This window comes from Lacerta agilis, chromosome 2 (assembly GCF_009819535.1).
Source record: "Lacerta agilis isolate rLacAgi1 chromosome 2, rLacAgi1.pri, whole genome shotgun sequence".
NCBI classification, from domain to species: Eukaryota; Metazoa; Chordata; class Lepidosauria; order Squamata; family Lacertidae; genus Lacerta; species Lacerta agilis.
Genome location: NC_046313.1, coordinates 8,632,128 through 8,746,251, shown reverse-complemented (window position 1 = coordinate 8,746,251; position 114,124 = coordinate 8,632,128). Strand labels below are relative to the sequence as shown.

The 114,124-nt window shown below is 43.1% G+C and overlaps 2 protein-coding genes across 3 annotated transcripts; both read right to left on the bottom strand.

The window, feature by feature from the left end:
• Positions 1–5,389: 5,389 nt before the first annotated feature.
• Positions 5,390–15,862, bottom strand: MYG1 (MYG1 exonuclease). The gene is made up of 7 exons (XM_033138480.1): positions 15,679–15,862; positions 13,406–13,518; positions 11,321–11,480; positions 9,611–9,760; positions 8,693–8,815; positions 7,810–7,991; positions 5,390–5,620 (listed from the first exon to the last, which is right to left on the bottom strand). The coding sequence occupies exons 1-7, from the start codon at positions 15,838–15,840 to the stop codon at positions 5,434–5,436; spliced, it is 1,077 nt and encodes a 358-aa protein (XP_032994371.1). The 5' UTR covers positions 15,841–15,862; the 3' UTR covers positions 5,390–5,433.
• A 4,406-nt stretch (positions 15,863–20,268) lies between these two features.
• Positions 20,269–97,191, bottom strand: VDR (vitamin D receptor). Of its 2 annotated transcripts, XM_033138478.1 has the most exons (11): positions 97,123–97,191; positions 86,822–86,915; positions 56,939–57,010; positions 52,834–52,984; positions 45,220–45,350; positions 28,533–28,717; positions 26,862–26,973; positions 26,379–26,541; positions 25,194–25,345; positions 23,740–23,856; positions 20,269–22,309 (listed from the first exon to the last, which is right to left on the bottom strand). In XM_033138478.1, exons 2-11 carry the CDS (start codon positions 86,829–86,831, stop codon positions 22,050–22,052), a joined length of 1,353 nt encoding a protein of 450 aa, XP_032994369.1. In that variant the 5' UTR covers positions 86,832–86,915; positions 97,123–97,191; the 3' UTR covers positions 20,269–22,049. The 2 variants fall into 2 exon arrangements, with proteins under 2 accessions (XP_032994369.1, XP_032994370.1); XM_033138479.1 differs by lacking the exons at positions 86,822–86,915; positions 97,123–97,191 and adding an exon at positions 79,840–80,028 and having other exon boundaries at positions 22,050–22,309.
• Between the last annotated feature and the right edge of the window lie 16,933 nt (positions 97,192–114,124).

Sequence of the window (114,124 nt, the reverse complement as noted above, 5' to 3'; positions counted from 1 at the left end):
ATCTCAAAGTAGCTGTCTTAATACAAAGAAATTTCAGAAATAGACTGGAAAGAGAAGTGGCTGAATTGCAACTAATCACCAAACTTAAAACCATGGAGAAACCTGGTCTGAACAAAGACATTGGATTCTTATCTCATTATACATAACAAAGCTATCTTTAGCCATTTCGCCCCTTGCCTTTCCCTGCAAGACTAATTGCAGCCGTTAAGGTTTTCCACACCTATCAGCTGATCACCCTTTCCCACCACCCTTCTGAGTGCTACCCCTCCCCACTCCCTCACTATATTTAAGGATCTGGTGACTTCTGTTTCAGTGTATCTGAAGAAGTGTGCATGCACACGAAAGCTCATACCAAGAACTAACTCAGTTGGTCTCTAAGGTGCTACTGGAAATAATTTTCTATTTTGTTATAAACAAACTGAAATATGATGATCTCCCTTTTTTGTCATGTATGGAGCAGAATTACCAAGATACAACCATTTAATGCTAGACTAAAAAAACCTGCAGAGTCTCTTCCAGCTATACGTTTCCTTGAGTAAGAAAACCACGGACTTCTGTACGAGCCACTGTTTTGGTTGTGCTTCTGAGGGTGAGTAAATCTGTTGCACCTCTGCATTGAGATGGTATAACCTGAGTTGTGCACATATCTTTTACTAATTACACACCTACCTCCAAAAGAGGGAGATCCAAAGTATCTATTAAAAGCTGTTATCTCACTCTGAATTAAATACGGGTTCCTCCAGACTGTCACAGTTTTCAGGGATTCAAGTGCATTGTGGAATTTTAGGTTTGTGTAATAAAAGTTTATTAAAGCACCCTGTCGCCTTAGCCCAACAAACGCACTTAAAAAGTGACAGACTTCTTGCTGTTTGGAAAATTACAGGGAAAGGCCCTCAAAGGTGTAGGTTAAATGAACAATAAGATGAACAATATGACGAACCAGTGCTAAAATCGGCAATAGCCCACCCTCTAAAGTAGTGATATCTTTTTTTATCTAAAAAATTTAAAGTTTAAAGTTTATATTTTGTAGTCTATATTTTAATATGTATTTTGGATTGTTTTTATGTATATATGTGCGTGCTGGTTGAAAACCGTAACAATCAATCAATCAGACATGTAAGCAACCCTCAAGCAAATCAGGATGATTGCTTATTGTCATATAACCAAAAGGAAATCAAAACAATAAAGACCTGACCTTGTCCAACCACCACCTAAGCTTTGTGCAAGCAAATCAGGATGAATGCACAATAAGGTCATCTGGAGGAACCCTGGGTTTAATATTTCCTCCTGCTGGTGCCCTAGTTTCTCTCTTTCAAGGTTTCTCTAGCAAGCCATGCTTTCCGTCCTTTAGGATTAAGCACCCAGGTGACAGAAATACAGATTTAGAGTAGATAAAGGCTCGTAACCCTCTGCATGCTTACCTGAGGAGAGCAATCCCCATTGAACACCGTAGATCTTACTTCCAGGTAAGATCTTGTGCTGTTAACAGTGCATCCCCTTGGGGCTCACTCATGCAGGTTAAGCAGGGATGGGATTGCAGCCACAAGGATTGAAAAATATGCTCCTGGTATTTCCGGACTATATTAATTTGCTTTGCTGCCGCGTCCCAAAAAGGGCTCGTTCAGGAACACTGCCAAAACTTGTATGAAGTGGGTTATTCTGTACTCCGTGACTTATTCAACAGTTGACTGTGTTTCTTAAGTCACTTGCTCAGTTAGGGTTGCCAAATTTCCAAGCAGCCTCTGCACAGTGCCTTTTAAGAGCTGCAGGCAGACGTTAGCGGGTCATCTTGTTTGGTTTGATGCTGTGAAAAAGACCCACTTGTAAATTCAGAGAGCAGGCCCATACGCCTTCCCAGTTTGGGAACTCAAAACCTCAGCGTTGTGTAATGATTACAGAACCTGGGTGGCCAGGGTTCAATTCCACATTTGGCCAGAAAGCTCGCTGGGTGACCTTGGGCCAGTCATTCCTCTCAGCCTAGCCTACTTCGCAGGGTTGCTGTGGGGATTAAATGAGGGGGAGATCCATGGGTAACCCCACCTTGAGCCCCACCTTACAATAAAAACCCCACCCTAGCAGCATTTCCTGTTAGATAACCTTCTAGATTTTTTAAAACCACAACAATCCATTATATAGAGTGCTAGGGAAAGCACAGTATGTTGAGATTCTGTCTTCAACAAAAACAAAAAGACAACAAACAGTCACGGGATATAATGACCAAAAAAGTATAAAGAACTCAGCCTTGACAATCCCTGAAACGAGATGGAGATACTATAAGGATATAGTATAAGTTTGGGTTTATATCCTTATAGTATCTCCATCTCGTTTCAGGAATTGTCACGGCTGAGTTCTTTATACTTTTTTGGAGATTCTGTCTTCGGCTGCTGTTAAAAGACCACAGGAGTCTGTTTGTTTTAAGCCTTAGTTGCAGCTCTCACCCACCCCCGTAGTTCTCATTGCTCCAAACACACCTGTGTGAACAGTGCTGTCGTGGTCAGTCTGGTCCGAAACAGGTCCGGTCTGGCTGCAGCTCCAGGGACCATCTCAGTAGCACCTGAAACATCTGCTGGGCTTCCTTTGGGAGCATGTGAGCAGGTGGCAGAAGCCTCGGGGGCAGGATTCTAGGAGTGCATCCTCCTGGCTCAGCTTCTCTCGGTCTACTGCCCATCAGCAAAAGAGCTTGAGACACACACAAGCGCTGACAACCGAGAACGGACAGCCTGCCCCTGCTGGACTGCACGAGGAGCAGCAGCAAGGACAGCTATGCTTGTGCAACTCAGTTCTGCTGTACGGTGGTACTTTGGTTCCCAAACGCCAAAAACCTGGAAGTAAGTGTTCTGGTTTTTGAACATTTTTCGGAAGCCGAACGTCCGACGCGGTTGTTGGCTATTGTTTCCGGGGCACCTGCACCGATCAGAAGCTGCGCTTTGGTTTTCGAACATTTCAGAAGTCAAAAGGACATCCGGAATGGATTAAGTTTGGCGTTTTTGTTTTTGAGGCTTTTTCGGTTGATTTGTTTTTTGTGACTGTGTGGAACCCAGTTCAGCTACTGAATGACTGTGAGACTGCGGAAATGGATAAAAGCCCCCCCCCCATCCAAACAATGACTATCGTCAGTGAATACCATCTTACTTATTTTACAGTACAGTACATTGATTATTGTTTTCATTTTATGGATCAATGGTCTCGTTAGATAGTAAAATTCATGTTAAATTGCTGTTTTGGGGGATGCTTTTAAAAGTCTGCAACCTAGAAGCTTCAAAACATGCCTAAATCTGAAGCCAGCAAAATGCCCAAATTAACATTTGCAGGTCAGGGCCCTGGGTAGCCAGCACTGCCCCTATCTCTACGGTTGGTAAAAGCAAACTACAAAAATTAGTATTATTATGCAAAGTGAATTACACAGCTTTGCATGATTTATTCAGTTTTAACTTCCTGGGCACAGAATTGTCATTGATGTGCCAGCCTTTTCCTCTTGTATTTGCTTCCAAACCCATCGCTTTGATTCTGTACTTCCTGTTTCTGGGCACAGTTCAACCTTGCATGGCATAGGCTATCTGAAAGAGCACATTCCCTCCTATGAACCTGCCTTGCCTGGCTCCAAGATCACCCACAGGTACTCTTTGCTTAGTCCTGCCATGCTCACAGGCATGTTTGGTGGTGACACACAGGAGAGGGCCTTCTTGGTGGTGGCTCCTCCCAGACTTCGGAACGTCCTTCCCAGTGAGCCTCTCTTTGTCCTTCCTCTGGCAGGTGAAAACCATTTTCTTCTGACAGGCTTTTGGGAACTGACTTTTTTTTTTAAGGGCTTTGAATAGTGTTGTGCTGTTTTCACAATCTGTAATTTAATGATTTGTTTTATATTGTTATAATTCTATTATAGCGCAATTACTTTTAAACCGGTCTCTTCTATGTTTTTAGCGTTCTGTATTTTATTTAGAAAAGACCCTGATGTTGGGAAAGATGGAGGGCACAAGGAGAAGGGGACGACCGAGGATGAGATGGTTGGACAGTGTTCTTGAAGTGACTAGCATGAGTTTGGCCAAACTGCAGGAGGCAGTGGAGGATAGGGGTGCCTGGCGTGCTCTGGTCCATGGGGTCACGAAGAGTCGGACACGACTGAACAACAACATTTTTTTTTAATCCATGTTGCTTTCATTTTTGTAATTATTATTATTGTTTATACCCTGCCCATCTGGCTGGGTTTCCCCAGCCACTCTGGGCGGCTTCCAACAAAATATTTAAAATACAAAAAAATTGAACATTAAAAACTTCCCTATACAGGGCTGCCTTCATACGTCTTCTAAAAATCAGGTAGTTGTTTATTTCCTTGACATCTGATGGGAGTGCGTTCCACAGGGCGAGCGCCACCACCGAGAAGGCCCTCTGCCTAGTTCCCTGTAACCTCACTTCTTGCAGGGAGGGAACCGACAGAAGGCCCTCGGCACTGGCCCTCAGTGTCCGGGCTGAACAATGGGGGTGGAGACGCTCCTTCAGGTATACTGGGCCGAGGCCATTTAGGGCTTTAAAGGTCAGCACCAACACTTTGAATTGTGCTCGGAAACGTACTGGGATCCAATGTAGGTCTCGTAAGCCATCTTGAGTTCCAGTCCGGGGGAATGGCAGGATATAAATAAAAGCCTGGGTTATCTTCCCATGTGCCCAACTCCTGAAAGATTCTTGGAAGAGCAGGCAAAGCTTTCAACCCATTCCCAAAGGGCTGTTTTCATTTGTTGTCCGGCTTTGATGGTTTACCTACAGGCCCCTGTGTCCCTTTCAATACTTAGTGCCCACAAAACGGTCTCTGTAAAATATCCCCAGAAAAATATGCACTACCCAAGAGGCTGTTTGCTCTTCCTGCTCAGTTCCTGTTTGCCCTGCCTCAGCCACTCCTTCATTGAACATCCCCACAAATATTTCATTGGATGGCAAGATTGAATGCTCACCCTCCTATCCATTCTGAACTGTGGAGAGGTGCAAAAAAATTCTACGAATGACTGTGGGGGCAGCGGCTTATGTAGATGCCTTTCCACTCACTTACGATGCAGTTGGGGAAGGGGGCTGCCCACACCCTTTGTAATCTCATCTCAATTCCTTCTTTTTTTTTTATAAGTTACCACCATTTTGTCTTGGGTCATACTCCACCACACGTACTGCAGTCATCTTGCAACTGGCACCCAATAATAACGCTTCCCCAAAATTTCAAATGTGCTTACTAGCTCCCCCTCCAAGTTGGTGACCCTAAGAATAATAATAATAATAATATTTATATTCTGCCCATCTGGCTGGGTTTTCCCCAGCCCCTTTGCTTCTACCAACCATTTCCCTCACAAAAGATACACAAAAAATCTTTTTTTAAAAAAAACCTCAACGTTTATGGCAAGCCCACAACCTGCCCCCCCCTCCGAGTCCAACTGTGTGGGGCTTTGCGGCTCATGAGCTGCATGCAGCGGATTCGACCTGCCGCGCCAATGTCTTCCGCGCCATTTCTAGCGCCCCCTCCTTGGTGTGGTTCCCCCCGATGAAGCCGCTGGCGTGCACAAAGACGCAGCCAGGGATCCCGCTGGCCTGAGAGAGCTCCTCATCGCGTAAACCACACCATTCGGCCAGAAGCGACAACCTGATGGGAGAGAGAGAGAGAGCCAAGAGTGACTGAAAGAAAACCCACAAGCTTTGAATCTAGTATTATTTATCATGTTTATAACCATACTTTCCTCAGAGGAGCTCCAGATGGCATACACAGTTATCCTCCCTTGTGAGGTTTGGAGCTTTGAGGGTTAAAGAAGCTCAACAGTTCGCTCCTCCCACAGGGAGGATGTGTCACAACATCCGGGTTATCTGCTGTATGCGATGTCTTTGTGATTTATGTGACGCACCGTTTATTTTCTGGTCAGTCCTACTTTCGGTTCTGAACCGGAGAGACCAGAGCGATGATGGCCTCCCACTCTCCGGGAAAGCGGCTGCAATTTATATGCTTGTAATAAAGCATACTTGCTTTGAAACAACCCAGACGTTGTGGGAGTTTAATTGCTGGCACGAAAGGTACACACACCGTTGCGCAAGAAGAAGTAAGAAGTTTGAACAAGCACTGGAGAAGCAGGAGAACGCAGAGGAAGCGTTGCTGGACACCACTCCAAGTGCTAAACTGGTTTTAAGGCTTTTCCAGTTAAAACCAAAAGCCCCACATCCCTATTTTATTCCCCACAATAACCCTGTGAGGTAGGTTTGGCTGAGAGGCTGTGACTGGCTCAAGGTCACCCAGCAAACTTCATGGCAGAGTAGGGATTTGAATCCTGGTCTCCCAGGTCAAAGATCAACACTCTGACCACTTTGCGACACTAGGTCTAGGAAGGGCATCCGAAGAAAATGAGACGGATGATATCCAACAACAGTGGCAGATGAAATTGATGGGGCTATGCTGAACTGACTAAAATGACCGGAAGAATCGGAAATCAGGAAGACGCAACATTTTAATAAGGAATGGGGGGGGGGGACAACTGTAACTTATCTGAAAGACCATTGTAAACAGTTAAAATCGTTAGTAGGACTGGAATATCACTTGTAGTGTAAAGGCTGAATTATGGACACAACGGAGAAGTAAAAGATTTGGATTATTAAAAAAAGATGCGGGAGGAAATGATTTTATTAGGACTCCCAAAGGGGAGGATGGAAGTCCAGGAGATTCCTTGGAATCTTGTTTTTATGATTTATGTTTGATATATATCTGTAAAATTTCAATTTGAAGAACCAATAAATTTGTGGGGGGAAAGAGGAAGAGGGATCTGCTTTGATTTCTTTTAAAAATTGTCTTCACTGACAATGAAAGGCTTTCGGGGGGGGGGGTCTTTCCCAGTTTTACCTGGATATGCCAGGAATTGAACTTGGCAGCACTTTCATGCAAGACACATGCGCTGCCAGAAAGCCAGAGCCCTCTCCCAAGATACTTCATAAAGACTGAAAACAGACAGGAAGCCTATCAAGCGGGTGGCCACGTTATGTTTGCTACAGCAAAAACACCAGTTTTTGAAAAGATGACAACTCATTGTAGTGACCACTTCACTATTTGAAGAAGTTGGTTCCAGCCTTATGTCGTATTCGATTCATTAGCCCGAGGGAGTGGACTCTCGTCCATAAATTCATGCCACAATGAATTTGATAAGTCTCTAAGGTGCCACAGAACTCTTTCCTGATCTGGCTGCAACAGATTGATAGAAGAGTTTTGGAAGAAGAGTTTGGATTTGATATCCCGCTTTTCACTACCCGAAGGAGTCTCAAAGCGGCTAACATTCTCCTTTCCCTTCCTCCCCCACAACAAACACTCTGTGAGGTGAGTGGGGCTGAGAGACTTCAGAGAAGTGTGACTAGCCCAAGGTCACCCAGCAGCTGCATGTGGAGGAGCGGAGACGCGAACCCGGTTCCCCAGATAACGAGTCTACCGCTCTTAACCACTACACCACACTGGCTCTCCAACAGCAGGGGTAGCCAGCAATAGCAGCAATAGCCAGCAATAGCAGGGGTAGCCAGCGTGAACTACATTTCCATCATCCTTGAACACTGGCCATGCTGGCCGAGGATTATGGGAACTGTAGTTCAAAACATCTGGAGGCTGCCCCATTGATCACCCCTTTCTTTAAGGTGACAGAATTATTAATCAGGTTTAAATAAAAATGTAAGTGTAGGGTGCAAGGGGGAGAGATGGTGTCCTGAATTTGGGGGCTCCCCAGAGCTATGGGGAGCATTTCAAAATGCTCTCCCCATCCCACAATATAGGACACAAGTGGGGAGGGGCATTTCGGAGCCCTTGCTCACCTGTTCTGGAAGGTGTGCAGCCCAGCAGGAACACACTGTACCCGCCACTGGCCTCCCAGATCCGTGTACAGGACAAATTTGAGAGGCTCCTTCACGCCCAGCTCTTGCTCTAGGTTGAAAAGGTGCTCCTTCCATGGGCAGCCACCCTGGGCCAACACCAGAATCTCGCCGCTAGGGTCAACCTGCCAAGGAAGGAGATGCATGTCATTCATAGTCAGTCACCAACTGCGCCACCTTAATGACACAGACATAGGAGAACTATGTGCAAGGTGGTGAGAGATGTCCACCAGGTAAGATCAGGAAGCCTACTGTTCCAGAGTCTTGTGCAAAACCTACGGGCACCATCAGGCCGCTGGAGGTCTTAACCTCTCCTCTTTCTTTCTTTATTTCATTTAAAGTTTCTAGTCCTCAATATTACGTGCTCTCTCTGCTTACGGCTCCACAACTGGAGGGGGTGCAAAGTGAGCTTCCGCCAGGGTGGAAAGCAAGAGGCACAGCTGTGTACCCTTCATCTCCACCCATGTCCTCCCACCTGCTAGGAACACAGGCCATTGATCCATCTAGGCCAGTATTATCTACAATGACTGGCAAGCAGCCCTCCAGGATTTCCAGACGGGGGGACTCTCCTGGATCCCACCAGCACACAAAACAGATGCTCAGTCACATAGCTGTGGCCCTTCCGCTTCATGCAAACACAAAGCAATATAGTTACATGTGCACACATGAAATTGAAATTGCAGTGTACACTGTCCTCCTCCTTGGGGAGCCACCTCACGAGAGATTTCATCTCACGAGAAAACAGGTGCTTGTGAGAACAGGAGCTGGAAGCACATTCAGAGGTGTGTTGAGAGTACTTTAGCCCTCCTCTTGCCAGTGGTGGTACCTCAAAGCGCTGCTGGATGGCCTTCTCCACAAGGCTGCGCGCAGGAATCCAGGCACGGTAATAGTAATCGAGGCGGTCCAAGAATTCGTTGCCTACCAGCTCCATGGCCTTCCGGAAACCAGGCTGGGAAACAAAGCACAGGGTCGGCAAATTATTTACTCCAAAGCCATGTGGAATCGCCCCCTTGGGTCATGCAGGCTGCCCCACACATGCCTTAGCTACTGGCCTGTTTGCAGAGTGCAAGGTGGCGGCCCTGGAAAACCTCTCTCAACACCGCTCGAGATAAGCCACCGACTCGGGTTTTTAATCTTTGCTGCTGCCTCTTTGCTCCTTATCAGCTGAGATTTGCTCCAGTGGGCAGCAGAGACACGTCCTAGCCAGTGATGGTCAGGCAAAGGCAGACACCAGGCCACAGATGCCACAAGGAGCCTGGCCCTCAAAGGAAAGAGATTAGGGCGCTGAGCTGCGGTGCCAGACCCCCCCCCCCCCCCGAGTACTTGAACCCGAGTTGGCAGCAACGGGTGGAAAAAAGCCTTTGGGAAGTTGGAACGGACGTCCCAGTACAAATTGCCAGTCACTTTGTGACGTCACAAAGCTTGACTAATCTGGTGCACACACTCACAAAACACCTTGAGGCCCTCTGCTCACAACTGATTCATGCAGATTAGAAGAGGCACCAGTGCCAATATAAACTGTTCATCCATAGATCTCCAGAATTAACCGCTGAGGTCGCACTCTGTGGTTCTTAAGGACATTCAGATGTCACCCAACCAGCTCCTCGTTTAGTGAAAGGCTCAAGTTAACAAATGAGTGTCATTATTTTATGCCTGAAGCTACTTGGAGGTCTATTTACTCCTTCGTTTTCCTAACTGGGATACAGAGAGCTGGAAAATACAAATACAAAATTCAAATCCCTACCTCGGTGTCTTGATCCTTGTCATTCCAGCGGGGGTTCAGGTAGGCAACCCTGGAGCTGACATTGGTGGTCATGGCATAGCGAGGTTCCCCATCCCATTGGGAGATGCCGTTGTCTATGGCGTCAATCTCTTCCACAAATTTCTCGTACAACTAGCGGGAGGGAGAGAACAAGAAAGTTCAGTTTAGTGACCTGCCCTGGAAAATTAGGTTTTGTGGATCACAGAGAAGTTGAAACCCGGGTAAGAATCAGCTCCCACACCCGCATACTTAAGGGGCATGGCAGATACTTCCCAAGATCACATTCAGCAGCGAGGGCATCAAGGGGAAGCCCCACAGATATACACATACTGCAGCAGTGCTGGATCAGTACCACCAACGCCACTACAGCCAAGGTGGCTAACCTGTGGTCCTCCTGATGTTGCTGGACTCCAGATCTCATCACCCCTGATCATTGTGGCCACATCAGATAACAATACCCAAGTCTAGCTCTGCGCCCATTTAATGACAGCGTCCTGCTGTGATGACCTCATTTGGTGTTTCGTATTGGCTCCATTTGACGCCGCTCTAGAGCACACAGCCTCCAGTTAGATCGCATGCTCAAAACAGTGACTCACACAGGAAGAAAGGGGACCCGAGGCGGATATTTATTTTTAAACAATGAAAGAGCAAGAACTAATTTGGCCTCAAGAGAGAAATGTACCTCCTATCTCAGGGGTCCCCAAACTAAGGCCTGCGGACTGGATAAGGCCCAAGGGACTTTTTTATCCAGCCTGTGGCGACTCCTGCCACCGCCCGCTCTTACCGGCGCACATCCGGGTCGGAGGAGGCCCATGCACATGCGCACAAGCTGTTTCAGGTGCTCCTCCAACCTGGAAGTGCGCCGGAAATAGCGTGTGCACATGCGTATGGGCGTGCACTGTTAGAGATTTCAAAGTGCCTACATGCAGAAAGTCAGCTTTTCATCTGTAGCAATTACCAGTTGGCAGAAAGCCAAGATCTGCTCTCTCTCCAGACCCTTAGCAACGACCTGTGATTGGTCAATGAGTTCCTAAAGAATGAGCTCTGTATGAGAGCTGTGTGGTTGGTTGTTAGTGGTGTACTGAAGGTTGAGAGAGACAGAGAGGAGAGGTTTTATGTTTTGTTTCTTTTATTTGTAAAGTCTGTACATAGTAACTTATGGATACTAGTTGCTTCAATAAATACTGTATATAGTTATCCAAGTGAGTTTGCTGAGTTCCTGCGTTGTGCTGTCCAGTTAATGCTCAACAGCCAGAAGCTTCCAGAAAACCTGCGGTTCACTCTGCTGTGTCCAGGACTACGTTATTTCCTGACACTAAATCTTAAGATGCACTCCCCTGCCCTCCGGTCCACAGTGCAATCAGCGCTGGAGACACCAGTCCGAGGCACGGTAAGTTTGCTGAACCCTGTCCTATCTTAATTCAGAAACATGGGGTGCATTGCCCTTCTTACACCTTGGCACAAAATACTTTGGAATACACCAAAGCAGGGGTGGAGATGCTGTGGTCCTCAATGCCCAGCAGGGCCAATGGGCAGGGATAAGGAGATAGGAGTGCAGAAATACCCAGTGGGCCACAGATTCCGCATCCCTGCAAGAAAGAGCCAAGGGGTTGAGTTCATTCATTTTTCCTATCGTTCCAGAGGATTTTGGTGTTGGGAAGGGATCTCACAAATATGCACACACGCAAGTACCTTGTCATAGAGCACACGCACGACAGGATCCTCCTCCTTGAGGCCCAGCTGGTTCGCCAAAATCTCAGAGCCAAAATGGGTGTAAACCAACCCTGCACTGCTGAGTTTGGTCTGCCAAGGTTTATCGGGCTTCAGGCTGTGCATGGACTCCCCGAATGACCTGTGGGAACAAGGTGGGATCGGGGGAGTCAACAAAGAGCAGCCCGAAGGAGGGAGGAAAGCCTGGAACACTCCCCTTTTCCAAGCAAATAATACCAACCACAAGGAGATGAAAATTTCCCAGGGCCCCAGACCCAAAATTCTGAGACCCTCCCTTTCATATACAAACTGCTGCAATTAGTGTGTGTTATTAATGAGCAACTCTTGGAAACAGCAGTGCAACTGGAATATTGTAAGGAGGGAAGTGCATTGTATATCTGGAACAAGCTGTTTAAGGAAACAGGGAATGTGAAAGGGAAGTAGTAAAGGTAAAGGGACCCCTGACCATTAGGTCCAGTCGCAGACGACACTGGGGTTGCGGCCGTCATCTCGCTTTATTGGCCAAGGGAGCCGGTGTACAGCTTCCGGGTCATGTGGCCAGCATGACTAAGCCGCTTCTGGCGAGCCAGAGCAGCGCACGGAAACACCGTTTACCTTCCCGCCGGAGCGGTACCTATTTATCTACTTGCACTTTGATGTTCTTTCAAAAAGCTAGGTTGGCAGGAGCAGGGACCGAGCAACAGGAGCTCGCCCTGTCGCGGGGACTCGAACTACCGAACTTCTGATCGACAAGCCCTAGGCTCTGTGGTTTAACCCACAGCGCCACCCGCGTCCCATGAAAGGGAATTAGGGGCACTTAAATATGCATGTCAGTTTGCACAACTTTTTCAAGTCACCATGGTTTTCTCTCCTTAGTTAGGGCTGAACCTCTTACAACAAAGATGGGGAGGTTGTGGCCCTCCAGATGTTGTCGGACTACAGCTCCCATCATCCCTGACCACTGGTCGTGCCGGCTGGAGCTGATGGAGCCCAACATCTGGAGGGCCACAGGCTCTCTGTGCTGATGTGGCTCTTTCTGTCTCTTTGCTCCCGGGCTTGTTGTCTTTCACCCTTTCAGTTCTGCATGGACTGCACAGCAGATGAGAGGGTGGTGGGCAGCACTAGATAGGATAGGACTAGATTTGAAAGGTCCGAAGGTTAAGGGTTTCTAGGAAATGATATACAATGAATTGAAAAAAAGATGTTGAAATTGACCATTCCCCAAAAAGCTAAAGCCTTTTGGTTGGGGATAATAGGGACGGAAATTCAAAAAACAACAACGCCCGACTAACCTTTTTATGTATGCAACAACTGCAGCTAGAACTTTATATGCACAGAAATGGAAAGACAAAGAGACTCCCCGCAATGGAAGAATGGCTTATAAAACTGATGGACTATGTGGAAATGGTGAAACCGACTGCTAAAATAAGAAGACAAAATGGTATCTTCATAGAAGAATGGAAGGCATTGGTGGATCACCTATCAAACTATCATTCTTCTATGAAATCATGTGCAGGATTTGAGATATGAGCAATGGAAGAATGTGGAGTATGGATTTGGGGGGCTTAGAAAATAAAGACAGTCAAACCTATGTTTCCGAATGCCTCCATTTTGGAACATTTCAGCTCCCGAACGCCAAAACCCCGGAAGTAACTGCTCCGGTTTTTGAACGATTTTTGGAAGCCGGACGTGCTACACGGCTTCCGTTTTGAGTTTCCTATATTGTATTGAGGCTTCCGCTTTCAGTTTTCAGTTGTCAGTCTCCCGGAACAGATTACATTCGATAACTGAGGTTTGACTGTATAGATGTGTTTTAATGCAGCTCTTAAGGGGGAACAACAACAACAACACCAGGGAAGGTGAGACAGGAAGTCAAGAAGAAAATGTGTGACAAAAAAAAATGAGATATATGTTTGGAGTTATGTAATAATTTGGAAGATTTAATAAAAATATCATTTTAAAAAAAAGAGAGATTTGAAAAGTCCACTGCCAGGGTAAGCTGCGGTGACCTTGCCATTCCACTAGCTGCCAGCCCTGGGAGGAAAGGCTGCAGGAATGAAACAGTACCTCTGGTGATGGTCGTAGCGATGCTTCTGGGGGTCATACTCGCCCCCAACGTCCACCACCACATCGCACTCTGAGAGCAGCTGAGGATCCCGTGTCCGGATGATCTCCGCATCCTGAGGGCACAGCAGGGTGTTGTAAGAATTTTAGGGTATTTTATTTATATATTAATTGTTATTAATGTACCAAAACAAATAAGGCCACATGTCTGAAAACCAGCACAGGAAGACAGGCCTCACTCCCAACTGACGCAAGTATTTCTTTGTCTCAGGAACAAAGGGGGGGGGGTTGCCCCTCCAGCTACTCAGCAGCCCTCTGCCTGAGTGATAATCTCTGGCATCCTGATATCTGAGTGTCAGACAAAAAGGTGTGATTAACTTGGCTGGGATATAGGGAAATGTAAATATCTTTTGTTTCACTTGATGGGTTTTTTTGTGGAGGGCAACAGGCATGGGGGCAGGGTCCAAGATGCCACCAGACCCTCCCAATTTGTGATGTAATTCTAATGTATGGAGGGGTGGTCTTGAGCTGGAGGGGGGGAATTTCAAAAGTCTATATAGGAGCTTGCACACCTTTGTTAGGGGTCTTTTGCTTGCAAGACACCCTGCTGCAGCAGTAATAAAATACAGGGCAATCGCCTTGCTTTGGGAGATTCTGTATCGTCTCTATTTTATTCATAAGTGCTCTTGAGAGGAGGGGAGCCCTACTAAGGCTCTCCCCCAGGTTCATGGACTCCCTTCTGGGGTTGAACCTAATTTTTATAACAAGGGCGACAACAAACAAAAGCCGTGAAACCAAACGTCTATTCCAGGCTGTCCACTTTGTAGTTTATGATCTCTATCCCTTCACAATTTCTTGGTCCCTTCAGGTGAAAAAGATACACAGGATGAATAGCTCTGACTGAGACCATAGGACCATTTGCTCCTGTATGCAAGCCCTTGAGTTGATCTTCGTGAGGGTTGTGCTCCTGCATGGTGATGGCTTTAAAAGCAAACAGTTTCTAGCTCTCATGACACTGAAGACAGTATTTAAAGTATATGAGCAAACATCTGGTGAAATCTCAGAAAGCAAGGGGAAGGCTTCCCCCAGCTTCTGTCCCCAGCCCCCTCCAAAGTTTGGTAGAAGCTGTATAAATTATGAAAACTGCAAAACTACTTGAAAATCTGCACAATCCATATAGGTTCCCTGGTGCAGAATTCTAATTAAGTGCAAAATACACCAAGTCCTAATAAGACGGAAATCCTCAAATTGCCTTTCTGAAGGGAGTGACCCAGCACCATTCCAGTCCCACAATGCTCCTGCTTCCTACCTTGATGCTATTAGGACTTGGTGTGGTTTGCAACAAATTAATGGCAACAAAAACTACAGTGGTACCTCGGTTTACGAACTTAATCCGTTCTGGAAGTTCGTTCTTAGACTGAGGTAAAGTTCGCAAACCGGGACACTATTTCTGGTTTTGTGGAGTTTGTAAACCAAATCGTTCGTAAACAGGACTGTTCTTAAACCGAGGTACCACTGCACAGGGTCTTGTGGCACCTTAAAGACAACCAAATTTTATTGTGGTGTAGCATTGGTGAACTTCATCAGCTGCATAGAGTGTGATCCTCTGTTGTCAGGTATATATAGACACCTGGATGTAAAGGGAAAAACTGCCATCTATTCTGCTACTGGATCAGATATGGGGAAAGTGCTGGGATCGTGAAATTCTCTATCAAGGGTGCAAGACACCCAGAACGGCCACTGACACCAGCCAGGAGTTGTAATAACTACAATTTAATAACTTGTGCTTGCTTTTGCTGTCTTGACCAAAGGGAAGGATATAAAATACCGCAAACCAAACAAGCTACCTTCTCTACTATTTACCTCCAGGTTTTACACGCGCAAGCACAGATTTACGCCCACGTGCATTTATACCGGAACAACTAAAGATCGTATCTCCACGTTGCGGTCCCAACCAGGACGGGACACCCACCCACACCCCGACCCCCCATTTATACATAAATGCACACTCATTCCAATTGCACGGATGGTGCGATTAGCTTAGCAATTCAAATATTTGCGCAAGTGCATTGCCCGGGGGAGTTGCGTGGCGAGCGCGACTCGGTGGTGGAACGTCACGTGTGAATTGAATCTGGGGTGTGGGAGGAAAAGGAGTTTTCCGAATCGAAACCGGGTTAAGGTCGCAACCCGAAACTCGCCTACATCACACGTGCGGAGGGGGGTGGTGTTTACTTCGGAGTAAGCGGCCTGTGCACAAGAAGACCCCAGCTGCGTACCTGATAAGAGGGCAGCAGCCGCAGGAGGAAACACGCGAGCGCCTCGTCGCAGTGGAAGGTGCCGCCGTGGGTGCCGATGCGGGCCGGTCGGGGGCGCTTCGGGCCGGGCATGAGGCTGCGAGTCAAGCGCGGAAGCCCAGCGAACACGCAGCGCATGCGCATAGCGATGGAACGCCGGCCCGGGAAGGCGGTGTTTCCTGCCTCCCGCGCGCTCGCCCCGCCCGACTCTACCGTATCCCTGAGACTCCAAGCGCACTACAATGTCCTTGCATCGCGTTTCCCAAACTTGGGCCTACAGCGGTTTATGGACTACAACTCCCATCATCCCTAGCTAGCAAGACCGGTGGTGAGGGATGATGGGAATTGTAGTCTATAAACTGCTGGAGACCCAAGTTTGGGAAATACTGCCGGGGATGAACCATCAGGGGGATTTTATGAAAAAGCGGGCGGGGAGTTGGAGCCATCAGCCTCGCAACGCTTTTTCGTCGTGTCTCGTAAAAGTAACGTGAGGAGCGCCCAGGCATGGTCTCGGGGCGCGTTTCTCAAATGTTTAAAGCCCAAGTTACACACACAGGCCACTGTGGTGGGTTGCATGTCGTCTTGCACAGGACCTGGGTTCAAATGCTTCCTCAGCTGCGCATGCTCACTTTGGGCCAGTCAATCCTTCCCTTTGTCTAGCCTACCTCACAGGGTTGTTGTGAGCCCTCCTTAAGGAAGGGTGAGGGTTGTTTTTTTAAAGCAGCAGTTGTTCCACCCACCCGCCTTCCCGAACACAAATAGAAGCCATGTGTAAGTATACTTAGGGGACGAGCATTTTATTCTTTTTCTTCCACATTTTTTTCCAAATTTGAGAAACCTCCTTCCAAAAAAGGCAGTTTTCACTGCTAGATGAGCGAAAGAGTCCCGCAGGCCAAACAAAGCGTTTCCTGCTCATGCAGAGTGTAACAGGGACTCTTCTGGCAATGCTTCTCCCCATTTTCTAATGTTTGGTACAAATGATGGCAGACAGCAGCATAGCTGTCAACTTTTCCCTTTTTTAAAGGGAAATTCCCTTATTCCAAATGGGATTCCTCGCAAGAAAAGGGAAAAGTGGACAGCGATGAACAGCAGTGATTTTGAATAACCTTGTGCCAAAGTGTGTGTGTGTGTGCAATTGTGCAGTTGAAAGGCTTCCCCACAGGTCATCTAGTCCAAACCCCTGCAATGCAGGAATCTCAGCCTGCATCCAATTAGAATGCACTCTGTTTCAATGTTTAAAAGAAACTGCCCAAAAACCATGTTGAAACACCTTCTTTGGGGACAGAAACTCCTCTTCTTTGCTTTCATTTGCAGGCATGTTTCATCTTTGAAAATATCATTGAAGTACTCCTTTTCTGTGTCTGTTACTGAACTAAGGCAGGTTCCAGTGTGGTGTAGTGGTTAAGAGTGGTAGACTCGTAATCTGGGGAACCGGGTTCGTGTCTCCGCTCCTCCACATGCAGCTGCTGGGTGACCTTGGGCTAGTCACACTTCTCTGAAGTCTCTCAGCCCCACTCACCTCACAGAGTGTTTGTTGTGGGGGAGGAAGGGAAAGGAGGATGTTAGCCGCTTTGAGACTCCTTCGGGTAGTGATAAAGCGGGATATCAAATCCAAACTCTTCTTCTTCTTCTTCCTAAATGAATTATCACTATATATTAGATAAGAACTACTGACTCCTATGGACACACCACCACGACCGGTGCAAGAATGGAGCAAAGTTCTGTGTTCATTTGGATTTTGTTCTTTGAAGTGTGAGGTACTGTATATAACAGGGAATTGGTGCAGCCAAAAACGTGGTTATGAGCTGCTCAACTTTGCCTCAGAGAGAATGAAGTGGCAACCCTATTCTACTTGCCTGTGAGAGTAAACTAAACTAAACTCAATGGGATTTAATTCTGAGCAGACATGTACAGGATTGCCCTGTAAGTAAATCACTCAAGTGAAACGATTTTTCTCTCACAAAGCAGTATGTTTTTATTAATAAGGTAACAGCATTCTACACTTACAACTACGAAAACAGTATTCAATCATTCTTTGTCCTGTCAATAAAGCTCTGGAATAGGTTTTGGTTTTTTAAATATTAGATCTATTTATCCATTAGAAAAAAAAAGCCCAAAGATGTACAGAGGAATAAAAAGATAGCATTCGCCTCTAGGTCTTCATCATCATATTTACCACCACTATAATTAAAATATAGATTTGTCTCTTTAAATAATTCTACTGATTTATTTATTTTTATAAAGTGCATTGCATGATTTAAATTACACAAGGCAACAAGAGATGATTTGTGTTTCACATTTGGAAAGAAGCTACTCCTCTCTTATTGTACAGGTTTGGCTTTCACATGCAGACTTGGCAAAAATAAACCCCAGCATCTCTGAAAAAGAGCAGCTATGATTCAAATATCACTGTCCTTAAAATGTCTAAAATCCAATTTACATTTTACAATAGACCATTTTCAACCCATATTAAATAGCTATTTACACATTCAATTATACCACAAAATCTGGTGCACATTGTTCAGCATAGGCAACATGAATGGATTTAACACAGGAGCTGGGTATCAAAACCACTCTCCCAAGCTGCTGGGAAAATACAGCAGCCTGGTTTGTTTTCTAATGACTGCAAAGTCTTCTATCCTCATGGCTTAGGGTGGACAACCAAAAGACAACACCCCCCCCCAAACAAACAAAAAACCTCCTTAAAAAAAGTATCACAGGAAAAACAGCAATAGATCTGTGTGAAAGATTCACAATGGAACTAAGAACTGTCTTGACTATAAAAAAAATCCTACAGGGAATCAAGAGTAGTAGGGAACAGAACTGGAAGCAAGGCAGATCTGGAAAAAATGTCTCTACACAGACCCAATCCCCCTTCAAAGCTGGCCTGTTCTCCACCGGCTCCACCAGCACCTCCAAAACAAGAAAGAAAATCCAGATTTCCCCTGATTGTTACATCGACAGAGGTCCTGGAAATGCAGGGGGGGGGATTGACTTGATGTGGGAGATGGCCATAATGGAACAACGCCAAAAAAATAATAAAGAGGCTCTGAAAGACTCTTCAGCTCCCCCACGAGAGAAGGGAAAGAAAAAAGAGGATCCCTCTGTATGGGAAAGATTGTCCAGGCCGAAAAGGAGATTTCTACCCAAGCAAGAAAAAGGGAAAAAATAGCAACAAAGAAGAACAGAGAAGCCATCAATATTGAACCTGTCCCCTCCTCCTTCCAGTCCGGTTATATACTTTCCTTCCTGCCCCCCATTCCCCGATAATTTGCCCCCCACCTGCTGCCAACCCCTATCATAAAATATATATTTCACACTAAAATAAAAAATAAAAAATGCAGGGCTAGCTCATCTACATGCAGTTTAAAATAACACTAACAAGCACATGGGTTGGGGGACCACTCCTCTCTTTTCTACATTGACAGAACAAGCATTATATTGATACCTCCATCCCTTTAGGCTTGAGGGTTATTTCCTGAGACAGGATGGAAATCTCACACCTAAGACTGTGATTCCTACAAATGTTATATGCCTTTTCGTTTCAGGTAAGCCCCCCTCTCCCTCCACCCCTTAGCCAAAGAAAGAATGGCAAGGAACTGCTAATTTCCTCTTTGCAAATAAGCCTAACAAGCAAAGCTCCACACAGAAACCTCTCTCGGAATCGGCAGCCTGTGCTCTAACTTAGCACAACTGCTTCTCACATTTTGGGAGGCGGGCAGGGTTTGCAAAGTCCACCCACTCAATAATGTTCTCCTGGATAAGCAGCTGGGCATCTTTCAGCACAGCTGCACATGCCAGGGAACTGCATTTGCCACAACTCCCTGGCGCATGCCCACCATGTGTGCGCAGGTGCCCATCTCCCTTTCAAACCTTATGGCGCTCATGGCAACAGCACGAGGCTGAAACACTGCTAACCATGTAAATGGATGTATGCTTACATGTGAAGTCAGGTTGCAAATGCCACTACAGTATCCAAAATGCCCTAAAAGATCTGTTTTATTTAAAACGTTTGACAAGCCTTTCTGAAGTAGCTGAATAAAGTGGCTGATATTTGCCCCTGCAACTCACGTGGGCTTTAAAAATGAGTTTGGAAGGCTTGCATTACAAGCCTATCTATCTAAAGAGACATGAAGCAAATGGGTGCTTTCTTTTCGTCCCCACTGCCAGGCTGCAAACGTCTATGAAAAGGGAAATAGTTGTACTGTTTGGGGGGGGGGGACACCACAGACTTACTCCATGTGGGTGGGCTGCCCTTGTGCCAACTCTCCAACGAGCATAGAAGGAAGTTAAAGACTTTGATGAATCCTACCAAATCCTAGTAATTAAGACTAATTTTAGAGTAAAAGAATCTAGCCATAACTTTGGGAGGAACCGATTCATTGCTCTGGAGCAGACTCAAAGCACTTTGCACAATAATTGCTTTCTACCCTTCCCTATTACCCTACTGACACCTAGTGAGGAAGAGGGAGATTTCAATCCAAAAAAAAGGAAGCTCCCTGCCCTGCCCTGCTCTATTCCCATATGCAAAACCCTACCAGCACAACCCCAAGGATTTGTTAAACTAAGGGGTTCAATGTGACCTTCCTTTATTCACGGAACTGAATTCTCATCATCTCACCAGACATTTTAAGTGACAATCTGTAGCTGTGCATACAGTGTGCAAATTGCAGCTATTGCAGTAATTAAAAAAACACACAAATACAATAGCACATTGGTGAATGTACACTATGTGTTTGAAGAGAGTAGTACACTTGTACGTATTTGATGAATAGGCCACTATCTATCAAGCGACTAGGAGAGAACGCCTATATTCATCTTTGCTCTCTCTCTGTTGTTGACAGTTAATTTTACATTTCTGTTTTGTACAATTAATAGCTGTGTGTCCTCCAATCTTACTTTTGGATTCTTTGGGACCAATGAAGCTACAACTAAATATCCCAAGCAGGTTTTTGTAATGAAATTATTCCATTTAATTATTATTGGCAATGAATTACTTCCCTTTTCAGCACACAGCTCACATGTGCTTTGTTTTTCCAGAGGTCATATAGTCCAGGAGTTGTCAAACTCACGAAATGTTAATTTCAGCTTCCCTGAGTGTTACTAAGGGCTGATTATGGCTCCAGCACGGAGACATCTGAAAACCACCTCTGCAGAGTACTTCTCAATATGATGGCTGGGATATTTAGGTGCCACTTTGCATGTGGCTTATCCTGATAAAGGGGGTTTCCCCCTTGCCACTCCAAAGTAACCCAAAGTGATCCTGAACAAACTCAAGCCTGCTGGCTAGTTGAGAAGCCAGTTCTGTACCCCTCTTGGCAGCTGGTCGTGCTTGAAACAGGATAAGAACTAACGCTGCAAACCGGACAAGAGTCCCAAGCAGGGCTTTTGGCTAATAGGGATTCAACTCCCAGTGTGTCTACACCAGGGCACAGTTAGGTCAAATATAATTTCCCTCCCATTACAAATTTATTTAGTGACAACAATGTGCCAGGCACGTTTATACACACTAAAAAAAAAAGTCAGAAAGAGACACAGGTTATTTATTCCTGTGAACTGTAATCCAATGCACTCCCACCAATGGTTTTGGAAGAGGTGTACATACGACATTATCTGTAATCCATCTCTCTCATCCATCTCTCCTGCATTTTGATGCATTTCCTCCCCAAATCACCCTCGATCCAAATTAAGCAAAAGAGCAACCTAGCTGCGTTTTAAGGTGGTAATGTGTACACAGCCTATGTTTTTCCTGTTTATTCTTAGGTTAATAAATACTTTTTATAGTACTGAAGAGCTCTGAGGTTTGGCACAAAATCATGAGAGGTGAGGGGAGTTGACATTTTGCACCGAGAAGAACAGTTACTCTTCCGTTACTCTTCCCTGCATGTTACAGTCATTCTGAACCGAAAGCTCTCAACGTGTTAAAAGAAAGAATATCCCATGTCCAATCCATCACAAATCTTAAAATTGCACCAACTGTTATTCAACCATTCACCTTCCATTCAAGACATAGCACAGACATTTCAGTTGCTGGCTTGAAAAACTCAACATTGAAGAAAGCAACAAGCGGTTTCATCATGGCAAAGCAACAAGTGAGAAAGCTCTTTAGTTTTGATAGGCAGGAGAGAAGGGGCTAGCTTGCGAATTGCTGCTCAGCAGCAATGCAAAATATGAGGCTGAAGATAGACAAACAATGCAGTCCCTCTGGTAGTGTGGAAAGAAAAAAAAATCAAAACTCTTGCCGACAGAATATACAAAACTTCAACTTGGGCCAAAGCTCTCAGTTTGCCACCAGCGGGAAGCTGGGCTGACTTCTCCCTTTATTTCAACACATTTCATTCCCAGTCACAGAGTCAGGAGATCTCATTGCCAAAGACTTCAAGGACCAGCGGAGTGAGCTGCATGCTGTGCTCAGGAAGAAAGGAGAGGCAGCGATATTGCTTGGAATGCTCCTCGTTCAGGCTCCGGAGGTCTGCAAGTTTCTGGATCATCTTGGGATATAGCAAGCGGTTGCCTGGAGGAGGGTGTCGGCAGAGAATGTATGTCTGCAGGATGGCCGAAAGATGATCTTGGATGGACTCCACCAGAGCAGTGTCCTGAACGCCAGGGCGGTCTAGGAACAGAAAACATAAACACACCTCCAGTGACCAGGGTAGGCAAAAATACAAAAACAACAAGAGTCTTCTGTTCACTCTACTTGTGGTTAAGTTTGTCTTTCCCCCTCTTTTGTGTTCTGAATACTAGTTCCCGACAATCGGCCCATGCTGTCTGATACTAGTTTCCTATTATGGGCATCCCCGCAACTACTCTCAGAGCTACTAACTCGGCTCTTAAAAATCTACAAAACATTGCTGAATTTGCAGTTACACTCACACAACCTCTAATACGTTTCATGCCATGTGCCAAAAGCAGAGAAGTGAAATGGAGTATTAAGATCTGAGGATTGTGAAATACCATGTTTAATTTCTGCTAAAATAAAGCAGCAGAAGATATCAGACCAGGTCTCTTTTGCATGTGGGGAAAATGGGCACCGAGCCTTTAAGAGCAACAGTTCAGATCACTGAATGTAGCTTAGGTTGTGTTTTATGCAATTATCAGAGCTGAGGCTCGTGTTACTTTCTTACTGCCCCTGCTGCTTGTTCTTAAGTTACTAAAGAAAGCAGCCATCTCCTTCCTTTTGCAGCTTTTATAGCAGGTGGGGAACCTTTCCCAGCTGCCATTTTTGCGTGTTTTATGGGAAAGTGCAAATTGGGTAGATTTGCCTATGAAAGCAAAATGAAGAGAATTTCTCTCCCCTCCCTAAGTGTCAACAAATGATTAGGATCCTGAATAAAAGAGTAGCAAAGACTCCTGCATGATCAATGAAGGAGGCTACAGCTTCTCAGTATTTGCCAAAGGGTAAGGGACGCGGGTGGCACTGTGGGTTAAACCACAGAGCCTAGGGCTTGCCGATCAGAAGGTCGGCGGTTCGAATCCCCGTGATGGGGTGAGCTCCCATTGTTCGGTCCCTGCTCCTGCCAACCTAGCAGTTCGAAAGCACGTCAAGTGCAAGTAGATAATAGGTCTACCTTCCGGCGGGAAGGTAAACGGCGTTTCTGTGCACTGCTCTGGTTCGCCAGAAGCAGCTTTGTCATGCTGGCCACATGACCCGGAAGCTGTACGCCGGCTCCCTCGGCCAATAAAGCAAGATGAGCGCTGCAACCCCAGTCGTACGCAACTGGACCTAATGGTCAGGGGTCCCTTTACTTTTAAGGATACATTTGTTCTGTACTGTGGAAGGGATAGTAAAAAACCCAAAACAAAACCCAATCTTATGGCTTATATTTTTCCTTCCATGTACACCCATCACTCAAAATGTAATCGTGGCAAAGCAGATGCTTGCATTCTTTTCACACAGGACAGCATATACCACTGTGCATGTTATTTCCTATATAGAAATTATATCCCAGAAGTGGCTCGCTTATAGATGCCACCCATGGTTGGTGCTGGTGGGATAGGATAGCCAATTAAAACACAGCCTGAAAAGGCAAAAGTTTCTCTTACCAGGAGAAAGGATGCAGATGGCCATGAGGAGAACATGTTCTTCTTCATGCAGGTTCAGCTTCTTCAGGTTGATCTGAAATTTAACAAGGGGCTCAAGCAAGTCCAGGCTATGGCCAGCTGAAACAGAAACACATAAAACCCTTTTGAGAGGCAGGCCCTAGATTCTTGATAGATTTATCAGCTAACGTGAAACAGAGCAAGAAGCAAAATTAAACATAAACTCAAGACAAATAACTTAGCACACGTGGACTGGTCAGCCAATGTATACATTCATCCTGCCTGGAGACCTCACAAAAGAGACGAGTTCGCTCATGCTTAGTTTTCATGATAATACTATCCTCTTTTCAGAACAGGAAAAGCTCCAGTCCTGGTAACTTCCACATATGTTCGGGTACAAAATGAGTGTCAAGGAATATATATATTTTCAGATGTCTTGTTACAATTTTTACTCACACGTTCAGGAACTATTAAGGGTCAAGAGCCTTCCCTTCTGATGTGAGTGCTGGTGTTTGCACACACTCTCTATCAAAATGAAGCAGTCACTTAGGTATGATTTTACTAAATTAACTCCCGGCCATTTCAGGGTTGCCTAGCAATGATACATTCTGACACCTCCAATTCTGTGACTTTGGCTCCATTTTGCAAGTGCCATGGCATCTTCAAATAACTAGGGGTTTGAGAATTATAAATACGGTGGATATGATGGGCTGCTGGCACTTCAGTTGTTGATGTGAACAGAATATCCAAACTGACGATTCACCCATTACTTATAAGAACCAATTTATATGACTGCTTTTTGAACTTCCCACCTTCTCCATGCTGGAGAAGTTACTTTTGACTATCTGCGGGTGGAGAACAGAGATGGCAAAGTGGTTGTCTGAATGCTGAAACAGGCACCCAGTTTTTTATTGAACACACCACACAACACTGTTTTTTGCTAGTGTTTGTAGTGGCATGTTAAAAACTGGAACTGAGTCCATTATGAAGCAATGAAATGACCCGCCTCCCTACCCAGTTGCCTAACTGTAATGACTCAATGGTGTCTTCACAGTTGGGGAAAAACCTGAAAAGGCAATTGCATGAATTGGTTCCAAAATATCAATAGACTAAGTGAGAAACACAACTCTCCCTCATTCTTGGATTCATCACCTAACATCCATTATTTCCCAAATTATATCTTGCAAACTATTTTGCACAACCCAAAAAGCAATATATAAGTATTTTAATCAATAAATTAAGCAAATCATTGGACCACTACCTCACGGATTGTACTTCTCCTAACTTTTGCATTATTTTGGCCTTCTGTAGGCCTTGAGTTGTATCTTCTAGGGATAATAATACCTAATATTAATAGTAAGCAAATCAAGATGAGACAAGCTCATTTCGGTGGCTGCTCCAGAGCAGTCTTGTGCTTGACTGGAATCTTATACCATTCACACCCGAAACTACTGTACCTTGAGTGACATCGCTGATTTTGTATTTGAAGTCATTGCTGCCACAGGTCCAGGACATATCGTCCAGTGAAAATGACTGATTTGAACGGAGCATAATTACTTCAATGACGCTGGATTTCAGTAGAGCAATCTGGTCCTCCGCTGTTAGATCTCTACATTTAGGGAAGAGAGAATATATATCTGAAACCTCAAAGCATCCAGCATCATAACACTCCATTATATAGGGGTTAGAACTGATTGTTTGCTTTCTTCCAGCTCTACAGTTAGCTGTGTGATACTCAAAGGAGCTCCCTCAGTGAATAATTGTGCACTTCATCATTTCACTGATCTCATTTACTCAACCCCCTGAATGTCGGCCTCCAGTCACCTCTGAAGAACCATGTGCAACACACTATGGGTTGGTTCACCCATTTGTGCCCACAACACATTGACTGTAGCATATGTGAATTGTATCCCCCAATTCTTGTACAACACTTTTCAATGTAAATAGCCCACACATTGGGCTAAGTGCCATCAAGTGCTGAGTAATCCATGCACAACTCATAAACTCCAACTCTGAGCCCAGTTAAATTTCCCGGCTTGACATGACCATTGCTTGTCATTGTGGGAGTGCAGTGCTGTCCAGTAGATAGGAGCAGCTAAAGTTGAATCATGTCAATTCATAGCTGATGGACATCCTGCAATGTGCGGGCAGATAAAAGCTGAGCAAATCCTCACTCAACTGAGCCATGTGTCAGAATTATCATGGAACAGCTCCATTAATGCTCAATGTACAATGAGATTTCTAAATAAGCAACCTTACTGCAGGCGAAATGGATGAGGAGAGTGAGTAGCAGAGGCATTAATGACATTGATGTTCTGGCTCACAGCCCTATTGAAGGATTTACTCAAATTATGTCTCATCATAGAAGGCTGCTGGGAAAATGTATTTGAAGTTCCTAAACTTACTGAGTTGAAAAATACCGTTCTCCTGGGGAAATGATTTCCTGTATGTATTTATTAATACTGTTTGGTTGTTTTCAATTTTTTAATTTTTGTTGCAACCAACCCAGAAGTCTCTTTCTGGAAGCTGTGTGGTGTGGTACAATTTTTAAAACGAATGTATTAAACACACACACACAAATACATTCAAGGGAAGGAAAATGCATCGGACCATTCTGAAAAAACCAAAGCAAGCATCCTTACTTGAACCCTGGAATCATTTTTGCAAATCCAATCACTTTTTGGATGCTGTAGCTAACAAGGTCGGCCACGTGAGGCAGCATAGAGAGGTGTGAGAAGTCCATGGACATGGTTGCACTTTCATCGCTGTCATCACTGAGTTCCACACTCGATAACATCCTGGGCTCTGCAAGATAGAGAGGGGAAAGCACCCAGATTAAAATTTTAATTTCAGATGTAGGGCTTTTCTTGTTTTTAAATCAAAAGCTAAGGTGTTAAAAAGGCCTTCGCTAACAAATGTATTAAAGGTTCCTGTGAAAGAGGATTAAAGTTCAGCAACTGAGCCACAAGATGAGAGGGGGTGGGCTGTGCATCGTAAGGAGCTCTGATCTACAAGACAACGGGAAACTGAATCTGGCAAATGAGAAAACAAATCCATAGCTGGAGATACCATTCCTGGATTTGTTTGCCATGTTTATGGAGGTCACTTGGCAATCTTCACATTACCTGGGGAGGAGCTGAAAGTGTCTGAAGAGTCTTCTGAGGAAGAGAAACCTTGAGACATAAGAGAGGAAGATCTGCTTGTGCTTCTTCTGCCTGAATCAAGTCTCACAGGAGGCTGAAACAAAAAAGGGTACCATTCCAACTATTTGTCAATTGCTCTTTTCAAATAACACCTCTGTCTGACCCCACCACTTTAGTTCTATTTACTGGTAAATCTGTGCACTGACAAGGCCACCCGCTAAGGAAAAAAGAATGATTTTACACAGTGCTTTTTCTTTTCTTTTAGGGGTACTCTCATTTTCCTACTCATATTGAAATACTGCCCCTCAATGAGGCCAAACTTAGATTCACAAAATGTTTAGGGGTATGCGTACCCCTGTGTCCCCCCCAGAAAAAAGCACTGGTTTTACATCTCTAAAATATGCTTAGAGCTTTTCCACCAATGAACCAAATGGGAATTGGGGCCAGATTGATACAGAATACTTTTATAAACTCCCACCCACTACGTTTTACTTCTTTCAAATTTTGCCTGATTCGTTTACCCTGTCAACCCATTTCCTTAAGATTGACGGTTCCCCGGTAAAAATGTTTCTGATGTATCATGATTTTGCCCCAACATGGCTAATTTCTATGGTAACGTAGAAAGGCAGACTTAGAAATACACACACACACACACACACACACACACACACAGTACATTATGAGCCAGATAGCCACAACAAATATGATTTGATGTCCTTAGTCATGTAAGATACTTAATTATCACATTTGTGTCATTTTCAGGGTGGGGCCAGGATCTGAAGGGTACTTGGAGGCTATAATCCCATGGTGGAGGTATTTGTTTTGCTTAGAATATTATCAGATGGCAGAGAGAGGGGAGGAGGGAAGTCTATTGGGAAGTAGTACAAAACAACAAGTGTTACCAGCTCCAAGTTGTCAAAACCATGAGTCAGACAGAGCTGGTTCTCTTTCCCCCAACTTCTCTCTCTGCCCCAGCCCTTCTCCCTAGCTCCTATGTGCGTCACTCAGACCCCAAAGCTGAGCTCCAGTTCCCAACTGTTTCACTAATTCTTACCAAACAGGAAGGAGTTGTGGTTGCCTCAGCCACAAGTGCTTTCTCCTCCCTTCTCTTTCTTCCTCAGAACTGAGAAAAACAGCTGTTTCAGGACGTGAGTGCAGCTGAGGAAGATGTGCCAACAGGTGGCTAAATGGTACACCTGCCCACCAGAAGCCTGGCATTCTGGTATCCACACCGTCCAATGGAGTAAGTGGCTTCAGAGTTAGGCCTTCAAAAACAAGCAGTAGGCTCAGAGGCTATGAGATCTGAAAGCACCTCACCCGCAACCAGATCATATTGATTCAACGCACATGTTAATTATGGCATTTGATAAGGCACCAAAAATTTTTATGAATGCCACCATTCAAAAAGCCTCTCTTAGCCAGTTCCAAAGGCAAAGGTAAGGAAATATCATATAGTTCACTCACAGCAGCTAGATTGCGGGTCTACCTAACTGGCTTCAGTTTGCAGGCTGCATGTTACTTTCTTCCAAGTGAGAAGGGATCAAAGGTTTCGCTGATTCAGAACTACTGCTTCAATTTACTTATTCCACCAGCAGATGTCCTACTAGTCACAGCTGTAATGAAATTAGAAGGAAAGTAGGGCCTGAAGCTTACCCGGAATTGGTTGAAATCAGAGTACGTGGAATCATAGGTCTTGCGGTGGGCTTCCAGGAGGATATCGATGGTCCGCTGTTGCTCCTCCAACAATTTGGGCTTTAGGCTCTCTTTCAGGGCTTCCTCTTCCTTCCTCTTCATTATCATCTCTCTTTTCCTCTGAACCTCTTCATCTGTCAGAATAACTGTCAACAGATGGAGAGATGCCAAACACATTTAACACTTAGAATCCATCTGCTAGAACAAGCCGAAGAGTCAAGAAACTCCAGGGCAGTCTTTTATAAAGACTTGGAGTGATTAGCACGGTGACAGTGATGTCCGAGAAGAGAACAAATAACTGAATAGACAAGAAAACCAACGACAATCGGTGAACCTTAAAACTTCATGAAATGTTCACAACTCATTTGCCAAGCGGGAGCAACATCCGCGTATTACACATCTGAGCAAGATGCTTGCTGGTCATAGAAACCTATCTCTTAAGTGTGCATGGCCCAGTCAAGACTCATACCCATGACTGCATCTGGTAGCCACTGTGAGAACAGGAAACTGGGTGAGATGGGCCACTGGCATGATCTAGCAGGTTCTTCTGATGTTCATATGCAACTCACAGATGTCAAGGAAACAGAAAGCCAACAGCATTTCTTTCCCTTGTACAATGATGTACACTCCAAAATGGGCAATGCATTTTCCGTATATACAGCTGTAAATAACTAGTGGAACAGTGCAGTGCAACTCCTTGAACATCAAGCAACTGAATGGTTGTGGATATATTTCCATCGCTGAGTATTGTGGCATTAGGGCCACCAATACCAACATCTTGAGCATTTCAGGATAGGAAAAGGTCATTTCAGAGGACAACGTGGCCTCTTGTGCCAGAATGCTATCAGAAAAACCAAAATTTTGCAGCCTGTGTAGACCTTGCAGTTACCATGCATGTAGATTAGTGCTGGCGGAAAGGCAACTACTGTTGAGTAAAGAGGGGCTACCACAGATGTCTACACAAGTCGTGTGACATTAATAGGCTATCGGGCATATTTTCAGCAAAGAGAGACAAGAGGTGGTGACCAAACAATTCAGTAGAATCAAAGTTAACTCCAAGCAGACTGGTGTAACTGTTATGGAGGGAGAAAAAGCCTCAGGAACTTGAAGTGCTTTAGTGTGCAAAAATGCACAAATTTCAGCAGAATTCCACAATATGCTGCTTTTTAAATACAAGATGAGAAATACCCTGTGCATGTTCTGTGGAGTAAGATTTGTAGGAAAATGGACTTGCATGCAGAGTGACCACACCACACATTATTTTGTACATAAAGTGGGCAGGTGTGTCTTGTCTGCTCTTCAAGTCAGTTGGGTTAATTAGCTCATATTTTTTCAATGATTGCATACGTGTTCTGAGGAATTACATGGTATCTCTGTAGCCAGGACCGGTGCTAGGGTTTCTTGTGCCCTAGGCAGACCACCTTCTGGCGACGCCCGCCCCCCGCCAAAGCCTGCTTTAGCGGGGGTGGGGGGTGGTGGAGAGGCAAGCAGCACCTCTCCGCTATAGTGGAGAAGCTGCTGCTAGCCCGTCTTGCCCCCCTGCCCAAGCCTGGCCAGCACCCCCTCCATTTTGGCACCCTAGGCTATTGCCTAGTCCGCCTTAATGGACGCGCCGGCCCTGTCTGTAGCCACGGCACACCTTAATCCAGGATTATTTTGGATACTTATTTTGTATCACTTGGATTGTTAAAGAATGCCTCTGCAGTTGGGACATGACACTGGCAACCTTTCTGGACCAGTGAACACATTTGGAATTATGAGGAAGTGTCATAGGTAACAGTCACAAAACGGATGTTGTTTGGAGTGAGGGGGAGCCACAAAATGGCTGCCACATTTTCAAGATCAAAGAAAGAGACAGGACTACAAAATGGTGCAGCCGTGTCCTCCATCTCAATGTGAAAAGTGCCTACACCAGCCACTCCAGTGCTTGCTCACAGAAATAAATTCTTAGTACCTTTCCTCTGTTCACAACAGATGGGATGGTAGGTGTCCAATTTTGGCATCCAATGAAATGTGGGCATATTCAATGTAGGAGAGGCCAAGTCAGTGCAAACAGGAATTGAGCAGGAAGAGCTTCTTGCACACTGCACATTGTAGAAAAGATATTTACTGATTTTGCATGGGAAGAATAGGAGATACTGGTGGGCATACTGGTCCCCACAGGTGCTATGTTGGCAACCCCTAATTAGAAAATGGTGGACTTAAATTATTTCAAAAAGATGCTCTGAGACAAAGAGACAGCGTGGCAGATGTCCACACTGGAAAGAAAGTTGGACTTAGAACCTGGGAAATTGGAGCTCATATCTCTCCTCAGCTATTGGTAACCTTGAGCAATCAAGTTTCTGTGCTTGGAAACTGGAAAAAAATGACCTATAACACAGATGTAAGGATTAATGAGACAGAGATTAGGAAGCCCTCTGCACGCTAAAAGTGTTATAAGGGTCAGCCTGCAATGTATCATGTGCAGGCATGAAAGGACACCAAACTGAGTTTTGCAGCTCAAGCCACTCTGTGTGTGTACACTAGAATTGCACGGCTCTTAGTGCCTTCTTATCTTCTTAGCTAGCGTGCAGGTATGAGTCGTTGAAGAAGAATGTCAGGCTGGGATCCATCCTGCGGTTGCAACTGGAGCAGAACCTGTTATGGTTTGAGAGTCCCATGGACTGCAAGAAGATCAAACCTATCCATTCTCAAGGAAATCAGCCCTGAGTGCTCACTAGAAGGACAGATCCTGAAGTTGAGGCTCCAGTACTTTGGCCACCTCATGAGAAGAGAAGACTCCCTGGAAAAGACCCTGATGTTGGGAAAGATGGAGGGCACAAGGAGAAGGGGACGACAGAGGATGAGATGGTTGGACAGTGTTCTCGAAGCTACTAACATGAGTTTGGCCAAACTGCGGGAGGCAGTGAAGGATAGGCGTGCCTGGCGTGCTCTGGTCCATGGGGTCACGAAGAGTCGGACACGACTGAACAACAACACCCATAACTTGCTATAACAACGGACTCAATGCTGCTAGGATTCCAGCAACCAAAGAAACACAGTTGAGCTGGGTATACACACCATGCCCATTCCAGGAATGCCTACTTCTGATCAATTTCAAAACTGTTGCCGATACATTTTAGATTAAGTTGTGGTTATATCCTGATAGCAACAACTGAGGCCAAACCTTAAAAATCTGAGAACTGGGGCTGAGTGGGCAGGGGAAGGAAGAGGATTCTGAGCCATTAGGTTACACAAGGGTGGTTCTTTTCCTTCCTCCACCCCTCCCACTACAAAATCAGGGTAAGCCCAGACAACATGTCTCAGATATATATTTTTTAACAGTTATGCTGGAAAATGTCTATGGCTGGCACAAGCTGCAAAGTATATTACTCTATGTTGCGTAACACGTATTCTTCAGTCTCATCTGATTTCACGTAATGGTTTATTGCTCCCCCCCCCAAAAAAAATACAGCCAGATTTGTGATTAACATACCTCATGCATTACTCAAAATAATATGTATTTAAGAGAAAGGGAAGTATGTGAAAGAGCAGAATCTCAGCAACTTGTTTAGAAAGCACAGGCACACATGCGTTTTATTTCAAAGGGAACTAAGAGGGTGACCAAACTCTCAGCAAGCTGTTTACCAGAGACATATTATTCCTTTTTCTCTGAATCACAAGCATTACTTCTGGGAAATTTGCACAATACTAGTCACGTGCATGTAGAAATATTTCTACAGGAAAAAGATCACAGACTGCAGTTTCCTAGGAAATCAATGCCACACCCTGATGCATATTTACAACCAGAAAACACGTGGTTACTGAATCTCCCAACCCTATTAAACTAAATGCCATATAGTCAATAAGCTATTTATATATAAAAAAAGAAAGAAGGAGAGACATCCAAAAGAAATATTAAAGTAAATGTGCAATATGTATAGGTATTATAATGCAGCAGCTCTTAGATAAGGTGTAAGAATGCACATCCAGGCTGCAAACTGGTTTGTTCATTCTTTTTTATAAGAGCCCAGATTTAGAAATCTGAAACTGAGGCAATTCACTCAAGGCCATCCAATAATTGCAGCTGAAACAAGGGTGGTATCTAGGCGCTAATCTAAAACCACAGTAATAAAACTTATTATTACTCTATATTGCATTCAACTTTATGATTCTATTACTGAGATTCCCAGATATAAAAAACCTCTTAATTAGTTTGAGTAAATCTAACAATGAACAAGGAAACTGTTTTTGGCCTCAATCCTGAAAGCAGGCAGATTGGAGGAGGAGAGGGATAGTAAAATCTGAAAGATGTGCAGAATACAGAATGGTTGGGGCAACCCAGTCAGATGGGTGGAGTACAAATAAGAAAATTACAAGTTATTATTATGTTTGCTGTATTCCATGATGGGACAGAATGCATAGATTAAATCAAAGGTAAAGTTGAGTTTCAGAGTTCAACAACAAGAAGAGTTTGCCTTGGGACCAGTTCACAGCACCTATTTTTACCCGGCAAGGCTTCTGTGAGTTAAGCAGTCTCATGAACGCTCTCACATGCTGAGACCTTGGGCTTGGCATTTCTTAAAATGAAACATGCTTAAACTAGGCAGTGCAGGCTAGGACAACGTGCCTGTCACATTTACAGGCCAGCTATATTGTCAGAAGTCAGCTAGTTTACACTGTGGTCTTTATGTATACACTGTTTAAATAGTCAATAAATCTTCCCTGTTTTAATAGTTTGCCCTCCTGGCTATGGCTCACCGAGACAAGACTCTCTCTGTATAATGTAATAACACAAGCTCAAGAAAAGATTCTCATTTGACGCAGATTTCTGCCAAACTAGCACCATCACCGCATGTTGCTTGTTAATGTGTGCCAACACCAAATTCGTACAGTATGTGTGAGACTTGCATTTTCACATTCAGTGTAGGATTTTTCTCCCAACATTTGTGCACTAAAAGCTACAGCACACTAGAAAAAGAACTTGCAGCCAACAATAACGTTGCTTTTTACTAAGACACTAGCAACCTTTTATATATATATATATATATATATAAGTGAGTAACAATTCACAAGAAAGCATTCATCATAGGAATGGGATGTTGTTTTTGCAGACACTGGGCAGAAGGAACATTTTACGGTTAAGGTGGGGTTTGGAATGAGAGGTCTGGCAAGGAAAAATAAAAGCACCCAGGTCATGTGCTGTAGCAGCATACATGCGTGATGCAAGCAAGTTGCTCTGCTATGCAGCCTGCAGCTACTTACGGCTAAGGGTTAATTAGCCGCTAGTGTTTTTCCAATACAAAAGTTGCACAACTCTAGGCATGCCTGAAAATGATCGAAAAGATCAAGGTGGTGTCCAGCTGTGTGTTTCAAGGCTATGAGGTGGCCAGAGTACCAACATTCATTGGGGGAGGTAATTAAGTTGTGAGTTATATAACTGCGTAAGCATTTTTTATACTTATCCTCAAAACAAACCCAAATAAAGCAATAAGCAACAACCCCCCCTCCCACCCCAGCTCCTTTAGCTTAATGGAAAATAAGCACACCCCTTCAGGCCTCTATAAATTAAATAAATAACCGGAGCGCTCACAGAAGGCAAACTCTCACCAGGTAACAGAGCTTTCAGTGGGAATACTCTCAGTTTGGCTGCCTTGAGTGGGAGTTATTTAATCCATATTTTATTCTTTAGAAAGGATCAGGCAACTATAAAGGCAACCCATGCCAAAACTGCAAGGACAAAGAGTGTTGGGGTTAGTACCTAAGGACCCTAAGTCGCTATCGCATACACCCCAACTCACTGGCCATGCTGCCTGCAGCTGATGTGAGTTGTAGTCCACAACATCTGGGGAACATCACATTGGCTATGCTTGGTCCGGGGGGATTATGTTTGCCACAGTCTCTCTCGCCTAAGTAGGTACCGTTTTGGGAGGAATACATTTTCAGTTCTTTACAGACATAACAGACAGGGTATATTTACCGACAGGGTATATAGCCCCTGCCCCCTGCACAAATTCAGGCACAACCTCTATTCAACATGTTGCAAACGTGTGCACTGCACATTTGGATGAATTAGGCGGAAAATATACACCCTGGGCAGACATATCAACTGTTGTGGGGCTGGAAGACTGAAGGGGAAGCAGCAGGGGGACAGGCAAAGAACGTAAGCATTCATGGATCGAGCCAAATGGGAGTTGTGTTCATATGTGTGCGTTTAAAATCTGGCTTTAAAGTCAAAACAGTTTTGTTTTGTTTTAAATGCACTAGGCTGGCACGACTGCAAACTTTCTTCTGGAAGGCTATGGGGATTGGATTGTACAGGTTGCCTCATATACTCCTTATGACGAACCCGGTCAACTTGTTAACAGAGACGCGATGTTTGTTTTGGAGACTCTTAATGTCTTCTAGGAAGCGATTAGCAGCCTCTTTACCACTACACTTGGCACGGATAAGCTTTGTTTAAATGCTTACAATTGAGGGGGAAAGGTTCTTTAAAGCACCTGTCACAAATGGATTAACTTTAATTCTATTCCCGGGAGGAAACAAAAACACCTGCTTTCAATATTCACACTTGCATGAGACTGAACAGCAAAGGAGTTTCCGCGCTTTGCTTCAGCCAAAGTAGGCATGCTGACAAATTCACGCTCCACATTTTACCGGTAATCTCCTTCTGGAGTCCAGCCAAAGTTTTCCTCTTCCTACAAAGCAGTGAAGCAATGCCTGCCTCATTAAGACCACCACAAGCTGCATCTTTTGTAGAAAGCATTTTGCAAGGCCTATCAATGATATTTACTGAAAATCCCAGTCAAATCTCTCACTGAGAAACACTTATTCTTATTTATTTGCTAATGGCTTGCACTATCCAGCAGAAAAATGCTCTACAACAAGGGTAGGCAAGGTGGTGCCCTCCAGACAATGGTCAGGGATGATTGGGAGTTGAAGTTTAGCAACATCTGGAGGGTACCACATTGGCTACCCATGCACTAAAGCAGAATGCCTCAAGCTTGGGTGTCCAGCTCTTTTTGGACAACAATTCCCATCATCCCTGACCACTGGTCCTGCTAACTAGGGATGATGGGAGTTGTAGTCCAAAAACAGCTGGACACCCAAGTTTGGGGCACCCTGCACTAAAACATCCTGGCATTTCTTTAACCAGTCACAAAAATCATGATCTACCATCCCAAAAAACACTTCTCTTCCTCTTGAGGTACATAGAGGCGTGATCTCCAAATTAGGTTGTTCAGAAGAAGTTCAGGCCATCTGTTTCCAAAGTGACTCAAATACACTTTTTAAACATAAACCTTTTTTTTTAAATTACAAGCTCATATTCTTTTTGTTTTTACACGCTGCCTTCAAGAGCAAAGGTTTTTATTTCCTTTTGCGACACAAAATATTTAAAGATTCATAAAAGAGTAAAGCGGGGGGTGAGGAAGATTTGCTTTGGGACACATTTCTGAAGAAAACCTTTAAATAAATGTAAGTATTTTGAACAGTGCTGGAAAGCCTATTGCAACAGCTTGTGTGCTAAGATAGAATGTAGGAAATGAATCACTGTAGTTTTCCATGCAACCAATATGTTATGAAATATTAAACGATGTTGTAGAATATCTTCAGATCAATGGAGATAGTAAAATTATTCAAATTATTCATTTGGATTCCTAGTACCCAACACTGGTGCTAGTCCATACCATTCCTACTTTGCAACCAGTTCAACAGCAGACATGAGGGCTGCCAAGCCTGTTGCTGACCTCTGCTTGCATGCAATGCATGGCTGTAGAGCAAAAAGGCACAAATGTGTTCTAATCAGTCTGATTCCCCACTAGGGCAACATGGATTTCCCTCCCCTCTGCGCCTCCCCCAAATTCACCCTGGAGGCTGAGAAGCCCCAGAGCAGCAGAGGGGAGTTTGTTTCATTGGGAAAACAGAAATCACCTTCGCGTTAGGCTGAATTCCACTTGCCATAATGTTAATTTTTGCTTCTGCTTAGAATGCAAATCTGTGTATATTCCAGAAAATACATGTGATTCGTACAACATCAGGGAATGGAGAAAAGAGAGAGATACAACTTACCATAATATCTTCCTATTTTGTGTATCATGTCTAATCTAAGATGCTTTTATGAGTAATGATTTTGAGCAATGCTTCCACACGCACCATCTGATATTTATGATAAAGTTGAGCATCTTCAAGATAAAACAAACTGCTTGCTAAAATCTAACAAAAATCTCTACAAATGTGAACTGTAACCATAAAATGTGGTTTTACGTGCATGTGAGCAATAGCAACTTAGGCTGTGTACACACCATATATTTGAAACACGTGGCTTCCCCCCAAAATCTTGGTAACTGTGGCTTGCCATTCACAGCACTACAATTCTCAGCACCCTTAACAACCTAAAATTCCCAAGATTCATTGGGGATGCTGTAAATTTATGGTGTGTATGCAGCCTTAAACGGGAGTGATGGCAACTGTTCCAGAGCTTTCCCCTACATAGAGAGGGTGCAGAATTGTGACTAAAAAGAGTCTTGCAGGACTTTTTCAGGTTTAGCTACTTTACTGCAGTTCAAGCTTCGAAAGACAAGAGCCTATTTCATTCAATGTTATGAAGTGGACCAGGAAGGAGATCCATTGTCTTTAAAACACACACACACACACACACACACACACACACACACACTAGCAGTTGAAAGAACCATTACAATTATAATGTATTTTTGTGAAACTGTAACTCCCAGAGGTTTTTTCAAGCTGTGCTTGAAAATATAAATCTATATAGTTCACTCAAACCGCAGGATTGCAGGCTGTAGGCTGTATTTTACAATAAAATATACCCACACGAGTCCTATGGGCCCTAGATTCTGGAGAGGGTAATAACTGCAACTGCTCTGAGATTTTTTTTACCATGCAGAAGACTTAATACACTGTTCCTTCAGAGCACGACACATTTTTCTAGAGAGCACAATGAATAGAAGGTCACTTTTCCTATAAGCACAAGTGTGGAGATGTCCTTGCTTGAACTGAATACTGATGGAGACATGCCACATAATGTATTTCAGAAGGAAGGAATGCAATTAGTTGTTGTTTTGTAGTTCTAAATCAAACAACGCATAACAAGTAATAAATGGCTGCAAAAAATAATGAAAACAACCATGGGTACCCAAGTGATTCACCATTAACCGAGAAGCCAGTGGAAGAGTATATTAAAGGAAGTTTCAGTATGCTGACCCAGGAAAAATTATAAACAGGTGAATAATCTTTCCTCAGATCCTGGTCTGCGTGATAGGGCCATTTACAATTTTGCTACAGGACTGTATGTACTTTGGGCTCCCTGACCCCCATCCCATATTACATATACAAATAGGACTAAAATGATCTCTTAATTACTTAGTCCTAATCTGACCCCAACACACAGCTTCATAAGGTAGCTCAGTCAGAATAGATTGCAATAGATCTACCTCAGCACTGCCGGCATTGGCTCTCAGAGTTTAAGGACGGCTTCCCTCCCAGTCTTACCGAGAGATGCCAGGTATTGAACCTGGGACCTTGTGCATGCAAAGAAGATCTTCTCATCACTGAGCTACGGCCCTCCCCATTTTGAAACTGCAGTGGCCCAATGTAAACCTCCCTTAGACTGAGCAATGGCAGACAGCAACTTCAGAAAGTACTACTTCCATGCCTTGTTCTTTTCCAACCAGTTTCAAAGTACTACAACGTATGACTTTCTTTTACTTGCTTTTCAGCCAAATTGAAAAATGGCACACTGAGAAAGTTTACAGTAGCATTCCTGGCACTGTTACAAAGGGCTTTTTAGGCTGCATGCATTTAACGCACCTGGATTTTCCCCAAGTATCCTGGAAACTGATTTTTTTTAATCCTCCAGCATGCCTCTAAATTTGGGCAGCGTAAACAGGCACAGCATGGCTTGGAAAAGGTAACGATCTGGTCTCAAGTGTTTCACTCTGTGACCACGAATGGAAACGTGTTCTGTTCAGAGTAAAACCTTTGGGTCCAAACCCCCAAAATATTGACTTACTGTGTTTGTTTCATCAGTCATTGACTCCAGTTTAACTAAGCCATAATTTGTTGTTCTCATTGACATAGGAATTGCAATGAATAGCGCATACACTCTTTATTTACAGAGTCACATGTACTGCTGCTGCTTCACTGTTTGTTCATGAGAAAATCTCTCACTGCCACATCTTTAGTTGCCTGACTGTCGCAAACAGTCCTTCAATAAAACTCATCTCAGCATTTGTTAGGAGGTAGGAAGAACTCACAAAGAACTTTAAAATTATACACTAAACTATAAATTAGAACTATAAACACACAGACCAGATCACTGGTTTGGGATACTCCCATATAACCTCATTGATCCTTTGTCGAGAGAGGAGAAATAGGGTACACAAGTATAAATGTAAACAGTGAAGCAATGGTCTTACTCCCATTTTCTTAAATGCCACCTACAAAAGTGCTAACAGTGTTTATAAATATAGCAGCCATGGGAACTTAGTTTCTCTTCACATTAGGATCCTTATCAACATACACAAAATTCCTACAACTAATGTTTACACATGCTACCTTCAGAGGTGGTGGGGTCTCAAGTCATGCAGAGCTATGCAGGTATGCGTGATGGGCACAGGTATCATTAACACAGCAATTGTCCCTATAAATAAAACAATGAGGCCAAGGCAGCCTGTGTGCAAATAGAAAACACATCCATAGCTGCAGGCTATTCTTCCTTTCTTTATTAATTGCAGGTTATTCCTCAGCCAGCTTCCCTTTCCAACTGCAGCATCCCATGTTTCAAATGGTTCTCTAAAAGTTCCCTCAACTTCCAAGAGTGACTTTTGGGTGTGTGCCCTTGCCCCCACATCCTCAAAAAGTCCCAATGCAATGGAGTGTTCTGTACACAGCTCTTTGGACCTCACCCTGGAAGTCCAACACAAGTAGATGGGAAAATAAAATGTAAAGTCAAAAGTTTGAAATTTAGGAGGGAAAAAGTATTATGGCTTGAAACACCTATGGTTTTCTGGATTGTTAAGCTGGGAAAAAGTGGGCAGCATCAGACCTCAAGGTGACAAAAATCAGAAACAAACCTCAAAATGATACCAAGATATAGGAAACTTCGTATTTCTTATCAGAAGTTTAATCTTATATCTGATTTCCTACATCTTTGCAGCATTTTGAGGCGTTGCCTTTTTGCCTCCCTATACTGTTGGCAAGCCAAAAACGAAATACAGTCCTCACCCAAGTGTCGTCGTCCCCGGTAAACACACTGTATGTTTTTATATGGACCTGCCATTTATTTAAGTCAGACATAGGCAAACTTGGCCCTCCAGATGCTTTGGTACTACAACTCCCATCATCCCTAGCTAATAGACCAGTGGTCAGGGATGATGGGAGTTGTATTCCTAACACATCTGGAGGGCCAAGTTTACCTATGCGTCATTTATGTAAAGAGGGATTGGGGGAGCCAAATACATTGAATGCATTTACAAGACTATGTTCCACACGAACCTCCCCTGTGAAGGTTTTCATTTAACAGTGCACAAAGAAGGCAGCTTTGCATGCTAGTACTGCCTGTTTTATATGGGGTTTTCACTGCTCTACATTCCTAAGTAAACAGGCCCATCCTTTGCATAGGCTTTATCACCGTTATGCTCTTTCCCATTAACATCAAGTTGTTCCTGCAGCCATATATTCTTTCATGCCATCATAGGATTTATTCCCTTTCATACTTTCTAATGTTTTCACACTTTTCCTTTGTCTAGTCTTGCATGTTCCAGCTTAGTACAGTAAATCCAAATCTCTTTCATCCCTTGCTACAATGTAAGGTTTATCTATGTGTGGGACTCGGGTGGTCAAGGTGCCTGTGCAAAGGAAGGGAATTAGGTGAACCCTTCAAGGCCAAAACTTTTGTAGCTGAAGCTGAGGCAGCAGTCAGGCACAAACCCACAGTGGGCAGGCTGCTGTCAAAACAAGCAAGGCCAACGATAGTGGCAGATTAACAAAGTCACTCTTGTTTACTATTTAATTAGGATGTTTTGAGAACTGCCAGCCTTGAAAAGAATTAGCGCTACATTAGTGCTCGAGGAAGGCTCTTGCACTTTGTTGGATACAACCCTTAGTTCGCAGAAATGGAATCCTAAATCCAGGATGTAGTATGGATTGCAACAGCTGCTTCCAGGGGGGGGGGGGAACTCAGCTAGTTAGCACCCTAACAGAGAGCACGACCCTTTTAGTAATTTGGCCTAGAGCTCTTTGAAGCACATTCTGTTCCCATTCATTTAACTAGCGGGCAACCGGGAAAGGCTATTTTTAGCTGGAGTCAGTTAAGGTTTCCTTAATCATGTAACCATTCCACTAAAAGAATCATTTATTTATTTATTTATTTATTTATTTATTGAAATAATTTTCATTGAAGAATTTCATGAACTACAGATAACGTCCAGTGTTTCACTTCTTTTTCTTGATCATATTACAAAGTCTTTCAGTTACGTTCAATGTAATATGTAAAACAATGTCCAAAGGTGAGGAAGAGGGTAGAGGGACATCCCATGCCGCTACTGAGTTTTAATGGTAGCCTTGCCAAATTCACGAACTAGGCAAAGTAAGTGCAGTTCCACTGGAGCTGCCCCTTACTCCCACAAAGGACTGCAGGAATCAAAGTCCTCAGCTCTCCTTCAGGGCTTGTTATGAACAATTATTCCAAGGAGGCACAAAGGCACTGACTCCATTTAAATGCTACCTGTCTTGTTGTTGTTCAGTCGTTCAGTCGTATCCGACTCTTCGTGACCCCATGGACCAGAGCACGCCAGGCACGCCTATCCTTCACTGCCTCTCGCAGTTTGGCCAAACTCATGTTAGTAGCTTCGAGAACACTGTCCAACCATCTCATACTCTGTCGTCCCCTTCTCCTTGTGCCCTCCATCTTTCCCAACATCAGGGTTTTTTCTAGGGAGTCTTCTCTTCTCATGAGGTGGCCAAAGTACTGGAGCCTCAGCTTCAGGATCTGTCCTTCTAGTGAACACTCAGGGCTGATTTCTTTGAGAATAGATAGGTTTGATCTTCTTGCAGTCCATGGGACTCTCAAGAGTCTCCTCCAGCACCATAATTCAAAAGCATCAATTCTACGGCGATCAGCCTTCAAGGCTGAAGGCTACCTGTCTAATGAGTAGCATTTGGGTGGGTGGGTAAGAGAGAAACGCTGTTACAGGAGAATGGGCTCTTGCTATTGAGATTGTTTGTTTGATTACAATACAGGGTGGTTTACAATATAGAAACACAAAAATATACAGCACAATAAACAACGAAAACAATGCCCCCCAACCGTTTAAAAGGCCATGGACTGTTTAATTAGCCAAAGGCCTGGGAGAAGAGGACTGATTTTGTCTGGCGCATGAAGGTATGTAACAAAGGCAGCAGGTGCATCTCTCTGGAGAGAGCATTCCACAAGTGGGAAGCCACTGCAGAAAAAGCCCGTTCTTGGGTTGTTGCCCTCCGGACCTCTCACGGAGGAGGCTCATAAAGAAGGGCCTTAGATGATTGCAGGGTCTGGGTAGGTTCATACGCGGAGAGGTGGTCCCTGAGATATTGCGGTCTTGTGCCCAGAAACTAACTGGGAGTCAGTGCAGTCAAGCCAGGATTGGTCTTATACTGTATACTCAAACCGCCTTGCCCTGGTGAGCAACCTGGCCACTGAATTCTGCACAAGCTGAAGTTTCTGAACTGTCCTCAGAGGCAGTCCCAAGTATAACAAGTTGCAGTAATCTAAGTACAGTAATCTAACTGGGCGCCACAATTTAAGAAGGGTATTGACAAGCTGCAACGTGTGCAGAAGAGGGCAACCAAGCCATATGAGGAATGGTAGGAAGAGCTGGGGTATGCTTAACCTGGAGAAGAGGAGACTAAGAAGAGATATGATAGCCATCTTCAAATATCTCAAGGGCTGTCACATGGAAGATGGAGCAAGCTTGTTTTTTCCTGCTCTGGAAACCAATGGATTCAAGTTACAAGAAAGGAGATTCCAACTAAACATCAGGAAAACTTTCTGTTACTAAGAGATGTTCAGCAGTGGAACGGGACTCCCTCAAGAGGCTGTGGACTCTCTTTCACAAGAGGTTTTTAAGCAGAGTTTGGATGGCCATATGTCTCAGATGCTTTAACAGACTCCTGCATTGAATAGGGTTGCACTAAATGACCCTTGGGGTCCCTTCCAACTCCATTACAGTGTTTGGATGGGAAAGAAAATTCCTTGTGTCTCTTCTGTGTGCTCTGCTGATGTTTAGGGGTACTCTCATTTTCCTACTCATATTGAAATACTGCCCCTCAATGTGGCCAAACTTAGATTCACAAAATGTTTAGGAGTATGCGTACCCCCGCGTACCTCCAGAAAAATAGCACAGGGTGGGAGTGTGTATCTAAATAAGTATGTGTGTCAGCTTGAGTGTCTGCTAAGAGAGTAGGGGATGTATGAATATGTGTGTGGGCTCGTGCATGCATGCATGCACACAAGAAACAGTGCCTGAACGTGTGTGAATATTTGTGTACCTGTGGCAAGTGTGCACTAATAATCCACACCTCCTAGAAACTTTTTATAAAAAACTAACACAGAATGGCTGCTATAAACTTGTCATCCCTCCTAAGTTAGAAAGAGGAGAATGGAACAGCCCTGGATGAGTTATGCTTCCTCAGAAGCGGAACAATTCCAGTAAAGCAGCAGTCTGAGTCATAAGGAAAGGAAGTGCTTCTATTATCACAGCAACTAACAGCTCAAAATACCATTAAAAAAATTATACTTTCACACATTATATTGCTCTAGTTAAACAATAGCACATCTACTTTGAATGCCAGCAAAGTAAAGAGGGCACTTTCTCTGGAAGAGAAGGAAGAAATGCTACATTAATCTGATCACAGTAAACACAAACTGGGCAAGATTACATGGATTCCTTCCAATCACTAGTTTCTGCAGTTAGTTAACTAATAATTATGTGCTAGGGAGTTGATTTCCAAAATAAATCTTGGTGTTACAATTTCAAATGACTGCTGAATAAGGAAGATTTGGCTGCTTACAAAGGTGAAAGGAAACAGAGTGTTGTCTCCTGCTAAATTAAAATCAGAGGAGTCTCATTGAAATTAATAGGCCTAAATTAGTCATGTTCATTAATTCCAGTGGATCTACTCTGAGCATAACATTGAATACAATACAGAATACAAATCTAATCAAGGATACTGCCAGTTCTAAGCCCAGAAAGCACAAGGAGGACCAAGAATCTCCATCAGGAGTAGCCAACGTGGTGTCATTCAGATGTTACAGACTACAACTAGGGATGTTTTTGACAACCGAATCCTGGCTACGTCCGGGAAATTCCAGACGTATGGCAACCCTACTACAACTCAAACCAATCTCAAAGAGTAGTAGTCAAAAACTTGTGTAGCATACTACATTGCCTACCCCGATCTACATAGTAGAGCTGATGTGGGGAACCTTTTGGCTCTCCAAATGTTGCTGAACTACAACTCCCATCAGTCCCGGCAAGCATTGCCAATGGCCAGTGATGATATGAATGATAGCCCAGCAACATCTGAAGCACCCAAGGTTCCCCACTGTTGTATTAGACACTGATAATTTCTTGCCAGTTTCTTTAACATAGTAATGCCATCTGCCAGGAACCTAGCCCACACAAGGATGTCAGACAATGGATTTTAAGACTATGCACCACCACTGAAGATTAGGCTGCAGGAAGGACCTAGAAAAAGACTAGTTGGGAATTATGCTAGAGTTCTTAATGTGATACTCCTTAATCCCTATAAAAGTTTCCAGTTTGGTTACAGCAGCAAAAAGACTCTGTTGATCTATACCCAGTGGTAGACCTGCCACCAATTACTTTGTCCCCACCTCCCCCTGCTCCAGACTTAATGGGAACTCACAGCAGTACAGTGGTACCTCAGGTTAAGAACTTAATTCGTTCTGGAGGTCCGTACTTAACCTGAAACTGTTCTTAACCTGAGGTACCACTTTAGCTAATGGGGCCTCCCGCCGCCACTGTACCGCTGCAGCATGATTTCTGTTCTCATCCTGAAGCAAAGTTCTTAACCCGAGGTACTATTTCTGGGTTAGCAGAGTCTAACCTGAAGCGTCTGTAACTCGAGGTACCACTGTATAGGCAATAAATGTTTTCTTGTTTCAAGTTTTGCTAGTTTGCTAGCAAAAGGCCTAAAACAATTCTAAACAGCCTATCAATGATTTACTATACTTCCACCTTGACAAGACTGTGTGATCCTCTCTCTTACCCTCTTGCCTAATAATCTTCTTAGCCAGACACTGAAAAGGCGAAGGGACACAAATATCTTTCAGGTTAGATCTACTACAAACACACACCCCTCTTCCGCCTAGGCAGACACATGCTTTAACTTCTGTATTAAAAAGAGTTTAGGTATCTAAATTATTATTTCTAAGGCAGGGGAACACCCACATATCGGCAAAATAGACCATTGGGGAAATCTAGGTAAAGGAACAAACTTTCGCCTCCTTTAAAAAAGTGAACCAAACATGGAGGATGGAATTTTCAAAATGTTTTTAAGTGAATCAAAGTGACTTGAGGAAGTGATCTGGATTCTCAGACTCTTGATTATTGCAATGTTTCTATTGTGCTACATGTTTACTCACACTCTTTCATCATGCCTATGTCGACGCAGCGCTTCAGCCGGCAGGCTTGACAGTGTCGCCGGTTATCTTTGGTGATTTTACAATCGCCATTGAAAGGACATGTGAACATCGCTTTCCTTTTCATGCTCCTCCTGTGGGGGGGAAAAGCCACACAAAATATATAATCTTTGCTTGCTTGCTTTTAGGAAAATACATCAGTTTTGCATGGATACTGTTCAGAAAACAAACATCGTGGCAGACATGCATAGAAAATGAGCTAAATGGGCAATATACAAGTATTTACCAGGCATGGAATAAATATCCCCTACATAGCTACTGTTCTGTTTCTAAGAAATCTGGTTATTTTATTTTAAAAATCTGCCCTGTTGCTATACTTTGAAAACAGTAACCATCTGCACGTCTTCCATGGTTTTCTTTCTAAAAAGAACTTAATATTTTAAGGAACACATACAGAAAAACAGTTTCTTGTCAAATGGATGCAACTTGTACCACAAACAGGAAAACATTAACCACAGTCTGAATGGCCCAAATAGACCTGTCTAAAGTTGGAGAACTATTTAGGAACTGAATAGAAGAAACAAACAAACAAACCCAGAATTCAACTCAAAAACAAAGATGCAGCATTTGACAATTTTCAAGCATTTCTGGTTACTTTATAAATCTGAGGGAAAATAGCCCAAAGCAGCAAAGTGAAAGAATTTCCAGAAAAGACTAACTGGTTTGCTCCATGAGTTTCCATTGGTAATAATAATAATAATAATAATAATAATAATATTTATTATTTGTACCCCGCCCATCTGGCTGGATTTCCCCAGCCACTCTGGGCGGCTTCCAACAGAAACCAAATACAACAATATCAAACATTAAAAACTTCCCTAAAAAGGGCTGCCTTCAGGTTTTTTCTGAATGTCAGGTAGTTGTTTATTTCCCTGACCTGTGATGGGAGGGCGTTCCACAGGGCGGGCGCCACTACCGAGAAGGCCCTCTGCCTGGTTCCCTGTAGTTTTGCTTCTCGCAGTGAGGGAACAATCGTCAAAAGTAATCGTCAAAAGATAAACGAAGTTGACAGAGAATGTGGTAGGAGCATAGATACACAACAGTCTGCAAAGGTGACACATACAGACTCAGAAGCCCAAATTGCCTAGTGTTTTTCTTTACTTAAAGACTTGTGAAACCCTGATAAAGCAAACAGCCCAAATACGTTAGCTCCTGGATTGCAGCCTTCTAGATACCTCCTTCCTGATTGTTTTGTTGCTGCGCTGTCCTGAACTAAGTTATAGTTTGGCTTACTGTGCTATCTGAATCTGGCTCGTGGTTTCCCTCTCTCCAGACTAACCATGAACTATAACCAAGGTTTGCCATTTGGTTTATGGCTCGTGGTTTTTCTGGGAAAGCTAAACCACAAGGAAAGGCTCAGATGACACACCAAGGCAAACTATGTCTCAGCTTGACACAGTAACAAGATGGCCAGGGACGAGCAAAATAGCCACAATCTCCTCTCTTGGAGCCTATGTGTTCAGACGAAACCATACCTTAGTGTGATGAACCAACAAGGCCACCATGTAACCTTGGAAGAATGGCAATCTCCTTTTCTTCACTGTTTTATGAAGTCATTGAGAAAAGTAAGTCTCTCTCCTTATACAAGGCAATTGAAAGCAAATGTCCTTCACTGTGCTGCTGTTGCTGTCGTTAGGAAGCATTTGACATCTCTACCTTTCCCCTAGTTGAACATTTCTGTTTATGTAAATAAATGTAATTGGGTATAACATTTAAAAAGGCTGACTAGACTGGGTGGACTGGTTTAAAAACTAGCTAGGTGTTAAATGCATTTTGCCTTTGCAGATTTTTCTTGGTCTGTCTTTTAAGGAGTGGGGGAAGAATCTTTGAAGGGACTCCCCTGCCTTCCATAGAATGTACTCTTCATGCAGTTACGTAAGAAAATGATGAAATACTGTACGTACAAGAGTGAGCTTGGTATGCTTAACATGGCATAAGCCAGTAGGCAGATGCAGGACATAAATTGCCCATCTCACTGATCCACAGTGTTACAGGATCGGTAGTGAGATATTCCATCACAAGATATTTTGGTAAAGTATACTAGCTTTTGAGTGATGCATGAGTTACTAATGTGGAAAATGAGAAACAGCTTGCTATACTTCCAAGGGATTGTTGAAAAAGATTAATACCCTAAGACGTTCCAAAATCCCACAAGTGTGACAAGTCAGACTGCAAATTCAGGGCCAATTCACACTGTACAAGGGATATGAGTTTTATTGTTTGTTTACTGTATCTCATTTTGTGAAAACAGTGAAAGGTCAAATGCAGATGTTATGTCAAGCACAAGGTGCTTATGCTGGAGATCCACCACTGGCAATGATTCCCTGGCTCATACTCAAGCCCATTTTTGCAGATAGGCATCTCCAAACACACTTTTCAGAGTTCACTGTAGCAGGCACTGTAAACACAACTGACAATCACCAAAGGGCTTCTACTACTCACCCTTAGAAGTGGAATACCTTGTGACTGCAGGTATGCCAACCTCATCTAGCTCTGTACTAGACTGGTAACCATTCAGAAATCAGAACATGATGCATGTGGACATGCAAGCACAGATTAATTCAGTCTCTTCTAAATGGGGCACTAATTAATTTTAGTCACCACTATCTGTTAATGGGGAAACATAATGTAGCCCATGACATAGCTTAGGATGGTGGGTTGGATGGGAACATCTGTGAATAATTCAGTGATTTATCCTTAATAAAAGACTTGTAAATTAGCTCAGTTAAGCTACAGCTGCAGTAAAGGAATGCCACCTGTCTCCAATACTAACAGCAGGGGCAAGGGGAATTGAATGTGGAGGTTCCTTATTTTAATCTTGACCTGTTAAGAGCTGAATCATATTTTACATAGCAGGGGTGCTACGAATGCATGTTTGTAGTAATATAGTAGCCATGCACCAGGGAGCTGAAAGTGGCCACAACTGTTCAGCTTATGTTCACTGCATATTTAGAAATGCATTTTTGCTCCATGTTTTGCTGTTTTACTTATGTCCCACTCTTCATATTGTATAAATGTGAATCACCTCATAAGCAGCAAATAGCCCTGGTAGTTACAGTAATCACTGTCCAAAAGCAAAACACACACACAAAACCCCAACTGAACGCAAACCAAAACAGAATATGTCAAAAGCAATGAAATCTAAATTAATAAAAAAATTACTTTTAGATTTAAGATTGCCTTGAAAATCTGCCCTAAAGAAGTGGGAATACAAAAACAAATCTCTGCAGCCAAGAGGGTAAGTTTTTCTTATGAAGTAAAACTGTTTCCTAACACATACAACTATCTAGTGCTGCATGCCTCAGAACAGGTCCCCGTGCTTCTCATTAGAATAACCCATAAATAGAAGTGTCTCTGCTGCACATCTACTGGTCCTGTCTTTGGCCAGAAGTTACCTTATTTTCCAGGAATCTGAGTCACCTTATTTTCCAGGAATCGGAGTCCTCTCCAATCAACCATGGTTGCACCTACTCCTAACTTGAGAGGTCTTACTTAAACTCACATCCTCTTCTCCCCGCCCACCAGATAGACCTTATACACTCTCTACTTTGCCAATCAGGAAGTTCATTAAAGTTGGTCAACAGTCAACTATATTTTGCTTGAGTCTCTCATGCACTAAGCAAAATATCTGGCATCTTCCACTGCCAAATTGGAAGAGAACCCACACCTGCTTAGAAAGAGGACTCTGAACCCTGGGGAAGGGAAGGATAAATCAAAGACGGAATAACAAACTCTAATGATGCAAGACAAGAGCCAAAATTATAGCTCCATGGCAGAAGAAGGTGGAAGGAGTTCTTTTTCAATGCACGCTGTCATGGAGGTGGCAGTTGTGAGACGGAGGACAACAGCAATGACACTGGTGGGGTGGTGACTGGGGCCACTGGTCAGTGGCAATGTGCCCACCCCAGCCGCGGAGGACTGCTGGCACGGGGGAGCTGGTGATGCTGTTGCCTTTCAGGGGGCTGGTACTGCAGGACATGTGACTGGGCAATGAGTGCCAGCTGCAGCAATGCATGGCTGAGGCTTCCCTGTCCACCCTTGCTGGTGTGCCAAGCCGGCTTGGGAAGCGACCCTTACCAGGAAGAGGACGACAGCCCACAGTGCTTCATGCCACGTCTGAACTTCTTGGAAGCCGACATGCTGCGCCATGTGAACTTCCACATCACTGCCAACAAGCTGATTGTTTTTCTGCACACCCAGAAGACAAGCAGCACCACCTTCAGGTGCCACTTGTTGTGCAACAATAAGCTAGAGCAGCCCTGGAAGTGCAAGACTGGGCAGAAGAAGTGTGCCTGCTTCCGGCAGGGCAAGCAAGAGACCTGATTCTTCTCTTGCCTCTCCACTGGCAGGAGCTGCAGGCTTGCTGACTGCACCAAGACACCAACTGCACATGTCCTGAGAGTTAGCACAGTGTGAAGGAAAGTCCTCACTCTTATTTAGGTTCTGGAGAAAAAGAGAAACCTCCCTCAATGCTACACCTCTCTCATTACATTTTTACCAAGCATCAAGAACTCTTGAGAAAATTAAATTGAGTAAGGGAGCTTCCAGACTGGCTTACTGAGCACTCATAGAAGCATGGCTATATGTTTGCAGGGTGGCAATAGGACATTGTCAGCATTTGGTTGTTATCCTGCATGAGATATAGTGCAGGACAACCATAATTTTTTCTGTGGACCAACAGCCAATCTGGAAATGTTCCAGGGCCCCATAAAGAAACACCCCCCCGACTGATATGAATAAACAAATCAGCAATGCTACATATAAAATGAAGAAATGACACCCAGTACTTCATATTCAGTACATTGCAAAGATATTTATTATCTAATTTAGTTTCTACAATTCCTATCAATATTTTAAATTTTATCATAGATGTCAGACCCATAACAACCAATCCAATATGAACAAACTTCAAGAGGTGTCAGAGGACACTGGGAAGGCAATGCACTCTAAAGTGTCTGAAGATTATATTTCCCAATAGAAGAGAAACCACTGAAAGGCCAATACCAAATGGCTTCCCCAACTTTAGTTTTGCAAAACATCTCGAGGGATTTGCCATGAAGGACCAAGTGGACTATATTCTATTTTGATCAGTCAGTGCTTGTGAAGCAGTTGAGAATTTTGTTGTTTCAGGTTTAAAATGCAGTTACTCAGTGTTCCCCAACAAGACATGCACATTTCTTTATGAAGGTGTTCAGCAAACTCTTTGAATCATGCTCCGGAGAGGAAAATGTCCAGAGGGGGAAGTAGTTATGCGACAGACATCTCATTTTTAACATCCTGGTTTGGTCTCAAGATGTCATTATCGTTGCTTTGAAACAAAATAGCCTAGTGCAAGTTTCCCCTATGTGACATTTTCCATCCACCTCCAAGGTCAGATAATGCTGCAGGGATTTTCAGGCTTAACCCCGTGCATCATTCATGCCACTGGCGTCCCTGCAGCCACCACTATGTCAAGCAGAGCAACTGGCATTTGCCTTCAGCACGTTTTCAGAAAAAGATCAAGTGCTGCTGGTCTGAAGTCATGGAAACTCCAGCTTCCTTGGCAACTTACCTCAGCTATTGTGCCACATTTAATGGGCCAGAACTAGATGTTCCAAGAGATACGGAGCAGCAGCTGCTCCATGTCTCTTTCTGCTCTCTTCCTCGTAACATCGAGCATAACACAATGCATGGCGTGACATCATTGTGCTGTGAATTTCCCATCCTAGCTCCTTCTAATCAGCCTCCTCTGAGGGCAGATCATTCTCCTGCGTGTCTGCATTGGTAGAGAATGAATTGTCCAGTTGCACTCAATGCAAAACAGCCATCAAAGGAAGGCTTCCACTGCATCTCTTTCAGAGTCCTTGCTCCAGGTCTGCCTTCTTCCAACCTTTTGGGGTTTAAGAGAGGGGTGCCTCAATTTTTTAATCCAAAAAAGGCATCCCTCAGATACCAGAAATTTGGAAAGTATTGTCCTATAAACCTGGTTTCCATGAAAGGAAAAGATCCTCCTTGGCCAGATATCTGAGCATGAGATTTCCTGACAAATTCTGAAAATGATTAAGATTTTCTTAACATTTCACTGGGAGTGTGGTACACAGCTCACCAAGCCTCACTCATTACCTTCTAAGGTTTCTTAACAGTGATCCTTGGAATAGATGTTCCATGCGTGTGTCCTTCAAAGTTGACAAATGGCATGCACCAATGTTTATCTTGTCCAGGGCACACAGCGTATGACTGATTAGCTGAAGGCACTAACCTTGTATGTGGAAATATACCTGTGAAAGATGAGCTGCTCATTTAAGCAACAGTAATTGAAGAAAATCTTGTTGTTCTAGTTAGCCAGGGTGCACTGCAGCCCAGCTGGAAAACTGGCTGCAAGGCTGATGGTATGCAAAACATCCCATCTCCAACAATCTAGCAAGAGTGGATGTGTCTAGTTTACTATAGAGATGCTGAAATAAGGGAGTTATGTTGGAAAGATATGGTCCTTGAGGACCTGAAGTTTACCTTATGTCCACACAAATCCTATACCTGCGTTACTGTCCCACTATAGCATTTAGTACATGTGAGTTTTAAATTAGTCACATAGTAGCTGTTAATTACATCTGTTATTAGTCATCTGCTTTTAACAAAGAGTTCCCAGGAAAACGTCCTACATCATCATTACAGTAATTTGCTTTATGAAAGATGGACACTTCATTTGTGGGATATGCTAAACTGCTGATAGTTCTTGGAACTGTCTGGGCTACTGCAGATGGAATACTGGCTCCTTCTTAATGTGGTTTAAGAGGAAAGTGGGAGACAGCTGTCCTCCGGCTTTCTCTATGCCAGTACTGTGCTCAGTATTCATAAACATATAGCAGGGGTAGCAAAACTCAGATGGTGCATGGGTAGGCACAGTCCCATGAACCAGAAGAACAGCAAATTTCTGTTCGCCCTAAGCAAGAGCTGATAATCGGAATCCAAACTGCTGCTTAAGTAAGGGATGATCAAAGTTCTTATCCTGGGTTTGAAAAAGGAGCCATTCTCAAGCAGCAGGGGAATTCCCACATAGTGAAATTCCAAACTGTTTTAAAGTAAAATTGTAATAAGATAAACTCCCATTTAAATATAATAAGCACCATGTCATTTCTCCACAGTCAAGTTATTAATTACATCTAAAGTCTGTATAGACAGAGACAGTGGTTTAGAGCAGGGGTTGGGAAATCTTTTCAGCAAGAGGGCCCCACTTCCTTCTGAGCAACCTTACAAGGGCATGTCAGTGGTGGGTGGGGTTAGAGGCTTCCAAAATGTTCGACAACCGAGGTGTGGCTTCCAATTGGTTGCAGGAGCTTCCTGCACTCAAGTGGAAGCTGCGTCAGACATTTGGCTTCCGAAAAACGTTCAAAAACGGGAGCATTTACTTCTGGGTTTTCAGCATTCGGGATCCGAGGTTTGATTGTACAGGAAACCTCTTTCGCTGATCTGCTTTTGTGCTGAAAGTAAACTGCTGGCCCAGGTAAAGATGGGTTTTCTTGAGGGCAGAGGTCAAAATCTCTTATGAATACTCTATGACAAATGCCAGGAGTCACATACCTAAAAAATCCTTTGCAGCCTTCGCAGGTCATAGCATTAAAATGAAAGCCAGTAGCTTTGTCTCCACAAACACCACAGATACGTGGAATGTTCCTGTCAAAGTCACTGGCTGGATCCGGAAATGCTGAGCAAGGTGCCATGGTCTCCATTTCTGTGACAGAGAAAAGTGCAGAGTTTATAAACCTCAATACAACAGTCTTTTCAGTTATAATCTATGTGGTAATCATAATCAAATATCATAATCTATGTAGCAAAGACTCTTCAGAAGCTAGTAAGAATCCCCACTCCATTTTCTGATCTGCTTACTCAATTGGGATATAGCAAAATCCTTAATTCACAATAAACATGTCATTGATAAACATCCCCTCCAGAACAATCAACAGCTAAGATGGTTTCATTTTCTCATCTTCACATAGACCACTGCATTACAGATAACACAGGTTGCAGCAAAATCCAGGATTTGGGGGGGGGGGGGGGCACGGTTTGAACATCAAAGTAAAACATGCTTGTTTTAGCTGTAGTGAGTTAGGCTGTGAAAGAAGACTGCAAAATAAGGATGCTGTTTTGCCAACCATCCTGCACTCAGCGTGGTATGCATTCAGCGAAGTGATAATCCCGACACTCTTATCATCAGATGACAGTGAAGAGAGGAGAGCTGGTGTCTAAAAGATCATCAACTTTAGGGTCAGAGATGATGACATCCAAGGAAGACAGCTTCCATCAACCCCAGTGGTTTGTCCCTGGTGGAGCTGATGGACTGGTCTGACAGGGCAGATGAACCTCCTTTGACATGTAAACTTACTACAGTAGAAGTAAAGAAGTTCATTGATGAGACTATGCAAATTCCATAGTGGACCTGCCATGCTCAGTCTATAGAGATGTATGTGAAACAAGTCACAGAGGCAGCAGGCAGGGTTTATACATATGAGAAATGTGAGGGCTACATCAGAAGTCAAGAAGCAAGTTGGCAGCTGATGTCTAAGCATGAATCAAGACTTGATGAAACTTGTAATTTAAATTTCCTATTTACTTTCTAATGTTGTTTTATGTTTACAAGGTAATGTTGTATGCTTAGTCAGATACATTTTATGCAGAGAAACTAATTTTTATAACATTATCTGACACAGTCACTGTCAGCAGGTAAAATTAAAATTCTTTGCTTTTGCGAGAGCAAAGAGGCTGTGCTTGCAGGCTTCCCACAGGCATATGGTTGCTGGCTGTGAGAAAAGGATGTTGGACTAGATAGGCATTGGCCTGATCCAGCAGGCTCTCCTAACATGTGGATGGTATGCTCAGCTGGTAAAATGTACCTATATGCAAGGATGGGATTCCAATGATGATGTGACCCTGGCAGAATTGTTTGATCAGACACAGATCTGCCCCAACCACACATAAAGTGTATGGAGGATTCCAAATGTTAAGAGCCAGTGAGAAGAACGAAACTCTCACTTTGCGCTTTTCAGTTCAGGTACTATGGAGAAAAGCACCTGGGTGACAGACTCTGACTGTGAGGAGATAAGCCCTGAGTGGGAGGTTTCAGTGAATTTCTTTTGGTCTAAAAATGGTTTGGGGCAGACCCAGTTTTAAACAAATAGGTTTGCTACCATCACATGTAGTTTGAGCAAGAAGAATTTAGCTGCAACAGCCTTTTATCTCATGACATGCATTTCAGGGGCTCCACATTCTTACTTTTAAACCTATTATTCTTCCTCTATTACATTCAGTAATTGAAAACTGTTTTTAAAAGAAGAAGAAACAGATGAACTTACTGAATCAACAGTTCCCTTTTCCACTTTAAATGGAAATTCAGATTTATCCTTGACTATAGACCTAACCTGACTCCTTTGCAAGTAAGGCAAACATTGACAGTCTGCCCAAATAGGAAGTACACTTATTAGTTACTATGTTAACTGCATGTCTAAGTTTGTACTAATCAATGATGGGCTGTTGACCTTTGAATGTCACTATTTCCATTTAAAACTTAGACTTGATATCTGAAACAGCACGTTAACATTCAATAAAGTTATCTTTCCTCTTTCATAAATTTAACAATGCTCAGATAGTAGGAAGGAGTGATGCTTAGTTACCGTGCTGGTGGCTAAGAGGGGGACTTTCTAAAACATGATGTTTATCACTTGTTTGCTTTCACTACTGACAGAGAAACAATTATATTTTGCAACCAAAATGGGATTGTCAGATAGTACTTTGTTAGCTGGGTAGAAACAAAACAGACTGCTACAGTCATTTTACTTAATAAATGGAGCATGAGATATTAAAGCCTTAAAGGGGCACAGCTCTTTGAGCTGGCTATATTTTTTTCCATTCAGATAACTGACACCAGCCCAACAAAGGCTATAAAACCGCTCAAATATCACTTCAGAATGCTTAATGGCTTTTCTGATGTATTGGAATAGGTTCCTTGTGGAAGCCACGCCAGTCATATAATCCAGGATGGCAGGTTAATATTCCACATTGTTATTAGCCTTTGCTAATATTTCATACTTTTGTTTTATCTCCTCGGGGTTGATTAAGGGTTGATTAAATACTGGCAGCAAATACAAAAGGAGCCAACAAAATCTACAAAAGGAGCATATCCATTTGGTGTCTTATTGAACTGGTAAATTGCTAGTGTAGAAATACATCTGGAAGATGAGAGGTGAATTCATGCTCTACTAGAAAGAGCAAAGCTGGTTACCAATATAGACAATTAATCATTTCAAATGGGCAGCAGACCAATTTATAAGTTTTTCAGCACACAATGTAAACTGATCAGCTGCAAATTTCCAATTGTTTAAATGATCAAATAGGTAACTTGATTTTGGAGTCTGAACAATAACTTTGAATACTCTACTCACTGATAAGTGTTCATATGTGCCTTTTTGATATGTGACTACAGTGGTGCCCCGCTAGACGAAAATAATTCGTCCCGCGAAAATTTTCGTCTAGTGGGGTTTTCGTCTTGCGGAGCGGCAATGGGAGCCGCGCTCCGCAAAACGAAAAAAAAAAAAAGACGAAATTTTTTCGTCTTGCGAGGCAGCCCCATAGACTTTTTCGTCTAGCGGGGCAGCCTCCCGCTAGACGAATGCTTTCGTCTAGCGAGTTTTTCGTCTAGCGAAGCATTCGTCTAGCGGGGTACCACTGTAAATACTTGCATTAGAAACCAATGCTACACTATGTATTTAGATTTGCAGCCAAAACCATCCCAACAGCAGCCATGATGTAATAAATCAGGACAAAATCCAATTCCCTCATCCCCAAACCTGTCACCTCAGCTGCCCCCCAAACTAAGATAAACTTTAATTCCTGCCCCCGATCCTCCACAGATATCCTGAAGCATAGCAAGGTGAGGAATGGGGAACCTCTTCAAGATAACAATTCACCAGTCTTCCTAACGAGGATACACATGTTAACAACATTTATTTTTTATATAGCATGTCAGAGGGTATTCAAAGCATTCTGATTACAGTGCTGCAGTTTTGATTATAACAAAACAAATGTTAAGGCATGTCAATGTTGTTGTCTACATTTTGCAGATGAAGGGCCAATGCAGAAAGAGAAACAGAGAGAGAGAGAAAGGGATGCAAGCTCGTGGCAGAGAGAGGTCACCACACCATTTAAAGTGCACTGCTTTCCCCAAAGAATCCTGGGATCTGTAATTTACCACTCACAGAGCTACAATTCCCAGCACCCTTAACAAACTACAGTTCCTATAATTCTTTGGAGGAAATCATGTGGGGGCTTTAAATGTATGGTGTGGATGTGGCCTGAAATCGTAGCAGAGACTGATCCTTAGGTCAGTCTCTTTGCTAGAAAAGCATTAATGTAACTTGAAAGCTTGCACACTTCTACTTCAACAAATAGCTAGTCCCATCTGAAATGCCACTACTTTTTAATCAGAGACCAACCCAACATAATCTGCAGAGAAACAAAACAAAATGCACATAAGAAGTGGACTGTTCAGACAAGCCTCAAGGAGCACATTATTTTTTTTAAAGCCAAGATGACATAATTTTAATAATACACAATTCTCCCTTCGCTGACCAAGGGAAAGAGACAAACTTATTAAAATCGAATAAACAGTTTGCAAGAGAGTGATATACCTTACCAATATCCAGGTCATTTTGTATACTCTGCTGGTATAATTCCCACGAGTTCTGAAACTGCGACATTGAGCCACCTGCAATCCAAAAATATTTAAGTTTGATTTAATATCCAGCGGCTGTCAAGACAGTTTGGTAATCTCACACTCTGCTTTGAGTTTGGAAATTTACTCTAGCTTTTAACTCTCATCCATTGACGTAAGCAACATACATTAAAAAGTGAGGCGTGGCACTCTGCAAACAATCCACCACACCCAAATGGGATTCATTAAACTGAAGGTGTCATTTTAGTACAGCTTCTCAGGAACTTCTATTGGCATAGAGATAGTGCTAACCACATGGTACATTATTCCCAGCAGCATACCACATAATTTAGAAGAATTTTCAAGAAGAAACTGCATTTACACATGGGGGTCTTTGCTATGGAGGCGAGGGGAGGAAGACTTTCCCATTTCAGACCACTGCTACTTAACAGCTAAAAAGAAAACTCATGCCAATGAATTGAAGCATCTCTCAAATTCACTATTAAAATATCATATTCACTATTTTAAAACAGGATTTTTGTAATGATGAGGAAACAGTATAGCACACCTCTGCAAGGGCTGGCATTTAAGGGGTTTTCCCTATTTTACTTTACATAATCACAGAATCATAACATTGTAGAGTTGGAGGAAACCCCAGTGGTCATCTAGTGCAGGAACTGCAACTAAAGAATCCCAACTGCTAATTAATCAAGATTTGTAGGCAATGTAGAAAACGTGTGGTATGTCACCCATGCTATTACCTTAGCCTGCTCTGAATTTGACTTAGGTTTCTCATAATATCCATGGCTGCCAAGCTAGCAGGTTTTGACAATGTTCAGGCAACTGCCTCTAGATGTAGTTACAGGTAGGTAAGCCGTGTTGGTCTGCCATAGTCAAAACAAAATAATAATAATAATAAATTCCTTCTAGTAGCACCTTAGAGACCAACTAAGTTTGTTCTTGGTATGAGCTTTTGTGTGCATGCACACTGAAGAATCTGAAGAAGTGTGCATGCACACGAAAGCTCATACCAAGAACAAACTTAGTTGGTCTCTAAGGTGCTACTGGAAGGAATTTTTTTATTATTTTGTTTTGCCTCTAGCTGTGTGTATTTGTCTGTGTGCTGTACATATGTGGTGTGCATGCATGTGCTTTTGTGTGTACATATTGTGTATACACATACACACAAGACTCACTATCACCAAGTTTATCCCAAATATTTAAAACACGGGCATCTAGGAATCTGAAGACCTTTTCAAACCCATGTTTTTTGCAAATTTTAGTTGAAATCTTTATTGCAACCCACTGATAAGACAGAGTAGTCTTCATTCTTCTACCTGCATCTTGATGATAATACTTTCCAAAAGCAGCACAAAATTCAAACAAGTATTATAACAAAGGAATTAATGCATTGTGTACTGACCATCTCTCATGAATATTCTCTCCCCTTTTTTGTTTTGCAGGTAAGTCAATGGAGAGCACCATCTTTCAATGGCATTAAAAAACACCTGCTTATTCTTCATCTAGATTCTAGAAAGCTGCTCTGTTTTTCAGTACAATATACATACTACTATACAGTATATCAATTAAACTCACTTTAATCCCTCCTGACCATGCTATCAATTTGTGTCCACAGACAACCAAGAAGCCTGATAAAAGGCAGGCAAGATGGCTACTACTAATCTAAGCATATTTCAGTTGGATCCACCATACCTCTGACCTAGGACAAACATTCAATTATTACTTTTTAAGCATAGCACAAAGCTTACACCAAATAAATGTTGTCAATCTGAACAGGAGAAACTGTGTGGGGGGAAATAACTTTTTTTCCTGAAAGATATGATTAAATGTGTGGAAACTATCTTTCTGCAAAAGCCATACTGCAAAACAAACTGCCTCCATCAGGAATTGGGGCATCTGTTCTCAATTTTGAGCTCTTTCAGCTCCACAAAACCAAAGCCCTATCTCATTTTGGAATTAAGGAACACTTTCTCTCAGTTACTGGGCAATATGATACCAAGTAATGTTTAAATACACAGGGTGTAACACTCAGGTCCCACAGAGCACAATGTTTCTTCAACCACCATCAGATATATTTAAATTTGCTTTTGAAGCTAGCACTTGCGAAGCCTGGCATCCATTAACGGACCTTGAGCTGGTTCACTGGGTGCAAGAAAATCAAAGTTATTGGCCTAAGTTCTTAACTTCCAGCCCTGCCATTCTAGGGCCAACACACTACCCACGAGCTGGGTCAATGTAGAGCACCACAGAAACTTTGATTAATTGCTGCTGATACGAACTACATTAAAGAAGGAGCCTTTCAGATCATTAGTACACCGTCCTTAACAATTTCAGGAACCAGGGCCTCACTTGTGGTGAGTCCAGCAATCAGACATTCCCGAAAATGCCATCAATTGGACCACAGTTGACTTCTGCATTTGACTGGCAATGCTTTAAAGTAACAGAAGGGGAACTTGTGTAGTAGAAATGTACTGCTGATAACATCAGAAGACACTTTTTGTAAGCCACCTTATGCATGTTGCTTTGGCTTAAGGAGATTTTTTTTAAAAGGCCCAACTCTCACAACACAACTATTATCACCTTCTTTAATAAATAGTTCTGGTTCTGGTTCTAGCACCTCCAGGTCACTTACCCTTCCCTTGGGCCCTATTGGTCCTGGTAAAATTTTGTTTTCTACCATGGTCAAAACAGATTGCATTAAAGATAACAGGAAGGTTTTCACGACCAAGGTGTTTTTACTACAGGGCCTGCTGCTTCTTTTCTTGTAATATAGGTGAATCTGTTAGAGCATAAGACTCTTAATCTTAGGGTTGTGGGTTCAAGTCTCTTACTGAAATATCTTATGAACAAGCATTTTAGATAGTTTATAATCTTTGCATTAAAACTCGAGAAGCTCATGGGCCGCCTACAAAACTTTATCCTAGGTAACATAGGAGCATCTTCCATGAAAATCTTTGATACGTACACTTGCAGCAAACAACTGGAAATGGGTTAGCTGCATGCCAACACACACACACACACACACACACACACACACACACACACTGCTAATAGGTTTCTGTAACACTCAAGAAGTCTACTCTGCACCAATGAATCACCTTCTTTCTGCCTTCCAACTTAGCAGGAAGTCAAGATAGCAACTTTCCTGGCCTCAGAATTTATTTATTTTAAAAAAAATATCAGTATCAGTATCACCAGTAGTATCCTTTATTTCGGTCATAGACCAGCATAAGATAAAACATATGAATATACTGAATACATAAGACTTAAAACAGGTAAGGAATAAAAACTAGTAATTAAAAGATGATTATATCATACATACTTAAAAAGATAGAAACTGGGATTAAACAGTTAAAAGCGACTATGAGGGAGGCACTGGCGACTATGAGGGAGGCACTGTTTTGGAATTCCAAGGTTGGTTATATATGGCATCTGGGAGATGAGGTGTCTTCTGGTTTCACTGATAAAAATTTTCAGGGACCCAGCTAAATCTGCTTGGCGTTTGGTATCTTCCACACATTGTTTGATGGGTGTTTTTTTTTTTGGCTTGTTCATACCCCATGTTAAGTAGGATCTGTGGGGTGAAGCCTAGAGCTGTTGTTATGTTTATCATTGCACGTTTCCAGTCGCTTGGAAACTGTCCTTAATAGTTAAGGTAAGAAGGACATGCAGGAGGAGGGATAGTCTCAGCCAGTAATTAATGTAATTTCTGTCTAGATGCAACTTAGATAAATACCATGGGCTAATTATAAGGATTGCAATTAGGATGGCATGATACTTCACTATGATACATATATTAATGCTAAAGACGAAAAGGCATATGGATTTTCCCAGCGCACAATTATGACAATGTCACTAAGCCATGACTAATACAGCTTTCAGATGGTTTGCCAAACAGGCACCTACTATGGCTGCATGGGATTTAATTGTCCCCTTTCATTGTAGCATCCACAATTCATTTCCCTTTTGCTGACTAAATAAATATGTATTTGACGTAGCAATCCTACAAAAATTATCAGCTAGACAGCAAACAAATATTTTACTCTTTGGAAAGGCCTGGTTCTTTTGGTCCTTAATTGGAATCCTTTTTTCTTTTTCTTTATAAAAACCATACATTGTCAAGTTATACACTGTAATCAACATTACGCATTTCACGGGAACATAGGAAACTGTTTTATACTGACTCAGATTAATGGTCCATCTAGCTCAGTATGTGTACACAGGCAAGTCCCCTTTGCTTTGTTTCTGAGTCTGATTTATAGCTTTGGTTTTGACCCTTAAAACTCTACATGGTTAGGGACCATGTTATCTGAAGGACCACCTGAATGATGATGATGATGATAATAATAATAATAATAATAATAATTTATTAATTGTACCCTGCCCATCTGGCTGGGTTTCCCCAGCCACTTTGGGTGGCTTCCAACAAAGATTAAAAATACATTAAAATATCACACATTAAAAACTTCCCTAAACAGGGCTGCCTTCAGATGTCTTCTAAATGCCAGGTAGTTGTTTATCTCTTTGACATCTGATGAGAGGGTGTTCCACAGGGCGGGCGCCATTATTGAGAAGGCCCTCTGCCTGGTTCCCTGTAGCTGGACCTGCTTATATATATTAAGTTGATAGGTAACAGAAATAGGGATCTTCGGGTGGTGGCTCCACACCCCAAGACAAACATGTTGCCCATCCCTGGCGATTTTAAAGAAAAATACTTTTAAAATGTTTCTTACTTTGGTCCGCTTTTTATTAATTGCTGTGATTCATTAAAGCCTGGCCTTTCTCTTTTACACCTCATCAAAAAGGCATTAAGAAAGGAGTCTATCAGGCCTCCCAGGGGAGGAAGTGACACAATATGGATTCCACAATTTACAACACCTGTCCCACATTCCCAGGTCACGTACAGCGATATACCAACCACACAAGCACAGGCAGATTCAAGTGGGAGAGGGTATTCCTTCCAATAACCTGGTTCCAAAGTATTCAGGGCCTTCATTCAGGTTATTAGCTTTTCTCCTTTTTCAGTCTCAAAAATAACAAGAAGAAGAATAGACACAAACTTATATCACTTTCCCGCCACTTCTGAATTTTTCCTGTACTGTGAAGCTTATTAACCTTTTAAACATAGCTGTCGCGTGAAAGGCTTATTAGACAGCTTTCAGTGTGACAACTGGGCTGCAATGAAGAAGCAAACTAGTGCAGTAAACATGAATAATTACTAGTACAGCAAAGAAGAATTACTACTACAGTAAACGTGAGGCTCCTTTCCCATTGTCAGGTTATAATGAAAAGAGACTGACAAGAGGTAAGACTGATGACTGGTTATGGTGATTTTCTTATGCAATTCAAAGTCACTGATGTTTCTAAGTGTGAATTAATCTGGAGAGGTTCCTGAAATACCATGAGAGTTTGTTATTACTGTGAATAATTTGATATTAAACAACTGCAACAGGTGGATAGTCTGTTCTACAAAACGTGATTTCCTTTTGGGGCTTTTGGCAAACTCCGTAATCGGCAGTATTTTTCACTCAGACCCAGTTTTTCAAATACATTTTTCAGACACAGCTGTTTTATAGCAACACCACTTATGAAATATTTTTAAATTGCTTTCTGGACTCTGGACTCTCCATTAATACGTTCCTTCACCCATTCTTCCTTTCTTACCTCCACTGAATATCAACAAGTAAATTTGCCTATGCAGCTTGAGATGTTCCCCACACAATTACCAATACTAATTTGTTGTGTTGCATTTTTTTTAGAAGTACTGAGCACCCACTGTTAATAATGTCACACTGAAGTATTTTTGGCAGTATTTAGGAACACCAGAAACTGTATTTTACTGAGGCAGGTAACTGGTCCATCTAGCTTAGTGGTTGTTGTTTTTTACACAGACAGGCAGCAGCTCCAGGTTTTCATGCAGGGGACAATTTCTATCCCCTTGCCTAAGATGCTGAGGAAGGATTGAACCTGTGATCCTTTGCATGCAAGGCACATGGTGTGCCAATGAGCTATGGCCCTTCTTCTACTTCCATCAGTCCGCCATGGCTTGATACCAAGCTTCCACACTTTGGGGTAAGGCAGCAGCCTTGTTGAAGAGGGGCAACTGTCCTGCTGCCTCTCCTAACATATTATGAAGCTGCTTGCTCCTACAGCAGAGAGGGAGAGGGAAGACAGCACTATTGGAAGCGGTGGGGAAAGCTGTGAAGCATAGCAGCTCTAAATACAGCCATGAAGAGCATTTCCTTAATGGCACTTTTAAAATTTGGATACACAAAGATCTAAAAATATATTAAAAGTGGGTGGTGCTGGTGGTGGCAGTTGATGGGAGGAAGAAGGGAGTACTGATCCTCAGCTCATGTGCTCATGAGACTCATGTAACCACATGCTGTTTACATAAGCAATCACAGATTTTTCCACAAGAAATAACACATTTTCTCCAACATTAATATATGCAGTCTGGGCTCTGGGATAAGTGAATTATGCCTAGCTGCCCCTCCAAAAGTCGCTTTTCATGCTTTAAAAAGGAACAATGGGATAATGTACCATCATTTAATGTCTGCTTCCAGTATTTTGTTTGCACATTATTGTTTGTTTTGTTGAACCTGCTCTAGACACTAATCAATGGGACATAACAATTCAGAAACAGACAACGTTCAGTGCTGGAAATTGCCCTGAGAGGAGGAAGTCCTTCTTTCCATTTTTCCTTTGTTCACCCCTCTCTGTGGTCAATTAGAATGTATGTTTCATAATTCTAGTCAATAACTAAAATGAAGAATACCTAAAATTGCTGTTCCTTTTGCACACAAATTAATTAAATTTACTACAGAAGTGCAACAGACCACTGCAGTGCTTGCTTGCTTGCTTATTTATTTATTTATTTACTTATTTATTTATTTATTTTTGTGCACAGGAATGTACCTTTTCTTTTTAAAAAATGAAGACAGAAATATATTCCAGTTCTCTTTAAGTGGTATAAACACACAAAAATATAATTTATGATACAATTAAAATGCTATGTTATTTTCTCTATTTTATTTTGAGAAGTGGCTTGGGATAGAATTGACCTCAGTTAGCTTAGGCATTTGGTTTCTCATTCACTTTAACAGGGGTAAATCAGACCCTGCTGGTATATATATATATATATATATATATATATATATATATATATATATATATATATATCACTACAAGACTACTGACCCCATAATTGTTCCAGAGTACATGGAATATGAAGTGGTTCAGGTTTGTTTTATAAAACTGTTGAGGACCACAGCGACATTACTTGTTTGGGAGAGTTAAACAAATCAACAGAAGCAGTGTCACTATAGGTAATTTTACAGTCCTAATTTGAGAGCAAACTGTTTCAAGCTGTCCATCGTAGTCAAATTATAGGTTTATGAGAATTCCAAGAGTCAGTTTGTGTGGCATTCAATTTAACATTATGAAAAAGTAGAACTATTTATTCAGTCTTAACTGTGTGTTGTTGAGCAGGTTCCAGCTATAAGATCCTGAATATTACTTTTATACTAGGACCAGGGTTCACACTGGCTCCTATTATGCTGTAGTGTTTGGGATTACAGAAATTTTAGGGTGGAATGTGAATGTGCATGTGCAAAGGCAATGGAGGGCAATTTTTTGTTTTACCTGTAAGACTGAAAGGTTTGAAATATACAATGTATAATAATTTTGTTACATTGGGGGTCTTTATTCCAGTTGCCTTTTTCTTTGCTTAACTGTTTTCTTGTTGCCAGTGGCATAGCAAGGGTGGGACAGTGGGGGTGGTCCACCCCGGGTTCCAGCCTGGGGAGGGTGACAGTCTGTGCTGCCACCCCTGCGAGTGCGACTCCCAAGCCGCTTTCCGGCACCCCTTTTCCATCCCTTCAGTGTGACAGCTGCTCACGCAGAAGGGCTGCCGGACAGCGGCTTGGGAATCCGGGCGGACTGACTCCTAAGCCGCCACCCGGCCACACACACACCTCGCGAGCGCGACTCCCAAGCCGCTGGAAGGGGTGCCGGGCAGCAGCTTGGGAGTCTGGGCGGACTGGGTATGTCCGCAGCAGCCCACAGGACTGCGCATGTGCGGACATGCGCAGTCCGCGTGGGCTGCGCTCTGTGACGCATACGCTATGGAGCGAGGCCCCACCCCCGGGGGGGTGCGGCTTAGCTTGCCACTCCCGGCAGCCAAGCAGCTCAGTACGCCTCTGCATGTTGCAACTATTACACTAGGGACATCTAAAGCAATTCCAACTAATACTAACTTCTCCAAGCTATCTAAGCTAATGCCATCCTGCCTTGTGGCACTGAATCCCAGGTACTAAAATATAAAAATCCTAAAACTAGAGCATTTCCCCTTCTGCAGAGGAAAGTGGTTTGTATTCAAAGTGCTTTTAATTTAATCTGCTTTCAATATTGACTCTCACTCCAAGCTCCACACCCATTTCCAAAGGAAGCTTGTAAAGATCCTTGGGCAGAGTGGCTTTGGAAGCTCTGGGCTTGGCACCAGGAAAGCACCAAGATCAACAAATAAATAAAGGAAAGCACCAAGCACAGGGTTTCACAAGCAGTAAGAATCAGCCGACTGCTGGGCATTTGAAAAGTGCTGTGCAAGGTGTTTTGCAGGCACTGCTTACCTGCAGAGACCCACTGAAACAAGCCCCACCTTTCCATGCCCCACACAGGAAGAATGCATGAGGTATATAGGCTTGTGCTCTTGCCATTTCACTCAGTAAATTGAATGGGATAATTACAATATAAAACTTCAAAACTATACTGCACTTTTAAGTGTTCCCATCACCTCACATTAATATATCAGTATGTCTTACATCAGCTCTGCACGACAGGCCAGAGTTATTCAGCCAAAGTTACAAGTGGACGGCTTGTTCATGGCTCTTTCAACACCGCATCATGCATATTCCTTCATTTAGTATGCTTTTTAATATCTATATGAAGCCACTGGGAGAGATCATTAGGGGGTTTGGGCTGGGTGTTCATCAGTATGCAGATGATACCCAGCTCTACCTCTTTCAAATCAGAACCAGTGAAGGCAGTGAAGGTCCAGTGTGAGTGCCTGGAGGCAGATGGAGGATAGATGGCAACAAAGAGATTGAGGCTGAATCCTGACAAGACAGAAGTACTGTTTTTGGGGGACAGGGAGCAGGCGGGTGTGGGGGACTCCCTGGTCCTGAATGGGGTTACTGTGCCCCTGAAGGACCAGGTGCGCAACCTGGGAGTCTTTTTGGACTCACAGCTGTCCATGGAGGCGCAGGTTAATTCTGTGTCCAAGGCAGCTGTCTACCAGCTCCATCTGGTACGCAGGCTGAGACCCTACCTGCCCGCGGACTGTCTCGCCAGAGTGGTGCATGCTCTGGTTATCTCCCACTTGGACTACTGCAATGTGCTCTACGTGGGGCTACCTTTGAAGGTGACCCGGAAACTGCAATTAATGCAGAATGTGGCAGCTAGACTGGTGACTCGGGAGTGGCCGCCGGGATCACATAACACCAGTCTTGAGAGATCTACATTGGCTCCCAGTAAGTTTCCGAGCACAATTCAAAGTGTTGGTGCTGACCTTTAAAGCCCTGAACAGCCTCGGTCCTGTATACCTGAAGGAGTGTCTCCACCCCCGTCGTTCAGCCCAGACACTGAGAACCAGCGCCAAGGGCCTTCTGGCGGTTCCCTCACTGCAAGAAGCAAAGCTACAGGGAACCAGGCAGAGGGCCTTCTTGGTAGTGGCACCCGCCCTGTGGAACGCCCTCTCATCAGAGGTCAAAGAGATAAACAACTACCTGACATTTAGAAAATACCTGAAGGCAGCCCTGTTTAGGGAAGTTTTTAATCTGTGATATTTTAATGTATTTTAATATTTGTTGGAAGCTGCCCAGAGTGGCTGGGGTGAACCAGCCAGATGGGCGGGGTACAAATAATAAATTATTTATTTATTTATTATTTAAGAGACATTGCATCATTCACTGGATTCTTCCATCATTGCCATCAACCAACCCCAGCCGCAGTTGTGACCTCTTGCTTACTAGCTAGCTAAAACTGCAAATCATTGTGGAATGCTGAGTTTCAACTGCACAACCAATAAATCCAAAACTTACATTACAGGGTGCTATTTAACAGGGACTCTGCCAGGATCACGCAACTCAATCCTCTTAAAGGGAATGGTGGACTCTGCCACCGTGGTGTTTACTTCAGCACTCTTGAAAGCCTTTGATGCTGGAATGATTATAGAAGATATGACCTGCATCGTGCCAAAGGTCAAGCAGATAACTAGTGACTTCTGGTAAACTCTGAGTAATTATCTATCTGCCCAAGGCAAAAATCCCAGAAGTCATGTTCACTATATATACCTGTATTAGGTATGCTTGAGGAATCTGACGTACCAAAATTCTGAAGAGCACTCACCTGATCCACCATTTCCAGAATCAGTATGCAACACCCCATGTGTTAGGGTGGTTTCTGGTTGAGATGGTTATGTCTGTCTTCTTTGTCTGTGTTCTATCACTGTGATCAAAGGTGGTTTAAGGGAATTATGTGCCTAGGTCAAGGACAGGGGGATGAGGGGAATCAGGCTATAATCCCTTTGATAGCAGGCTGGGGGAGGTACGGAGGTGGGTAAAGGTATGGTGGGGCTCGTAACATGAGTCCTTGCTCCTTTTGTTTCAGCCAATTAATCTCAAAATCTGGGGGTGTTGGTTAGCCGATTCTCTAGTTTGGTGCTGCTGCTAAATGCCAAGTTTATCCAGAATAGAACATCTATTACCCACAAGCTGATAATAGATGAGGGGGCAGATGGGCTAGGTGGCCCTATAAGGCTACCTGTGTAGCACATGGAACACAGTGGCGCTGTGGGTTAAACCACAGAGTCTAGGGCTTGCTGATCAGAAGGTTGGTGGTTCAAATCCCTGTGATGGGGTGAATCCCGTTGCTCAGTCCCAGCTCCTGCCCACCTAGCAGTTTGAAAGCACGTCAAAGTGCAAGTAGATAAATAGGGACTGCTCCAGCGGGAAGGTAAACAGCGTTTCCGTGTGCCGCTCTGGTTCGCCAGAAGCGGCTTTGTCATGCTGGCCACATGACCTGGAAGCTGTCTGCAGACAAACACTGGATCCCTCGGCCTATAGAGAGAGATGAGCGCTGCAACCTCAGAGTCGGACACGACTGGACCTGATGGTCAGGGGTCCCTTTGCCTTTACCTATGTAGCACCAGTCCAGGTAAGAAGGGCCAGGGCAGGGAGGGTCACTATCATCCATAAAAAAAATTAATCTCCCTCACCAGAAGATCAATCCACACTTTTCCTGGGTTTATTTGTTGTGTTGGGACAGAGACAGAACGGGGATGTTTAAAGTGTACCATTCACCCATCTGCATTACAACTTCCTTAACTGTGCTGGTGGATGTAGTCTCAGATGTACAGTAGTGCTGGAGAAGTATTGGGGGACTTCAATATTTATGCTGTGGCTACCTCAAATGGGCCACCTCAGGACTTCATAGCCTCTATGAATATCTCAGTACATCATTAGCCCAACATGTATTGCTGGACATACCTTTGACCTGGTATTTGCCACTGTTGTCATGAACAGCCATTAATTCACCTTTTTTAAAGAAGATGTGAAGTGCCAACACACACTTTCCTTTTCTGATCACTGTTTTTTTATTTATTGCAGGGAAAACCCAACATTTAAATGTATGCATCATTCCACTGCATGTTTTTATACCAAACAGCAATGTGTGAATCAGCTCAATGGAAGTCAGAATCTGTATTTCTGTTCCCTAACTGAAAACAGCTGTGTTGCACAAGGGAAGACAATAATCCAAAGATTATTGGCCACAGCTTCCACTTTTCATCATCAACATCTCAGGTGGGAAATGTGCATTCTCCTGGATTTTGTCTTGTAGTTATGTTTTTGTACACACTTTCAATAAAAGAGAGCACAAAAGCCTTGCTTATGCAGAGGGAAGGGAAGTCTTACACGTAAGCATCTTTGTGCAGGGTAGTAAACAAGAGTAGAACACTTTGATATACAATATCTACATAGGATGCATTCCATCTGGCGGCTTAATATTGTTAATGGAATAATTCCTGAAATTTCTGCTAACATCCATTGGAAAAAAATATCAACTCTACATATTACTTTGTTGGTTTGCAATATCACTAAACAGTATCTATTTACAGAATGTAGTGAAGCTACATACCTGGCCTAGAGACACTGCATAGTAGTAACTATATATTAAATGAAGAATTTAGTAAAGTTGCCAAGTACAGAAAGCAGCATAGCTACTGGGAATACTATGTTCTGTTAAAAACACAGACAGTTATAGATACATGTAGTACTGCTTTCCATTCTGTCTTTAGTTCCAAGGTATACATGGTGCAAAGTAACAGTCTATTTTTAGTTTGTGAGCCTAGATAATGATACAGATATGTACACATTGATAGGCATGTGTTATTAATTCAAGAACTGTGATTAGGAAGTTTGCTGGTTGTTACATTTCTGATTCAGTTAGTAGTAGGTGATCACACTGCACATATAAAGCAGAAAAATAAATGTTCATAAACAAACACCTCCTTCCACTGAGAAAGGCTACCATGATTGCATCAGCTTCCACAATAAGAAAGGAGGATGGCTGAGACCACAGGTACCCACACAAACTTCCTGTAATGATCACTTGCCTAGTCAACTGGCACCCTGGGAAGCATCTTGGGAGTTTAAGCTTCCCTTGTGATTCACCGTGCAAGTTTGAGATTTGGCAATAGAAAGCCAGCTTTCAATTTATCAGAGGGGGAAAGGGGACAGTTCCAGGCCCTGTGGCTGCAAAGAAAAGTATGAAAGCACACAAAAAATGATGAAACTCAGAAACCAGGTACACAAGTTCATGAAGAAGTAGTACCAGGATGGGCACTTAAAAGCCTATATAGCCCCCGTGTTCCCCCACTACTGTTTTCTGTTCTTCCTCATTCAGATCATCTACTCCTAATCTCTATGTCACCCCCCTCTCCTCATTACCATGCTTCACCTCAGACCTCCTGCATGCTCTGTGCTAGTCTCTTTCCTTATCAGTGTTTTGTCTGCTCTGGGCCTGTGCTGTGTACATTTAAGATTTCGTCCATTTATTTAAAAATACAACAGGCCTGACAACATTGTACCCAAGTGTAGGCTGCTTTATCTAAACATTTTATTCCTAATGGTTTTTATCCAATAGCCAGCTAACACAAGCACTTAACCCAGTACACAGCTATGCAGAAGTTGTGATAGAATACCCTGAGTTAGGCACTGAAAGGATGCATGTTCCAAGAAAGCCACCAGCACACGTCAGGAACTGGACAAGTCCTGTAGTACTGTAAAGTACATAGTTCTTTACACTGAGGTCCATCCCTCCACACACTCTTAATGCATTGGAAGTGGGGTGGGTGGGTGGGTCTGGGGGAGAGGGGGAGAGAGAGGGGAGAGAGGGAGAGGGAGAGAGGGAGAGAGGGAGAGAGGGAGAGAACTGGTTTCCTTTAGGCTAAGTAGAGTTGTGCCCCTTCTCCCTTGAAATATAATAATAAAAAAAATCCTTCCAGTAACACCTTAGAGACCAACTAAGTTTGTTATTGGTATGAGCTTTTGTGTGCATGCACACATCTTCAGATCTGAAGAAGTGTGCATGCATACGAAAGCTCATACCAAGAACAAACTTAGTTGGTCTCTAAGGCGCTACTAGAAGGATTTATTATTATTATTATGTTTTGACTACGGCAGACCAACACGGCTACCTACCTGTAACTTGAAATCTAATGGCAAATGTATTTTCCTCCAAAGAGCTAAGGTTCTTTTGTTTGATTTTAAGGAGGAAGATATTTAAATTTGCACATCTATTTTCAGAATAAAACCTGTTTATCACTAATGTGTGTATCCATGTCATTATGTTGACATTAAACAAGACCGGCTCTAGCCATTAAAGTAAGTCACCCATGTAAATGTTTTAGAAGCCCAATACAAATGCGGTAATAAGGAGTTCCAATTACTGTTGCATAGAAATAGCAAGAAATATATTTGGTTTCCACTTCTTATCTGGAACCATTATTTCTAGAAACTGCTTCCTGCCTCTGCTCACAAAAGCACAGCTTTTCACTTAGTCAACATGATTTCCATATTGATACCATTATACTGTTAACTGTACCGTCATGGCACTGCACCGTGGCAAGCAGCACCACCATATTGGATTCCAGCTTAATACAGATCAAAGCAAACAGAGGACACAATTAAAGCTGGCACTTACAATCACATCTTCTCCACTCCTTTACAAATCCAAGATGGGCAGAGACCCACAAATACCAGCTACAGCTGGGATTACCATTCAGCTATATATAGTCACCCTCTCACCCCATTCAGCATGACTGTAGCATGGCTGGAAGTAGTAACTATACTTAATTCCACTCTAAGGCTTCTTTTAGAATTTCATGGAAGCTTAGACTAACATGAAGGGCTGTAGCTCGGTGGTATGCAGAGGGTTCTAGGTTCAAGTCCCAGCATCTCCAGGTAAGGATGGGAGAGAACTCTGTATGAAATCTTGGATAACCACTGCCATTCAGTATAGACAACATCAAACTAGATGCTAGGGCTGGGCGATATCTGGTTTTCATTGTGATATATCACCAGCTAAATATCATGATATATTGATATATCACAATGTGTGAAATAAGGAGAAAGGAGGAAATAAGGTGGAGAGGAAGAAGCAGTTGAGATACATCACCCAGCCCTAGTTGTAATCTGCTCCCTCCGTTCTGGCCCTGCAATAGCCAGGCAGCTACAAAGCAGGGTTCTCAGCTCCTGTTGTGCACACACAGTATGTGGGCAAGCATAGGGTGGCCTTGCAGGGTGCAAATTGAGGCAACACCCAGGAATGAAATACATGGTGCTGGCAGCGGCCAGTGAAGTGAGCCGTGATTCAATATATATTTCCAGATAAAAAAATTATGAAATCGTTACCATGATCTGGCCTACAAACTGGTTTTGGACGATGCATCAATACATCCCCCAGGTCTAAGAAGGACCAATGGTCAGACTCAGTATAAGGCAGATTCACATGTTCCTATGAAAACTAGTATCCACTATTCCAGGCATGTTAACTTATACAGTATAACAAACAACAAAAACCCATACACACAATTCAGAACGCTTGCCTCTATGTGAACACAGACAAATAGGTGTGGCAATTTATCCAATACCAATGCTATTTTTATCCGTCCTATTAAAGCAAATAATTAAACAATTGTGACATAATTGACAAAGGAAGTAAGGGAGAAGGAGGGAGGAGCGACCCAATGAATATTCACACTTAAAAGCTAATATCAAGGTCCTCAGCACTTTTGAATAACTAAATACTTGCCTTCTCTTAGGAGAGTTTCTTCAACTTGGCTATATAGTATATTATTGCCAACAAAGCTGTAGCCTAAGAGAGTTATGCTTAGCCTCAATGACAGCTATAATTCTTGTGAATCACAGAACATTCTGCAATCACAGAACAGACTCTTGAAGCAATTTGTGAGGCTGTATTCATGTGAAAATATTTTCTCTGAACTAGTCATCAATGCAATCTATTCAGACAATAATATAAGTAGAGGCTCAACCGATTCCTAGATATTTTGTAAGCTGCCAACTGGCATATAAGAGGTTTGCATTAAATAACTCGTTTGCACCCACTAATTTGCATCCTGGAACTACCCCATGCACACAAACTTTTAACATGCTTTGTAAGAAATATATTTTCAAATTAATATAGAGCATGTTAATCACAGCTCTGGCGACCCCAGTGGTCAAGTTTTCTCAATTTTCCTGAACCTTTTCAGCTGCCTCTAACTACATGTGCACAGATGCTCCACTCACAACACCCTTCACAATTCTACCCCACCACACAAATTCCTATTCTGAAAACGTTGGCAACCATCTCCAATTGCTACTCAAAACCATTATAATGCTCACAACCATGGACCTCCTTCTTCAACCTAAAGCTTTCTACAGGGACAAGATGCTGCTTCTACTGAGTCAGAGCATTTCCCCATCTACTCTGGCATTTTTTCTTTTGATGAAAAGCAGTTATTCAAAGTCTCTGGTTTAGATCCTTCTCAGAGATCTTTGAAACAAGGAATGCCAGTAGCGGTGAAACTGAACAAGTACAGAGGTCTGTACAATATTTAGCTACAGAATGACAACAACCTTAAGTATTACCTTTAAAATTAAAATATTTAAAACCACACTCTCAGAACGCTGTGAAAGAAGTGGACAGAGTTTAATTTCTAAATAAAGACATGACAGGGCTGAGGCCTATATACGAGCCCCACTACATGCCCTGGAGTAAAGCCCTCCTCTTTAGTTCTAAGTACATGGGACATACTCAAGATGCATAGAGGCACTCTATATGATTCTCTGAAGATGATGCATTGCCAAAGATGGGAGAATATCAGTGCTAAACAGATACAGCTGAAAGGAAAACTAAGACTATCTGTATCTGCAGGAGATTTTATTTATACCGTACTACGGAGTTAGGTACTGAACCTTGAATCTTGTGCTTTTCCACTCTTAGAGCCTATTATTGCTTATATAAGATGTTGTTATTTCAGATAACATTTCCCACTAGCCTTCATGCAACAAGAGAAACAGGCATGCTAATTCTCTGGAAGATAACTCCATCTGAAGAAAAATAGTTCTAGTTCTCTTTGAAATATACTTCCTTTTCCCAACAAAAACTGTGGCGGTTCTCAATGGATTCCTTATTTCAGAGACTTTGGTTCCCAGTTACCCCTCATATTTGAAGAGTTTCCATCTTGTTTGACATCCAGGGTTCAGGAGTTTATTATGTTTATTATGTTCATGCTCTGGTCCATGGGGTCACGAAGAGTCGGACAAGACTAAACAACAACAACAACAACAACAACAACAACAACAACAACAACATGTTCATGTTGTTCCTACAGCTCCCCTGGGCTGCAGTGATGCTATGGTGTAGAGCTAACACGTTTGGTTAAATCTTAATACATTTTTTACCTTTTAGCACACAATACAAAATAGTTTAAAAGCAAGTCATTCCCACTGGTCACAATTCTTGTCTAGCAAAACCAAGAGGTTGTAAGTTGTTGGTAAATCAATCCAGATGAAGAATGTGGTCTTATTACACAAACACAATTGGGAGGAAAAAGAACAGCTGTGTCACAGAAAGCATACACAAAACCTTTGGGGAGCAAAACTTCACAGGCAATTGGGACAGAAAAGCAGCAGAATATTTAAGTTTGATTGGTTTCAAATGGCTGCATGAAACATTATAGCTTATCTCTAGGCAAACAAGTTAGAAGGGAAAGGAAGCACTCACAGTAAAACCAACAGGTACAGATAGAACCAAGCCATTAAAAACATATTTAAAAGCCATTTTCGAAGTAGGTAATGATGCAATGCTTTTATCCCCCTCCTACTCAAGGCACAACATGTAAGATCTTCTATTATAAATAAAAGTAACAAGAAAGTGGATGCCAAGGCCTCTAAAATGAGGAAAGGCTCCATAAATTAACAGCAAGGGCATGCAGCATGGCAGTGCCAAGACTGTCAATTCATTCCAACAGTTCTAAATACAGATTCACAGTTTATGAGGGCTGTTATATTTACCACATGCACATTGCCTGTCTCTCAGTCAACTGTATGAAGGTGAGATGAGTCTCTAAACATGCTGGTTCATGCAGTGGACCTGCAGACAGACCTTGCATTGAGGGTTTCCCCCACTCCTCTTCACTCAACCAAAAACAAACAAGCTGTGGTTATTTGAATTCCTAAATAAAATAGTCAAATAATTTATTGCTATGCTGGAATGGAAGATCAAGGATGAAAAGGATATTTGGGGAAATGAACAAGCTGCTGGTTGTTGGTGATTAATTTTAGATAATGGCACTTGAATAACGTCAGGTTTACTGCTAGTCTCTTATATACTACTAGTATATAAACCCGTTAAAATAACGGGCGCTAGAACATATGTGGTCAAAAAAGTGGACAACCATGCAGTCGGGCTTATCTCGTTTTTGTATTGGTGGGGGCCTTTCCCCCCCAATACATCCCGCAAAATCCTCAGCTCTCAACATGTATGCCTTCCATGGTCCTCCCGATTACCTAAACCCATTGCGCAGATATTCTGGGGTTGCCAGCGGGTTCCATATACACCACAGCCTCCGCTCTCCCTTTCGCCATAGAGCTTCCCTTTCCGATTATTTATGCCCCCCACCCGCCCGCCATCCCCCTCCTCTTCCTACCACAGCAAGCAGCAACAGTCATCGCCAACTCCCCCCCCCAACCGCATCCCCCCATCGCCATCCTCTCCCCGTTCTTTCCCTCCTCACCATGAACTTGAGGGCCTTCTCCTGCACCACCGCCTCGGCGGGGTCCATAGCCCCCCCGATCCGCCTCTGCTGTGGCTGCTGCTCCCCCGCCAGCTCCGGGCCTCAGCCGCCCCCCACCCCCAACCCTTCCCTCCTCCCTCCCTCAACGCAAGGCCGCAACCACCACAGAGTCAGGCGAGAAACCTCCGTTTTCCTCCGCCTCAGGTAAGTGGGAAATGTAGTCCTCGGACCGTCTTTTTGCTACCCCCTCCCTCGTCTTCAGCCCCCCTTCCCATCCCCCCTTCCCCGTTTCCAATATATGGATCCCCGTTTCGTTTTGCTGCCTCAGACAGCTGCAGCAGCTGCGGGAGCGCGGCATCCCTCCTCGTCCTCCGGAGTGTGGGCGCTCCGCGGGGCAGGCTGCTCTGGGCCACTCCCGGGCCGCTAGGCCTCGGGGCTCTGTTTTCAGCGGCGAGAGCGGCAGCGTGGCTTCCTTTCTCGGCCTCCCCTCGGCCTCTGGAGCGCCGGCGTTCTGCTTCAACCGCCGCTTCAACTGCCGCCGCTGCTCCCGGCCCGATGTCTCTCCGATCCAATCCCTGTGTCCGTGGGGCACATGCGCAGTAGCGCAAACCCAGGGACACACGGAATGGACGCAGAGACACTTGGGTTTTATATATATAGATAGTGAACAAAGCAGTAGTTTCTGGGAGAGGAGTACAGCACCAATATAATTCCTCACAGGTTGAATACTGACACTACTGTTGAAATCTTTTATTGTTCATTTTGCTATATCCATATTTTGAGACATACCTTGAAGCTGAATGCATAAGTGAAATTCACCTGTCTCACTTATAGAGCACTGTATCTGCAGGAATTCTTGGGGAAAGGGTTTATAACAGAATTGATGGGAAATCTGCTAGGGCAATTTGATAACTGGTCCTTCCAGACAGAGGTATATTGCTCACGCACCCAAGCTTTTTGCACCTTCCATAGGCCACTGCTGCCATCAAAATGCCAGTCCATACTTCTTTTGCTACATTTAATCTGGATTTCCTTTTATCAAGGAAAATGCATTATGTAAAAACAACTTGTTATACTCCAACAATCATCACTGGTGTGAAAGCTTGTTAGCACATTTTTTGGGTGAGCAGTTTGTCATGTGCACAGTAAATGTTTTGGTGGATGGTGTCTATCATCATACCCTTACTGCTGTTTGTTTCTCATCAGACCACAACCTAGTCATTTCATTTCTGCCAGTCTAAACGATATGAGCATGAGCATTTACACCTATTGCTGCATGCTGAAGGAATGCTGGAATTTCAGGAGCTCATCTTGCATGATCTTTCAACATATGTTGTGAAACTACCTTGGAAACTATCTCAGGACTGTGTGTGTTAATAAATAAAAACAGAGCTTTTACATAAGACCTCTAACAGAATTTTGGAATGGCTGAATATCAGTCTTGAATAAGACCTCTATTGTTAAAAAGGTTCCCAATGGAAACTGCTCCTCCCACCCTCAAAAGCACAAGCCTGCATATTGCCCATTGTGAAACATGATTATTAGAGGCTTGTGATATCTAATCTTGTTCATCTCCTGTGATTTATTTTTTTAATGCATGCATGCATGCTCAGAATGGGAAAAGGCAGTGAAGGGCGGGAAATGATTGAGGGAAGGGGCCAGAAAACAGCACAGAAACATTTCATCAGGGACCACTGACTAAACAATGGAAAATGTAAGACTAGAGAGTTTTTCAGAGAGCACTCAACCATTTGAAAGAGAGATCAATGCTCATTGTGGAACCCGTATCCTGTGCTTGACTCTAAGGCTCAAATGGACAGCAGCAGACCCATTTGTTAAATCCAGGACTTCTCCACCCCCCACTACTATTTAATAAAACTGCAAGACTGTAGTCATGCTGCAGTTCACATGACCACCAACAGGACAAATCACTCTCTTAAGTGACTCCAAGACAAGCTGTGAGGGGAGCGGATTTGGGTGAGCTATGAGGGGAGGGGAAGGTTTGGGTGAGCTATGAGGGAATAACTGAGGGGGTGGATGAGGTGTAAAGGGAGGGGGATTTGGTCAGGTGTGGGGAAAGAGTGGTTGGTTCATTGGAGGGCTTGGGGAGCAGAGGCAGTAGCCCCCAGTGTGTTATGGGACCATGGAACAGTTCAGCTTCTCTTACTCGAATATTCATTTTCCTCTTAAAGTTGGACCTCCACTACAATAGACACACACACCTACTCCACTCTATTGTAGTAGAGGTCCAACTTTAAGAGGAAAATGAATATTCAGGTAAGAGAAGCTGAACTGTTCCATGGTCCCATAACTTAGCTCAGTGTTTCCCAACCTTGGGTCTCCAGCTGCTTTTGGACTACAGTTCCCATCATCCTTGACCACTGGTCTTGTTAGCTAGGGATGATGGGAGTTGTAGTCCAAAAACAGCTGGAGACCCAAGGCTGGGAAACACTGACTTAGCTTACCCAGCTCATCCCTTCAAGGAACTTTTCTCCCAGCAAGGCTCCATTCCAGTATCACAGTGCAGCTGGGAAGGAAAATGACTTTAAGAAATGATGGGCTATAGGGAGGCACACTATGGGAGGTGGAATGTTTCAGCTAATTCATGGGATCCCTTTTCATCTTAAAAAGTGTCACATCTCCAAACTCTTCAGATAGGATTTAAATGCAGGCTGCTCCAATCAACTCTACCCTGATAGTCAGGGTTTTGCATACTTTCAAAGCATATACTGTACTGTAAACCCTAACTAAGCCATGGCAGTGCAACAAAAAAGTTGTGTACTGTACATTATGGAAATCAAAGCCATCATCAAATGATTTTCAACTCTTGTCTGTCTCTAGGCAAGCGCTTAAAGTGTATTACTTAGGCAAGTCGGCTACACACGTAAATCTTGGCTGGGTAAGCACAGTGTCCTGCAGAGCATGGAGATAGGGTTCCTTTCCCTGAGTAGTGGGATCTCCCAAAGGATTTGAGCCACTGGAAAGGATTTGTTAACAGCCTGTGCTTACTATCCAAGGGAGGGGAAGGATAATTCTATTTTTGTCTCTTACTGCTTTCATGGTATCCCGTATTTGTTGAATGACACCCTTTACTTTCTGCATCTGCTTCAAGTTGAAAGGTGGTTGTGTGTTTGTTTTTGTGTGTTGTATCTAACATTCAAGGCTCTCAGCCAATAGCCTCCTGAGTTGCCTACTCTAGTTTATATGTTGTCATTGAGTCATTGAGTTGGAAGGGACCAGGAGGGCCATCTAGTCCAACTCCCTGAAATGCAGGAATATTTTGCCCAATGTGGGGCTCAAACCGACAACCCTGAGATTGAGAGTCTTAATCTCAACCAACTGAGTTATCCCAGCTTTGTGATGGAATTACTTTCCTTATTCAAAATATTTTATCATTCACATGTATCATCTACAGCTTTATGTTTAGACTACGCACATCAATCCAAACTTCCTGCAAAAAAAACCCCATCATTACAAGCTTTAAATTAAATGATTGGGCACAGATCAGTTTTAACAATGCATAAGTACTGAAATTGTCATAGTAAAATCTGATTTGCCTATTCTAATATACAATATTCCCATTGGTAAGTTCTGTTGAATTATGTGTGAGAAACACTCTTTTAGAAGTGTTAAAACAGTGCTTTTATCCAAGTCCAAAAGCCTCGCCCTCTAATATTTTGGGAAAGGGAGTGGGAATCCACATTGAACACACACAGTAGAACACTCACAGCTGAAGGCACGTGTAATTCTGTATACTGTTGGCTCAGAACATGCAAAGTTCAGCCACTCTCCCAAAACACATGCATAAGATTTCTGACCTACTTATAAAGGCAAGTGCTTCACATCTGTTGGGAATTTCTTAGAAGAGTGTCAGCTCACTTTCAGCATTCCCCCTCATACTGGGCTCACATAAGCTGGATCTGGCATGACATGCAAGTAATATTTTATTCTTGCTTTGAAAAGCATTAAAAATTACTTCAAATTGGTAGTGAAGAGCTGACTTCTTAATTTAACTACACAAAAGGTTTACTTTCCCCTAGAAAATCAACCCAGAAAAGACCACATAACAAGCTAACTAAAGTGTTATAAACTTTGTGCTATATCACAGCTCTCAGGATACTGCACATCTTTGCCGACAAGAGATTTATCATCCTACAGTTCATTTTACTGAAACAAGTTGTCCTGCCTGATCAAAAGGAGCAGAGTTTTTTTCCTTTTTTAAAAAAAAAGAGGTGTTTAAACCTAATTATTATATCAAAGATTTTCAAAAAGACAAGTTAATTAGCATCCATATGGAGAGAAAGGGTAAAGTTAATTGCTAAAGCTATTAAATTACAAATAATTTTGTGATGCTTTACTTTTTAAAAAGTCTTATAAGGATTACTGCTTTTTGCCAGAGACCAAAAACATGAGCATACTAACAAGAAAAGTCAGCTGAGTTTTTGCTAAACTTTAAAGCATTTAGACAGGCAGGAAACTAAAAATGATACAGAATATTTACCTGTAGTACTTGTTTGCTCACAGCACCTAGGCTAGAGGAGATCCTAGCTCCCAGGGTCTGTGCCTTCAGCGAGTGACTGGTTGATCCAACTAGTGAACTGACAATTTAGACCCTGCAGTCACATGACTCACAGGCACAGCCAGAATGCACCAGCTTCCAATTGCAAGCTCCTTTTCTAGCAGTACCGATAACTCTGAGGAAGTTAAACTGATTATATTATACTCAATGCCTTCCAAGGAGAAAAGAATCCCAGGAGTTTTATTCCTCCACTCAGTAAGAAGAGGGTTGCCACTCTTCATGAATAAATGCACCCATAGCACCTGCACACTAAGATGACCAGAATGAATTCTGAAAAAGTGTACTATACACACATATATAACTTCCAAACACAATGTAAGGAAGTCCTTTCAGCCCTAATGCCTGAAAAGCGTGTGACTTCGTTCACCATAACGTGTTTCTATATTCTTTTGCCAACCCACCCTTCAAAAAGTGTGCAGATCCCAACTGTGTTTACTCAGAATTACAATTCCACAGAGTTCAGTGGGGTTTACTTTCAGGTAAGTGTGCACTGGATTGCAGCTCTCACAATACAATGGCTAAAACCCACCAACCCTCCTGTGTGCCTGATCCAGTAGAGAAGTACCCAGGCCCTCTACGAACACCCATTTAGCTTCATATCAGCTGTCAACATTTTGCAAAAGAAAGCATTTAACAAATCCTTACAAAATGCATTAGTCACTCACTGAAAATTGCATGCCACGCTACAACCAGTTTGAACAAGTTCATTTTGCAATATAATTTGTTTTCTTTTTTATGCTTAATCACTTGCCAACATGAGAAGTTAGTTTACTTATTCATCTCCTCATCTTTGGCTTCAGTAATGCAAATAGTATCAAGCTAAGAGACTCAATGGGCTACATCTTTACTACTAAAACTGTTACTAAGCATCTCCAAAGTTCCCAAGCTGTGAACGGGCATTACAGTACTAGAGATTTCTGTTCAAATCCTAAGAAACTCAAAAGCATAAAAGTAACAACAACAACAACCAGGCTCCAATAGATTGTCAAGTGTATCTCTGCATATTCCTTCAGCTCATCTGGCCATGATCATACACGGCTGATTACTTCTGATCAATAGCCTTACAGGATATGGCCTTAGTTGTGGAACACTGGAGTTTCCCCTTTGCGTGAGTTTTAAATGTTTTTTCCTTCCTTCCTTCCTCTGGGGTCTGAATGACTGCCATATCCAATCAAGAAAGACTTACTTTCCCCAAGGTCAGATAGGTTAGGGACCTTGAAGGGATTTTGCTTTTCTTTTTGCTTTCCCCTGTAGCATGTGGTTTGGCTCATTGCACAAGTCAGCTTAAGTTATTTGGCTCTGCATGTATTTTCTTGGCGCTATGCTTGTTCGGTATATGCAGCACACTGGGGTCTAAACTGCTCAATTATCCTATCTGTTACTGCAAAGGTTTATTGGGAAGTGTGGTGGTGGAGTTTAAAATGAACACAGTTCCTCCCCTTGTTATTTGTTTTTTTTAACCAAAAGTGGCTGCTGGAGGCTGCAATCTTGAGCAGAGTACCAGCAAGTATGAGGGTGTACTTAACTAAGTTAACTCTTTCTGCTTCGGCTGCATTCACCACCCTTTCCCCTTCAGCTGTTTTCCAATACTGCTATTTGTTATTATTTTTAACTTACACACAAATATATGTAACATGTAGTTTGGGCCTCATGAGAAGAGAAGACTCCCTGGAAAAGACCCTGATGTTGGAAAAGATGGAGGGCACAAGGAGAAGGGGACAACAGAGGATGAGATGGTTGGACAGAGTTCTCGAAGCGACTAGCATGAGTTTGGCCAAACTGCGGGAGGCAGTGGAGGATAGGCGTGCCTGGCGTGCTCTGGTCCATGGGGTCACGAAGAGTCGGACACGACTGAACAACAACAAAGTTTGGGCCTTAGCCTCATATTTCTTCAAACATATTTTCATCTCAATGTAGACTGCACATCTGACAGTGGTGCACAGAAATCTGAAACATTTATCCAGCCCTTGAAAGAATGCCCAGAAAATGTTAAGGGGCCATATAGTTGGCTTTTCATGCAAACAAGGAACAACACAGTCCATAATGCGTGGAGTGAACACGCGGAGTGATCTGTCATTATCACTGTCTGTCTCCTACACCTTTTCATCATATAGTGTTGATGGGAATGAGGGACTTGCAAACTGCAAAGCACTTCTTCGTACAGTTTTATTGCCACAAAATACAGTGATAGCCACTAATGCAGATATCTTTAAAAGAGCAAAATTCATGGAAGAGAGCTACTAATGATGCCTGATGCTTGCATGGACTTGCAGGCAGCATGCTACTGGATACCAGCAGCTGGGGGGCAAAAATGCAAGTCCAAGAGGACTCTTACATGCCCTGAACCATGGCCTCAACCCTAAGGCTGCCAAATGCCTATTGGTTTAAGCAAGTAAAAACAAATAGACACACCACCTGCTGGCCATCTCATCCTATAGCAAGTATCCTCCGCCACAGCTGTCAACTTTTCCCTTTTCTTCAGAGGAATCCTATTCGGAATAAGGGAATTTCACTTTAAAAAAAGGGAAAAGTTGACAGCTATGTGACCCCCGCCCTCTCCCCACCTGAAGGGTATTGTGATGTGCACCCTGTTCATTTTTAATTCAATGGGGGGGGGGCAGAGGACGATGAATGGGATAATTGAAGAGAAATTGATTTTGCAGCAGAATCTGGGTGGGAATTTGACAAACTTGCCTTGAGTGAAACATAAATTCTAGTATAGTATTCACACACACATCCCCCAAAAATTTACACATGCAAGTTTATGACTTCTGTGCACTCTATCTTTTGTAAAGCAGCTTGCAATGCCAGCACAAGCGTACTCATCTGAATAAATAATTTTTTATTCAGGTTTGCATGGGATTGCTCTGCCAGCTTCTATTAGCATGCTTTTTCACTTTCCTCTTTGAAAAGTAATGTTAAAGTTTGTTTATGTAATAATATTTTTTTTGTATTATCAGCTATAAAACCTGTACCTAAAAGGGGTGGGTGACACTCAAACCCAAAAGCCATTATTTGCAACCTGTGTGTCCCTTCATTGTCTCTTCTGATAACACAATCTGGAGAAAAATTGCCTAACCCTTTAAAAGCAAATGAAATCCATTACCCATATGTAACTTTAGGGAAGGAAAGATTGCAGGTACTAAAATAAGCTTTTGCAGTTGTAGGAAAGACAAGTGAAAGGTTTGCTAGTATTTGTTAGCATCCAAGAACTCATTGACAAACAATCCAAACACTGAGAATTACTGTTATATAACTAGAAACTCCCAAGACTGACACATAAGCATGGGGCAGGGGAGGGGGGGGGTCCAAAGAGACACATGAAGTCCTTTGTTCAAGGCTATGTTACACATAGCAAAAAAAAAAAATTTGGGCTCAAGACCTATTCAGCGATTGTATTCTACTACCAACAGTGAAATGAGTACAACATTGTGAACTTTTAAAAAAAATTTAAAGGAAGACAGATTATATACTATAAAAATAAATCTTATCCCATGTGAGCAATTGAAAAAAGCATAATTACAGTCCAAACTACAAGTATGCTATTTTTAGTTCTTAACAGATAAAAAAGGTTTGTGCATTTATAGTCCCAGAATAAATGAGTGCCAGGAAAGGAGCAATACTAGCCAGTATGCAGATAGATAGATAAGGTGCAGAAACATACCAATAAAATGTTTAGAATGTGAAGATTCTGCACATGGCATAACTTGAGGGTGCTGCTTTTTGTGACAGACAACAGACCAACACAATTATTAATATGACAACTAAGACAGTGTTGCAAACCGCCCAGTGAAATTTGTAATTATCTATATATATATATAAATGTAAAAGGTGGATGTTTGTGACCGATCACTCTTTTCTGTAACCGCTTGACCGATTCCGTTCAAATTTGGACACAACGTTCCATGGCCATATGGGAGTGTTTGTACGTGCTTACATTGTATAGATGGCAAAACGTGATTTTGTGCAAAAAAAAAGCACCCTACAGTGGACGTCAAAGACCACACATCTCATTTTACCTCCACACCCCACACCTTCCCCCTCTACATCACCACCCCTCCGCTCCCCAGCGCCGAGTTGAGCAAGTCTGGGCCTGGCCCGGCGCGCAATTTTACCGTGGAGCTCGAACGGAGGAGGCGCTGGAGGCAGCGGCAGAAGCGGCGACTGCAGCGGGAAGGGCTGCCAGAGACCCGCCGCCCTTCCACTTCGTCTGGTTCCTTCTCCTCCTCCGCCTGGTCAGCCCGGCTCGGCTCCTGGCGTGAAGAGCAGGTGGCTCAGGTGGCAGAAGCGCCGCCTTTCACATGCTGACGGCGACCTGGCCTGGCCTGGGGAGCTTGAGCGGTTCCACACGGGAGAGGCCCCAGCTACACCCTTACCCCACGCGGGACCAGGCTTCGCCACACACCGCCGTGGAGGCCGCCGCCGCAACGCGAGGTAAGCACCATGGGACAGGCCCCAGTTAGCCCCTTACGCCGCACGGGACCATACTTCGGTGCCCGCCGACATACAGCCCCCGAGAAGGCTGCAAGTAGCCCGCGGCGCTGGCCTCCGTCCTACACGAGTGGGCCATGAGGCCCTACTCCGGGGCCTAGGCGGCCGCAGCTCACCATCCAGGAAGGGAAGAGGTGGCAGGGTGGCGCGCAGCGCACGGGGAGTAGGTCTAAGGCGCGGGGCTGAGGGGACGAGTGGGGCCAGGGCCGAGTCGGAGGGAGATGGTCTGCAAGGAGATAAGATGCCGGCGGCAAGAAAGCCTGAGGGAGAGTGGTGGGCGCCATCTTGAATTACTTACATTGTACAGATAGCACACCTTTCACAGGTATAAATGTGATTTTATGAAAAAAATGTATCACCCTCTTTGCCATTTTTTCATGTCTTTTTTTTTTTACTTTCCTTCTCCTTTCTCAGCTTCATCAATCTCCTTTAATACCTGAAACATAGGTAGTCGTACTCGCGCAACAAAAACAACACAACGTGTAATTACAAAACAAACTCCGTTCATCACGAAATAAACAACAATGACTCAAATGCATACTGAGGAAACAGCAGATCAACGTGAAAGCACACGTCAGGATGCACGCTTACAAACACAAGAAACGCGTTTCTAACTTTCACACAATAAGCCACAGCAACGCGTGGCCGGGTCAGCTAGTGAGTTCTATAAGGAAGATGGTGTTCAAAATGTTCTGAATGGAACTGTAACCCCCAAACCAAAAGCATCAGCTCCTCAGTTTTATGTTGCTCTTTAATCTAGATTTGCTGCCAGAAACGCAAGTGGCATCAATGGCACAAAGCACCTTTTCACCAGTTCAGCTTGGTGTGCCAGCTGTCATTCCTCCTCAACAGAGATGGCTGGACACAGTTGTTCACATTCACCAATAATTAACAGAACAGACGGCTGCAATGCATTGTATGTATGCCTACCCTTGAAGGCTGCCCAAAAGCTTAAGTTACCTATTTTTCCATCTATAAGATGCCCCCATGCATAAAACACCCCCTATTTTGGGGGACTCAGATTTAAGAAAATGAGGGGAGATGTATCCATGTATAAGACACCCTCTAATTTTTGACATTTTTTAGGGGGGAAACCTAGTCTTATACATGGAAAAATTCAGAATGCACCCAATAGGCTTTAATCATTGGGAAGATATATAACCAAAAGAAAGCTTCACTGGCATCCAACCCATTTCTGAGCACCATTCAAAGTGTTTGTGCCAGCCTTGAAAGCCCTACACAGTTTGGGATCCAAATACTGTCAGGCACTGTTTTCGTCCACATCAACCTATCTGAGGCCCTCTCCCAGAAACCCCTATCAGATGAGAGGAGGCTGGAACTGAGCCAAGAGAGGGCTTTTGGGGGGCTGTGGTGTCACAGTTGTGGATTTTCCCTCCAGGGAGGCTTGCCTGGTTTCCAGGCACAAAAGACTTGTATATCACAGCCTCAACTGATGTCACATTGATAAAAACAATGGGTTTGAAAATAGGAATCCCAAATTCAATTCTCACTCAGTAATGAATCCTATGTGTCTCCACGTAACCTGAAAACAACCAAATAATCCCATATCCTTGAGAGTTCCTTGAAAGAAGGGTGAAATAAAATTGTGACAGAAAACTTATAAATCCTTGACCCTTACAGCTGACTGCTAAGGGGCAATGAGAAGTGCTTTACTTAAAGTCCCAGATCCATGAGTTGCTTATGTAAAATTGAAAACTAAATACTGAACACAAACCATGAGAGCTACCGTATTTTCCAGCGTATAAGACGACTGGGCGTATAAGACGACCCCCCAACTTTTCCAGTTAAAATATAGGGTTTGAGATATACTCGACTGCAGATTCTCCACTCGGCGTATAAGACGACCCCCGACTTTTGAGAAGATTTTCCTGGATTAAAAAGTAGTCTTATACGCCAGAATATACAGTAACTAGTAAACAGTCTCAAAGGGATATAAGACAGAGAGCATTTGCTGCTTATAAAACATCCTTATGTGAGCTGCCTCAGAGACAATCAGTGGAAAGGCACATAGACGAATAAAACACAAATGTTATTCAAAAAAAAATACAACCTATCTTTTTATAAGACATTCATTTTCTTATACCAGTTTGAAGCCAAAGAACACGTCGTAAATATCACTCTGATCCATCAATACTAAAAAGGTTACAGCCAAACCACACAAGCATTCCTTCATATTCCTCTGCCTAGATTAAGGAACATTACATGGATGCAGTTTACACAATTATTTTACATAGTTGTATGAAAAAGCCCAAAGCAGAACAAAAAATTGAGGCTGCCATGTTAAACAAAGAAGACATTTGGGGCGGGGAATCTAGAAGTGTTTTTGAAACTACAACAATACTGTATTAGTCTACTGGAATAAAAAAAAAAACATAAACAACAAGCTTCTTACCTATGTCCATTTAAATTTTTTTGGAGAAGAGATGCAGTGAGCCTCTTGGCAGCTTCCAATCTGAGCTAGTGTTGTTATTCAAGGCGGGCAAGCTCTAGAACAAAGAAATAAAGATTAAGCATTTATTTCATCAGGGTTTCTGTATTACACTTACCATTAGAGAACTAAGGTGAACAAGTATCATTAATAACAGTGGAAGTGGGCGTGGGGGAGAGTGTTCTTCAACATAGGTCCAGTTCAATTTCTAAACCTGTGGCATTTAATAGTTTAAAATTAAGCATATTACATATATATAGTACATAAACCTAAACCATGAGAGGCTTATGAAGGGTACTATGTATTTCGTTCATCTAAATAGTGCATTCTCTCATTTCTGTGGTGTATCACTGGAACACAATGACCCTGATCAAAAGATCCTCATGTGTAGCAATAGATTAAGGTGTGCATGCACCAGAACAATGGTAGCGTCTGACAACATTGACAGTGTTGGCTGGGGAAGAAGGGCACTGGCACCAGTCACCCTTACCCCAGGGGTGAAGACAGGGGAGACAAAGGGAGCCAATTGCTCTAATCCTCACAAGGCCAAGGGCTTCCAACATATTAGCTCAAAATTGTGGAAGGCTAGTGGGCTGCGCCCAGCAGCCCTTTTACCTTCAGGGCACTCGCTTAAAAGCAAGGTATCCATCCATACTTTCATCTTCAGTGCAATGGCTTACAGAGTCACAAAGGAATCCTGATAGCCACTGTATACAGAGTCACAACCCAACAACGGGCACTGAACACCCAGCCTCAGGTGATGGAAATAGCAATCTGGCAAAAGAGAATGAAGCCAAGGATAAAAACTGTGCTCCTGGATGTTCATCACCCTCACTGGATTAGAGCAATGGTCTCCTTCCTACTTTATGGGACTACCTTAAGCCAGGTGTAGGGAACCTGTGGCGCTCCAGATGTTGCTGGAATACAACTCCCAACATCCTGGACCATAGGCTATGCTGGTTGGAGCCAATGCTGGCTGGGGCAGATATTACTGTTAGTATCCAACACAACATTTGGAAGGCCACAGGTTTCCCACCCCTCTCCTAAGCTAACAAGGAGCTTGAGAATTCCCTATGGCAGCTTGACAACTGACATCAAGCAGGCAACACCGAAGCGGCACTAAAATTCAAAGAAAAGCAGAGTGCTTTAAAAACAGCAGCAACATCACAGTAAATTCAGACAAATACTAATGAAAGCCTATCTAAGAGCAAAGAATGACAGCAGTGGTTTCTTTTGTTGTTGTTTTAGTTCTAGATTCAGGACTTGTTCAAAGAAGCTCAAGGAATCTACACTGCATGATGAGTTTAAGCATTGGTTAAATTTGAATGTTTTGTAGATAGGAACGTAAGAAACTGCTTATACCAGGTCAGAGGGGTTTTAGACTATTCTGATGGACACCAGGCTCTCCGGGACCTCAGGCATGGAGTCTTTCCCAGCACCTGCTACCTGATGTATTTTAAATTGGGGGTTGAACCTGGAACCATCTGGGACCATCTGCAAGCAAAGCATTTGCATCTAGCCCCTCTCCTACCTGTGCTCATTTGTGATATCAACAAGTTTCAGTGTTTACTGAAACAGGCAGTATGCTACTGGTTTGAACAACACTGCAAAATAAACAATTGAAGTCATGAACTCTTATAATCACATATTAAGTCAATGGGTCTACAGACTCTGAAAAAGTGTTAAATTTGAGTTCATATGCAAGTCAAAGAAAACAAGTATGGAAAGCTCAAAAACGAGCTCTTTCTTGCGTGAAGCCTTCCAATTTCTTTGGATAGTTCCCTCCTTTGATCTTATCCCCGAGAGACAGCCACTTTAGTCGAACATCACACATCTAAAAACTCAGCCTTATGATCCTATGTGGTTATAAAACCAGGACACCAAAAACCACAATCAGAGAAAGTGGAACTTCTCAAAACACATTACTTGATGGATTAAATCTTAAATTATCATTATGAGACGAGAAAAATCTGGCATGCTGGGCCAAAAATATGCCCCACTCCTGCCATGTTACAAGAAGGCAGCAATGTTTTTATGGCATCTGTCACCTCACCCATTTGACAGATGCCATAAAAACATTGCAGCCTTCTTGCAACAGGGCAGGAGTGGGGCATATTTTTGGCCCAGCATGCCAGATTTTTCTCTCCCCTTACCCTATGGGTCAACTTAGATGGGCACAGTCATCCACCTGCTAATCATCTGGTGTCATCATGACATCAGGTGACTGATAGGTGAGCAGTCCTGCCCATATCTCAGCTGACTTGCAGGGAGGGAATGGGGCCTGCACATTTAATGTGGCTGGCAAAGGAGCACCAGGCAGCATGAAATCTCCCTTCCCCACCCATCAGATAACATCAGCCAGTTGAAGTTTGGGGAAATGGCTTCACAGGCCAAATTGGACCACCTGGTAAGCCAACACTGACCCATGGGCTGGAGGTTCCCCACCCCTGCAATTGGTCCTTTCTCATTATAGAGAACATGAACAACACAAAAATATATAAATCTGCATAGAAAACAGAGAAAGATCAGTAATGTGGTGTGTGTGTCCATTTCTCACTTCTTGAAAACTTTTTCTGTTTTTTGCTACTGAAATGGGGGACTAACCTTTTACCATATTTTTATTTAGCTCTGGAAGCCTTCCAGATACCAACCATTATATAAGCAGAAAACTTTCTGTACATGGAGATCGTTAATGGATTTATTTATTTTTAACAAGGAACAGCACCTTTGCTCTTTCTCGGGTCAAATAATTTATGTATCTTTTTTCTGACCATAACTAATACTCCAGGGCTAGCGTACGATAATGATCAATACACACCAATTTCAAGCTGAAAATGGACATGGCACAGCTGTATAATTCCAAAAGACATGGTTTCCCAACTATCAGGTACGTATTTTCAACTGAGCACCTGGGCAGTATTCTCAAATTGACCCAAAACATCCAGAGATGCTGAATTCCCAAGCCAGGTTTGTCCAGCTTCTATTCTCAGTCACTATGCATGTCATAAAGCAACTCCAGGTTAGAATGATGCATCAAAGTAGATTTAAAAAACAAAAGCAAAAAACCTACAACAGTCTTTGCCCTGTCTTATCTGGTTGGACTTTTGTTCTCTCTTTATCTCACCATTTATATTTCAGACAAATAATTCCTCTCTCCATTCTTACAAGGACAGACAGTTCCCAAGCCTGCTGATAATATCCTGCTCATTGACATTTTAATAAGTACACCTGAAATAGGAAAATATTGATAATCAAAATGTTTTTCCCCCAACCCACAATAAAACACAATAGAATGACAATGACTCAAATTCCACAGTACTGAGTTTCCAATATGAGCATATAAACACTGCCTTGCACAGACTCAGACCAATAGTCCACCTAATCTAATATAATCTACCTTGTTCCACAGTGGCTTTCCAGGGGTTTTAGTCTGTTGGTTGCTTCAAGATTCATAAGCAGAAGCCCTGGCCACCTGACACTCATTTGGCATCTTTGATATGTGAGCAGAGACAGTACAGGGGATGGCAAAAGAGAAAATACTGAACACAATCCTATGCACGTCAACAGGACCAAAGCGCTGAATTACACTGATACTGAGAGCCAAGTCCCACAGTTCAAAAGAGTCCCAACAGAGCATAGACCGGCAGAGCGAATGCTATGTCATACATTGATTAGGAAATGGGCTTGGACAATTTGCACAGACCCCCATCACATTTTATGAGCCACAAATGGATACATAAAACTGCAAGAAAGGGGAACCTGTGGCCTTCCAGATGCTGTCAGATTCCCAACTCCTATCAGACCCAGTTAGCATGGCTAATGTCAAGAGAGGTAATGGGGATGGTGGGAGTTAGAGTCCACAGCATCTGGAGAGGCACAAGATCCCTATCCCTGATGCAGAGAAAGGACAGTGACCCAGGAATACATTTAACAGACTTATGCAGTGGAATGTCCATGGATGCCAGGTGGATGCAGAGGACCTTCTGCTGCTCCAGGACCTTCAGAAGCTGCAGGTGCTTACTGGAATCTATAGAGAGGGTTTCCCTGTTTTATAGCCAGGGGAAAATTGAAAATTTCAACATGGATGAAGATCATATTGCTCTAGTCTACCTTACAGGATGACCACAGGGAGAGGGGTCCATCTCCAAAATGGACTTCCAGCAAGTCATGATAATAGCTGTCATCCTTTCCATAAATTTCTCTTGCCTCTGGTTAAGCAGCTGGAGCCTCCAGCTCCTGATCTCCACCCAATTCAAACACAAGGGCCACCTTCAAATGAGAAATAATGCTCTAATTATTTCCATTAAAGTTAACTTTAACTTGCAGATAGCAATAATTCCATCAGTTTGCAGAAAACTGGGGGTAGGACAGGAGGGAAGCAGCTAAAATGTAGAAGCAGGTTTGGTTTTTTGTGGGAGTTTTTTATTTTTCTTTCCAAACCAAGATGCATTATATTTCTTGCTGTCCTTGTTTACTCTATTTCACATTCCGAAGAGACAGGCCTATACACAGCTAGAAAAAAGTGTCAAGACTCCGAGGTGCCAGCATATAATTTTAAGTGCCCAAGCTGTTCTGAAACTTTAGCCCTGAAATTCAAGACCAGAGGCCAAGCTGACATACACACTGAATTTAAGTGGCAACCCTGTCTGTTCTGTGGGCGGCAAATTTCCCACAATTTTGAAGACACTCCAAAATAAAGCTGAATGCTAAAACAAGTCTCTTTCAGTAGAAAATGAAGTGGCTTTTTGTTTTTATTTCCCTGAACAAGTTGCTGTTGCAACCAATCCTGTAAAGGAAGATGAGTCACTAGCCGATATATAGCGTGGGAGGAACGCCACAGAACAAAGAAAAAACTGGGAACATCTCTAACCCAAAAAACTAATTTCTATGAAATTTGGGCTTCATTCTATAGGATCTCTGATACAGCCTAGAAAGATGAGAAAGGGAATCCAGAGAGAAGGGAAAGGATGCTGCTTTCCTTACCCATAATAAGCAGAGTACTCTGCTCACAAAATCTTCTACAGAAACTCCACGCTCTCATTTCACCAGAGACATACCAAACAAACCACAGAGATGCCTTGCCCTTTATACACACATCCCAGGCAGCAGCATGAAAGGACACATAGTCAACTGCCATCTATCTCCTCTGCCCATTACTTGGCACCTAAGGCTCATACCTACTCCACCCTGCATTAAAAGAGGAAGGGAAACTTACCCTGGCTGCCTGTTACAAAGCCTAAAACCTTTTAAAATCCTCTAGGGTATCTTGAGCTACAGGAATTGTGTGTATTTCAGAGCTGTGCATCATAGACTAGGTTACGAATCAGAAAATCCCTATTTTGAATCTTTTTTCACCATGAACTCACTAGGGTGGAGTAGCCAACATGGTGCCCTTCAGACAGGTGTTGGTAGACTACAACTCCCATAATTCTTGACCACTGGCCACACTGGCTGAGAGTGATGGAGAGAGGAGTCCAACAACATCTGGAGGGCACCATGTTGGCTACCCTTACAAAGGGTTTAGGCAAGTTCTTTTCTCAGCCTCAGCCCCCCACCCCACCTGTGTTATGCAATAATACCTCACAGGGTTTTTTTGTAGTAAAAATTTACAAGAAGTTCACTAAGTGCCTTGAACACCCTAAAATGCTATATAAATGCTATTATTCTTTCAGATATGACTTTATGACAGCACCCAACTCCCAACTGGAGAAATCTGATAATACTTATTATTTAAATAACACTTCCATCTCTTCTCACTAGGCTCCACATACAGTAATCTCTGATCCTTACAACACTGTAAGGATATTAGGTTATCTCCATAATATTTACAGATGGGGACTAAGTCCAAGGCAAAAATGCCTTGAAACAGGAATGGGTGTGGGCTCTGCACCTTCCACCCCTGTAAAAACACATATAAAAGCTTCTGGATCCAACACTGTTCCCCACCCGCTGCCCCATGCTTCAGAAAAAACTGTCTGCTTTGTTTTCAAATACCTTCTGTGTTTATCTGTTCTATTTTTTGTTCAGTATTTTATGTTTTTTACCTTAAAAAAAGCTTTTTAAACAGCTTCATTGCGATTGACACAACGGCCCTCAAATCCCTGCTCCGAGAAGGGAGGGGGGAATGTGACTTAGTGAATAACACCAGAGCTGGCCAATTGATGCTGTGCAAATCTAGTTTCTGCTAGAGGCAGAACAGGTTTCTCTTCAACCAGGGAAGGCTGTATGTGTGCTTATTGTGGTCTGCTTGCTTCCACAGTGCACTTACTGTCAATGTTATACAAGTCTCCATACACCTTGAGAAACAGCAGCAGGACCAAGATGACATTAGTACTACAGATGTCTAGCTAAGAGCTCATGTTCTTAACCAATGAAGCAAACCAACATTCATAAAGCATATGAATGTATGAAACCCGTCAAAATATTTTCTGGGTATAATTATCAGAACACTGGCCTACAGTAAGGGAGAACTGCCCAGCCTAGAAGCAATATGACCAGGCATAAAGCATGGCATGTGCCTTGCTTCTACAAGCAACAGCCTCCTCACCTTTATTTTTAAGCACAGGAATTATAAAGAGGGAAGAGTTAAGAACATAAGAAGGGACTGCTGGATCAGGCCAATGGACCATCTAGTGCAACCTCCTGTTTCCACAGTGGCCAACTAGATGTCTATGAGAAGCTTCCAAGCAGGACCCCGACACAACTGGACTCTCCCCTGTTGAGAGCAGCATGTAATGTGTCTTGAGAAAGGTTGCTATTGGGAAAAGTTAGACTTGCTGTGCATGTGCAAGTCTTTGCATGTATAGAAAGTCTGCTAGACTGTAGCCAATGCATTAATAATAGTTGGTTTTCTATCTAAGTATAGAAACTACATAAAATTTAAAAACTGGGATTAATTTTCTTTTTACTGAAGTAACCACTATTTCTAAAGTATGTAAAATAATTAGTTGTTCATCTTCCTGAAAACTCTATGAGGAATAAAATAAAATAAAAATAAAAAATTCCTTCCAGTAGCACCTTAGAGACCAACCAAATTTGTTCTTGGTATGAGCTTTCATGTGCATGCACACGAAAGCTCATACCAAGAACAAACTTAGTTGGTTTCTAAGGTGCTACTGGAAGGAATTTTTTATTTTTTTATTTTGTTTTGACTATGGCAGACCAACACAGCTACCTACCTGTAACTGGATCTATGAGGAATGTTTAAGCAGAAGCAATGAAACCTTCCAAGGCCACCAAACAAGTTAATAGTGGAGCAACGAGGCGGCTCTCACTAGGCTAAGCTAGTTTTCAGAACTTTTATTATTTAGACAACCCACAGAATGAGAAGTACAGCAAGCACATGATGAAAATATGTTTTGTACAAATATATAAAGCAAGTACTCCACAGGAAAATGAAATATAGCAAAAGAATTAAAAGAGTGGACCTACTCTTTCACATCCACTGTTCCCTTTAAAGAGGCTCAAACCAAAAATTTGACTTGAGGGGAAAGTACTTGGCTATAGCAATCATGGGAGAGAATGGGCAAATAGCAAACTTACACAGTCTCCTGCCTCCCCAATGTCAACAGTTTCTCCAGCTCCATTACCTGGCAAACAGGTGTTTGGGAAACATAGGGCTGGACAAAAAATGAAGAGCAGAAGTCCAGATTCCTTTATGAAGATGCTGTAAGAGGCTCTATTTATATACAGTGGTACCTCGGAAGTCGAATGGAATCCGTTCCGAAAGTCCGTTTGACTTCCAAAACTTTTGGAAACCAAGGTGCGGCCTCCGATTGGCTGCAGGAAGCTCCTGCAGCCAATCAGAAGCTGCAGAAGTCGCACTGGACATTCGGGTTCCAAAGAACATTCGCAAACCAGAACACTCACTTCCAGGTTTGCGGCATCTGGGAGCCAAAACATTTGACTCGAAAGGTGTTTGGGATCCAAGGTACGACTGTATTACCTTGAGTGATATGATTCTCCCATGGCACTCCTGCCAGAATGGTACACAAGGATGCGATCCATCCTAACTACAGTGTAGATATAGTCAAGTCTCGGCTCAAACTAAGTAGGAAAATTAAACAGCACAGATCTGAACTAAGCAAGGAGTGATTAGTGAGCAGGAAGAAATCAGGGAATGGACTTTTAAAGTATTAATAAGGCATTGTTCTCTTACTGCATTCTTTAGCAGTGGCAAGCGACCTAACTCCAGGACTTAACTAGACTTGCCAAGGCTAAACTATGAAGATGAAACCATGATAAAGAAGACAGTGACATTGGCATATACTTGAATTGGGGACTGAAAATCCTAGCTTGAGCTGCGAAGGTCACTGGGTAACCTCAGGCTGCTTGCTTTTTCTCAGCTGAACCTTGCTCTGCAAATAAAGAGGACACCCCCATCCAGGAATGAGATGAGCTCCATGAAGGGTAGAATATAAACACGAGGAAATAATAATAAATGTACAGAGGAACAAATGTTCCATACATCTGGGATTTTGAGGTTGTGTGTGTGTGTGTTAAAGAATTCAACTTCATTTTCAAAATTAAGCACTGCCTAAATCCACAAATCAGATGTTTGTATGGAACTGCTAACATGGGGTCAATGGGTTCAGACACTAACCTGAACAGCATGTGCTATGCAGACATTAAGAGCTCTCTACTGTCAGTGATGCTGGCACAGAGCCAGGGTAGGTAGGATTAGAGATTTGATGCTGCTGTAGCACTTAGGCTGGACTGTGCACAAAATGATATCTCAAGTAGCCATCTCTAAACTTCTGTTTAGTTCATGTACAAATATTTATTCAGCAAACCGGGTCCCAAACAACTGTTTTTAAAAGGTAGGGAAAGCCAAGCCAGGGTAATCATAGACTCATAGAATCATGGAATTGTCAAATTGGAAGGGACCAGGAGGGTTATCTAGTCCAACTCCCTGCAATGCAGGAATTCTTTGCCCATGTGTACTTATTATACAAGTCATCTCTAGTTTAATTCAATTCTGTCCTCCAAGTAATCACACTTTTATGGAGGAAAGCTCTAAAAAGTCTTGTTTACACATTACAGCACCAGAGTGTTCAGGAAGACATGATCATCACAAGTGATCACAGACAGATTCTTGGCCTGTGTTCACTGTGTGATATGTGGATAATTAAATCTATAGTCATAGGCCACATCCACACCATACATTTAAAGCAGTAGTATACCGCTTTCGGCAGTCATGGCTTCCCCCAAAGAATTGGGAACTGTAGTTTGTTAAGGATGCTGAAAGTTGTGAGGAGGTAACTCTACAAAGCTACAACTCTAAGCAGCTTTAACTACAGTTCTCAGCATCTTTCGGGGATGATAATAACAATAACAATAACAATAAATTATTTATACGCTGCCCATCTGGTTGGGTTTCCCCAGGGAAAATGTGCTAAAGTGGTATAAGACTGCTTTAAATGAATGGTGTGGGTGTGATCTAACCACGCTTTATAGCAGCTGATCACAAAACAAGCAGAGAGGTAAAACACACTTGCAAAACTCTTAACTGACGCATGCACCCACCACATCCTCCTTGCACCTACACACACAAAGTACATCCAGGAATACACGTGCCAAAGCGTCTCAGTTCAGTTTACTGTGTTCCAGGTTCCCGTTCTGTTTATTTGGAATTACGGTATATCCCACAGTACCTAAGTTTAGAACTTTGTATTTTTAGGTGTTTGGCTTATAAGGCGTAGGGATAGTGTCCACAAACCAATAAAAAGCCATTCAGCAGAGCAGGGGAGAGGAGACAACCTCCGTAGGTTCAGAAACACACAGCAGTTTTTTTTGGGGGGGGGGAAATAATTATATTTTCCTTCAGTTTTACCTCACATAGTACCTAGCAGAGCTCGATATTAAGTGCGAACCATTTGGAACAAGTTAGTGTACCAGTTCGGATACTTTACTGTATAAGGAATGGTCCTTAAGAAAAGTGATTTGTACATATTTTAAAAGAAAATAATTCATACGGGGAGATATAAACCCCTCACTTCCCCCTTCTCCCACCCCACCCCACCCCACCCCGAGTCACCCAACTTTCCTCCCCTCCCCCCCCCCCTTAGTCATATTCACTTTTCTTCACACACCCAGTCACAGTCCCCAACTTCTTTCCTTCCTTTCAGCCTCGGGCGCTTTCCCCACTCACGTTGGGGACCTGCGCGTCGTCTCCTCCCCTCCCTGCCCTCCTGTCACGGCACCCTCACGAACACCCACCAAATCCCTCACACACGCGCGCGCGCCCTCACACGCTCGCTCCGTACCTTCGCTCCCTGTCCCGGCTCTGCCACTCACTCGCGCGCCACGCCTCCCGAAAACCCCATTCCAGCAACCGCCCCTATTGACTGGAAACCACACACCCCTGGGCCCGCCTCCTCCTCGAAATTCCCCGGACCTCGCCCAATGGGGAAGCGAGGCTCTTCCGCGCGTCCCAATAACTTTCCGAGGCACACCGGGTTCTAAACCCGCCCGCTGCCCGCTCCCTCACTCGCGTGGAGCGGGGGGGGGGGAGCTCACGCGCCCGCCTTCGCCCCGCCCACTTCCCCGCCCTCGTGAAGCGGGCCGGTCCCGACTCCTTGTCCTTCCTCCTCGGCTCTCTGTTCACGTCGCTTACGCCTCGCACGTCCTGCCGCCGAGGGGAGTCACGTGGTTCTTCGCCCTCAGACTCTCACCCAGGTTGTGTGAGGTGATGGGCGCGTCGTGAGGTATAGGGGAGGCTGTTGGTCGTCTCTCCCCCTTCTCACGGCGCAAGCCTAATAATATCTATATGTCTTGAGTCCCAGCCAGTCCAAAAAGCACTTACTCCCAGGGAAATATGAATCGGGCTGTGGCCTGGGTTGCTGTTGCAACATCAACTTCGTTGGACTGGTCATGTGTGCGGATGCCTCATTATCATCTTCCAAAGCAACTACTCTATTCTGAACTTAAAAATGGAAAGCATAATGTTGGTGGTCAACCAAAGAGTTTTAAAGACTGTCTCAAGGCAAATCTAAAAAAAATGTATAAACACCAATAATTGGGAAACTGACCTGCGAGCGCTCCAACTGGAGAACAGGCTTTACCAAAGGTGTCATGGGCTTTGAAGACACTCGAACTCAGGACACAAGGGAGAAATGTGCTAAGAGGAAGGCACGCATGGCAAATCCACACTGTGATCAACTCCCGCCCAGAAACCAATGTCCCCACTGTGGAAGGATGTGTGGATCCAGAATTGGCCTCCACAGTCACTTACGGACTCATTGTTAAAACTGTGTTTATGGAAGACAATATTGCTTAGCTACAAGTGGTTGCCAAAGAAGAAGAACTAATCACTGTTGGCTTTCTCATATATGGTTGGCTTGGCCACCCACCCATGAGGGTGGGTGACTGCCTCAGGTGGCAGAATCCCAATATGGCACTTTATTGTCAGCATTGTCCCTGATGTAGATCTTCGCTCACCTCTTTTCCTCCTGTGGGGAAGGGGAGACACCATTTTGTGGTTCGACTCAGGTACCACATTGGCCCTGGTTGGTGGACCCCCAACTCCCACCAGTGTTCCACAGACTCTGGAAGAGGCAGGTACCCTTGAAAAATGTGGAGGGCCCCCACCCAGCGATATACAGACAAGTTGCTTCTGATGGGTCGCAAGCAGTGCTGGTTGTGGGAGCCTCCTAACATCCGGACTCTGAGGTTGGCAGTTCAAAGAAAGAATTAAAATCAACTGTAAACCAAAAAGAGATTAAAAGGCATTCTATGTGTGTGGGTAAAGGTTAAGTCCAGTCGCCAATGACTCTGGGGTTGCGGCTCTCATCTTGCTTTACTGGCCGAGGGAGCTGACGTTTGCCCACAATTTTTCCAGGTCATGTGGCCAGCACGACCAAGCTGCTTCTGGTGAAACCAGAACAGCGCACGGAAATGCCGTTGACCTTCCCGCCAGAGCGGTACCTATTTATCTACTTGCACTTTGACGTGGTTTCAAACTGCTAGGTTGGCAGGAGCTAGGACCGAGCAACGGGAGCTCACCCCGTCGCGGGGATTCGAACCACCGACCTTCCGATCGGCAAGCCCTAGGCTCAGTGGTTTAGACCACAGCGCCACCCACGTCCCCTCGTGTGTGGATAAGCTTGCATATAAACAAAAATGTTTTAAGCAGGTGCTGAAAAGAGTACAGGAGAAGGCAGGGAGTTCGAAAGTGAAGCCGTTGCCATGCTAAGATGTTGATTTCTTACAACCGTGGGACAAATGTTGTATGGCACCTGTAACAGTGCCACTTGAAGCAGTCAAGTGGGCACATACGCGGCTTGGCGATCTTGCGAGTAAGCTTGCAAGTCTTTTAAGGGTTGTATATCAGAATAGTAATACCTTGAACTTGACCCATTAGCAAATTGGCATGCACCGTAAATCTCTGAGCAGAGGTGTTAGATGTGCCAGTAACCATGCAGCAGCATTCTGCACCGGCTGCAGTTTCAGGATTAAGCTCAAGGGAAGCCCCACATAGTCATACAGTCTTGAAATCACTAATGCCTGTACAACTAGGGTCAAGATACAGATATAGAGAGTTTTTCCATTATTCAGTATCAGCTAATCCAAAATCAATGCAGTACTTTCTTCTGTTCTTTTCCCACTTTCCCCTCTGTGTTCCAAACTGTGGTACGAATTACAGACTTTATTTGAATTGCATACTCAGCTAATAATAATAATAATAATAATAATAATATTTATTATTTGTACCCCGCCCATCTGGCTGGATTTCCCCAGCCACTCTGGGCGGCTTCCAACAAAAATCAGATACAAAAATATTACACATTAAAAACTTCCCTGAAAAGGGCTGCCTTCAGGTATTTTCTGAATGTCAGGTAGTTATCTATCTCCTTGACCTGTGATGGGAGGGCATTCCACAGGGCGGGCGCCACTACCGAGAAGGCCCTCTGCCTGGTTCCCTGTAGCTTTGCTAAGGATTAGCCTAAGATAAAGATAAAGTAATATTAGTCACTTTTCACATATGAAAATCACTACTGTATCACGAAAAGTTTTCCTTGTAAAACAGAATCATGCTGGTTCAAGTGTACTAAACCTGTTTCTAATTTTTTATTGGCCTGAACTAGCACAGCTTCAGCTGAAGTAAGAAACAAATTACTTGCTTTTCTAGTTACAGCCATATCACTTTTGTAATACATTACATGCAGACCAACAAATTATTTCTGTTTGATTTGACAAGTTGCTATATTATACATTCTCCAAGGAGCCCAGAGCAGCACATGTAGGGTTCATCTTCTTACAACAACCTTGTGAAGTAGGCCACTCATAATCTTTTCATGCTTGTTCATCCATGTTTGCAGCGATAAATGCACAGTGTGACAGGGAGACATATTTAAGTGGACACATTCCAAGAGTCCCTTAGTTTAGAGATAGACATCGCTCCTAGCCATTTTTAATGTGTGTCACAGCAAACACTGATCAAACATTCTGTCTGGACTGCCATATACCATGAAATCATGTAATTTGGAGGTAGTGAACATGGTGCCCTCCAGATGTTCTGGACTACTATTCCTATCAGTCCCAACCAGCATGGCCAAAGATCAGGGGTGATGGGAGTTGTAGTATATGTTTGCTACCCAGTTCTCAATGAGCATCAATGAGCAGGGATTTGAATCTGGATTTTCTGCCCAGCTTCAAAACTCTTCCCAATACATAGAAGGGGATATATATGAAGTACAGTATTGGGCATTGTGTGAGGAAGGCTAGTTGATTATCTTGGAGTTCATATCTCATTTCCCCCCCTACAATAGGACAAAACAGACATTTAAGGCACCAAATGTGCTTCCCCACTTTCCTATTCCCCTTAACCCTTACAGGACATCTTTATGTGAGTTCTAGTTTGAACAACCAAAAGCAACCTTTAGGTTTCTCCCAGGATAGCATGATTGTGCAAAGAAGCTGTAGGAGAATGAGGTCACAAGAAAATGGGAACATGGCCTCGGTCAAAGCTTGATAACTACATAACCATTCCAAATTTGTGCAGTGAAAACCCATAGCAGCCGTGATTCCTTGTAGTTTGATACTTTCTCTTCTGAGATTGAAAGTACCAGTACTTGATTTGTACTTGCTGTATGGAAACCGACAGATTAGTGAGGTAAGCAACCTACCCACGTGTGTGCCTTCTTGCCAGGAAGGAAACAGTGCGTCAGCATAGAGTGTGCACCAAACAAGAATCCAGGGTATTTAGCCAAAAGAAAATGCAAAGGATTGTTTACTTTTGGACAGATCATACATTGTTAACAGTCTGTGGTTTAAAAAGAAAGATAAATATTACTGAGTCAATTCCAAAAAGTCAGGGGGTGGGGTGGAATAGACCATTGGATTTATCCCATATTATCCTCCTCCCAAATACCAATATAGTCCCCTTCTTGCTTCTTTCTCAACCCCACGTCAACTGCATAGGCTTGGGGTGGGTATTTTCCAGAGCCATGCTTCTCACAGCAGTGCAGGAATAATAATAATAGTAGTAGTAGTAGTAGTAGTAGTAGTAAAATTACACCACCCATCTAGTGAAACATGGAGTGATAATGGAGATGTGAAGACAATGGAGATTTAATTATATTCTGCTATTTCAGAAAGCCTAGGGAGGCTTAGATAAGGCTCTTCATGGTCTCCCATCTGACTACTCATCAGATCCTCAACTCCTGAGGATCCATGCCATGGCTATAGGACTTTGGTAGCAACTAGTTTTCTGGGGGAGCCACATTTGAGAAGCCAAGTGAGGGCTAGCAGAGGGTCTGCCAACACCTAACACCCCTTGCCTGCAGTTGTCACATGCTTTGCATAGATCCCAGGTTCAGTAATCACAGGCTTCATCTAGCTATTCAGTTCTAGCCTGTCAGTTCAGACTCCATGTTGTGCATGTATGTGAAATTAAGATTTCTTTTTGCCCCAACATGCATCATTTTACACTTGTTTACATTTTTAAATGTATTTGTCATTTTACTTCCCATTCACTCGGTTTGTGGGGGTCAATTTTTGTTTTCATGACCCTGAACAATTTAGTATCTTCAGCAAATGAAGGCTGTGAATAAAAATTAATATATATTTTAATTAGTTTTTTAAAAATTAAAAATTGCACTGTAGAATCAAATATAGTCTAAGGTTACAGTACTCAATATTGCTGAGCTGGAGAGTGGCTTGCAACAGCTCTGCAATATTGTTGTCTTTATCAAACAAACAAAGGAGAGGGCCTGTAATTGCACAGAAAACACAAATAAAGGCAATGGGATTCATAAACAATATACAGTATGGCTGTGTGGAGAAGTGTGCATGCACACGAAAGCTCATACCAAGAACAAACTTAGTTGGTCTCTAAGGTGCTACTGGAAGGAATTTTTTTATTTTTTATTTTGTTTTGACTTCATATTAGCAGTTAAACATGCAGAGAGTTTGTTTCCTTCTAGTACGTTTCAAGTTTCATTTTACCTTGCTGTGTGGACCAGGGAAGAGGTGGGGATGTTGTCACTGGATGCACATTAGCTGATGTGTTTCCTTGGGCCTGCAAACCACCAACCAGAAGTTGTCATCTGCACATGTGCAACAACTGTCTTAAATGTACACACCTCAACTTAACTGCTAAGTGACTGTGACTTATGTTTTCAATTTGGATGAAACCTGGTTTGAGGGGTGTTATGTATTGAAGTTCTCACCCTAGGCCACTAGGGGTGTGTGTGTATAGTTCATTCTACTGCAGTTTTCACTCAGGTCCGCATATGCAAATGAGGAATTGAAAAGTGACATTCAGGGATTGGGTAACTGCAGAAAGTTGTTACTGTTGCTTTGTAGCTGAGTTCTATATAAGCAGGCTGCTAAGGCCTTCAGCTCACTTCTGTTCCAGCCTGAGAATAAACAAGAGCTGTTTGGAAATCACTGTGTCGTCTGCTGTGTCCACCCACAACTTAACAAGGGGGAAATGCATAGATAGATAGATAGATAGATAGATAGATAGATAGATAGATCAGTGTTTTTCAACCACTGTTCCGCGGCACACTAGTGTGCCACGAGATGTTGCCTGGTGTGCCGTGGGAAAATTACTTTATGTATAGTCAATATAGGCACAGAGTTAATTTTTTTAACATTTTCTAATGGTGGTGTGCCTCGTGATTTTTTTCATGAAACAAGTGTGCCTTTGCCCAAAAAAGGTTGAAAAACACTGAGATAGATAGATAGATAGATAGATAGATAGATAGATAGATAGATAGATAGATATGGATTATGGCTAAAGTCAAAAGTACTAGACTTCAAACAGCAGTGGTGTGAGCGCATGGTGTGAGCGCACTGGAGTCAGAGTAAACAATGTGTACACAGGATGTTTTTGACAGAAAGAGCAATACAATATTGTGTCTCTGGTTCTGGTGTTTTTATTCACATGTTGTCAGAATAGGTAGGGGGTGTGACACCCTTCTTACCACCACTGAATCAGATCAGGACTGTGGAACTCTCTGTGCCATTTCCCCAACAAAGATAGCTCCCCTCATCCAGCTGCTGAAACAACATGAATGATGGAAATGTTCCCCCAGAATGGATAATTGCATATAAGTGAAAGAGTACCCAATCACTTACACTGGATGATTACCGGTACCTAAATCAAGTATAGGAGGTAGCCTTTCTGTATGGTTAAATGATGGGTAGGCAAACTAAGGCCCGGGGGCCAAATCCAGCTCAATCGCCTTCTAAATCTGGCCCATGGACGGTCCGGGAATCTGTGTTTTTACATGAGCAGAATGTGTCCTTTTATTTAAATTGCATCTCTGGGTTATTTGTGGGGCATAGGAATTCATTCATTTTTTTCTTCAAAATATAGTCCGCCCCCCCAACAAGGTATGAGGGACAGTGGACCAGCCCCCTGCTGAAAAAGTTTGGATTAAACTGACCAATATGATTTCAGAGAGTGATAGAGAAGACAGGATTATGATCATTTTGTTGAAAATTTGCTTATACAGTACTTTATTATATATATAAATTACAGGAAAATATAAACCCACATGTTTTGCTGGGAGTGCTTTGAGATTACATATCAGATCAAATTTAAGGTACCGGTAGTTTTGGGAGTAAATACTACCTAGGTTTTGTAAATCTATTTTCTGTTATTGCTGTATTGGTTTGTTAATGATAATTGTATTCTTTTTATTTTTCTCTCATTTTATTTAGTTGTTATTCTATTTTTTGCTGTTTTTCTAGCAAAAGAGGTGCCAGAACTCACCACGAACACCTCCCTTGTTCTTGTACAGTGCAATGACGCCCACCTGAGAGGTGCCAGAACTGAGTGCCGGCTAGAAAAAAAAAGCTCTGGTTATTCTGATTATTAACATATTAATGTGGTACTACTGCTGCATGATGTTGAAAATGTCATTGTGATATCACTGGTGCAGAATGCTAAAAATGTTAAATAAATAATTAAATACGTCAGTTCAGTTTCTTCCTCAAAATCTACTCCCATCCCCACCTCAATGCTGCCATCCAACTGAATGCAAATGTGCTGTGCTTTTACTCACTAACAGCATAACATGAATATCCAAAGTCCAAATGAAAAGCCATCTCTGTGACTTGGAACGAAGGCACATCTGAGAGCAGGGGAATACTTTAATCTTTTACCTAGACTTCCAAAAATACCTAATACTGGTCTTTTATTAACTTTATTTGACCTTAAATACATGTACTCTGTTTACCCACACAGCTGTTCCAAAATGGGCCAGACTGAAACTGACTCAGAATAGGAATCTGAATATTCCACACATAGTTGTATAAAAGGAAGGAATTCTGGAGAGCACCAAGCAAGGAACAGAAACAAAACAATGGTGAGACATTGTATATCGTAATGACAATAACTGTAGAGTTCAAATAAAGGCACATTACAGCATACTCCTATAGTATAAGTTATAAATTGCAGCAGATAATGTGAGAAACAGCATCAGATTTTTGTCCAAAAACATGTGTTACATCTAAGGATGGGGAGAAATTTGATTCAGTTCTCAGTTAAACAGAAACCTATCAAAAGTTGCGCTTCCCAAAACAATATGTGAAGTGAAACATAGCCATCCTTTGAAATTCAGAGTTTTCTTAATTTTGCAGCCAAGTAATGTGTATGGAAATTCATATGCTGGAGTAAAGTATGCAAAAAAAAACCTATTGTTGTTCAGTTGTTCAGTCGTGTCTGACTCTTCGTGACCCCATGGACCAGAGCACGCCAGGCACGCCTATCTTTCACTGCCTCCTGCAGTTTGGCCAAACTCATGCTAGTCGCTTCGAGAACACTGTCCTTTTTTTTTTTTAATAAGATTTTATTGATTTTCCATATAAACAAACAGAAAAACAATACACAAATACAACATACAACTTTTTTGACAAACCTAAACATACAACATCTATATCAAAACGTCTACCTCCCTTTACTTTTTGCAAATAAAGGGAATTCTTATTCCAGATCTTCTATAAAAGACTTCCCCCGTTTTCTCTCCTTTGCCTTCAATACTAATATACTTTGATAACATCCATTTTTAACTTTAAAATCCATTGTCTACCTCCACTATTGTTAAAATATTCCAGTAAATTTCTTTACCTTAATAATCATTCAGGTATCATTTCTTTAGTTCAAAATCATTGAAACTTAACATCTTATAATATAACATAATAATTCTTAAATCAAGTCTTAAATTTTTCTTGTTTAAACTGCTGCTGATAAACAAACACATATCTCTCCACTAGTTCAAAATCATAAAGTCTTAACACGCTGTCTTCAGGGTACCATAGATCCATCCTAATTATACTTCTAACATTTTCACCCTATCCCCCTTCTAACCATTTTCCTAAACCCTCCCAGGCTCACCCACCAGTCGTCTTTGCATCTCCCTCCATCATCTTTGTTTAGTGTCAGCTCACGGTTCATAAACTTCCCCCCTGGGAGCTTCGGGGAACACCAACTCTCATCTTCCAGCAACTCCGCTTCACAGTCCATATTATCTTCCGCTTGTGCCTTTAAAAATCTTCTCACCTTCATCTCTGGACTATCACTCCAGGGTGCCACTCTTTCAGCCGAAGTATCAGCCCTGTGTCTCTCACTCCACCCGGGCTTTCCGTCTCCTTGGGGTTGCACAGCGCTTCGAGAACACTGTCCAACCATCTCATCCTCTGTCGTCCCCTTCTCCTTGTGCCCTCCATCTTTCCCAACATCAGGGGTTATTTTAAAAAACCTATATATATTAGTAAAAACAAGAGACAAAATTGCATTCTATTAGGAGAACCTACTCTGTAAAAAAAACATGCATATTAGGAGAAAGTCCATTAAAAAAACTGATTAGTTTTCATGAGAACTTTTTTTTTAAATCACAGATTAATGTGGAACCGTGAAGAACTGAATTTAAGATTGGAAAAATGAGAAACTGAGAGAACCTGAAACTGACAGATTCGCACCTCCCTAATTACAACATTGCCACACACGTACATGTCGCTATTGTGATATCTCTGAGTGTGCAACATTTCTGGTTCTTCCACTGTAACTGTCTAAATAGTCCACAGTTGATCAATCATTTCCTGCTAGCCGGCCATGCCTTTGAGAGGGAAATTGCATGTGCACTGGGACTATATTTCTTAGTATTCTGTGGTACAGGAGGAGGACACATAGGACAGGGATGTCTTAGTAGAGCCTCCTATAAGAAGGCCAGCTGACTCCATCTCAGGCCTGCTGCTGCCTGGCTACTTGGTATAGTAAAGGTAAAGGTAAAGGGACCCCTGACCATTAGGTCCAGTCGTGTCCGACTCTGGGGTTGCGGCGCTCATCTCGCGTTACTGGCCGAGGGAGCCAGCGTACAGCTTCCGGGTCTTGTGGCCAGCATGACAAAGCCGCTTCTGGCGAACCAGAGCAGCGCACGGAAATGCCGTTTACCTTCCCGCCGGAGTGGTACCTATTTATCTACTTGCACTTTGACGTGCTTTCGAACTGCTAGGTGGGCAGGAGCTGGGACCGAGCAACGGGAGCTCACCCCGTCGCAGGGATTTGAACCGCCGACCTTCTGATCAGCATGCCCTAGGCTCTGTGGTTTAACCCACAGCGCCACCCACGTCCCTCCATTTGGTATAGTACCTGAGGGAAAATCTGTTTAGTGGATAGTCTTTATTCATATTTCTGCTGAGATGTGTTCCTCCCCGCCGCCGCCCCCACCTTTTAAAAAATTTATTGATGGTGCTTAATCAGGGTTGACTCAACATCTGGAAACCTTGGGCAGCTTCCAGAACCCAATCCACTGACAGGGCCCACTACTGATGTCTGTCTTGGGTGATCCTTAATTTCCTCCTCGGTCCAGCATTCTGAGTTGTGCTTGGCAGCTGTATTGAGTCACTATTTTAATTTCCCATAGTGCCCTAGGCAGAGCATCAATTTAGCCTCCCAATGCTTCCTGCAGCCTTCGTATGACAGCCAGACAAGCCAATCAGGAACCTATCAGGGTACATTAACTGCTGGGGGGGGGGGTGTTCCTTTTAAGACAGGCGAGTAGGGTATACTTATTTTAATTAATAAATTCAGTTGGCAACAAAGTAACTTTTTGAAAGCAGTTTTTTGAAAGCTGTCACACAAATACTACTGAGAATGTTGTTAGTGCCAGTTTAGAACTACTACCACCAGTCTTTTTTTTTTTAAAAAAAAAAAACACCCACACCATGAATGTGGGACTTTCTGAAAAGACATAACTGGCCAAGTTGAGAAGAAATTTGGGGATATGTCTCTTCATGTCCAAATGGTTCAGCCCAAAAAATTGTTTCACAGTTCAATTATACAGTTTCCCACAAATTGTAAAGATTCAGGTCAAAGAATCCATATTATATGTAGATGGTTGAATTTCATAGGGTGATACGTTGTATATAATTTATATGGCTTCATACCAGACATCTAACAAAGCTTCTCTCCTACTTCTCTTTCAACTCCTACTTCTTTTTGGGCTCAACATTAAAGGGAGCAATTAAGAGGGCTTATTTAATCAGTGTGGCCTAATATTTTATGAAGTCGGATCAGTTAGGTTTTATCTTCATTGAAAGACATAAAAGCCAAAAAATGTGCTGATCAGGACAATTAACACACAGGCATCAGCAAATACTGCAAGTCTTTTAAGGCATAAGAACACGTGTTGGGTCCATGCCCTGAGCCTGAAGAAAAGGGATAAACTCTGGTCAGAGAGCCAGTGTGGTGTAGTGGTTAAGAGTGGTAGACTTGTAATCTGGGGAACCGGGTTCGCGTCTCCACTCCTCCACATGCAGCTGCTGGGTGACCTTGGGCTAGTCACACTTCTCTGAAGTCTCTCAGCCTCACTCACCTCACGGAGTGTTTGTTGGGTTGTGGGGAAGGAAGGGAAAGGAGAATGTTAGCCGCTTTGAAACTCCTTCGGGTAGCGATAAAGCGGGATATCAAATCCAAACTCTTCTTCTTCTTCTTCTTCTTCTTCTTCTTCTTCTTCTTCTTCTTCTTCTTCTTCAGTTCACATGGCCATGTTGCATATGAAAGCTATGGGGAACAGTGGTACCTGAATGGTAGAGCATCTTCAGGTAGGGCTGAGAGTGACTCCTCCCTGAAAACCCAGATAGGCACAACTAGTCAGTGTACACCAGGCCTCCTCAACTGCGGCCGTCCAGATGTTTTTGGCCTACAACTCCCATGATCCCTAGCTAGCAGGACCAGTGGTTAGGGATGATGAGAATTGTAGTCTCAAAACATCTGAAGGGCCGAGGTTGAGGAAGTCTGGTGTACACAATACTGAGTTAGATACAGCAGTCTAACAAACAAACAAACACTGGCTCTTTCAGCCTGAGATGAGCGCCACACCTCATAGTCGCCTTTGACTGAACTTAACTGTCCAGGGGTCCTTTACCTTTTACTTTTTACCTTTTACCTTAGATAGAGCAATGGCCTGACTCAGTATAACACAGCTTCCTCTGTTCCAATGGTGGGGCCCAGGGTTAAGAGGCCGAAGTTCTTTATTTTCTGGAAAATCTTCAAAATTTGCGTTCATTCAAGAGGTGATGAGTTAAACTTGCAATAAAATTTGAATCCTTGATGAAGTCTTTGTGCTTTGCAATTTCTTTGTGCTGTGGAGGCAATTTCTCCACAGAAAATAGTAGTAGAAATCATATCGCAATATATGAGAAGGAGCCTTGGGAATCTCTGTCTCCCAAAATCATTGACATGCAGATCCTAACCATGTTTACATCAAAATAAGTTCCATTGGTTTCAAATAGGACTTAATTTGAAGGCAGCAGGGCATACCCACAACTAGTATACAATGCACTTTTGGGCAATGGTATTATCAGGACAATCAAAACGTTACAAAACAGTGTGCAAGCTTTGGAGTTCCCCAGAACTCTTAATCAGACAAGGGATTAAAAATGCAAATGGCGTGTTTGTAGGGGGAGGAGGAAACTATTGGTGTCATTCACGTCATCATTGTCTGATAAAACTCTCCAGGTGGTGTGTGGGAGGAGTTAGCAAACATTCAAACAGTCTTTTCAGATGCTTGATTCAAATTGCACCCTGGCTTTCTGAGAAGGAGAAAGCACAATATGAAAGATTTCTCAATCTCTGCAAATAGAACAGCCAGCAATTACGCAGTTCTAGCTCCTTAAATATAGTGTTTATTCCTGCCCTTAAGATACCTTGATTACTTCCATTCCAGTGTCACAACAACTGGACATTGGACTGGTCTCAACAGCCTTGAGAGCTGCAGTCAATACATTTGGTTCCTGAAAATGGTTTTGGTGTGGATCATCCACAGAGGGAATTCATGTTGGGTATAGCAGAGTAGACAAAGAGCTTTTCTGTTTAGCGCAAGTGGTTAATGGGACAACCCACACACCATTCAAGCTTGCAAATAAGCAAGACTGGATGCACTGAGACCAATGAGATGTATCTCCAAGGTCTGTTTCACACCATATGGAAATAACCAGAGCTTGCACTAAGTGCCACAGCTTGAGAATTTCATCTGAAGCCATTTTAAATACCAAAGCCTCACCTTGCAGTTTGTGAATCACAGACGAAGGCTGATGTTTTAGTTCTGGAAGTCCCTAGTTTGGACTATTATTAAACCACTGCTCATTTCCACCAGGTGCTCTCGGTGTGGCCCCCTGCAAGACCCTGCTCATATATGACCCTGAATTAATAATCTTTTATTAAGAGGTCTCCCATGTTCTTTAAATTTTATTCCCCTAAAGTTTTTGCTGGAAGGCCCATTGGGCTGAAGCTGCAGTTAAATCTTGTTGTTGCCTGTCAGTCTACCACAGGAATGTGAATTGTCTTTTGGCACAGTATATAGGAAAGGATGCATCTCAAGTGTTCGCTTGGAGGCTAACTGATGTTTTCACAAAAGTCATAGGCGCAATCAATGAAGAATTCTACAATTCTGCAATTGCACCCTTAAATGCAATCACAGGCAGATCTCAAAACTGAAACTACTTCATGGGGCAGATTTTAGAAGAAGAAGAAATGTCCTCCTTCTCTGTTTGCAAGGAGGAGGATTTGACAAGACTAGAGCAGAGCGGAATATTTTCCAGATGTGGAACAGTCTATCACAAGAGACCAGGGCCCTGAGGGATTTGGCATCTTTCCGCAGGGCCTGCAAGACAGAGCTGTTCCACCTGGCCTTTGGGTTGGTTTCTGTTTGATATTTATGCTTCATTCTTTTATTGGTGGGTTATTTGAAAATGAGACTGCAGTTTTAATATTGAATTTTTAAATTTGTATTTTAATCTGTTATTTTAAATTGATTGTGTTTATGTTTTTGCTGTGATTTTAATTAGTGTTAGCCGCCCTGAGCCCGGTTTTTGGCTGGGAAGGGCGGGGTATAAATAAAAATTTATTATTATTATTATTATTATTATTATTATTATTATTATTATTATTTAACTCCCGCCATTCCCAACCAGCATGACTAATGGTCAGAAAAGGGAGCTGGGGTACATTCAACAACATATGGCACGCACCATGGTTGGCTCTCCCTGATCTACAGCGAGGGAAATGGCAATCAATATATTAAGAGGCAGTGAAGTTCATCCCAGTCTCCTGCTTTTGCATGGCCCCCAATTGACCTTGGGAGTTGCCAAACTGAGCTGATTTCATGATGCGGGAAATTTCATTGCATGTCTCTGATTTCTCTGGTAGAAATTCAAAAGGCAAACCTCTGAAGTCTGCTGCTTCTTCCTCCAGGGCATTATTTGCCATTCTTATTGAAGATCTAGTTATGTTCTTTCTTTCTTTTTTCACCTGGCCACCATCAATTCAGTGAATTTTATAGCCAAAGTTCAGGACAAGTGAAAAGTTGGCTGAAATATCACCATCAATTTAGTACAAATATTTATTATGCAGTAAATCCACCTGTTTCTCAACACATTGGTCATTGATTCATTCAACAAGGCTAGGGTGTGTTCTGCCTATCGTTTAATGTGCTGCTGGGAATCCTATCAATGTGCAATTCATTCTTGATTCATTCATGCTTAGTGAATGTTGCAAAATCCACCAGTTGTTTCAAACATTGAAAAGAATATGTAAACAAGATGTGTAAAGATCCAAATAAGTCAGAAGGTTTATTTATTTATAGAGGGGAAGCATCCAGCAGCTTACACATTGAACAAAACACTGCAGTGCAACATATTACAGAGCAGGGCACCCAGCCAGCCAAATAAAAAAGGAGCACACCTTTAACTCTGTGCTACAAATGGAAAACTCAAAGCACGTAATATCAGCCATTGGTAAATCAACACATTGCTCTACTAACAGCAATGGTCCTAAAAGTGACTAAGCTGAATGGAATGCAGCGAAGTTGCTACAAGTTTGCGGGATATGTTTTGCCAAATGTTGGGAGATCTCCCAGGGGCTGGATGAGTCTCCCCAACCCTGATTAGTTTTTCCTGATGCAGAAGATTCTGTTGCAGAGCGTAACAACTTTATTCTTAAATACAAGTAGTTGGGCAGAACATCCATTTCAAAGGCAGCATCCTCAGTGCAAGGGAATGGGTTATAGCCAGCAAAAATACATGGCGTTCCCTGTCACTTTAAAGATCGAACACATTGATATTTTAGTAAAGGCTTTCATGAGCTAGAGTTGAATGGTCCTGCAATGCAAATTCCAAGCCCAGTTTCTGTATAGGCTCCACAAGTAGAAGGGGAAGCAGAGCCACACCATGGGCCGAGCCCCCAACATCCTGTCCTTATCCACCCTCTCACACTGATGCTTTGAGTTTGGGTAGCTGAAGAAGGGAAACCTGCAGACAGATGCAATCTGGAACTCTGGTTGTGCAGGGTTCCAAATAACTTGGAAGTCTATGCACATAGAACTCCACATATGAAGTTTCCCTTCCTCAGACATGGCCATCAGAGGGCCAGGAAGGCAACTAACATTGGGGGCAGGGCAAACAGTGTGGCCCCCGCTTCCCTTTCTACGCATGGAAACTTCTTAACTCCTATATAAGCCATGAAGGGCAGAGGCGGAGAAAGGTGCCATCCCTGAGGGGAGTGACATCATCGCGCTGTCCCCCTGCGCACCCCCTGGGAGGCACCCCTGTAGGCAGCTAGCACCACCCCAGCAGGCAGCTAGCCCCACCCCCTGGGTGCACACCACATCAGGGGCCGGAGCAGCTAGCTCCGTCTCTGATGAAGGGGACTCTGCTTTGTCACTAAAAGCTGGTGTGGTGCAGCTTGTTAAGCATGCTAGGAACTGTGAATCTCAGGGGCAAACTACACCTCCCAGAATTCTTTGGAAGAAGTTATGTGCTCTGTATGGAATGTACACAGCAAAGAGAGCAAACCCAACACCCTGAACTTTGCATGCTGGAGGGGGTTAGGATATGGCAAAGCTGCTCATCCTCCCACCTTGGATCTGCCTCTGCTGGTGATGTGGAGACTGTCACTGCAGAGGTCTCTGTGCTGTGCCCATGAGAAGTGCAGAACATGGACACCTTCCACAAGCAGCAGTCAATACATGCTCTGGAAACAGGGCATTACAAGTGTGGGGCATGGGAGAAGCAGAGCCAGCCATGGACCTGCTGGATCCTTAGCTACCCCATTCCCCTGAGGGGCCTGAGCTCAGCTGCCACAGCAAAAAAGAAGCCACAACACCCCCTGCCATTTCCTCCCTGGCTGGCACAAGCTTGCAGAGCTTTGGATACACTCATTGATCTGTTGTTTTGCTACTCCCTGGTAAAAGTTTGGATTGCTCTTTGTAGCCATCTGCTTCTGGGTACAGCCAGAGCCCAGAAGCAGGGCTTTCTGGTCAGGATGGGGACAGAGCAAAGCGCTTCTCCCCAGTAGTTTATTCCTCCACTGTAGGGCAGTGCTGTCAAGTATCCCTTATGCCCTGGGATTCTCCCTTATTTCAAGCAGTTTCCTGCTGCTCTCCCTTATTTTTTATTTCCCTTAAATTTCCCATTTTTAATGGAAGCCGCTCCTCCCCTGCTGGCCAGGGACTGGGTGGGAAGACCTCGCCTACTTGGAGAGAAAAGCCTCAGCCCTCAAAGCAAGTGGGAGCCGTTTCCCGTGCTTACAGGGGGGTGTATTCCTCCCCCTGCATCAGCCCCTATCCGTTGCCGCCGAGCCCCTCAGCCGGCCAATAGGGTTAGCTGGTGGGCGGAGCCTGGCTGCCTTTGAGCAGCTGCTGCTTCCTGTCCTGTTTTGATGGGATCAGACAAGAAGACGATGGGGCTCCATTGCGCGGAGCACATGGCTGCCCTCCTCTTTGCTGGCTGCCCTCCTCTATGCTCCGCTCCAAGTCCGAACCCGCTTGGAGTTTACATTGCTGTTCCACCCACTTTTGCTTCTGGCTCCGCCCACCACTGACATGTGACTGTCCCCGGGATAGGTGAGACTACTGATCCCTTATTTTCAAATCCGAAACTTGACAGCTATACTGTAGGGTCAGCAGGCAATCTGCACAAAAAGCAAAAGCACACCGTAATTCAGACAGAGGTAATGTAGGGGCAGCAGATGGCGGCTGTTTAAAATTGTAGATGCAAATGCACCTGAGTAAACTTAATAAAAGTTAATCCAAGGCTCGCTGCTTTTAATGACCGCGTGGCAAACATAATTGTAACATTAGGAAATCGACGTTATTTGGAGGAATGCTAGAAACATTTTCTGTGATTCAGGGGTAGCTAGATGAGCACCGACAAGTTGTCTTCTTTAATGTCACAGCTATCCCACTCCACATCGCAAGGCATCTTTGTGGGAGGAGCAAGATCTTTCTGAGTCAAGATCTTTGGTTGTTGGGCCATTTC

What these genes read in the sequence shown, in the direction of transcription:
- VDR (XM_033138478.1), bottom strand. An exon ending in AAAATGATTCCAGGGTTCAA is followed by an intron (nt 25,346 to 26,378) that starts GTAAGGATGCTT and finishes CCCTAAATGTAG; the next exon opens with AGATCTAACAGCGGAGGACC. An exon ending in AATCAGCGATGTCACTCAAG is followed by an intron (nt 23,857 to 25,193) that starts GTACAGTAGTTT and finishes TTTCTGTTTCAG; the next exon opens with CTGGCCATAGCCTGGACTTG.
- MYG1 (XM_033138480.1), bottom strand. Translation starts at nt 15,840, where the DNA reads ATGCGCATGCGCTGCGTGTTCGCTGGGCTTCCGCGCTTGACTCGCAGC. An exon ending in ACAAGGATCAAGACACCGAG is followed by an intron (nt 8,816 to 9,610) that starts GTAGGGATTTGA and finishes TTTGTTTCCCAG; the next exon opens with CCTGGTTTCCGGAAGGCCAT. An exon ending in CTGCACACCTTCCAGAACAG is followed by an intron (nt 5,621 to 7,809) that starts GTGAGCAAGGGC and finishes CTCTCCCATCAG; the next exon opens with GTTGTCGCTTCTGGCCGAAT.